Source organism: Schistocerca serialis, chromosome 10, assembly GCF_023864345.2.
Source record: "Schistocerca serialis cubense isolate TAMUIC-IGC-003099 chromosome 10, iqSchSeri2.2, whole genome shotgun sequence".
Classification (NCBI taxonomy): Eukaryota; Metazoa; Arthropoda; class Insecta; order Orthoptera; family Acrididae; genus Schistocerca; species Schistocerca serialis.
This window is the reverse complement of record NC_064647.1, coordinates 250938089-251082267: the sequence shown is the minus strand read 5'-3', so window position 1 is coordinate 251082267 and position 144179 is coordinate 250938089. Positions and strand designations below refer to the sequence as shown.

The 144179-nt window shown below is 45.9% G+C and overlaps 1 protein-coding gene across 1 annotated transcript; it reads left to right on the top strand.

The window, feature by feature from the left end:
* Positions 1 to 41902: 41902 nt before the first annotated feature.
* On the top strand, positions 41903 to 143619 carry LOC126424730 (uncharacterized). The gene is made up of 12 exons (XM_050087449.1): positions 41903 to 42130; positions 66048 to 66281; positions 69818 to 69940; positions 78285 to 78462; positions 91294 to 91446; positions 107433 to 107554; positions 115670 to 115933; positions 121773 to 121958; positions 129358 to 129539; positions 129630 to 129682; positions 137749 to 137968; positions 143337 to 143619. Exons 1-12 carry the CDS (start codon positions 41903 to 41905, stop codon positions 143617 to 143619), a joined length of 2226 nt encoding a protein of 741 aa, XP_049943406.1.
* Positions 143620 to 144179: the final 560 nt, after the last annotated feature.

Here is a 144179-nt window from a genome sequence, read left to right as displayed (position 1 = left end):
GTGCTCTACCATCTGAGCTACCGAAGCACGACTCACGCCCGGTACTCACAGCTTTACTTCTGCCAGTAAAGCTGTGAGTACCGGGCGTGAGTCGTGCTTCGGTAGCTCAGATGGTAGAGCACTTGCCCGCGAAAGGCAAAGGTCCAGAGTTCGAGTCTCGGTCGGGCACACAGTTTTAATCTGCCAGGAAGTTTCATATCAGCGCACATTCCGCTGCAGAGTGAAAATCTCATTCTAATAGCGACAGTGGTCGTATTTACAGCTACTGTTGCCCTCGAGCGCTTATCCATTTGACACCGATCATTCACAATCTCATCGCGAAATAAAACTCCAATACTCCACTTCGTTATCTACGCGAAAAGTTAGAGAGTTCACACCAGGCGCGCGGCTGCTCACTGCTCAGAGACTAAGTCCCGCGGTATCATACACTCTCCCTCTGTCGCTCTGTCGCTCTGTCGCTCTGCCCGTCTCCAGCCGTGCCTCCCGCGTGCCGAACATGGTCGCTCAACTGACTAGGGCAGTTCCCTTACCTGAAGCCGTCCATCTCATTGGCTACAGCTAATTCTACATTACTTTTTAACGTATTTAAATAATCAAAGCTTGACCACTTTCACGTTAAATGCTTTTACATAAAACCTGTGGTGTCACCGCCAGACACCACACTTGCTAGGTGGTAGCTTAAATCGGCCGCGGTCCATTTAGTACATGTCGGACCCGCGTGTCGCCAGTGTGTGATCGCAGACCGAGCGCCACCACAAGGCAGGTCTCGAGATACGGAATAGCACTCGCCCCAGTTGTACGACGACTTTGCTAGCGACTACACTGACGAAGCCTTTCTCTCATTTGCCGACAGTCAGTTAGAATAGCCTTCAGCTAAGTTCATGGCTACGACCTAGCAAGGCGCCATTAACCATTTTAAGATAGAGTCTCACTTGTATCATCAAGAAATGTCTCATCAAGAACGATGTATACAACAAGGATTAAAAGTTAAGTATTCCCAAAGCAACGTACTTTTCTTTATATCATTTATGAAGTATCCTGTTTCAGACCTCTATCTAGCCTAAGTGAGATTACGCGTGCCTTTCGGCTACTTCAGTGTGGCGTAGCTGTCTTGTTACGCCACAAAAAAACCAATACAGTTTCCTTCTTAGCTTTGAATGTCAGGCCAGTAGCCTTGCACCAATGTGCTTTCTGAAAAACAAATAAAGAACAAAAGTAACTATTATGCACTAAACCTTACAACAAATGTTCTGTTACCTAATGATTCAATAAGGTGCAATGCTGTCATCGTTCAACGTGTTTTATGTTTTGGAAATGACGACCTGATGTTTAACTGAAAATACTGATAATTTAAATTTACTATATCTTTTGAACAACTAAATTTACATAGTTGATATTTACAACATTTGTCATGTTAATGGTGCGCTTTTATAACAAAACTTGTTAATTTCACTTCAACAGTAAATCCTAAACTATTAAAGATTGATCAATATTAAAGTTTTATTGGGATCACCACAAAAATTTAAGAAAGATAGTAGATTGAATTTACTGTAGCTTCATTCCCTGAATTACTACAGAATTAAATAGTTTTCGTAAATGTTCCCCTTTATGGCCGATCTCAGGTCCGCCATATTTGCTTCGCCTCCCTGGTCACAAACAGCTCCTACGGGGTTTCGCTATGATGAACATTCTCGTCTGTCTCACTCGCACGCTACAGAGCTTAGGCCTCATTCAGCACAACAGACGCCTGTGGACTTTCCCCATATCGTGGCTAATCTGCGCTCTTTGTGGCAAGCGGTCCTGGACGACAGGATTCGTTTCACAATTCCTGGAAGGCTCTCTCTTCCGACCATATACTTAAATGAGAGCGAAATGCTCGTTAACTCACAAAATATAATTTCAGGAGTACTCCAAGGAAGCGTGACAGGGCCGTTGCTATTTACTATGTAAATAAATGGTCTAGTAGGATGCGTCGGAAACTCCATAATGCTGTAAAAAGCCGACGTGTTGTCTGGTTCTGTGTGGGTTTTGGTTTTCTAGGGGTGGACGTGGAAGTGACCCACAAAACAATCGTCCGATCTCGTTTATGTCCCTCTGTTGTAGAACCATAGAACATGTTCTGAGCTCGACGTAATAAGGTGTCTCACACGAAATCATTTCCTCCTTCCTCAGGTTACCCCCCATTCAGAGGCTGTTGCACACAGGGACTGTTGCACGTGTCCACCAGTGTTTTATAAATTTAAAAAATGTTTTCAAAAATTAAAAAAGTTTTTCCCACCTGAAGTAATTTAAATGTTTTAATAATAATAACGGACTCACAAGGAGTGAACAGGCAAATTTTATTACTTGGTGATAAATATGAAATAAGTTGGACGACAATGTATTAATTTTACTTATGTTCCACTTCATGTAATTAAATTTGAAGTGGTTTTCTTCCATTGAGTTTTATATGTAGTTCACATAGATGGCGCCATGTCATCAGCCGATGGGTTCTCCACACAGCCCGCCTTCCGCAAACATTAGTATTCAATGAACTGTGGACAAAGCCCGACGAACAGGCATTACATGCATTGACCAAAAATGATAGTGGTATGTAATGTATAAACCATATGAGTAGATGCAGTAAGCGTTTCTGCCGGTAGCACCCCATATTTTCTTAACCAAAGCGCTACTATAGGGTGTATCAAAATTTTTGACTGAGTTGAGAATTTTTGATGGACAGAAAGCGGCACTTTATGTAGGATGGAGAGCTGTCGACATATGCGGGGAAGTTCCCGTGTCTTCCGGCGAACCCCGCTGGCTGCCGTCCTCGTTGTCGGTGTTTTAGTTTAATCACCCGACACATAACGTTATTAGCGACACTAGTTACGGGCAAACCAGTAAACTGTTCATTAAATAACTGCAGAGGTATGACTATGTGTGGGGTACTCGTGTGGAGAACATGATGTTGTGATAAGTTTTGCGTAATAAAAAGAGGTATAAAAGACATAATAAGTGAATAATTAAAACTGATACAGGTATGCGGCTTTCGGGGACGATAGCAATTGTGCAGTGTTCTTATCTGAACATCGTTTCTTGAAATCGCATGAACGATTTAGAAGTTATTAATGCAGAGGTACACTACTGGCCATTGCTACACCAAGAAGAAATGGAGATGATAAACGGGTATTCATTGGACAAATATATTATACTGGAACTGACATGTGATTACGTTTTCACGCAATTTGGGTGCATAGATCCTGAGAAATCAGTACCCAGAACAACCACCTCTGGCCGTTACAACGGCCTTGATACGTCTGGGCATTGAGTCAAACAGATGGCGTGTACAGGTACAGCTGCCCATGCAGCTTTAACACGATACCACCGTTCATCAACAGTAGTGACTGGCGTATTGTGACGAGCCAGTTGCTCGGCCACCATTGACCAGACGTTTTCAATTGGTGAGAGATCTGGAGAATGTGCTGACCAGGGCAGCAGTCGAACAGTTTCTGTATCCAGGACCTGCAACATGCGGTCGTGCATTATCCTGCTGAAATGTAGGGTTTCGCAGAGATCGAATGAAGGGTAGAGCGACGTGTCGTAACACATATGAAATGTATCGTCCACCGTTCAAAGTGCCGTCAATGCGAACAAGAGGTAACCGAGACGTGTAACCAATGGGACACCATACCATCACGCCGGGTGATACGCCACTATGGCGATGACGAATACACGCTTCCAATGTGCTTCACCGCGATGTCGCTAAACACGGATGCGACCATCACGATGCTGTAAACAGAACCTGCATTCATCCGAAAAAATGACGTTTCGCGATTCGTGCACCCAGGTTAGTCGTTGAGTACACCATCGCAGGCGCTCCTGCCTGTGATGGAGCGTCAAGGGTAACCGCAGCCACGGTCTCCGAGATGATAGTCCATGCTGCTGTAAACGTCGTCGAACTGTTCGTGCAGTTGGTTGTTGTCTTACAAACGTCCCCATTTGTTGACTCAGGGATCGAGACGTGGCTGCACGATCCGTACACCCATGCAGATAAGATGCCTGTCATCTCGAGTGCTAGTGATACGAGGCCGTTGGGATCCAGCACGGCGTTCCGTATTACCCTCCTGAACCCACTGATTCCATATTCTGCTAACAGTCATTGGACCTCGACCAACGCCAGCAGCAGTGTCGCGATACGATAAACCGCAATCGCGGTAGGCTACAATCCGCCCTTTATCAAAGTCGGAAACGTGATGATACGCATTTGTCCTCCTTACACGAGGCATCACAACAACGTTTCACCAGGCAACGCCGGTCAACTGCTGTTTGTGTATGAGAAATCGGTTGGAAACTTTCCTCGTGTCAGCACGTTGTATGTGTCGCCACCGTCGCCAGCCTTGTGTGAATGCTGTGTAAAGATAATCATGTGCATATCACAGCATCTTCTTCCTATCGATTAAATTTCGAGTCTGTAGGACGGTATCTTTGTGGTGTAGCAGTATTAATGGCCAGTAGTGTATATAGTGAAAATGTTTAGTCACTGTAGGATGTTAATTTCTGTACTTGTAAAAATATTGGAAATACTGTTGCTTGCGTGGATGCACCCTGTTTTTCTGGGATCGCTAATGTATTCAGATTTGCTGTAATACTTGACTGTAAATTATCACAGAATCTCAAAGGGTTGTAAAGAGCCGTCTTCCAGCTTGTGTGACGCTCCGTCATTTTTTGGAGCCTTGTGTCCTGGACAGAGGCCACGCGAGCGGCAGCCGTCCAGATGGCCAGCTCAGTCTGGGGTTCGCCACAGCCTGCCTCCAGCCACGGTGCGCGACCCGCCCACACAGCCCGACCTGCCGTTGCGCGCCCTCAACCCTCGACCCTCAAACCTCAGCCCTCCAACAGTTTCTCTTCCCCTCACACCATCTCCAGGCAGCCACAGCGTTCGTCTACATATGCGTAACGTTATGTGACATTAGATTTTTCATAATCACGTGAAAAAGTTTGCGACATGCAGAACACAGCACGATGCTCTGGCTGGAGAATCGTCCACAGACAGTGCAGTAATGTCTGGCGTGTCCCAGGGGAGGAGAGTGGGAGCATTTCTGTTCATCTCACGTGTTTGTGTCTTAGCGGTTAGTATTCCGTTCAATCTCACTGTGGTCCCTGATGATGTCATTATCTATATGCAATTTCTGCCTGGTAAAGATTCTACTAATTTCCAGTTACATCTCGCCGCAACTTACTGCAGAGAAAAAAAACCTGTGATTTTCTTATATAATATTGTAACTTCTGTAAGTACTTGCATTTTATACTGCAGTCTCTGCTGAACTAGATTACTTTACTAAAAGTAATAATAGTAATTATAATGATAATACAGTATGTCCATACAGTCAGTAACACTGTTATCCTAAATTTACTGTGTTCATTTACCTCTAACTATAATCCTGCCTTCGTCAAACACTTATTTAGTTTTAAAGATATGGAAATTGTTTTACCCTTTTGTCTCTAGGCACGGACTCTTATTAATATTACAATCTTAATTTATCTGAACTTTTTTTATCTACAATCATAACGTCCACTATTTCTCAATCTTTCATTTTGTCCATAGTCTTTGAAGAAGTATGGTCTCCATTTATATAATAACGCAACTTCTGTAAGCTCACACTGTTATTTCACTCTAAACGCGGGGTTACTCGCACAGTGCTGGAAGACAGCACTTGCATCAGAATGGCGGTAACTGACTCCCACGGTAGCCGACCGCTGTGGCCGAGCGGTTCTAGGCGCTTCAGTCTGGAACCGTGCGGCTGCTACGGTCGCAGGTTCGAATCCTGCCTCGGGCGTGGATGTGTGTGATGTCCTTAGGTTAGTTAGGTTTATTAAGTAGTTCTAAGTTCTAAGGGACTGATGACCTCAGTTGTTAAGTCCCATAGTGCTCGGAGCCATTTGAACCATTTGTTTGAGTGCCGCGGTACGGCCTCGTGCAGAGAGGCTCAGTGCAGCTTGTAACCCGCCACGGCTTACAGTCGTCTGCGTGGGCGGTTGGCCAGTGGTTTCCCGGAGCTGGAACAACGGGCACTGCAGGAGCGACCGCTGCTCGGCGTCGGCCATGTTGGAACTCCTGGTTGGGCGCGAATTCTCAGAACGAGGGTTCGGACTGGTATGGCTACGCCACCTCGAGGCTTCAATTTCAATTTGAAATAACGGCCAGGAAACTTTCCTGGACTTCACCGCCTTGAGCGTTTTCAATATTAATTAGACTTGGAATATAAAAAAAAATATATACATCGCATCCCTCAAATTGCAGATAAGAAGACCTAGGGCACGGGAAAATTAATTCAGTACCCTAAAAAGGGCAGTTCAGTTCGGCCATTTATTAATTAATCACCTGACTGGTTTCAGTTTAATATCGAATTACTGGAATTGTATCAGGACTCCGAATTAAAGAATTAATTCTATTTCTCTTCCCCTTCCACTGTGGTAGCAACTGCTGTACGCGGCCGCTGTGGTCCGGTTCACGCGCGATGTCAGTGCAGTTGCTCACCAAGGTCCGGTGTGGGCTGCGACTGTCGAATAACAGCGAAACTTGTCAGGTATCGTAATGCGTTACTGCGCAACCGAGCTATGCTACAAAACATTAGTTTCAGTTTTGGCCACCAGTTGCAAATTTGGCGCTGTACTCTGTACCACGGTATGACATCCACGCTGTCATTGGTGAAGCCGTAACGTGAGTGAGCAGTATGGCTAGGGAGAGGAGAAAAGGTGAAACTGTTTTATGTGCGCGGCTGCGACTACAGCGCTGCACTGAGAGGCTATCGCCGACTGTGAGCTCTGGGGAGAGGATGTCATTAAAAGGTTGAAAGAAAATGATAACGAAATGCAAAAACACGGGCGAGGTTGGCGTGGTACCTGGAAGAGAAAAGCTTCCTTTGTCGGTGGAAAGTATCGACGAGGTTGCTGTTGCTGTAACTGACCATGAAGCACGTGGCCCGGCTATTTCTGGTACTCGTGCAGAGAACACTCTATATGGTCAGAAGGACGGAAGCTTTTGCGGTATATTTTACACTGATGCGTGCAGCAAGTGAAACCTCGTGATCCCTAGCAACATTCCGATTTTGTTCTCCGGTTTTGTCCACTGGTCGAAGCTGATGGCACGTGGCCAGGCAATAGTTTATGGAGCGACGAGGCACATTTTACACTACAGGATGCAGTGAATACGCAGAACTGCCGAATTTGGGACACTGTTCAACCGAGTTTTGCGCACGAAGAGCCAATGCACTCGCCGTGTGTGACTGCGCGGTATTGATTCGAGAGCACCTCTACTCTCGGTCCGTTCTTCTATGTGTTATGTCTAGAGGTTTCTCACACGTATGGCCTGCAAGATTACCTAATCTGAACCCAAGTGACTTTTGTCTCTGGCGATATCTAAAGAGAACGCGTTTACCAGGGACACGCTCGGTTCCTTCCTGATCTGAGGGCCAGTACACAGGAACACTTTGGTCGGATTCCACCGGAACTGCTGCGAGCAACTCTCTATCGCGACCTTTTACAGAGGCTGCATCTCTCGCCGTCTCTGCTGCTCATAGTGAGCAAATCGTGTAAGCGGCCGTTAATAACAAAATCAACACTACCCCTTTCTGTCTTGTTTGACCTTTTCTGCCCACGTCGCGTTCCTAATGCATTATATATGGAAACATTTCTGTACGTCTTCCTTGCATTCACAGCGCCAAATTTTCAAGTGATGGTCAAAATTAGGACTAATTTTTTAATTAACGCATTAGCATATCGGACAAGTTTCGCTGTCATACGATAATTACAGCCCACACTGGACCTCCGTAAGCAATTGCAATTTAATTACAACCAGCCGGTATAAATCAGTCCGTTCCAGGGTAACCGCGGTGTATCTACCGTGAGCTGTGTAATGACATACAGTGCGTGGAAAGTTTGGAAAATACAACGTTACGCTATATTATACTTTGCAGAGTATTTAAACTTAAAGAACATTAGAAGCGAACCATCTAAAACACTTATAAAACGCAGCAATTCGATAGGCTCCACTCAAACGGTGAACAAACAGCAACGCTACAGCACTTCCGCATAAAATTCCGTAGTGCGCTACGACACGTAAAATACACTTCAATATACGACTCTCCAGTGTCATTTTCCCATTGTTTTAAAGAAGTCAGCTTTTTGTGGAGGGTCGTTTCACACATTTTCTGTGTTATCAGGTGCAACAAGTGAAAGTGATATCGTTCAAACTTTGTCTCTCCGTCCATATAATCACTTTGTTTCATCCCTCGAATTGGTTCTTCGTTATTTACGCAAGATTAGTACTGTAGCCCAGCACACCACATCTAGAGTGGCTGAAACTTCATCCTCCTTCTGTTGCCTTTGCTTCGACGGAACGCTTGTTGCAGCGGTGGACACGTGGTCAGAATGCCGCTTTGCCAACACCGAGCCGATTGAATACGCAACAGTATTTCTCGTCCGAATTTAATGCTGAATTGAGTAATTGACGGCGATTATGAGCCTGATATGCTCTTAAGATGCCGTAATCCAGTCAGTGCCACAATAAGTGACACATACACACTAACAAGAGGGTACGTGAAACCCACAACCTTTGGATATAGAACGCAATCGGATTCTCTGTTGCTGAATCCCGAAGAGTTGCACGGGAGCACAAAGAGAAATTTAAACAGACCGTCCATCAGTTCCACCGACTACACGGTCCTACATGCAGACCTGCCAGGGTTAAATTCCGCAAGAGATTCGTTACTACTGAGCCAAATGAGCCATCGAAGCCCTGCCTCGTCCCAGCGGCAGCACGTCAGTGTGGAAGACTTGGAGGACACTGAACCTCGCCAGCACGCGTGTAGCGCCAGACAAGACAAATCTGATGACGTGGGGCCTCTTCTCCAACGCAACATCTGTGGCTTGAGAGGAAAGAAGCACTGGACGTGCCTCGACGTTGGGCTGGAAAACTTCGAAAGAAACTTTCCGGACAAGAAGGAGGAACGTAAGACAAGGTTTGAACATTACAAGGGAAAATATCAGAGACAGTCTACATGCAGACGGTAATAAGATTTTTGCTCTGGGATATATGGCGCAATAGTTAAAGACCTGTAAACCCTCCGACTCTTCAAAGAATCGAACTCTCATGTGTAAAACACGTTCAAACGTCAGGTTACTCTACTAATGAGTCTATGTGTTAAGTATTTGACCTTAGGCATGTAAGCGAGAGAATGTTTAGAAGACATTTGAAATTATGCTTTAAGTCTGTGGGAAGTCGCTAAGTGCCCTCAATCTCAAACACTGCATGAATGAAGTCCGGGTACACGCGAACTGTCACTTACGCTACCTCAAGAGAAACACACACATTCCACTTGTAACACTTAAACTTTTAACAAAAGATTATACGTCTTGATGAACCGATTATGAGTGCATTTTAAATTCGATCAACATTGAAAATCACTTTTTTGTTGTAGTTAGGTATTCAGCTTGCTACTGGTGAAGGGTTCCCGCATACTCGTTTAGTAATACGGAAGTCGTACTGCTGTTTGTGAGGAGGGATGTGTGCCGGCTGCGCAGGCTCAGTTACAGGTGAAGTAGCAGACAAGTTCAGCCGGAATTTCCACGAAAGACCTGACGGTGTTCAGACAGAACAGGCCAAACACAGCTGTGGGTGGGTTGTTTGTTGCTGTTGTAAGCAGTTTATCTTGCAGCGAAACTGCAGTACATTGTCGTACTTGCCCGCATCTCGTGGTCGTGCGGTAGCGTTCTCGCTTCCCACGCCCGGGTTCCCGGGTTCGATTCCCGGCGGGGTCAGGGATTTTCTCTGCCTCGTGATGGCTAGATGTTGTGTGATGTCCTTAGGTTAGTTAGGTTTAAGTAGTTCTAAGTTCTAGGGGACTGATGACCATAGATGTTAAGTCCCATAGTGCTCAGAGCCATTTTGAACCATTGTCGTACTTCCCGTGATGGAGTATCGGTAGAGATAATTCTTGGCAACCTGAATAAAATATTAATTCGATTCTTTTACCGACCTCGCAACTCATATGATACAACTGCTGAAAGGTTCAAAAACAAACTTTACTCGTACAGTTACAGTTACCAATGTAACTACGATATGTCGGGGAAAATCCACGTTTAAATCCGGAGATACCAGCGAAACATCATCCAAAATTGTGCTGAACGCATTCTCTGAATATTATTTCGAGCAGTTATTTTATGAGCCAACTCGAATGGTAAACGGTCGTGAAAACGCACTTGATGAACAGCTGATGAAAGAATTTCAGGTAACGTTTTAGGAGCAGTAACGTACAATTCAAATGTCAACAAGAGACTTCTCGGAAATCAGGGAGAGATCAAACAGACGAGTGTGCTGCGAACACCTCACTCCGTCGCATTCCGTCCTCTTCACATTTCGCTGCTTCTTCAGCTTCACGGCAACGACTCCCAGAATTCGTTACAGTTCTCCGAACGTTACCTACGGAAAGTGCGAAGAGATGCAGCATATCTACGCAAAATTTTGTTTACGGATCAAGCATCGTTTACAAACCATGGGCGAGTCAACCTTTCCATCGACAGTTGAAAATCCACACTGACTCTCAGAAGTGGATAAAAACAACGGTCTTGACCTTGTGCATTTTTCAAGACCCACACCATTGGTCTTTGTTTTATTCATGGGAACCTAAATACAGCCAAATATTTCGAGGCGCTGGGATATTCAGCTGCCGCAGCTACTGGAAGACATGGGGTAGGCCGTGTGGTCCCTCCAGTTGCGCGCCTGTAAAGACAGACATTCCTAAGAGAACGCTTGGAGAGCATTGGAACGGTCGTTGAGGAAAATCAAAATGGTCGGCAGACCACCAAACTTAATACTTCTCTACTTTTACGTGTGGCGAAAATTAAAACAAGAGGTCTATTATGACGAATTCCCAAGGCACGGAATGCCTTATAACATGGTCCTGTGCAGCCGTCAACTCCAGATGAAATTCAACGTGCACTATTGTTTCTCCAGAACCACTTTGTAGCGTGTTATCTTGATACTACTGAAATGTGAAACACCGCCTGTAATTTTTCCATAGTTTTTCTGCACGAATCAACGCTCTATTGTTTTTGATCGCATGTCACTATATGTAGGGTTCATCGACGACAAAGTTTTCTCACATCTAACTGTTGATGTAAAATGTTTTGGATTTGACTCGTACCAATGCTAAATGTCTGCCGAATAAATTCATAAAATGCCTGTCGACCTTGTCCAAGCGTTGCTCGAAGGGCGGTAATATTTTCATCAGTAACAACAGTTCCTGGCCGCCTTCGCGAAACTCGTCACAAAAAAATCTACTTTCAATTCCCAGTACGGATTATAAATTCTCACTTTACATGGGGTTTCTTCGCCAAATGCATTTCTAAACGGACCTTCACATTGTAGAGGCGTTAAAGGTGATTTAACAGTGTAAAAAACATTGCCCGAAAAAGTGAGACCTGAGTTTCTCCTGGCGTATACAACTTTCAAATAACTTCCGTGAATTCCACCAGGATGAATGCCCGGAAGTTATTTGAAAATTTCCCGAAAATATTCTGTAGTCGAGTTCATTTTTCTATGCACAGAAAATCATTAAATGAAAATAATTAACAAACTATTGCAGCACATCGAACAAACTACGCGGCAATCAGTTCGCAAAACATCAGAAAAAGTCTATTTAATAGAGTCGATAACATTTACAGCAACATCGCTTTTAACGACGTATTGGCTATAACAACGAAATCTAACGATCCTGTCTCTATCCTATGTAAACGGTACGTTTAAAAATCGCATAGTACTTATTGCGACCTATCGTATAACACGACATACTTTTTAGTACATTTTCGGAGAAATGCCTAGGCTGTAACTTCCACTGTTCATTTTTGTTTGCTGTGCGTTCACGGTTTACTAATAGCAGTGTAACGCTTATTTTCAAACTCGTATTTCTGCAAATTTTTGGTTTTAAACCAGGCGCTTTTGACTTCCCGCCAAATTCAAAATGCATACGCACATCTTACATGCGAAAAATATGAAAAGATAACTGATTAACTCGAGTAGGACAACATAGTGTAGTATGCATTCATTTATTTCATTTTAAAGAAAAAGCAAGAGGTTGAACAACGAAACAACACTGTCTTTGCTGAGATTGCAGAAAACTAGAAAGTAAATTTCAGTACGTGTTATTTTTTCAAAGTAAGGAAGTGGAATAATAAAGTATTCTCTACTGAGGTTTTGTGGTTGTGTGTGTTAGATATTTTCACTGTGTTTGGCACAGTACATCACATTTGTACAGCATTTTAAAGAGAAACGTAGGTGGAAGTGTAGGACTAGGTGCAATTTAGGTGTGGAATCCTATTTTTTCGTTTTGCAGCTGTTGATTAATTTTTGCTGCACGGTACCCCGAACGACGTTGTGTTGTTCATGACTGATATGCAGTGCAGTACTTACAGTAAGTTTTAAGCATTCTCAGCTTTTATCTCATTCATTTCCGAGACCGTGTTCGACGTTAATAAACAATTTACATTGCTGCTACTTCTTTTTACGTTTTGCCGGGACTTTATTACTGTACGTGCTGAAAAAAAAGTAAAAAATATTTCCCTTCAATATCTCTCCACAAATACAGTATCGTAAATACTGTAGGTACACCGCATTTTTGCTACTTTTTGAACTGTTAACTCTATGGCAGCACAGTATTTGAAAATACGAAACTTTTAGCAAAAAGCAGAGCAAATACTCGGTTTATGCGACCATCGGCTGTAACGAACATAAACCGTTGGTCCTTTCGACTGTATGAACTAATTTCATTTGTTTTTAAAACCGTTGCATTCTAAAAAAATTCAGTCACTCTTGCGTGAATTGACTGATTCCAATTGTGACCAACCGAGCGGGGTGGCGCAGTGGTTGGCACACAGGACTCGCATCCGGGAGGACGACGGTACAAAACCGCGTCCGGCCATCCTGATTTTGGCTTTCCGTGATTTCCCTAAATCGCTCCAGGCAAATGCCGGGATGGTTCCTTTGAAAGGGCACGGCCGACTTCCTTCCCCGTCCTTCCATAATCCGATGAGACCGGTGACCTCGCTGTTTAGTCTCTTCCCCCAAACAACCCAACCCAACCACTCCAAATGTGACTCACTGATATAGTGTCACAGAGCACAATTTTGGGTCTTGTCGCTGGAGAGAGAACATCAATAGACAAAGGAATGCGTCAGTATCTCTAGCATACAGCACTTCCACGGTTCACGCACCTGTTCTTCCCCTGTGTGTGTGTGTGTGTGTGTGTGTGTGTGTGTGTAGGTGCCTTTTTTGGTGGAGTCACAATATTTGCATGATTCGGGGACTTGGGTCGTCTTATAAGGACTCAGGATTTCATTTTTATATACTTCTTTTACTCTGAATTGAACACTAATTGACTCGAGGGAATTTTCTGTGTTAGCCAACCTAAAAATCGGGAACCCCAACCCAGTACAGACCGCTGCAGGGCTGGAATTTTGCTGGCGTGCCGACTCGAGGAGAGTGTTCCGTTATTTCACTTAAAATTTTGGGAGCCTCATAAACTCGGTTTTCCAGCGCGCGAGCACCTCGCCGTGTGCCTACAAGTCCGACTGGGACGTTGCGGGAGAGCAGATTGTATTACCGCTCGCCCACAGAGGAATGTCCCCGCAATGAAATTTAAGTCACGCACGAGAGGACGACAAAGGCTGGCCTTTGTCCTTGTCTGCGCGCATACGCACACACACACACACACACACACACACACACACACACACACACACACTCGTACACACGGCTACTTGAAATGGAGCGTGCAGGAGCGCCTCCGCAACATTAAGCTGGGAATTTCTTTGGGGCGCTCTTTGGAGGCGCGTTGACGATCCCTTCGCAGTCGAGCGACACTTCCGGCGAATAATTTTGGTAAGAAAGGAAAGAGAAGCAGCGGTGTGTACGCAAAACGACTTATTGCAGTGTAATGAAAAAAAATCATGAAATGCAGCTACCCTGTCTTTCTCAGCATTTATTTGAACGTGAACGAGACGAGGCTGTAGAGTGCAAGAGGTCGGCCTGTCGTTAATTTTCAGCTCAATTTTTAGCATTTTTTGCGTTGTCACAGTCAGTCTGACAGGTTTTACTCGGATCGACCGTTACGGAGTGTGGGCTTGCCTAGATTCGACTAGATACCGGCTGGTTACGGCCACCGACAGTGAGCAGATCCTAGAAGACGATTAACCACGTCAGAAAGAAAAGGAAATAATTCTATATTTACAAAAGAATTTAATGTTGGTTCCGCAGATCCCAAGTGAGATGTTTATATGGTTAGGGAAAAAGTTAAAGACAAATATGGTTCAAATGGCTCTGAGCACTATGGAACTTCTGATGTCATCAGTTCCCTAGAACTTAGAACTACTTAAACCTAACTAACCTAAGGACATAACACACATCGATGCCCGAGGCAGATTCGAACCTGCGACCGTAGCGTAAAGACAAATACATTTTTTTTCTTTTTTTTCATATAAGCATTGATTAAGACGTTTAGCATATACGTTTTAAGTTAAAACTACTGAGGAGCACAAGTTAATTGCAAATCGATTGTAGTCAAGAGTCGAAAAAGACATAAGAAGTTTCCACGGTTTCGTAACATAGACCATAGACTCATATTAGAGAAAGAGGCTGTGCTGAAATTAAGTACTAGAAAACATCACACAAACCTGGTTCTTTGGACAACCAAACTGCCATGCAGAAAACATCTTCAAATGCCTGATTGCTGTACAAATGAGTCAATGTGTTAAATATTTCATGTTAAGCACGTGAACGAGAAAACGTTTAGACTAAGTTGGAAACTACGCTCGAAGTTTGTTGGATGTCAGCAAGCCCTCTCGTCCTCGGATACTGCATTGCTGCCTGCAGTCGAGGTGATTTGCCCGCCACAGCAGGGTGCAACTGAGTCGGAGGACTGTCTGCTTACACCAAAAAGAAGACGAAAATGACCATCAAGTCCGAGCTCCGAAATGCATACCTCGAGACCTGCGAGCATTTATTTATATCTCGGTGTTACGAGACGGGTCAACCAAACGAGTGCTGTGCGGACGCCTCACTCCGTCGCAGTCCAGCCTCTTCACATTTCGCTGCATCTACAGATTCACGGAAATGCTACTCAAAATTCGTTACAGTTGTCCGAATGTTGTCTGTGGAAAGTACAAAGTAATGGGATACGCCTAAACAAAATTTTGTTTAAGGAAAGAGCATCTTTTACAAAACATGCGCAGATCAATGTTCGCAGTACGCAGTAATCGTCAGCAGAAAATGCGTGCCGATTTAAAGAAGTTGAGAAGAACAACGCTCTTGGTCTGTCAAGTTTTGGTGCGTGTTTGGCCCCGTTTTATTGATAGGAATCTAAATGCAGTCAGGCATCTCGAGTTTCCAAGATGTTCCGTTGCCGACACTCTTAAGGAAACGTTTGGACATCATTGTAACGGCTGTCCAGGAGACGCAAAATGGTCTGCACACTCACCAGACTTAACACTTCCATACTTTTAGCTATAGCGGTGCAGTGCAGTTTCTGAAAAGCTATCCTTACTTCTGCATGCCAGCGTTTTATTTTGTATGTACTCCTACCGTGATCAACTATTTTGCCTCCCAAGTAGCAAAAGTTGTCTGCATATACACTACTGGCCATTAAAATTGCTCCACCAAGAAGAAATGTAGATGAAAAACGGTATTCATTGGACGAATATATTATACTAGAACTGACATGTGATCACATTTTCACGCAATTTGGGTACATAGATCCTGAGAAAACAGTACCCAGGACAACCACCTCTGGCAGTAATAACGGCCTTGATACGTCTGGGCATTGAGTCAAACAGAGCTTGGATGGCGTGTACAGGTACAGCTGCCCATGCAGCTTCAACACGATACCACAGTTCATCAAGAGTAGTGACTGTCGTATTGTGACGAGCCGGTTGCTCGCCCACCATTGACCAGACATTTTGAATTGCTGAGAGATCTGGAGAATGTGCTGGCCAGGGCAGCAGTCGAACATTTTCTGTATACGGAAGAGCCCGTACAGGACCTGCAACACGCGGTCGTGCATTATCCTGCTGAAATGTAAGGTCTCGTAGGGATCGAATGAAGGGTAGAGCGACGGGTCGTAACACATCTGATATGTAACGTCCACTGTTCAAAGTTCCGTCAATGCGAACAAGAGGTAACCGAGACGTGTAACCAATGGCACCCCATACCATCACGCCGGGTGATACGCCAATATAGCGATGACGAATACACGCTTCCAATATTCGTTCACCGCGATGTCAGCAAACACGGATGCGACCATCATGATGCTGTAAACAGAACCTTGATTCATCCGAAAAAATGACTTTTGTCATTCGTGCCCCCAGATTCGTTGTTGAGTACACCATCGCAGGCGCTCCTGTCTGTGATGCAACGTCAAGGGTATCCGCAGCCACGGTCTCCGAGCTGATAGTCCATGATGCTGCAAACGTCGTCCAACTGTTCGTGCAGATGGTTGTTGTCTTGCAAACGTCCCCACTTGTTGACTCAGGGATCGAGACGTGGCTGCTCGGTCCGTTACAGCGATGCGGATAAGATGCCTGTCATCTCGACTACTAGTGATACGAGGTCGTTGGGATCCAGCAAGGCGTTCCGTATTACCCTCCTAAACCCACTGATTCCATATTCTACTAACAGTCATTGTATCTCGACCAACGCGAACAGCAATGTCACGATACGATAAACCGCAATCGCGATAGGTTACAATCCGACCATTATCAAAGTCGGAAATGTGATGGTACGCATTTCTCCTCCTTACACGAGGCATCACAACAACATTTCACCATGCAACGCCGGTCAACTGCTGTTTGTGTATGAGAAGTGGGTTGGAAACTTTCATGATTTCAGCACGTTGTGGGTGTCGCCACCGGCACCAACCTTGTGTGTATGCTCTGAAGAGGTAACCATTTTCATATCACAGCATCTACTACCTGTCGGTTAAATTTCGCGTCTGCAGCACGTCATCTTCGTGGTGTAGCAATTTTAATGGCCAGTAGTGTACATTACACGTTCACACATTATGCTATCCTGTTCGAACGACGATTACCGAAACGTGTGATTGTGCTAAAGGTCTGCTGGCAAAAAATAAATCAGTCGAGTGAGTGGAGTCCATTAGCGACACAAACACTGTACCGTTTGAGAGTCACACTGCAAAGCCGGCCTGCGCAGCCCACGCCTCGCTCTGCCGCTGACGATCTGCACTCTGCCTGGCCATTAGGCGCCGACTGGCCACACTGCGGCCGCGGTCATCACAGTTTAAAACGCTGCCGGGCCACCGCGCTGAGTGGCCACGGAGTAAATCGGATCTGCCACCCGAGCTCTGGGCTTTAGTCGCACTCTGCACCGCCGTTCCGTTAAAAAACAAAGCGCGCGGTGCCACCTGAGTGAGACGCATCGGGCAAACACGTTCATTTCCATCTCCGATGAGGATTCCGTCCTGTTTTCTCACCGTGCTGATGGCTACTCCGTCAACAGCGCCAACAAATTCGGTCAGCAGTCAGCAACGCCGGTCGGCTGACGCGACAGCAGACGCCGGGCACAGCGCTGACTGATTTACCTGCCGCACTCCGCCAGACGCACACCGGCTATAGTATCCACCCAGAGCTGTGCGGAGAATGAAGTGAGACGAGCGTGTGGGGCTATCGCCCGCGGGACCCCGCGTGCGACGATTGACCCATCTGGTGCGAGTCTTCCCGCTTGACGCCACTTCGGCGGCTCTCTCGTCTTTCTGACGGACTTTAGATGAAATGAAGTGAGACCTGGTAGTCGAGGAAGGCAGGATTCGGTTACGATTGTGGACGGGGCCGTAATCAATTACTATTGGTTGGCTTTTTTTAATGACACACAATTTATTTAAAGTCAACAACAAATTAATATAATGGCAATAATTTAAGAAATGTTTCACGGCTGAAAGCCTTAATGGGCATAAATTAAGCATTGTTTAAACTTGTTGTAACTTCAAATTACATTTATTACAATATAAAAGACAATTGACCAAAGATCTTAAAGCTGACTGCTAAAATGCAATTACCAAATTAGGATTTTAAGACAAGTAACAACAATCACGGCTGATGGCCCTAATAGCAATAAATTAAGAATTTTATCACAGCTGAAGGCCTTACTGGCATTAAATTAAGAACTGTTTCACGGCTGAAGGTCTTAAACGCCAAGAATGGCAATTATTAAAAAACTTAACAAACATACCGTCAAACTGCAATGCAATAGCAAAAGTTAATTTAAAAGACAGGCAACTGAACACCAAACAGGTGAGACAAATGATAATAAACTTGGTAGCACAACCGTTTAACTTGCTGTAACGCCAAGAGTGGCAATTATATTTTTAAAAAATTAGAACATACAATAAAACACCAAATATAATAACAAGGTTAACTCAAAAGAACAAGCAACTGATCCCCAACCAGGTGAGACCAACTATGGTACCTTGGTATTACAATAATAAAATAATAACACAATAATAAAACACAAGGGCCACTCACAGACGGAGCTCCAGGAATCGACCTCTGAGTAGACCAGGCCAAAAACAGTTTTGCGAGGAATGAGAAAGGCAGCCAAGAGTTGCATTCACATCACAAGATGGAAACTCAGAGTAGTGGCAGTCTAAGGAATGACTAATGATAATGTGCTGAAGCTACCTAACGCCCGATAACCAATGCAACGATGGAACAACACGTCAAGGCTGTAACCGGTGGTCAGCACTGCTTCCTCAGAATGCTGTGTTTAGAGCGTCCGAAAGGAGGAAGGGACTAATACTACTAGAGTAGAAGAAACACTAACCCACCTAAAAATCAAGGAAACTGTCAAAACTAAACGGCTTGCAGGACAGCAGCGGCAAGGCGAGGAAACGTACACTGCCGTCACATACACTAACCTCCAGGACAGGTCAAGGGGCGTTAGCGGCCACCAGGCAGGGAAAATACCGCTGGTTGAACTTAACAAATTGTAACTCATAGATTGCAGCAATTAGTAAGATGAGGTCGAGGAAAGATAATCAGATCCGCCTTCCCCAAGCACTCCACTCGCTGCTCTTCGTCTCGGTGACACTGCGACCAGCAACAGGAACTCAAGTCACTGGAGAATCGCGAGATCTCACAATTGTGGAGGTTTCACTACTCGGATTAAAATCCACTGCACTCCTGGCTCCTCCTGCGTCCCCAGGTGAACTGCTCGCTCACACGATCCGGAAGAACAACGACGTCATGCCAAAGATAGGGCCACAGTTACTACATATCGATAACGCCGCTGCTGCCACTAGCGGACAGGCAACGCTTGCGAAACCGAGTGGCGCCAGTGAACACAGGAAGACGACAAACAACCGCAACCGTGTCAACTAAACGATACAGTCTGGTCTCCAACAGAGGGCGGAAACCTACAACAGCACCAACGCGAGCCGCAGCACGACTCATGAAGAGCACCAGTCTTCGAGTAAAGAATGTCTGCCACCCAGATGGGAAGCGAACCCGCGACCTGGCGACTTAGCAGTGGTGCTAAATAACTAGACTAAAAACTCAAAAGCATTGGCTGCACGAATTTTTGAAAGAGTTTCTCAGAGACGAAAGCAACATCACGTGCGCTCAGTTATCGTAACGTGCACGGTGTTTCACATTTTCTGTTATAGGGGGCTCCAGGTTGTAGAGGGGTCTGAGTAGATCAAGTTTTGATCAGAATGTTTAAGAGTTAATACAAACAAATGTGCTTGAGTGATTGGATGATTCGTTTTGTTTCCTTTCGAATTATTGTCTAATAATTGCACGGCGTCGCACCTAATTTAGTTCCTTCTTGAGTGGATGAGTTAAACATCCGAACGGAAACCATCGTAGAACGGAAACGGTACCTTTCCGGACACGAGTTGCTTTTCAAAATATTATGCACTCACTAAACTCCACAAATTCTAGGAGTTTTTAACGAGAATTTCCGAACACCCTGAATTGGTAAAAATAGCCCTACCATTTCTCTGCCTATTATTTGCTATATACATCAGTAACTCGCGAAAAGTTTCACCCAGTAATGTCAGTTTTTCAGAACAAGTGCGAAAAACTCCCTTTATGAATGAATGCGAAATTTGCTTTAGACACTGTTCAACTAACCGAGGACACCAGGAGGTCCCGAAGAAGATCGCAGTATCGAGGTCGAAACCGCGGCTGTGTAAGAAGAAGCCAAAGAGGAACATGACGGGTCAGATCAGATCAGAACGAGTTCTTCCTTATCAGTCGGCTTAATTTTCGGCGTCTTTCTGCAACACATCTCAAACCCTTCGATTCTCTCGTGTTCGGGTTTACGCACAGTCCGTGATTCACCTTCGTAGTGTGCTGTACTGCAGACGTATGTTCTCAGCAATTTCTTCCTCACATGAAGTCCTATGTTTTGTCCAGGCAGACGTATTCCAGCGAGCAGTGGCGCCTCTGACTGAACTGCTCCCCTCCCGCCCTCCCCTCTTCGCCACCCACCCGCCGCTCTGCCGCCTCGGCAGCAGAGTTTCTGCGCTTCGTCTGCTGCGGTACCTCCAGCCTCCAGTTTCCGTGTCGGAACTGTCGGTAATCTCATTTCGGCAGGGGACTCTGGGATAGGTAGTCAGCAGGCGTGGACGGCGCGCCGGCTCATTCCGCGGCGCCGACCGCCCGCTGCTGACTGCTGACTGCTGACACGCCACGCCCCCGCAGCTGCAGATGGCCGACGAAGGTTAATTGCCGGCGCTCCGCCGTTCGTGACCCGCGTCCGCGATGTCCCCCGCCACACAGTAGCCTCGCGGCGTACGAGCAGTCAGCGACACACACACACACACCCACACACACATACACACACACACACACACACACACACACACACACACACAAACCACGGTTCCTGGCACCGCCCCACAGCAGCTCCCTACACTGTGCAACGCGAGTCACCCTACACAAGTAGGCCGCCAGTGTCTTCTGACCTAACGGCAGCCACAGCAACGTAATACCGTCAAGACTGTCACAGTTGGAGCAGAGCCATCTATTGGCGTAACTTCTCTCCACGTTATCTGATCGAAAGCATCTGGACACTGCTGGTAGTGCGGAATTGTCCTCTAGATGTCGCGTCAGACGAACTCGCCAGTACAAAAGCAGGCTTGGAGTGTCGTCAGCAGAAGTGGTCACTCCGGAGAAACCGCGACTTGGAACGTACACACCCATCAGGAATATCTGAATCCTTCTGAAGCTACCGAAGTCCACTGTTGATGTTATTTTGCCAGTCACCTTTTCCTTCCCGAAGTTCCGAATAGGAATCTTTTGCCGTATCGTGACAATTTTGCAGTTACAGACCACGTGTCTTGTGGATACTCATTCTGTGTCTTTAAGGCAGTGGTTCCCATTGCCTTCTGAATCCTTATTGCCGGTTCTCCACCTTTAGGGACACTTCCCCACTCCGAGGGCAACAGTGCGCTCTGAACCTCTGCCCGCTCCGCCGCCCTCTTCGAGACGGCTGTTGGCTGAACGAGGGTGACTTCTTATGCCGGAAGTCTTCGGCAGCCGCTGTTTTACTACGGTGTCAGATTCGTGAGCAGCATGTAGTTCGCTCTTGCGCCGCATAAGAATATTTTAGTGCTTAGCGGCACTTTACATGCTGTGTGCATGACTAATAACGCAGAAAACTATGCTAATGTGCAACACGGTCGACGAAGATGGAAATGAGCGTATGGCACCGTCGGCCGGGACGCCGCATTCGGGGAAGTTCGACCGCCGAGTGCGAGTCTTATTTCAGTGGATGCCGCACTGGGCGACTTGCGCGTCGGGTATGAGGATGAAATGATGATGAGGACAGCACAATACCCCGTCCTCCAGCGGAGAAAATTCCAACCCGGCCGAGAATCAAACCAGGGCCATCTTACATGGAAGGCGAGCACGTTATCACCCAGCTAAGCAGGCGGGCAGCACAGTCGATATGCTGCCGTTACAAACAAACCTCTCGCCCGACGCACACACACACACACACACACACACACACACACACACACACACACACACACACAAACACACTCCAAATACGTTTTCCCCTGCTCCTGCGACTCATAAAATCACACCAAACATTCAGAGTTAGCGCTACACTGGACTCAAGCAACACGATGAACAAGTGGGCAGCGACGGTAATTAAGCATTTTGCGATGTGCTCTGAGATAAGTTTTCCTAAATTTCATTCTATATAGGAGAGCTTGCACTACCAGTTGAGATTTAAGTGAAAAAACTGTACCGGGTGATCAAAAAGTCAGTATAAATTTGGAAACTTAATAAACCATGCAATAATGTAGATAGAGAGGCAAAAATTGACACACGTGCTTGGAATGACATGGGGTTTTATTAAAACCAAAAAAAAACTTCACAAAATGTTCGACAGATGGCGCTGGACGGCAACACGTCAGTGACTCCGCATGACAATCGTGTATAAAAGGAGCTGTAATGAGAGAGAGAATCGGCAGGTGCCCGGACTCGCACACGCTGCGTGGACTACGGAGGTCACCGCCCTCAGTGTCTCGTGTGTGCCGCCGTGTTTAGTGTTCAGTGTTCACCGTCGCACTCCATCGTTCACCTGTGCCATCGACATCTTCAGTGTTTGTGCGTCGTGTCAACAGTTTGTAGTGTGGATTGTCATCGAGTGTGAACGGCTTCATGTTTTTTATATTCCTGTGTCTACTGTTTTTTCCCCGCCGTTCTGTTCCAACTCATGTGCCTTCTCTGTTTTTACCATTGTACTATGTTGGGCTGAAGAGCGGCGTATTGTGCTGCTGCCAGCCTACCTGTTTTTATACGGGTATCCGAATCACAATAAAGAAAAAAAAGAGAGAGAGAGAGAGAGAGAGAGAGAGAATCAGATGCTCCAGCAGTCGCAGCATGTTGACGTTACCTGAAAACGCGCTTTTAGTGAAGCTGTGTTATCGGAATGGGGAATGTGCTAGTTCAGCGTTACGATGCTATCGCCATAGGAAGGGGATTACAACGGGTAAAGGTCCGTTGACAAATGCAGCTGTGGCGAGAATGATTTCGAGGTTCGAAGCCGCGGGTTGTTTAGACTATAGACCCCCGTAGTGGCCGACCGAGCACAAGGCGTAATGCTGCTGAGACAGTTCAGGAAGAAACAGAGAATATAGCGGGTTCGTCTATGCACGGGGAAGTCAGCGCTCGGTGCAGTCGCACGTTGCACCGGCATTCCATACACTACTGTTTGGTTGGCACTTAGGCGTACCCTCCGATGCTATCCGTGCAAAATCCATCGGCATCATGAACTGTTACCTGGCGATTTAGTGAAGCGGAGGGCATTTGCGGTGTGGGCGTTTCAAAAGATGGCGGAAGATGACGATTGGTTGAGTAACGTGTTGTGGAGCGACGAAGCTCATTTCACTCTCCGAGGGTCTGTCAACGCCCACAACTGCAGGATTTGGGCTACCGAAAATCCTAGAACTGTCGTGGAAACTCCATTGCACGACGAGAAAGTCACGGTATGGGTTGGATTTACCACATCTACCGTTATCGGGCCTTTTTTCTTCGAGGAAATGCGTGATTCTGGTTTTGTAACTGCTACCGTGACGGGTGAGAGATACGCCGATATGTTACAGAATCGCATCATCCCCAGCCTGGCTGATAAACACCTGCTGGAACGTACGACGTTTATGCAGGATGGCGCTCCACCCCATATTGTTAGACGCGTGAAAGATCTCTTGCGCTTTCGTCCGCAGCTCGTGGTCGTGCGGTAGCGTTCTCGCTTCCCGCGTTTAAAAAATGTCCGACAGATGGCGCTTCATCCCATCACAATAGCAATAATTATCATAGCAAAGTAAGACAAAGCAAAGATGATGATCTTTACAGGAAATGCTCAATATATCCACCATCATTCCTTAACAATAGCTGTAGTCGAAGAATAATGTTGTGAACAGCACTGTAAAGCATGTCCGGAGTCATGGTGAGGCATTGGCGTCGGATGTTGTCTTTAAGCATCCCTAGAAATGTCGGTCGATCACGATAAACTTGCGACTTCAGGTAACCCCAAAGCCAATAATCGCACGGACTGAGGTCTGGGGACCTGGGAGGCCAAGCGTGACGAAAGTGGCGGCTGAACACACGATCATCACCAAACGGCGCGCGCAAGAGATCTTTCACGCATCTAGCAATACTTTTTCTTCAGTTCTAATAAAACCCCATGTCATTCCAAGCATGTGTGTCAATTTTTACTCCTCTACCTACATTATTCCGTTGTTTATTAAGTTTTCGAATTTATACTGACTTTTTGATCACCCGGTATAATACCTTTTATTAATAAATGCTTGCATTTTCTTACTTCTCCTTTACTGTATGACCCATTGGTGACTGATCAAAACAAAGTGCATGGCTCCGTGGGGTTTGCGCCAAGCTCGAACCCCGCCATCACCTCTTACAAACTGAAATCGGAACTCGTGTGACGAGGCGGCGGTCTCCCGGTCCTCCAGAGTGGAACCGACACGTCACGAGGCAAGGAGAGGCGCTGTTAGGCAAGGCCCTCGCCTCGGTCGTCTGCCGACATAGCCGATCAACGCACTCTCGTAACGGACGTATTCGCCGTACCCACGCATCGATTTCTGCTGTTATTTCGCGCAGTGCTGCTTGTCTGTTAGCACTGACAACTCTACGCAAACGCCGCTGCTGTCGGTCGCGAAGTGAAGGTGTTCGGCCACCGCGTTGTCCGTGGTGAGAGGTGAGGCCTGAAACTCGCTGTTCTCGGCACACTATTGACGTTACGGACCTCGGGACACTGAATTGGCTAACGATTTCCGAAATGGATTGTCCCTTCCGTCGTGCGGTGACAATCGCATCGGAAACCCCTTCACGTGACTCACCTGAGTGCAGGTGGCGGCTCCCATTTACACCTTCTGTACGCGATACTGCTGCCATCTGTGTGTGTGTGTGCGTGTCTGTGCGTGCGCACGTCGCTACCCCATGACTCTTCTCGCCTAAGTCAACGTCGTAGTACCTTATTGACCTGATCTGAATTTAAATAATAAATATTGTGATTCTGCTGAACTTTGAATTCAGTTTTAGAATTCAGAAATGATGTTAAGTACTGTAGATGCTGGGACCGACACCATAGCATCTACATCTACATCTACATCGATCCTCTGCAAATCACATTTAAGTGCCACGCAGAGGGATCATCGAACCAACTTCACAAGTCTCTATTATTCCAATCTCGTATAGCGCGCGGAAAGAATGAACACCTTTATCTTTCCGTGCAAGCTCTGATTTCTCTTATTTTATAGTGGTGATCGTTCCTCCCTATGTACGTCGGTATCGACAAAATATTTTCGCATTCGGAGGAGAAAGTTGGTGATTGGAATTTCGTGAGAAGATTCCGACGCAACGAAAAACGCCTTTCTTTTAATGATTTCCAGCCCAAATCCTGTATCATTTCAGTGACACTCTCTCTCATATTTTGCGATAATACAAAACGTGCTGCCTTTCTTTCAACTTTTTTCGATGAACTCTGTCAGTCCTGTCTGGTAAGGATCCCACACATCGCGCAACAGTATTCTAAAAGAGGACGGACAAGCGTAGTGTAGGCAGTCTCCTTAGAAGGTCTCTTACATTTTCTAAGTCTCCTGCCAATAAAACGCAGTCTTTGGTTAGCCTTCCTCACAATATTTTCTGTGTGTCCCTTTCAATTTAAGTTGTTCGTAATTGTAATACCTAGGTATTTAGTTGAATTTATGGCTTCTAGATTAGACTGATTTATCGTGTAACCGAAGTTTAACGAGTTCCTTTTAGCACTCACGTCGATGACATCACACTTTTCGTTGTTGAGGGTCAACTGCCACTTTTCGCACCATTCAGATATCTTTTCTAAATCGTTTTGCAGTTTGTTTTGACCTTCTGATGACTTTATTAGTCGATAAACGACAGCGTCATCTGCAAACAACCGAAGACGGCTGCTCAGATTGTCTCCCAAATCGTTTATATAGATCAGAAACAGCAAAGGGCCTACAACACTACCTTGGCGAAGGCCAGAAATCACTTCTGTTCTACTCGATGACTTTCTGTCAGTTACTACGAACTGTGACCTCTCTGACAGGAAATCACAAATCCAGTCACATAACTGAGACGATATTCCATAAGCACGCACTACGAGCCGCTTGTGTGGTACAGTGCCAAAAGCCTTCCAGAAATCCAGGAATACGGAATTGATCGGAAATCCCTTGTCAATACCATTCGACACTTCATGTGAATAAAAAGCTAGTTGTGTTTCACAGGAATGATGTTTTCTAAACCCATGTTGACTGTCTGTCAACAGACAGTTTTCTTCGAGGTAATTCATAATGTTAGAACACAATATATGTTCTAAAATCCTGCCACATATCGACGTTAACGATATGGGCCTGTAATTTAGTGGATTACTCCTACTACCTTTCTTGAATATTGGAGTGACCTGTGCAACTTTCCAGTCTTTGGGTACGGATCTTTCGTCGAGCGAACGGTTATATATGATTGTTAAGTATGGAGCTAATGCATCAGCATACTCCGAAAGGAATCTAATTGGTATACAGTCTGGACCGGAAGACTTGCTTTTATTAAGTAATTCGATTTCTGGAATATTTACTTAGTCTTCTTTTGTGAAGGCATTTCGGAAGACTGTGTTTAGTAACTCTGCTGTGGCAGCACTGTCTTCGATAGTATCTCCATTGCTACCGCGTAGAGAAGGTATTGACCGTTTCTTGCCGCTAACATACTTCACATACGACCAGAATCTCCCTGCATTTTCTACCAGGTTTCGAGGCAACGTTTCGTTGTGGAAACTGTTATAGGCATCTCGCATTGAAGTGCGCGCCAAATTTCGAGCTTGTGCAATCTTGGGGATTTTGCGTCTGTTTAAATTTGGCATGTTGTTTCTGCAACAGTGTTCTGACCCGTTTTGTGTACCAAGGAGGATCAGTCTGATATCCTCTGCGTCAAATTAGTCAGCGTCGCTGTTGCTTACACACATCATCGGTAGCTGGGTTCACAGGAGCGGTCTGGCTCACGCAGGTCCAGTTGAGTTGATTTGGTGGCAGAGACCAAACAGCGAGGTCATCGGTCTCACTGGATTAGGGAAGGAAGTCGGCCGTGCCCTTTCAAAGGAACCATCCCGGCATTTGCCTGGAGCGATTTAAAGAAATCACGGAAAACCTAAACAGGATGGCCGGACGCGGGATTGAACCGTCGTCATGCAGGTCCAGGCGGAGCGAACTCTCTTGATGAGACCCCCTCGTTCGTGGCTCGGCTGGTACATTCCGACACACGGCTGGGGCCGTGGCGTCGACGTTCATGTTCGCGGGCTGTTCGCGTTGTACCCCCACCCCTCCCCGTGTCATACCCACCAGACTTCACGAAAGTCCTCCGTATAGGCTGCGTGACTGAAGTTCCAGATTCGAGACCCGGAGCTACACACAGTTTTTGTCTGCCGGCAAGTTTCGAGTACTGACGTTTGTCAATACGGGACATCTCTGGGCCAACTGCAATGACGAACTGTTCTAGGAAATATGCCGAGTACTGTCGTTGTTTCTCCGTGACGTTGCAAGATTTTTTCCTGTCGTGTGTAACTTTTGTCTTTTATAACTCTGTGTGTGTATAGTGCAGAGCGTATGTACGAGGAAGTAATTACTGAAAAATGTGATTACTTAAACCCTCTGTTGCGCAGTCTAGTAAATAGAGGTGTGTTGTCTGACGTCACAATGGAGAGTTTTTAGCATCGCGAAATACGACAAAATAAAAGCAATAAAATTACACATCAAATTAACCACTAAAGTTTGTCTCAATAAATTATCCAAATTACTTCAATAGAAACTCACTCCCTATTGACGTAGCTAACTCCGAATACGAAAAATGTTTGTCGTCCAGATATATTTATTACACTGTTCACTCAAATGTTGTTTGTATTGCAAGAAAGTAAATTCCAAACGGAATGTAAACTAGCTGACCTAATCACTGATTAACTGTGTAATGACGTTTTTCTGTATGTATAGTCTAACGGTGCGACCGTGGCCCTGCACTATTTTTCCATTTGCCTTGGTACAGTAAACATTTTCGCTTGAAAGTGGATCACAGCAAACAGCGCCGCATCAAAGCTAAATTAAAATAGTAAGCTAAAAATGACATTTAAAAGCGTGTCTACCGCCACATGCAATGCGGACACAAGCAACACAGAATTTCTTGCATGGGAATTATTCCGGGGCCTAATGTTGCACAAATGATTTCTCTAAAACAATTTTATATCAAAGAATTACTTTATAATTTGACTTTCAAGATCATGAACAGTATAGGCTTTATAGAAAAGTGACTACGTTTAGAAACAATTCTAGCAAGTTGATTATTCAGAATTTTACTTTACAAAAAAAGATTTACCTACCCACAATGATCTGTTATTTCACAAAACGTATATTTGTGGACGAGAGCTACCTTCACTAACTGTGAGCGACAGATGAGATATGTTTCAACTAAATATCGGTACGACGATTAATTTTACATCAGAATGCTAACTACGTGCAAGTACGCAAATCTGCAAATTTACCTTACGTCAGTTCTTCGCTAAACTAGTTCAAAATGCATAATACTCTCATCATTGTCTCACTCAATCAGTTCCGGCAAATCCGGGTTCTATATTTAGCACCTCAATTCCAGATAAATAATTTCCAGGGCCATTCGGATCAACGTCTGCTGTCCAGCAGACCTCGACTAATAATAAAGCTCTCCCTGTGAGCGCCCACGCCAGAGACGGTGTAGCAACACAACCAAAGAACACGGCTCAACATGGCTTGCTCTCAGATGTGTGCGTACCGACACATGAAAGTAGGGAGTCAACAGTTCTCTGACGTGCAACGTGACAGGCATATCTCACACGTGTTCCGTCCAGAAGACAAAAGGTAGGGAACCTGTCGTTCCCAAAACAAACACATTACTCGGCCGATTTCCCCAGACGCTCGGTGTTGCGCCATCGTTCTTGGCAGTGTTCACCACGGCGAGCAGCTACAAAATTCTTTACATTCCGGAAGCTCATTCGCCGCAGGTGTACAGAGTTTGTGGTTGGCCAGGTACGGCACTGCATTGACCCCGGAGAAGCTCTCTCTCTCTCTCTCTCTCTCTCTCTCTCTCTCTCTCTCTTCCCTCTCTCTCTGGCTCCTGGAGCCTTCCCACTGCCCTCGCCACACCCGGCCTGAGCCTGCTATCACCCCAGGATGCGACTCAACTTTCTCCGGCACTCCGCGGAAAACGCGGGGAAAGTGTCCGCCATTTTTCCTGCTAAAGGCACGCGCCACCTCTTCCTGGAGGCGGGGCCGCGGGTCTGCCGTAACTGATCGGCCCCTCCTGCCATAACGACACGGCTTCTCCCTCGCGTCACGCCCACACTCAGCCAGAGGTCGTCGACCCCCCGGCCTCCAGCGCTACCGCGGGCTGATGTTTATGCATCGAGCTACACACTGAAGTGACAACAGTCACGGGTTGTCCGCAGCTCGTGGTCTTGCGGTACTGTTCTCGCTTCCTACGCACAGGGTCTCGGGTTCGATTCCCGGCGGGGTCAGGGACTCTCTTACGGAATTCAAAAATGTCTATGAGCACTATGGGACTTAAAATCTGTGGTCCTCAGTCCCCTAGAACTTAGACCTACTTAAACCTAACTAACCTCAGGACATCACACACATCCATGCCTGAGGCAGGATTCGAACCTGCGACCGTAGTGGTCACGCGGTTCCAGACTGAAGCGCCTAGAACCGCACGGCCACACCGGCCGGCCTTACGGAATTGATGGCATTTCCAGCAAGGTACTTAAAGCTTGTTCCCCACAGATAAGTAGGATTCTCAGCCACGTATGTAATAGCTCTTTGGAGCAGGGTGTTTACCCCGATAGACTGAAATATGCCATTGTAAAACCATTGCATAAAAAGGGGGATACGTCGGATGTCAACAACTACCGCCCAATCTCTCTTCTGTCAGCTCTATCAAAAATTTTTGAGAAAATAATGTATTCAAGAGTAGCCTTCCATATTTGTAAAAATAAAGTACTAACAAAATGTCAGTTTGGTTTTCAGAAAGGCTTTTCAACAGAAAATGCTATATACGCTTCCACTGATCAAATATTAAATGGTCTGAATAACCGGACATCACCCATTTGTATTATTTTGTTATCTCTCAAAGGCCTTTGATTTTGTAAATCATGGAATTCTTTTAGATAAGCTAAATCATTATGGTTTGAGTGGGGCAGTTTAATTCATACTTAACAGGAAGAATGCAGAAAGTTGAAATAAGTGGTTCATGTAATGTTAAAACAACAGCTGATTCCTCAAACTGGGGGGCTATCAAGTACAGGGTCCCACAGGGTTCGGTCTTAGGTCCTTTACTGTTCTTGATATACATTAATGACTTACCATTCCACATTGATGAAGATTCAAAGTTAGTTCTTTTTGCTTATGATACAAGTATAGTAATAACATCCAAAAACCAAGAACTAAGTGATGTAATTGTAAATTATGTTTTTCACAAAATTATTAAGTGGTTCTCAGCAAACGGACACTCTTTAAATTTTGATAAAACACAGTATATACAGTTCCGTACAGTAAATGGCACAACTCCAGTAACAAATATAGACTTTGAACAGAAGTCTGTACTAAGGTAGAATTTTCAAAATTTTTAGGTGTGTCCATTGACGAGAGGTTAAACTGGAAGCAACACATTGATGGTCTCCTGAAACGTCTGAGTTCAGCTACGTATGCTATTAGGGTAAATCCAAATTTTGGTGATAAGAATCTCAGTAAATTAGCTTACTATGCCTACTTTCATTCACTGCTTTCGTATGGCATCATATTCTGGGGTAATTCATCGTCGAGAAGAAAAGTATTCATTGCTCAAAAACGTGGAATCAGAATAATTGCTGGAGCCCATCCACGGTCATCCTGCAGACATCTATTTAAGGATCTAGGGATCCTCACAGTAACCTCACAGTATATATACTCACTTATGAAATTTGTTGTTAATAATCCAACCCAGTTCTAAAGTAATAGCAGTGTGCCTAGCTATAACACCAGGCGAAAGTATGATCTTCACTATGCAGCGTCAAATCTGACTTTGGCACAGAAAGGGGTAAATTATGCTCCCACAAAAGTCTTTGGTCACCTACCAAACAGCATCAAAAGCCTGACAGATAGCCAGCTAACATTTAAAAGTAGATTAAAAGAATTTCTAGATGACAACTCCTTCTACTCATTGGCTGAATTTTTAGATATAAATTAAGGGAAAAAAACAACAACAACTTAAACATTAGTGTCATGCAATATTTTGTGTAATGTACTATCTTCCACAGACATCTTTTATTAACCTGACACGCTCCACATCATTACGAAGTGTCGTATTCATGATCTATGGAACAAGTACTAATCTAGTCTAATCCCTAATCTTATCGACGTGCGCGTGTACAGAGGGCGGTGCCGTCGTGTACACGAGGTGTAAAAATGCAGTGCATTGTTGGAGCTATCAATTGCTCTCAGGCGATTCGTGTGAAGAAGTTTCCGACCTGAATACGGCTGCACGACGCAAATTATCAGATTTTGAGTGCGGAATACTAGTTGCAGCCAGACGCACTGCAGCATTCCACTTCGGAATTCAACATTCCGAGGTCCACAGCTGCAGAGTGTGCCGAGAACACCACACGTCAGGCCTCACCTCTCACCGCGGACAACGAAGTGGCCGACGGCCTTCGGTTGGCGACGGACAGCACCGGCGTTTCGTAGAGTTGTAAGTACTAACAGACAAGCAACGCCGAGTGAAATAACTGCAGAAATCAGTGCGGGACGTTATGTATCCGTCAGAACTGTGGGGCGAAATACGGCGTTAATGGGCAACAGACATTGACGCGAGTGCCTTTGGTAACAGCAGGACACAGTCCGCAGCGCCTCTCTTCGGTTGGTGACCGTGTCGGTTGAACGCTAGACTACTGGAAAACCATGTCGTGGCCACACGAACCCCGATTTCAGTTGGAAAGAGCTTATGGTACGGTTCGAGTGTGGCGCGGACCCCAGGAAGTCGTGCACCCTAGTTGTCAACAACGCACTGTGCGAGCCGGTGGCGGCACAGTGATGGTGTGAGCTGTGTTTGCACGGAATGGACTGAGTCCCGGTTATGGTCGCTTACTTGGAGACCATTTGCAGCCATTCGTGGACTTCGTGTTCTCAAATAACGATGGAATTCTTAGGGATCGCAATGCGCCATGTCGTCGGGCCGCAATTGTCGACTAGTCATAAAGTCCGTGGTAAGTGCCGCAGCTGCTGTTTTGAGGAAATCGCAAAAAAATTCCAGAAAGCCTCCCTCTTTGATATCCTTATTTTTTTGTAGCCTAAACAAATGAAGACAATTGGTACCAAACATTTTTTAGAGTAAAGTTACTGTAAAACATTTAACAACAACAAAAAGAATTGTTGATGGAACAAAACAAGAACAGGGCTAGGTGCCAACCTCTCTAGCATAAAAACCGGACTACATCTACATATCTGTAAATAAAGGGGTGTGGGAAGGATAATAATAATAATTTTACTATTATAAAAATCTAGAAACTACTGTTTACAGTTTTTCTATAATAACTCTACTATTATGAAAAGTCAGTTAGCCATACAGAAGTGCTGTGTCAGCAAACAAACTAGTTAAAGAACAAAGACAAAATCAAGCGCGTTACTACGTTCTTACAAGTTTCATTTTAAAATAAATACCTTTTACAAAGTTTAAAAAGTTACTTTTTGTATTAATTTACCACTATTTTACAAACAAAATATTACAATGTTACAGTCTATAAACAGCTGCTTTGTTTACTCAGTCATAATTTCGAAACCAGTTTGCTTCTTGTTTGAGATAAGGTATCATCTTTTTTAAGTCCTTCTTCTCACTTTTCAATCTGGCTGTTAGTTCCAGCTGGGGGAGATCCAAGCCTTTTATGGTTTCCATCTTCACACATTTTTTGAATACATTCGTTTGCGTCCACGTTTCAACATCATTGTTTCTTTTTCTTTTTTTTCTTTTTTAAACACTTTTCCTTTGGTTGGTTTTGGAAACTTGGAGCCAAACGGCCTTGGAAATTTCTAACTTTTTTGTGATGAGGTTTTCTTAAGCTACTTTGGAGAAGTCATAAAAATCATCATCGTTCATCATAGTGGTTAGAAAAGGAGTTTTGCTATTTGCATTACAAAAAAACTCTCACAAAATCCAAAGGAATTCACATTTTTCTACCCTTTTTCGTTTTTCAGTTAGAGCAAAGTCTCGGTCACAGGTTAAGTATGAGAGTCCAGAGACGACACGTTTGTGGTGAACTTCGTCAAAGAAATCATTGCAGACCAAATATATTCACAGGAACTACACCATTTGATATTTATTTTGGCCGCAGACTACAGTATTAAATTTTTTCTGGGTAATTTTCCTTTTGATCCCCTTAACACACAGCTCACTATTTCGTTGCCTGCCCTGCCACTCATGCCCTCGTGCCAAATAAACATAAGACCCTTATTATTATCTGCCATATGCAATCCCAAATTATAACGAGAAAGTTGATGTAAATAATACATTTGGCAGTGTGACAATGTTGGCAAACAGAAAACCTGTTGTAAATCTATGGATACTGTGCATGTATCACTTGTAGGAGTGGTAGAATATACATGATAACTTTTTCAGCGCGTCTCTGATGAAATTCTAGTGAAGTACGATGTACAGCTCTATTTTTTGAGTCATTCAACATCTTACTTTTAAGCAGATCACATGTGTTACGGGTATCTTACCTTGGGTGGTGAAATCTCAGTTTGAGAAAGTGTTCTTTCAATACTTTTTTGTAGTACAAATATCTAATGTTTGTGTTTGGATAAAGCATAACAAAAGCCTCATACATTCTGTTGTAATTTAATTCTTGGCTTAAAAGTAGAAGGTAGCTTTTAGCCCTTGTGTAATGGCTTTCGTCCTTGGGGAAACTTTTGATGTGTTCGACAATGCGTTTTACATCAGCAGCTGTATATTTCCTTTCATTGTTTTTGTTTCCCCTACGTACAATCTACATCTACATGGATACTCTGCAAATCACATTCAAGTGCCTGGCAGAGGTTTCATCGAACCACCTTCACAATTCTTTATTATTCCAATCTCGTATAGCCCGTGGAAAGAACGAACACCTATATCTTTCCGTACGAGCTCTCATTTCCATTATTTTATCGCGGTGATCGTTTCTCCCTATGTAGGTCGGTGTCGGCGATGTAGGAAACATCACCACTCTTTCTTGCTTTCATCAAGGTTTCCACTCTTCGCCTGGCACTTTTGTGTATTTCCAGAAAGGGCCGGCCGGTGTGGCCGAGCGGTTCTAGGTGTTACAGTCTGGAACCGCGCGACCGCTACGGTCGCAGGTTCGAATCCTGCCTCGGGCATGGATGTGTGTGATGTCCTTAGGTTAGTTAGGTTTAAGTAGTTCTAAGTTCTAGGGCACTGATGACCTCAGAAGTTACGTCCCATAGTGCTCAGAGCCATTTCGAAACAGAAAAGATTTTTTGGAAGCTTGAAAATGTCCGCCTTCATCATCAGCAACTATATAAAAAGCACTAGCCTGTCTGCGACTCTCCTCGGGTTCTTCGTAAGAACCATGACGCGATCTTCTGACATCGGATACACTTACGCTTCCTATCAAATAAGAGTTTTGCTTAACATTATCAGCTAGTTCATAGAACTGATTGATTATATTTAACTTGTTTTCCAATGCAATGTCTCTACATTGATAGCGGCACCGGCATGAAACGTACAACAAAGAAACACGTGAATTAGAGGCATTAAATAATTTGCGACTGCCACGAATAACCTGTTTGTTACTCTGCAAAGTTGGTGGGTCAACTATAGTCCAGTAACAATGTGAAACATAACCTAACGTGGTCTGCATAATCTAAACATAGGTTAGCTTAAAACGCCACAGAAAAATTATAATCAAGCGAAGTTCTTCAAAAAAGCCTTATTCCTAAGGCGTTAAAGTTATCATACACACTTACCTCATCAGGTGGAGGTTGTTCTTGAGATACAGTAAGTTTCTTATTATTCTCATACGGTTTTCCCTCGGCTCGTAGCTTATTTATTTGGGAAACACTACCTTCACCCCTTTTCCGACGTTTTCCTGTTTCATCCATCAGATAAACCACAATATTAAACACAGCAGACAGGACTAATCACTGCAACTTGAACACAATCTAACCTCAAACTAAAAACAACAGCACGGGCACACAGCCCGGATTTAGTTTCAGAACAGGTGGCACTTGGCACATGGCTCATTCTGGTGGCAATGTTGTAAACCACACACTGATTACTATAGCCCGGTTTTTACTGGCGAAGGTTAGGCACATAGCCCATATTTTGACAATAGAACGAATTTTTATATTTTTGGTACTTAGACCGGATTTTGTAATTAGTCGACAATAGTTCAGGACTGCTCTGAAGAACATTCTGGACCGGTCGAGCGAATAATTTGACCAGCCAGATCGCCCGACACGAATCCCATCGAATATATACGGGACATACCCGAGAGGGTACTTCGTGCAAGAAATCCTGCACCGGCAACGCTTTCGCAGTTACGGGCGGCTACGGAGGCAGCGTGGCTCAGAATGTCTGCAGAGGACTTCCGGCGACCTGTCGAGTCCCCGCCACGCCCAGCTGCTGCCCTACGCCGGGCAAGAGGGGGTTGGGAGGCGTCCCGCGACCCCTGCGTCACCTCAGTGCGCAACGCTAAGGAAGGCGACTCACACGACGCGTCGCTCATGACTCGCATGCTAGACACAACGGTTCCCCAACATACCCGTAAACTGAGTCGTTGTTGTCGTTCTTCTTCTGCGCTCCATAGGTTGGGTACTCTCGCCCATTGCGGCTTCGCAGTTGTCTTCCACGTGTCGTGAGCCGTCCTCGATCTGTCCTTCTCCTCGGCTGTAATCCAACGCTGCTCTGGGAAGTCTGATATTTTCCATTGTTTGTAACTGATCGCTCCAGTTCTGTCCACTATTCAACATTTCGTTTTGTATGACGCTTATGCCGAAAGTTTTTTCGCAGAAATTCAGAAACTTGCCACACAGCTCTTACAGTTTTACATAATACTATCCATGAGCAGTTATACATTTTTCCACGCTTCAAATCGCTTCGAAAATGCCTCCGTTCAAATTTGTTTGAGGGAGTTACTCAGGGCACTGTTGCATACTGCGGTAGCCTCCTCATCGGATGAGAAATGCCGCCCACAATTTTTTCCCTGTCTCTGGGAACAGCAAGGATTCACACAGCGTCCGGTGAGGTGGACAGGACGGATGCGGCAACACGCGCACTTTTTCCATCTCCGAGAAGTCCTCTGTCGTGGCAGCCGTGTGCACTGGGGCACCCGCTGTCCTGATGCAGGAGAAGGCGCCGCCTCTTTGAGACCCCCGTGTGGCCGTGACTTTCACTCGCGCACCAGTCACCTCTGCGTCTGACGTCACACGGGTGAGTCACCCAATTTGATCAAGAAAGTGGCCACCATCTTGTTGCCGACTTGTTTCAGGGCCATTATGGGACACCCTCGTTTCGTCATATCTAGCAATGTAAGTGTCTTTGGGCAGCCCTTTGTCGAATTTTTCAAGTCCATTCTCGTATGTTTTTGGGTTACTGTTAGGTAAAAAGGCATCCGAGGGGCCCATCCCTCGGTTAGGCCTAAGTGATCGCGAACGATCGTCTGCACCGCAGTCGATCCAGTAGGACCCCTTCAGTGTTCCTCAGAAGTTAAGTCCCATAGTGCTCAGAGCCATTTGAACCTTAAGTGTTACAAAATATTAGCTGAGGATCATCTTCTATCACTTTCCTCACACTATCAGTGTTTCCTAAAGTCAGTCCCGTTGATGGGCGACCGAGAAATTTCAAGTGACTTCCGATCAATTGAACATTCACGGAACCAGATCCCGATAGTGGACCTAGAAGCTGCAGACTCACCACAAAAAGGATCTAGAGAAGAGCGACATTCTTCCGCATTCTTTGTGGTCATAATAAACGTGGCCCTGCTTGTCGTGTGTCAGCACTGCTTGCGCCTTCTCTCACCGTTTGAAGTCCAGTGCTGGAGGAATCGCCACGTGCGTCTTCCAGCGCAGAAGGAAAACAGCTTGTTCAAACTGGAATAATCTCATTGTTATCAGACTTCCAGTTTAAGAGATGCTGGAAACTTCAGCCACAGCCCTCTTACTGATTCTACATTTAATTCTTTTCTAATTCTTCATTTCGTATCCTACGCATGATCGTACAACCTTTCACACTCCTTAAAAATCTCCGTTCTGCCGATTGTATTTTATTGCGCTGCGTAAGAATCGGCACCCGTGCTTCTCCGCCATAAAGCAATGTGTTTAATGAAATTACTTCATTACATTTCATTTCTGCTTCTTTCCCAACTTTATTTTTAAAAGTCGTTTGAGTGGTACGACATATTGCTTGAAATTTACCAACTTCTTGCCCAAGGTCCTTGCCATCACAAAAACGTATCTGACAGCGAAGATACTTAGAATTCGGTACTTGGTCTAAGATGTTGTCTCCTGGCACAGTGTTTCCCTGTAAAAGATATAATAACTGTTTTATTAACTGAAATTTTAATATTGTAAGACTTGCATAGGACACAAGGACTCATGTAACTCTGTCTCAGTGACTTGAATCATTATTTACCCACCTGCAAATAAATGAGTGTTTGATAATTAATTTCGTGGATCTATCAGGAATTTCCATTATATATATAACCAAACAACGGAACATCCAGGATGGAATGTAACAATATTATGAAATGCTGAGTCGCAGATAGGCACAAGAAAAAGACTCTCTCAATTATAGCTTTCGGCCGTTAAGACCTTCATCAACAATACACACACACACACACACACACACACTGGCGGAAACGCAACTCACACACACGACTGCAGTGTCAGTCAACTGAAACCACACTTTTTGCTGTGCCTATGTGCGATTCAGCATCTCCGCTGTAGGGTGAGTAGCAACTTTCCTTCTCATAATATTGTTGTGACCAGCGCATACATATAACAGTTATCTGCATACGCTGTAAGTGTTCGTTGTACATTTTTGAGATGGTTTTCGCATCTCGGGGAATGCCTTTTACGACTATGTTAGGATTATCTGAAATGGGCCTCGGCCAGAAACTAGTCATCGAGAGAATAAAAAAGTAAAATTTTCAACTATGGGCTGGTTTTCCGTTGCACAGACTACTAAAGCTGTCAAACTAGACTGTCGGTGAAGTGGCTGTGAAGTGGAAACGTGAAGGGAGCGACCGCAGCTGAACCGAGACCACGCACACGTCACGTACTGGTAGACGGGGGTAGTCGAGCACTGCGGAGGGTCACTGAAAAAATAAAGAAAACACGCCAAGTCCGCGGATGGAGACACTGGCGCCACCACAGCAAGTTATGCACAGCGGCGCCCAGCGACCGAACAGCTACTCAGCAGCCACACGTTTCTGTACAACGCTCAAGGTGCTGCAAAGAGCCACGCAATTGGTGCCGTGGAAACGGGTGATCTGGAGTACCCCGTGGCAGTCCGACAAAGGTACTGCCTGGAGATCGTCAGGAGTGGAGGGAGGGGGTCGCGGTGTCATGATGGGGGCGTGTTTCCGTGGCTGTGGTGCGGTCCCCTTACAAGCCAAGGGAAACACCTAATGCGAACTGAACCGTGCTCGGCAGAGGAACAGTTCGGAGGCAGTGACTGAGACGGCACGACCACGCACCCAGCGTCTGTGAGGCAGTGGTTTGTGGTCAGTAGTACCACCTGTCATAAAACACCACGTGCCGGGCAGTAGTTTGATGGACAATAATATTCCTGAAATCATACACAAACGGTCACCGTCTCGATCACGTCTTGAAACGTCCCCCTTAGAAAAATTATACATGACTAATCTTAAACTGACACACAATATTTTTAGCGCGACGCAATCTGACTTTCAGAAATCCCTACGAAAGAGTGGCCCTGACTAACATTAACCTATACGTTTCACAAATCACTTACCTCACAAAAATCTTCATTACTCGAACTACTGCAATACAGCGAGCGCCACTACTGCCAGCTAAATAAAAGATTCAATCTACTGAAGGCACTAGCTACTGATAGGCACAGTTAGCAAAAGAAATATTTTGATAGAGAACAAACAAAGTATTTACCTTAATATTGTTCAAAAGTCATATTATATATATCAGTTCATGACATCCAGTCTTACAAATTTACTCTTACTTAATGGGACACGTCCAGATCGTCCGCTCTCAAAATTCCGCCATCTCTCTCCCCACATCCACCACTGCTGGCGGCTCACCTCAAACTGCGCAACGCTACGCGCTGTTAACAGCCAGCTGCCCAACACTACAATAGCAAACAACAATGCAAACCAGCCACAGACTGCACACAGCACAGCCAGTGATTTTCATACAGAGCGCTACGTGGCGTTACCAATATAAAAGCCTAAACAGCCTACTTACAGTCTCTTGTGACCTGCTCCCGCCTTCAGTCTGCGCAGCGGATCATCTTGAGCTGTGGCGTCTCGGAGTACAGCGTATCACTGTTGACAAAGCTTCACTCGGTGACGTCACACCTCAAGGTGATCCGCTGCGCAGACTGAAGACGGTAGCAGCTTACAATAGAAATGATCTAGACGGTGTTCGTTTATGTATTATAAATACAAGAGATCACGATTCCTGCTACACGGTATCAATTATCAGATTCCTGATCTGCCCTGAGATCCGGCCTAAATCGAGTGTAGCACCTTCGGAATGTGTCAGAACGTCGAGACGCCAACGTCCCACATCACTGCCTTCTCTAGTCTCGGTTTCTGAGGAAGAACGGCGTGCCGTTCCTCCACGGAGATTCAGACACGTCACTGAAAATGTTTCCAGCAGTGCAGAAGTGGTCACGAAGCGGAACGGTGGACACACCTCATATTAATGTTCAGTAATTGGCGTACCATTGCATCCCACAGTGAGGTGGCGACAGTCACGGAATAGCGACATGTACTTGTACAGACGGCGGTAGTACAGTGTACACGAGGTGTAAAAGGACCGTGCATCAGCAGAGCCGTCTTTTGTACTCGGGTGCTTCGTGTGAAAGGGTTGTGGGTTATGAAGGCAGACGACCGACGCGAGTGCCTCTGCCAACAGCACGGCATCGCCTGCAGCGCCTGTACGGCTCGTGACCACCTCCCGTGGACTTTAGGCGACTGGAAAACCGTGGGTGGGCTTGCAGTGCAATCCCTATTTCAGTTGGTTAGAGCTGACGGTAGAGTTTGAGTGTGGCACGGACCCCACGGAGACGCGGACCCACGTTACCGACCAGGCACTGACCGAGCTGGTGGTGGCTCTGTCACCTGTGTCCACACGGAATGGTCTGGGTCGTCTGCTTGGCTGCTTGGAGACCATTTGCAGCTACTCGCCGTTGTTTTGGAACACGAAGACCGTGGAGTTTTCCATGGATGGCACGGCACACTGTCACCGGACAACAATTATTCTCAATTTCCTTGAAGATAATTCTAGGTAATTGGACCGAGTAATTTGGCCACCCAAATCGCCCGACACGAATCCCGTCGAACATTTATGAGACATACGCGAGAGGTCACTGGGTCGACAGAATCGTGCATCGGCAACACTTTCGCAATTGTGGACGGCTGCAGAGGCAGCGTGTCTAAGTATTACTGCTGGAAGGGGCTTCCAACGACTTGTTGAGCCCATGCCACGTCGAGTTGCTGCACCACGCCGGGAAAAAGGGGGCGCCACACGATACTGGGGGGTGTCCCATGCCTTCCGTGGGTGTGTTGTTGTTGTTGTTGTTGTTGTGGTCTTCAGTCCTGAGACTGGTTTGATGCAGCTCTCCGTGCCACTCTGTCCTGTGTAAGCTTCTTCATCTTCCAGTACCTACTGCAGCCTACATCCTTCTGAATCTGCTTAGTGTATTCATCTCTTCGTGACCCTCTACAATTTTTACTCTCCATGCTGCCCTCCAATACTAAATTGGTGATCCCTTGATGCCTCAGAACATGTCCTACCAACCGATCCCTTCTTCTAGTCAAGTTGTGCCACAAATTCCTCTTCTCCCCAATCCTGTTCAATACCTCCTCATTAGTTATGTGATCTACCCATCTAATCTTCAGCATTCTTCTGTAGCACCACACTTCCAAAGCTTCTATTCTCTTCCTGTCCAAACTATTTATCATCCATGTTTCACTTCCACACATGGCTACACTCCATACAAATACCTTCAGAAACGACTTCCTGACACTTAAATCTATACTCGATGTTAAAAAATTTCTCTTCTTCAGAAACGCTTTCTTTGCCATTGTCAATCTACATTTTATATCCTCTCTTCTTCGATCATCATCAGTTATTTTGCTCCCCAAATAGCGTAACTCCTTTACTACTTTAAGTGTCTCATTTCCTAATCTAATTCCCTCAGCATCACCCGACTTAATTCGACTACATTCCATTATCCTCCGTGAGTGTATATCAACGCTTTATGGAGCTGGGAGCCCATCTAAATCCTGCCCCCCCCCCCCCCCCCCACTCCCTCCGGGCAGATGCGGCGCTTTAGGCGCTTTTAAACCACAGCGTTGGATTCGGTGTAGAGTCAGTTTTTTTTAAAGAAATGTCGGACACCACCCAACACCTGGTCGGCCGCCGGTATGAGCTGGTCAGAGGGTGGAGCGGCGGCCGTGTGGCCCGGGGGGCGGGGTTCGAACCCCCGCGCGGCCTCACCTGACCGCGCCGCGACCTGCAGCGCACATGGGCCCCGCGCCTCCGTCCTCCCTACGCGCGCTTTCGCACACATGTCGCCCTTAATTTCACAGCAAACGCAGCACCACATCCGCGCCTCTGGCAGAGTGCGAGCGACTGTGCCGCCACGGCGTCCATTAGCGGCGGGGCCGCTCCAGCTCATCCGGCATTCACACAAGGCGCCGCGCGACGCGACGCAACACGGGTGCTCTGAGAGCGACCCGGCGGCTGTCCCTGCCAAAGGCCTCGCTGCCCACACACACTCTACACCAGACACACAGGCAGCTCTCACGGCGACTTTATTCTGATACGGCGATCGGAGCACCCCAAAACACACACATCCGACGCGGAACAAGGCCGGCGGCAACGCTTCTAAACACTGCGGCAGCTGCCTCTAGGTGACTTCTGCAGCCGACAAGTGCGCGAAATGAGAGCAGGTCTCTACACGGTGCGGACTCTGCCTCTACTGGCTGTCGCTGGAGGCGGACCCGCTGTTACAAAAAAAAATTTCAAATGTGTGTGAAATCTCATGGGACTTAACTGCTAAGGTCATCAGTCCCTGAGCTTACACACTACTTAACCTAAATTATCGCAAGGACAAGCACACCCAGCCATGCCCGAGGGAGGACTCGAACCTCCGCCGGGACCAGCCGCACAGTCCAGGAATGCAGCGCCTAAGACCGCTCGGCTAATCCCGCGTGGCCCAGCTGTTACAAAAGGAGGCGGGGAGTGCTGTGCTGACAGTAGACGAGTAGCGACTGCACAGTAGGTCGGACAACTCAGTAACTCATCTACAAGCGACGTCTCAGCCCTTCCACAACTCTCAAAGTCGATTTGATTGTGAAGGAAGAACTACAGCTTAGACGAGACCAGACACAACTCGTGTACTGACGAACCGGGGCAATCGAGCTTTGCCGGAAGTGTCCTAAAATACCGCGTGTAATCAGACGCAATAACTGTGCGTAGGGAGGTGAAAGGAGTGGAGTAAAACGGTCGAGCACTCCCCATAAGTCAAACACTGGTGCACTTCTGTCCTGAGGGACCCCAGAGGTGGTGTGGAGAGCGACTGGATGAAAAGGAAACGAGTGATTTCCAGCGACGAACCACGCCGTGTCCCGTCAGACGATTGGGCTTCCGTTCAGTGAATGCCTGGAGAACGTTATATGCGAGCATGTTTACTGTCAGCAGTGCGGACCTGAACACATTTTAGAGCACTGTGTACGTAAAGTGGAAGACAGCTTCGGAGACGATGATCGATTGCACCCTGTGTGGAGCAGCGTCTGTGACTCAGTGGTCTGCGGACGGTGACATTCCTGGAATGCGCTGGCCTGCCCAGTGTCCGGACGTGGATCCAGTGGAGCGCCTCTGTGGTGAGCCGACTTCGCTCCAGACTTGAGCCACCACCTCGTCTCGTCTCGGCTCTTGACGAAGAACTAGCTCCCCCCCCTTTCCCTCCCCCCCTCTCCCTCACACACACACACACACACACACACACACACACATTGAGTTCTCCATTGAAAGAGCCCCCTAAACTGAGACCGACATAAGAGCGAACTGTAGACACGCCCTATATTAGCGTCGGGAAACTTGTGTTGATTTACCAAAAAGTGTGTAATTTGCTAGTGTTCAAGCATCTCGTAAACTGTCAGTTGCGTCTCAGATTTATGCCGCACGCGCTTGCTGTTACGTAAGAGCTCAGCTAAAAATACACTCGACAAACACCCAGATTCGCACTTTGCGAAATTATTGGCGGACCGCTGCACTGTCAGGTCCATTCCTTCCTTTTCTGCGAGCGCAAATGACGCACGTAGAGTGTTTCACAGCGCAGGCAAATCACGTGCGTGAGTGTTTTATTGTCGCAGCCGTGAAACCGCAACTGGCAGCGAGATTCGCGCAGATGAAAAAAGACCGCAAAAGGCTTTCAATTTGTATGGGCTCCCTATTATTTTGCGGTCGATCGGCGATTGCAGTGCCAGATGGCTGAGCGCCGCGTGTGAGAAACGTGGCAGCGGCTGGCAGAAAATAAGTAATAAAAAGGGCCGGTTCACACGTCACCGACCGCTGCCGACCGCTAATTACAGGGGGGGCGGGCCTGTTCATTCAGACGCTCCCCGGCTATTGGACGCGCTTTTATATTTGTTTCGCAGGCCGTGCGGCGTCTGTAATCCCGAGCGTCGGCAGACGTCTGAAGCGCGGATCAGTTCTCGTAAACAGAGCACGTGGTGGGCGAGCTCTGATCGCGACGTCATCGACGGGAGGACAATCGATTTCCCCCGCCCCTTCCCCGCAGACAGCATCACTTACGTCGTAGTTTATTTCGATGGCGCCCACCGACATAGGGAGGAACGAACATCGTGTTAAAATAAAAGAAATCGCAGCAAATTGCAGAGAGATTTTGTAGATGTAGCAGTAGATGCAGATGTTGAGAAGGACCGAGATGTAACCATACTAGCATTTACCACCACACACTACTTTATCACATACTATTGCAATATATGAAAAGGAATATCTGTTCCTCTTCTGTGCTTTCCTATACATTCACCCGTTTATGATCAAAATTTATTGGGTTGTTATACGTCAGTCCGCGAATGTTTCTGTGGAGTTAAAAGAACCACCTACCACCCATAACGTAGAGGTTTGACTCAGGAATCTCTGGAATAATCTCAATCAAATTTTGTATGTACGTTGTAATATTAGAGAACGACTAATATTAATGTCAAATGCATAGTTTTCAGGGTCACTAGGCTAATTAGTGACAGTCAGAGCGAACTTTCACCCTTACAGTTGAGGAGATGGGGCTGTGCACAGACAGTGTCCTAGCTCCATTGTGTGGCACCTGTAGGAATTCCTATTAAATTAGGCACACACACTACGTGCTACCTGGAAAAATTTACCGTGATAGTAACACATCACTAGCACCCCAGTGTCTGAGGGTTCGGAGTGAAAAAGTAGAAGCATAACTCAGCAACGCCTGAAGCAATGGCAATCAAATCTGATCTACGCATGACTTAATTGTATTAAAATACTGTGGGTGTAAGGTACCTGTACAGCAGCTAGTGACAGAAGGCGTGATGTGTAGAAAGGTACGAGAGTGATCCGTCGGTATTTGTTTGCTACACGTCGTTGACTTACAGTATTTTAAAGGTACGGAGCACGGTGTCTGATTTGGGTTGCTCAGTGCACGCCCAACCACATCCTAAGAGGAAGCACTACAGCGAAGTAGTTATTTTGTCAGCGTTTATCGGGCCGAATCTCACGCCACAGCCCCACTGCCACAGATACACTTACAGTCGCGTGCTGGAAAACATTGAAGATTTACGCAATCGCCAGCGAATTATATCAGAGTGCTATATATACACTACTGGCCATTAAAATTACTACACCACGAAGATGACGTGCTACAGACGCCAAATTTAACCGACAGGAAGAAGATGCTGTGATATGCAAATGATTAGCTTTTCAGAGCATTCACACAAGGTTGGCGACGGTGGCGACACCTGCGACGTGTTGACATGAGGAAAGTTTCCAACCGATTTCTCATACACAAACAGCAGTTGACCGCCGTTGCCTGGTGAAACGTTGTTGTGATGCCTCATGTAAGGAGGGGAAATGCGTACCATCACGTTTCCGACTTTGATAAAGTTCAGATTGTAGCCTGTCGCGATTGCGGTTTATCTTATCGCGTCATTGCTGCTCGCGTTGGTCGAGATCCAATGACTGTTAGCAGAATATGGAATCGGTGGCTTCAGAAGGGTAATAGGGAACGCCGTGCTGGATCCCAACGGCCTCGTATCACTAGCAGTCGAGATGACAGGCATCTTATCCGCATGGCTGTAACGGATTGTGCAACCACGTCAACAGATGGGGACGTTTGAAAGATCTGCACGATCAGTTCGACGACGTTTGCAGAAGCATGGACTACCAGCTCGGAGACCATGGCTGCGGTTACCCTTGACGCTGCATCACAGACAGGACTGCTTGCGATGGTGTACTCAACGACGAACGTGGGTGCACCAATGGCAAAATGTCATTTTTTCGGATGAATCCAGGTTCTGTTTACAGCATCGTGCTGGTCGCATCCGTGTTTGGCGACATTGCGGTGAACGCACATTGGAAGCGTGTATTCGTCATCGCCATACTGTCGTATAACCCGGTGTGATGGTATTGGGTGCCATTGGTTACACGTCTTGGTCACTTTGAACAGTGGACGTTACATTTCAAATTTGTTACGACCAGTGGCTCTATCCTTCATTCGATCCCTGCGAAACCCTACATTTCAGCAGGATAATGCACGACCGCATGTTGCAGGTCCTGTATGGGCCTTTCTGGATACAGAGAATGTTCGACTGCTGCTCTGGTCGGCACATTCTCCAGATCTCTCACCAACTGAAAACGTCTGGTCAATGGTGGCCAAGCAATTGGCGTGTCACAATACGCCAGTAACTACTCTTGATGAACTGTGGTATCGTGTTGAAGCTGCATGGGCAGCTGTAACTGTACACGCCATCCAAGTTCTGACTCAACGCGCAGGCGTATCAAGGCTGTTATTACGGCTAGAGGTGGTTGTTCTGGGCACTAATTTCTCAGGATCTATGCACTCAAATTGCGTGAAAATGTAATCACTTTTCAGTTCTAATATAATACATTTGTCCAATGAATACCCGTTTATCATCTGCTTGTCCAATGAATATCCGTTTATCATCTGCATTTCTTCTTGGTGTAGCAATTTTAATGGCCAATAGGGTATATACGTGTGTGTGTGTGTGTGTGTGTGTGTGTGTGTGTGTGTGTGTGTGTGTCACATGTGACATATCCGTACACGGACGGAGCCCCGGGCGAAATGCTAGTATTACATAATTTCTACACGCATTTTTCCCTTTTTTGGTAGTAAGTCGTGTGTGTACCAAGTTTGACTAAATATACTCCTAGTGCTCTAGTCATGCTTTACATTGTAATTCGGACTGACACAGGCTCTGCGGTACCGTATTTATCCACCGACACCGGGCAAGCGACTTCAGGTAAATGCCTGCCCCGTACTGGAACACACGTAATCGGTGTCCGGGTACTTGCAGGCTGCAGCCACGTACCAAACTACGTGTGGCCGTGGACCGTGCTCGGATAGCCTAATGGTGAGGCGACGGCTCGCTTTAAGCGGGAAATCCGGGTTCGAGTCCCGGCCCGGCACACATTTTCATCGTCGTCATTCAGTTGTACAGCCGATGGTTGTCCGTATTCGTAGCTGCGAATACATTTCATTTAATTGGACAGATTTCGGCACTTTCTGCCTCAGGAGCACATCCAGCAACTACATCAACCTGTACCGAGCCCAATTATTGCTTGCACGAGGGACAGAGGTGGGCCGATGCCTTATTGACTTGCGCAGTTTGCGAAGTTCTTCCTCCTGAATAAATCATCCAATTTTTGTGATATTCTAATCGTTTGTTTGTCTGTACATGTACATCACGTCTGTCGATTTCCGTCTCTTTCGAATAATTCCTTCGTGGTGCATCGTTTCTTTGTCTTAGAGAGCGTGTGTTAGCAACGCTACCGTTCTCAGATAAGTATCTCAGTCAAGTGAACTGAAAGACACCGTATGTTGGCTACATAAGACCTGTTACGCGCGTCTGACATCTAACTCTACAGGTTTATTGCTCTTGCGTCCGTAACTAAGGATATGCAGCAGATCTTGTGAGTTACGAATATCTCAGGAGGTTATGATCGTTCATGTACGTTGTTTTCGGGTAAGCTAACTCGTAACCAGTATACAGTAGAAGTAACGGTAAGGGAAACAAACATCTGCTGACTCAGTCGTCAGTTAATGTTAAGGCTTTGGCCGGACAGTAAAGTTTAAAACTTTCACAGATGTTGATTTTTCGGCTTGGTGACGGAAAATGTACGAGGCAACAGACGTGACGTTTTGTTTGTGTGCGTAAGGGGGGGGGGGGGGGGCAGACGTGCAAAACAACTGTTCAAAGGTATACTATGTCGTTCATGTTTCAGCGCACATTTCATTTTTGAGTGTTTCACGCAGACGCTGAGCAAGAAACCAGACTAATGCGATAAGGACTCGCGCAATGGGGCTCGGCATAAGCTTAAGTACACTGAAGAGCCAAAGAAACTCGTATAGACATGCCTATTCAAATACAGAGGTATGGAAACATGCACAATACGACGCTGCGGATGGCAACGCCCATATAAGACAACAACTGTCTGGCGCACTTGTTACATCAGTTACTGCTGCTACAACGGCAGGTGATCAAAATTTAAGTGAGTTTGAAAGTGGTGCTGTAATCGGCGCACGAGCGATCGGACACAGCCGGCCGGTGTGGCCGTGCTGTTCTACGCGCTTCAGTCTGGAACCGCGTGACCGCTACGGTCTCAGGTTCGAATCCTGCCTCGGGCATGGATGTGTGTGATGTCCTTAGGTTAGGTTTCAGTAGTTCTAAGTTCTAGGGGACTGATGACCACGGATGTTAAGTCCCATACCGCTCACAGACATTGGAACCATTTTTTTGATCGGACACAGCATCTCCGACGTAGCGATGAAGTGGGGATTTTCCCGTACGATCATTTCACGAAGGTACCGTGAAGATCACGAATCCGGTAAAACATCAAATCTTCCACATAGTTGCGGCCGGAAATAGATCCTACAACAACGGGACCAACGACGACTGAAGAGAATAGTTCAGCGTGACAGAAGTGCGGCCCTTCCGCAAATGGCTACAGATTTCAGTGCTGGGCCATCAGGAAGTGTCAACGTGCGAACCATTCAACGAAACATCATCGGTATGGGGTTTCGGAGCCGAAGGCCCATTCGTGTATCCTTGATGACTGCACTACACAAAGCCTTACGCCTCGTCTGGGCCCGTCAACACCGACACTGGACTGTTGATGACTGGTCGGTCGAATCTGTCATCAATTTATATGGAGTGGATTGATGTGTACGGGTATGGAGACAGCCTCATGAATCCACGGACCCTGCATGTCAGCAGGGGACTGTTCAAGCTGGCGGAGGATCCGTAATGCTGTGGGGCGTGTGCAGTTGGAATAGTGTGGGATCCATGATGACTCTTAGATACTAGTGTGACAGGTGAGACGTGCATAAGCATCCTGCATCCATTCGTGACGTCCGCAGCTCGTGGTCGTTCGGTAGCGTTCTCGCTTCCCGCGCCCGGGTTCCCGGGTTCGATTCCCGGCGGGGTCAGGGATTTTCTCTGCCTCGTGATGACTGGGTGTTGTGTGATGTCCTTAGGTTAGTTCGGTTTAAATAGTTCTAAGTTCTAAGGGACTGATGACCATAGATGTTAAGTCCCATAGTGCTCAGAGCCATTTTTTTTCCATTCGTGTCCATTCTGCATTCCGACGGTCCTGGGTAATTCCAGCAGGACAATACGACACAGCACACATCCAGAATTGCTGCAGAGTGACTCCAGGAACAGTCTTCTGAGTTTAAACACTTCAACTCGCCACCAAACTCCCCAGACACGAACATTATTGACCATATCTGGGATACCTTGCAACGAGATGTCCCAGCCCCTCACTGCTCGTACTCTTACGGATCTGTGGACAGCCTTGCAGGATTCATGGTGTCAGTTCCCTGCAGCACCACTTTAGACATTATTTGAGTCCATGCTACGTCGTGTTGCGGCACTCCTGCGTGCTCGCGCGGGCGCTACACGATATTAGGCAGGTGTACCAGTTTCTTTGGCTCTTCAGTGTATTTACCCGTTAGTAGGCAGTGCCTCTGCAGGCTTTGGTGAGTGAGTTGGCGAGTTTCAAAATATGCGACATCCTTAGCATTTGACACGAATTTCACTTTGCTGCCTCTAGCAGGTAGTGAGAGTAAGGCGTCTTAACAGTCGCACGGACGGACTGACGGACCGACGGACGAACGGGAGAAAGAAAGAAAGAAAGAGAGAGCGAGGGAGAGTCGTGCATGTTTGATATGTATGTATTTCTTACGTAGTGTTATGTCATAATTATGTAGGTCAGTTGATGACGGTCACTTGAACGAAACGTACATCTACATACGTATTGCCGGCCGGCCAAGCGGTTCTAGGCGCTTCAGTCTGGAACCGCGCGACCGCTACGGTCTCAGGTTCGAATCCTGTCTCGGGCATGGATGTGTGTGATGTCCTTAGGTTAGTTAAAGTAGTTCTAGGTCCTAGGGGACTGGTCTTCCCTCCTGGGATTCCCAGTATTTCCGTAATACCCACGTGTCGGTTGAAACTACAAGTGACAAAGCCAGCAGCGCAACTCTGAATTGCTTCTACGTCTTCCTCCAAGGACTTGCTGGCGATCACAAATATTCGAGCAATAGATGACCTCCACTTTCCTAAACTTTCCCAGTGAACCGAAGTCCGCCACTGACCTTCCCTGCTAGCGTCCTTAAATGCTCGTCCTCTGAACAAGAGATCACGTATACTCCTGCAGTAATTCGACAACGATACGGCGACAGCGGCAGTCAGCCGCAGCTGCCGCCCACCCTGCCCGCCAGAGAGCGAGGCCGGCCGCGCCACACTTCCCCGGGACTCTCCTGGCGACAGCCTCGCCTCTGGACAACACTCGCCGTCGAGGACAACGTACGGGATTCAGTTACTCTCTGAGGCAATCGCGTGTCTGGCAACCTATTCCGTATACTTGTAGTCAGCTTCAAACAACCCTACCACAACAAAGGTCAAAATTTAATAATGATTGTGGTGTTGCTCACGCTGCTAAATACTGCATTTTCGGGCAACAACAAAGTTATTATGTGGCAGGTGTCATTAGAGCACAGTTAATAAAGTCATTTCATGTAATAATGAATAAACTAGGCACTCATCTTTTCGTGTTTCCCACGCGTCTCGTTGTAAAATCATGGCTCAATCGTCGAAAATCTAGATGGTGATGATTCCAAGCTCGGATGCAAAGAGGCCTAGGTTTTATTCTGCTATATTCAAAAGTTTTATAGATGTTTCACAAACCATTCTTGAAGATTACGCTTTTGCAGGACAATGGTGATGTAAAAAAGTAATCAGCACTCCGAATTTAAGGTACACTTCTTTTTTATTACTTTTGTTGCAGTATCACTTAACACACAAAACATCTCTCCACAATACAAAACATACTTGAAAACATCTTCCTCACTGTTAAAGTTCACATTTTATAAGCTGACTACGATATGCGTCTTTCCAACATGACGTCCAAGACTTGACTTTCTCGAGGTCCGACTCTCTAACTAATAACCGCTTACGCGTCCAAAAATCAAGAGTTACAAGTGCGACAAAGATCACAGTGACAAAAGAAAGAATACACACAAGAATAATATCATTGCAATATAAACATATCGATGAATCAAAGTACTTCAACATTAATGAAATCAAATCTGAATGTTGTCTCAGAAATATGTCAACTACTTTACAGAAACACAGTAGAATATTACTGGTATCGAGAGGTTCAGGTGAGGTGCCGTAATGGTTACTTAATTCAAGTACCATTACAAGCTGCTTTTTTTCCGGTCGCTTAGGACTCGGAGCTGGAATTAAATTTTTGATCACGACAGCGTCTTTATATCTTCCTGAGTGGCGGTAGAGCTCCGTCCGCAGCTGCTCAGGAGGTACAGCGGACGCGGGCGCGCCCTCCGACGCTGAGTGACCGAAGCTGGCGCACGCAGTGACTCGGCAGAAACGAACTCTCCGTGACGCACGTCGGGAAGGTTCCAGGGGGTCAACGGCCGGCCGCCGGCGCCATTTTCTCCGCTGCGACTGAGTGGGTGGGTGTGCGAGCGCCGGAGGGGGCTTTCGCCAGCCGGTGACCCGGCAAGGTCGGCCGACACAGAGGACTGGCGCCGGAAGCTGCCTCCACTCAGCGCCTGCCACCAGGGACCGACGACGACTGCCAGCCTCGCAGTGGGAAAACACCGCGCAGCTTAGCTAACGATCCTGGCCTCCGTACAGCGTCGCGTGCTGACGTAGAATCTACAGTCACAGCTGATTTCAGTTGACTTAGCGAGATAACATTGCAACTGGCTACTGGGGACAAATGGAGCAAACAGATTATTTTGCAAAAACAGACATAATGTCTGATGGGATAACAGCAATCAGTGATTTTATAATGTTACTTATAATCCGTCTTGATTGCAAATTTTTTTATTCATATGACCGGTTTCGGTTCATTCAGAACCATCTTCAGATCTGATATTTCAGTTACAGGAGTAACCCGTCCAAATCCAGCAACTTTCACATGCTGCGTCACATCAGCATTACTTATAATCCGTCTTGATTGCAAATTTTTTTATTCATATGACCGGTTTTGGTTAATTCAGTACCATCTTCAGATCTGATATTTCAGTTACAGGAGTAACCCGTCCAAATCCAGCAACTTTCACATGCTGCGTCACATCAGCATTACTTATAATCCGTCTTGATTGCAAATTTTTTTATTCATATGACCGGTTTTGGTTAATTCAGAACCATCTTCAGATCCGATATTTCAGTTACAGGAGTAACCCGTCCAAATCCAGCAACTTTCACATGCTGCGTCACATCAGCATTACTTATAATCCGTCTTGATTGCAAATTTTTTTATTCATATGACCGGTTTTGGTTAATTCAGTACCATCTTCAGATCTGATATTTCAGTTACAGGAGTAACCCGTCCAAATCCAGCAACTTTCACATGCTGCGTCACATCAGCATTACTTATAATCCGTCTTGATTGCAAATTTTTTTATTCATATGACCGGTTTTGGTTAATTCAGAACCATCTTCAGATCCGATATTTCAGTTACAGGAGTAACCCGTCCAAATCCAGCAACTTTCACATGCTGCGTCACATCAGCATTACTTATAATCCGTCTTGATTGCAAATTTTTTTATTCATATGACCGGTTTTGGTTAATTCAGTACCATCTTCAGATCTGATATTTCAGTTACAGGAGTAACCCGTCCAAATCCAGCAACTTTCACATGCTGCGTCACATCAGCATTACTTATAATCCGTCTTGATTGCAAATTTTTTTATTCATATGACCGGTTTTGGTTAATTCAGTACCATCTTCAGATCTGATATTTCAGTTACAGGAGTAACCCGTCCAAATCCAGCAACTTTCACATGCTGCGTCACATCAGCATTACTTATAATCCGTCTTGATTGCAAATTTTTTTATTCATATGACCGGTTTTGGTTAATTCAGAACCATCTTCAGATCCGATATTTCAGTTACAGGAGTAACCCGTCCAAATCCAGCAACTTTCACATGCTGCGTCACATCAGCATTACTTATAATCCGTCTTGATTGCAAATTTTTTTATTCATATGACCGGTTTTGGTTAATTCAGTACCATCTTCAGATCTGATATTTCAGTTACAGGAGTAACCCGTCCAAATCCAGCAACTTTCACATGCTGCGTCACATCAGCATTACTTATAATCCGTCTTGATTGCAAATTTTTTTATTCATATGACCGGTTTTGGTTAATTCAGAACCATCTTCAGATCCGATATTTCAGTTACAGGAGTAACCCGTCCAAATCCAGCAACTTTCACATGCTGCGTCACATCAGCATTACTTATAATCCGTCTTGATTGCAAATTTTTTTATTCATATGACCGGTTTTGGTTAATTCAGAACCATCTTCAGATCCGATATTTCAGTTACAGGAGTAACCCGTCCAAATCCAGCAACTTTCACATGCTGCGTCACATCAGCATTACTTATAATCCGTCTTGATTGCAAATTTTTTTATTCATATGACCGGTTTTGGTTAATTCAGAACCATCTTCAGATCTGATATTTCAGTTACAGGAGTAACCCGTCCAAATCCAGCAACTTTCACATGCTGCGTCACATCAGCATTACTTATAATCCGTCTTGATTGCAAATTTTTTTATTCATATGACCGGTTTTGGTTAATTCAGAACCATCTTCAGATCTGATATTTCAGTTACAGGAGTAACCCGTCCAAATCCAGCAACTTTCACATGCTGCGTCACATCAGCATTACTTATAATCCGTCTTGATTGCAAATTTTTTTATTCATATGACCGGTTTTGGTTAATTCAGAACCATCTTCAGATCTGATATTTCAGTTACAGGAGTAACCCGTCCAAATCCAGCAACTTTCACATGCTGCGTCACATCAGCATTACTTATAATCCGTCTTGATTGCAAATTTTTTTATTCATATGACCGGTTTTGGTTAATTCAGAACCATCTTCAGATCTGATATTTCAGTTACAGGAGTAACCCGTCCAAATCCAGCAACTTTCACATGCTGCGTCACATCAGCATTACTTATAATCCGTCTTGATTGCAAATTTTTTTATTCATATGACCGGTTTTGGTTAATTCAGAACCATCTTCAGATCTGATATTTCAGTTACAGGAGTAACCCGTCCAAATCCAGCAACTTTCACATGCTGCGTCACATCAGCATTACTTATAATCCGTCTTGATTGCAAATTTTTTTTTATTCATATGACCGGTTTCGGTTAATTCAGAACCATCTTCAGATCTGATATTTCAGTTACAGGAGTAACCCGTCCAAATCCAGCAACTTTCACATGCTGATGTGACGCAGCATGTGAAAGTTGCTGGATTTGGACGGGTTACTCCTGTAACTGAAATATCAGATCTGAAGATGGTTCTGAATTAACCAAAACCGGTCATATGAATAAAAAAATTTGCAATCAAGACGGATTATAAGTAATGCTGATGTGACGCAGCATGTGAAAGTTGCTGGATTTGGACGGGTTACTCCTGTAACTGAAATATCAGATCTGAAGATGGTTCTGAATTAACCAAAACCGGTCATATGAATAAAAAAATTTGCAATCAAGACGGATTATAAGTAATGCTGATGTGACGCAGCATGTGAAAGTTGCTGGATTTGGACGGGTTACTCCTGTAACTGAAATATCAGATCTGAAGATGGTTCTGAATTAACCAAAACCGGTCATATGAATAAAAAAATTTGCAATCAAGACGGATTATAAGTAATGCTGATGTGACGCAGCATGTGAAAGTTGCTGGATTTGGACGGGTTACTCCTGTAACTGAAATATCGGATCTGAAGATGGTTCTGAATTAACCGAAACCGGTCATATGAATAAAAAAAAATTTGCAATCAACACGGATTATAAGTAACATTATGCAAACAGATTAAACTGTACAATGATTTTAGCCAAAGCACCATCTTAGCTTGTCTGGGCCGCGCGGGATTAGCCGAGCGGTCTAGGGCGCTGCAGTCACGGACTGTGCAGCTGGTCCCGGCGCAGGTTCGAGTCCTCCCTCGGGCATGGGTGTGTGTGTGTTTGTCCTTAGGATAATTTAGTATAAATAGTGTGTAAGGGACTGATGACCTTAGCAGTTAAGTCCCGTAAGATCTCACACACATTTGGACATTTTTTTAGCTTGTCTGGTCTTTAGCTCCTACACTGCAAGTATGCCCGCAACATAATCTCTAAAATTTGGATACGCTGCTGATTGGGCACTAGCTATACAACATAACGAAATTAAGAAAACTAAGCGTTAGTAAATTATATCATGGCAATGGGTAACTACACTGACGAGCCAAAGAAACTGGTACACCTGCCTAATATCGTGTAGGGCCACCGTGAGCACGCAGAAGTGCCGCGGCACGACGTGGCATGAACTCTACTAATGTCTGAAGTAGTGCTCGAGGAAACTGACGCCATCAATCCTACAGGGCTGTCCTTAAATCCGTAAGAGTAAGAGGGGGTGGAGGTCTCTTCTGAACAGCACGTTGCAAGGCATCCCAGACATGCTCAATAATGTTCATGTCTGGGCAATTTGCTGGCCAGCGGAACTGTGTTGCTGAAGACACTCTGTTGCAATTCTGGACGTGTGGGGGGTCGCATAGTTCTTCTGTAATTGCCCGTCGGAATGCACAATGGACATGAGTGGATACAGGTGATTAGATACGGTGCTTACATACGTGTCACATGTTAGAGTCGTATCTATACGTATCAGGCGTCCCAAATCACTCAAACTCCAGACCCCCACACCATTACAGACTCTCCAACAGTTTGAACAGAGTCCACGGATTCATCAGCTTGTCTCCCTACCCGTACACGTCCATCTGCTCGATACAATTTGAATCAAGACTCGTCCGACTCGCAACATGTTTCCAGTCATCAACAGTCCAATGTCAATGTTGACGGACCTAGGCAAGGCGTAAAACTTTGTGTCGTGCAGTCATCAAAGGTAGACGAGTGTGCCTTCAGCTTCGAAATCACATATTGCTGATATTTCGTGGAATGGTTCGCACGCTGACACTTGTTGATGACCCAGCAATTTGCGGAAGGTTTGCACTTCTGTCGCGTTGAACGATTCTCTTAGTCCGTCGTTGGTCCCGTTCTTGCAGGATCTTTTTCCGGCCGCAGCGATGTCGGACGTTTGATGTTTTGCATTCACGGTACAATCGTGAAATGGTCCCACGGGAAAAATCCCCACTTCATCGCTGGCTCCGAGATCCTGAGTCCCAACGGTCGTGCGCTGACTATAACGTTCAAACTCACTTAAATCTAGATAACCTGCCATTGTAGCATCAGCAAGCGGTCTAACAACTGCACCAGACACTTGTTGTCTTACACAGGCGTTGCCGACCGCAGTGCCGTATTCTGCCAGTTTACACATATCTGTATTTCAATACACATGCCTTTACCAGTTTCTTTGGCGCCTTCAGTGGATTTCCGTAAATGGAGGCTTCAGCCCAGTTCAACTGAGATGGAGGTATAGCGAATCCCCCTGAAAAAGAAACTTGCAAACATACAGTTTAAAATTCTTTCAAATATTTTTACCTTAACTCGTAATAAAACTTACGACTGCCTGGGAATTAATTTAGAACGTTAAGCTATGAGACAGCTTCAAAACCGCGTGCAGGCAATAATATCGTACGGAAGCCATGTTGCAGCACTGGTGGCTCTTCGGCACACGCGTTACCAACAGCGGTTTCTAACTCTGCTTTAAGCAGCAGCAGAATCCTGCTGTCCCAGCACGTCAAGAAAGTAGGCACATAGCTAAATCCCACAATGTGGATTGCCTCGGCCGCCACTGAGACTGGCTGTCAGCCTCAAGTCATATACGGTGCCTCCACCAGAACGGCGAAGGTAACAAAACGCTTCCTGGAGAATTTAGAAGAATTCAAAACAATCGACACCTTCCTTTCTCTTTGTTTTCTGATTACATAAGTATTGACTCTGCTCTAGAAAACTATAAATTGTGGGAGCTGGAAGAAAGCCTGGAAAGAAACCGTGAACGCGGATCTGAAGAAGTTCCATTATTCCTCCGAAAAACAGACTGGCTTTTATTGCCGAGGAAAATTCTGCATCATTCGAAGCCCAATTAGAATTGGCCATTGCAAATGTGCAGACTCATAGTATAAATGTGAACTAAACACAATTCCGAGCTGCGACAGTGGAGTAAAAAGGCAGACAATCCAGCTCATCATACTGTATTTGTGGAGGAAACTGTTGACATTTGAGTCGAAGAACAGCAAAGTGTCTGCACTTAAAGGAAGATGGCAAAGCCAGTGGCCTTACTTCACGTGCCGCCCACTTTACGAGTGTATATGTCCGCACTGGCGACGTGACCTTGTTAAGCTGGGAGAACTGTCAGTATGTAAGGCTTCAGAAAAATTCTTATAAATCCTGTTCGTTATATATTTTTTACTTGCAGATATATAGCGTGATACCTTATTATACAGATTCAGAATGCGTAAGCGGCAAGCTTCTATCGGAAAAACGGTTTGGTGAAAATTCAATTGCCTTAGTGGCCGCTTCACGCCGCCTTTCCCTTTATCAGTATTTACTGTACAAAGAGGGTACAAGACTGTTAGTGCTATAACTTCTGTCATGTAAAGTAGCCTTTCTCTGATCTACTGTCTCGGCCGCCTCCCGGACCTCGGATGCTTTCCCTGGCGGCGTTTCCGCGACGCGGCCGCCCCCTCTGCCCCCGGAGCGGCGAGTTTCCGCCCGGAGACTTCGATAGCCGGTAGGGAAAGCAGCACCACCGCCAGCGCAGAGCGGCCGCGTACGGCAAAACACCGGCCGCAGCTCTCCGCGGTCCACTTCGTCTCTTCTGGGGCGGAAACCGCGGGCTGCGCTGCGCTGGCTGAACCGAGCCGGCTCCAGGATCCTCTGGCCCCGCGCGTCACGGTCGCGTACAGCAGTCCGCCTTTCACTCGGCTTCCAGCCGCTCTTCGCAGTAAACACTTCTTACGGCAGTGCACGCCGCACTGACTCTCAGCTGCTGCCAATACCGGATGACACCGTCGAGAAACCTTACCACCAGCCCTCTGCGTAGGAAGAAACGTGTTCCGTCCGACCAGGCGACGCTTTCCCATCGGTCCACTAAACAAACCCCACAATCCTTTGTCCACTGAATCGATTCACGAATCCTAACCGCTAGTACGGGCCAAGGGATATTATACGGCTCCCCGTGGGAGCTAAACTTTGTTTACAACGTTTCGAGAACGTACTCTGTACTAGCTGTATGCATCACTTTGTCAACCGAATGGTGTTCTCTTTAACTTTACATAAAAATTTACTTAATAGCCTAATTTAGTAAGGTAGAACTGTCCCACTACAGAGGCTGCCTTTATAATCTTGTCAGTAGGCTCAATTAAAATGAAATATATTAAAAAGTTATCGATGATGCTGAGCCACGGTCATACACAATTTGTGAAAGAATACACCGCCATTTGACTGTATATTTCTTGTGTACACTCTAGATTTCGGTTTTCACACCATTATCCAGTACAATGTTCTCAAAGTATTAACGTTATTTTGCTGTGTAGTGGCCAGGATGACAGGTAAACAGTTCAGCACATTTGCTTAACGTGACATAAATGGTACAAAGTTAAAGTCTTCAAGGAATGTAGCATATTATCTACAAGCGCTTCATATCTGGGAGAGTCAGCACAAAGCAAGTAAACACAAGTCTTGCATCATGTTAATTAATCCCACAAAACTTTAACTCTGTACCGTTTATATCACTTAATCAAATGTGTCGAACTGTCTATTTTTCATGGTCGAAGAACATTGGAATCAATAAAGCCATGAAAGCCAAAATCTAGATTGTACACAAGAAATATACAGTGAAATGGCGGTGTATTCTTCCAAAAAATGAAATGCATTACCCCGACAAACTACACAGCTAAAAAATATTGACCACAACAAATTAAATGTACCATGGTACTGAATAAATTGCTAATTGTATAAATGTCCAAAAAAATAGAGAATAAGGCAATCTTATTTCTTATGGTACCTATTGTACAATAACTTTATTGTACTCTATAATAAATAAAAGATTTTATTTCTTGTTCGTAAAATATTAATAGTCTTTAAATAATTAACCAGAAATAAGAAACGGTTGTAATTACTAACAGAGAAAATATTCCTGACCAGTGTTTGTTACTTTGCAGTCCCTCGCTTTGGGCGAAGTAAACACATTATGCCATTAACCGTAACCAGTTCCAGAGCAACCTTCGTTTACGTCAGGGTTGAGTTCAGATCAGTGTGCGATTTGCAGGGGGGGGGGGGGGGGGGGATTTCCCCTCTCTGCGTCAGACCATCCCCTCCTCTGGTTTTAGTTTATGCATCCCAACCTGGGATGTTTATTTCCCACGCACTGGAGTAAAACTTTACATATAATTTAAATTTGTGGAGCCGAACACTGAAAATTTTTAATAAGTCGTACTATTAATACTATTAATATGTTTCAGTTTTCTATTATCAGAATAAGTACAGCTTTTCACAAATGTGCCTCTACTTTTTGAATTCCCCTCTATACCTGTATGTAGATGATTTTGTAAATAAGCTTTACCTATAAGGTACTTTTAAAAATATAACAAGGAATGGCTCTTCTGATAGTGCATACGCGTGAATAGTGTGTTTCGGCATTCGCATCTATTTATAAATAGCTGTTTAACCATGCGTAACTCCACGGTCCAAGCAAGTGACATATATAATTCTACTAACCCATTAAGGCATCCCCCCCCCCCCCCCCCTGGTAAAAGCACAAATCGTAGCCTGGTTCAGATGAACAGACTATAAATGTCTGTAGGCATAACAACTCCTGCAACGTTATTAATCGGCCACGTAACTGCCTTATGCCCGTCGTATTCGATTGCTACACGGAAGTTTCCAGAAAAGTCGTCAGAAGTGAGGACAATACAGGTCGCATAATTCTGGAAGAAACTGAAGTTCCTTAGATGGGCCTGTAGTTATATGCGCCAGTCACACGATCTTTCTTTATAGATTGCAATAACCGCTGTTACTTCCAATCGCACTGCATGCTGTGTGGCTCCAGATACATTTCGTGAACTGGCGTTACAGGAGATACTGGTTACTATACTTAGTGAAGCAGCATTGGAGGAGGAGGAAACGCGACGTGTTGAGATAGTACGAGATTCTGTTTTGGTGATTATAAAAACGAGTCAAATTTACGAACGACTTGGCAGTGTGAGTCCCCTCATCAGGCCTTCTGGCCTGGATGCACGCTCAGATTCAGTCGGCAAGGCTGTCGTAAGGCTTTTATATCCTCTCCTGAGGCAATCTATCCCACAGCTGTTCTAACTGGTCCTCCATCTCTCGGATAGTGTCACCAGGCTGCAGTTGACATCTGAGCTGGCCCCATGTACATTCTACTGGGGGCGGATGTAAGGGTCTCGCTGGCCACAGGAGTGCATATACTGTACTTTACAGACATACGTGACACAGGTAGACGAGCATTATCCTGCTGAAGAGTGGCATCACGTTACTGTCACGTTAGAGGTGACACATGATGAATCGCACCATTGCGCCATAAAGGTTAATCGCTAGCGGCCACAACCTGAAGCCCTGCCCGATGACTCCTCAAATGCCAAGAGTGCAACGCCAGTGCCTCTCCAAAACACTGGAAGAGCCGGACACCTCGACACGTCTCCACGATACTGGTTGGCGGTGCTCACCAGTGGCGGTGCAGAACCAGAGCTCAACGCTGGACAGGGTGCGCCGCCATTCGTCAGCAGTCCAGGCTCGTCTGTCATAGCACCACTGGTTGTGTTGTGGTGTTAGTGGCGGCCTACACAGGGTATCGTAATTCCTTGTCTGGCTGCAGCTAGTCGCAGACCAGTGGTGCGAGATGACACAGAACACTGCAACGAATCAATTAGTTGTTCCCGGATGACAGGGCTTACGATCTCCTTGGTGCACAGTGCGGCCGTCCTCCTCGATGGCGGTCAGCTGTGGTAGACCCGAGCTTTGACGACGAATATGCAGTCCAACATTGGGCCACTGTCGCATCCGAATGCCTTACAAATATGGATACTGGATATTTCAATCATTCGATCAAATGGAGATCCACAGTGAGCCCCATTTCAATCTGTCAGGTGCTGATAACGCTGACCCACACGTGTACGCTGCATCTCCGTGTCCTTTACAGTGATCACTCGATATGTGACTCTGATCACTCCCCTTACGTACCCTATGAGGCAAGGTAGAGACACTGAATACGAAAAACACTAACACACTCTGGCAGCTGTTCTACCTGTCTGAAACATTCATCAGGAAGGAATTATCCAAATGGAATGGACAAATGGTTTCAATCTCAAAAAAATGGATTATTTGTTAAACAGAAAGAGCTTTACAAAGTGAGAAAGTCAGAAACGCGTTGGCCCACCCTTGGCCCTTGTGCAAGCAGTGGTATGGCGTGACGTTGACTGATGTTGTCGGATGTCTTCCTGAAGGATTTCTTGCTAGATTCTGTGCCCTTGGCGCATACAACGTCAAAATCCTGATCTGGTTGGAGTACTAAGCCGATAATGCTCCAAACATTCTCAAGTGTGGGGAGATCCGACGAAGAGAAGGTAAGGTTTGACAAGTGCGAGGACAAGCAGTAGAAACTCCCGCCGTTTGCGAGTGGGAATTATCTTGCTGAAGTGTAAGCCCAGGCTGGGTTGCCATGAAGGTCAACAAAAGCAGGCGTAGCATGTCCTGGACGAACCGGTGTGCTGTAAGAGTGCCACAGACGGCAACCAAAGGAGGCCTGCAGTGGAAAGAAGCGGCGCCCCACACCATCGCTCCCAGATGTCGGGCCGAATGGCGGCCGACAGTCCAGCACTGTCTAGGGCGCGTCCACTCGGCCTGCAATCTCATTGACTCGAGCAGGAGGAAGAGGTTAGTGTTTACCATCCTGTCCACGATGAGGCGATTACAGACGGAGCACGAGCTCGGATTGTGTCAAAGATTGGGATGGTAATCGGTGGTGACCTTTCAAAGGAACCATCCTGGCATTTGCCTGGAGTGGTTTAGAGAAATCAGGGAGAACAAGCTGGATGGCCGGACGCGGGGATGAACCGTCGTCTCCCGAATGCTAGTCCAGTGTCCTAACCACTGCGCCACCTCGCTCGGTCACATTGACTGGAGTAGAATTGTCTTCAGTGATGACTGAGCCGGAACGACCAGTGAACCAGCGAAGACGTGTGTGGAGATCCCCGAGGCAGTAGTGGGATACAAGCCTGGTTGTCGCCTGGCCGACAATCGGGAGTTGATAGTCTGGGGAAACATTTGATGTCATAGCAGGACCCCTTTGGTTGTCATCCGCGCCACCCTTGCAACAAAGTGGTACGTCGACGGTACTCTACTCCTCCGTTTTCTTGCTCTTCGTGGCAAGACATCCTGGGCTGACATTTCAGCAAGATAATGCCCGCCCTCGCGCGGTGGGGGTTTCTACAGCTCGTCTCCATTCTTGTCAAATTCTACGACCTTAGTCAGCAAGGCCACTGGAGATCTCCCCAATTTAGAATGTTTGGAGCCTAGTGGGCAGAGTCGTCCAACAAACTTGGTATTTTGACCATCTAACTCGCCAATAATTGAAGAGAGTTTGCACGATATACCTCAGGAGGACGTGCAATAACTCTCTCAATCACTGCCAAACCGAATAAATGCTTGCGTAAGGGGAAACGCGTTATTGACTTGCTGAATTTGCAAAGTTCTTGCTCTCGAATTCGTCACCCAATTTTCCTGAAGTAGTAATAATTAGTTTGTCTGTACATGTAGGAGTACACCACATCTACCGATGTCCGTCCGGTTCGAATAATACCTTCGTGGTGCGTCGTTATTTTGTGTTAGAGTGTAATTTACATTTCCACTGACGGGATACACGTGCACGGAGTAACAGTGAGATTCGACCGTACCATCTGGGTGCTCGGTTCTTTTTGTCAGGTAGTGGCGCACTACGAGGTCCTGTGCCCTTTCTTGTTACGAATGTCTCCAGTGAAGTGCCAGCAGTGCGTTCCAGATGGATGACTACAGGTGATTTCTGCGGTAGCTGACTGCAGCATCGTAGTAACAGTGGTGTAGGCTGTACTGTAGGGACATATTGTGATTGTGTAGTATCAGGCACGTACAGTTCGGACAACTCTGCCGCACGTGTGGTTCTAGGCGCTGCAGTCTGGAACCGCGAGACCGCTACGGCCGGAGGTTCGAATCCTGCCCCGGGCATGGACGTGTGCGATGTCCTTAAGTAAGTTAGGTTTAAGGGACTCCGGAACGCCCTATACTTGCAATGTTAAAATAACGCTTATAAATTACATCTTTCCTCACAAAGTATTTGAGGTAGGTAGTTGAACATTTTACAGATTATTTATTGGAATATGGGCTACAACTTAACACAGGGATTTTACAAAATTTTAGTTCAGTTATTAAAGATGATTTTTTTTTCAATTGTAATGAAAATTCACAACATTTTTTTTTGCAATTTTTTATTTATATATTCAAAAATATACAGTTTTTTGGAAAAAGGCTGTGTTAAATTATGCAGAAGGTACTGTGTAACATTTACTGAAAGTTTGAAACAAATATGTTTGGAAGATCCTTAGGAAACATGTAATTAGTATGAGAAAATAAAAGTTTTGGGAATCGAGCGACAAAGATTGGATTAACTTTTTAGTGCATTCCAGGTCCATAGGATGGATTATCTTCATCCTCTGCAAACTCCTCCTGCAGCTTCCTCTTGTTCCTCCTCCTGTTTACTCTTGCTTGTATTTCTAGACTCTTTACAGCCCTGTCTGCAGCCCGAAGGCGTTCCTTGTCTAAAGCAAGCATCGCTCGTACCATGTTAGAACCTATCTTCATTCCCATATTTCTAAATACCTTGCACCTTACAATGTTGCCATCATTGAAAGTCGTAACAGCATCATACACAACAAAGTGAAGTGTTTCTATTCCAACAAATACAGTCTTGGGGATTCTCGACCATATAACACTATTTACACTTTCATTGGGGTTTTGAGTTTTTCCGTGAATACACTTTTTCAACAGTTCACGTGCTGCTAAGTCTCTGAAAATAGGTTTTATCACCTCCATTATTGCATGAGGCAGACTATGCTTATGAGTGTACACTTCACCAGTTAGCAATCCTTTGTTATATTTACACCAACTGTCTTCTTCTTTGGGACACAAGCTATGTTGGGGATTTTCATCGGTTAAAGAAGTATGAAAAAAAAGAGCCCAAACAGCCTTCTTCATTTCGTCGACACTTTGTGTATTTTGCCTAATAGCCATTCCATAATAGTTCTGTATTTTGTCAATTACACTGTCAGTTAACCTTCCCTTCCCATCCAACCCTTTACCATCACTGAGTTTTTGTTTTTTGTACGAAGCTTTCAGTCGCCGAAGTCTTGTTCCCATTCGCTTCTGTACGTGTCCAATACACTCAAATTTCTGCACTACAACATCATCACCATACGCTTCAGTCCTTGAACATGTTTGAAACTTTTAGAATCACCGTCACCAAGGTAATTAACATATCGCACTTTATCACACGCCTCAGAACGCTGGAATATACTGGCAACACCAGCCACTTCCATTCCTCCACTACTGCCACTATAGTTAGCTTTGCAATTATTTTCATGTGTACCTTTATATTTTTGTGGACATCTACAATACTTTGATATTACCGCTACATCTAAAACTTTCCTTGTATACATACTGGTGGCAGATACTACACCATGAAGAGATGTGTGTCCCCGTTTATGCCAGGTACCATCGAACGCTGCAGTCAAATCTCTGTTACCATTATTTTCCATTACTGCCTCTTCCACAGGGTTCTTCATAGATTCTATACAGACATCTTCTACTTTAGACCCTATTAATTTATTATAGGTCGTAAACTTGGTTGGGGGATTTGGAAGATTCATGATGCCACAGAAAATTGCACCTGCAGTAGCACCCTTACCAACTGAACGCAAGGAATAAACAAATCTAATGTTGTGTTCGTAGATTTTGCTACCATTTTCTTCAGTTGCAGTTACTGCAACACTGTTCCAAAAGGTGGTCATGTATGAACACTTATCACATTTCAGTTGTATTTCACTAGCAAGTCCTACGTGCTTTATTATGGAGAGTTCCAGACCAACTTCACTACAATGAATACATCTTACACAGTTTGAAAAAATTCCTTTGAGAACCGACATATCAAATATTTCATTCACATCCGATTCGCCCATAAAACATTCATAGTTTTCACTCATTGAACCAAGCTTCTTCTGTGAAGTGTTTTCTTTCCCACTTTGACTGCTATGGGCAGGTGTACTTGAGAGGTTAGGTACACTCACTTGGTTACCGTCTTTATTGTTTACAGTAATAACACATACCTTTGGCTTTCCAACATTTCTCCTTTTCTTAAAAGCCTTCAGAGGATTTCTAATAACTTTACTTTTACTCATTATTATACTTCAATAAAACAGAGACTCAAGAAACAGAATTACGAATATTTTCGAGATAACGTCAGAGTAAATAAACATGAAACAATCGACAATCACACCAGCGATATATATTGAACCATCACAGGTTAGCCACAACACGTACTTTATCTCACATCACTAAAATGTACCTGATGAACACGGACGTTAATAATAACACCATTTGACAGCAGTTTAACAGCGCCACAGTGGGTCACGCCCATGTAGAACACATTTCAAAAAAAAAATTAAAAATAGTTGTAGTCTTCGGAATTGAATAAATTATATATCTATTAAAAGGTAATGGTCTGCAGATTCAGAAAACGCAAAAAAGTAAAAATTGAACTTTTCATGGTTTTGAGCCTTTCCGGAGCCCCTTAAGTAGTTCTAAGTTCTAGGGGACTAATGACCTCAGAAGTTGAGTCCCATAGTGCTCAGAGCCATTTGAACCATTTTTTGAACTGTGCCGCAGGTGTGGTCGTGGCTGTGGCTGTGGCTGGCGGCGGGCGGCCGGTGCTGGGAGCAGCCGCGGCTGCCGCCCACGCCCGCGGGGGCGGAGGTGCTGATGGCGACGCTGGGCGGCACGCGGTCCCACACGGCGCCCTTCCTGGCGCTGGGCCGGCAGCTGGCGCGCAGGGGCCACCGCGTCACGTTGCTGAGCGCCTTCCCGCCGCCGCCCGGGCAGGAGACGCCGGGCGTGCGACAGGTGCGTGCCGCGCAGGCTACCGTAGCCTACCGTAGGCTACCGGGACTAACAGCGGACTGCGGTAGTATTGCATGTAGCTTTGTTCAGTCAAGATTGTACCCACGTTAACTCTACCTTGGGTGTGTTGCATACCTATTCGGGCATTACCTCATAACGATGGCTATCTTTACATATGCGATCCGAGTCTTACTAGAGTCCCCTAAAAACCGTATGTGGTGGACTGTCTAGAAATAGAGTGAAAATTCATTGGGCAATGTATTATACTAGAACTAACATGTGATTACATTTTCTCGCAATTTGGGTGCATAGACCCTGAGAAATCAGTACCCAGAACAACCACCTCTAACCGTAATAACGGCCTTGATACGTCTGCGCATTGAGTCAAACAGAGCTTGGATGGTGTGTACAGGAACAGCTGCCCATGCAGCTTCAACACGATACCACAGTTCATCAAGAGTAGTGACTGGCGTGTTGTGACGAGTTAGTTGCTCGGCCACCATTGACCAGACGTTTTCAGTTGCTGAGAGATCTGGAGAATGTGCTGGCCAGGGCAGCAGTCGAACATTTTCTGTATCCAGAAAGGCCCATACAGGACCTGCAACATGCGGTCGTGCATTATCCCGCTGAAATGTAGGGTTTCGCAGGGATCGAATGAAGGGTAGAGCCGCGGGTCGTAACACATCTGAAATGTAACGTCCACTGTTCAAAGTGCCGTCAATGCGAACAAGACGTGACCGAGACGTGTAACAAATGGCACTCCATACCATCACGCCGGGTGATACGCCAGTATGGCGATGACGAATACATACTTCCAATGTACGTTCACGGCGATGTCGCCAAACACGAATGCGACCATCATGATGCTATAAACAGAACCTGGATTCATCCGAAAAAATGACGTTTTGCCATTCGTGCACCCAGGTTCTTCGTCGAGTACACCATAGTAGGCAGTCCTGTCTGTGATGCAGCGTCAAAGGTGACCGCAGCCATGGTCTCCGAGCTGATAGTCCGTGCTGCTGCAAACGTCGTCGAACTGTTCGTGCAGACGGTTGTTGCCTTGCGAACGTCCCCATCAGTTGACTCAGGGATCGAGACGTGGCTCCACGATCCGTTACAGCCATGCGGATAAGATGCCGTAATCGCGATAGGCTACAATCCGACCTTTATCAAAGTCGGAAACGTGATGGCACGCATTCCTCCTCCTTACACGAGGTATTTCGCAGACACAGATAAACGTGATTTGAAACTTTCACAGATATTACGTGTACAGTAGAAACAAAAATGAAAGTGTTTACATAGGAAAACATTTCTTTTCAAAATATAAAAATAATTACATTAATTGAAAAACGAAGGTAAACAAAGCTGTGGATTCACTTCTTGGTCCTGTGGAACGTGAAATTTTCATAGACCATAATTTCGAACAAATTTTCTTATACAAAGACATACTGAATTGCAAAAATAAGTACTGGTTGAAATATGTCGATCATGTGCTGTGTTTGAAAACAATAGATATATTACTTCAGCATTTAAACTCACAATTTCTTGTTGTTGCGGTCTTCAGTCCAGAGACTGGTTTGATGCAGCTCTCCATGCTACTCTATCTTGAGCAAGCTGCTTCAACTCCCAGTAATTACTGCAACCTACATCCTTCTGAATCTGCTTAATGTATTCATCTCTTGGTCTCCCTATACGATTTTTACCCTCCACGCTGCCCTCCAACGCTAAATTTGTGATCATTTGATGCCTCAGAACATGCCCTACCAACCGGTCCCTTCTTCTTGTCAAGTTGAGCCATAAATTCCTCTTCTCCCCTATTCTATTCTCATTAGTTACGTGATCTACCCATCTGATCTTCAGCATTCTTCTGTAGCACCACATTTCGAAAGCTTCTATTCTCTACTTGTCCAAACTATTTATCGTCCATGTTTCACTTCCATACATGGCTACACTCCATACAAATACTTGCAGAAACGACTTCCTGACACTTAAATCAATACTCGATGTTAACAAATTTCTCTTCTTCAGAAACGCTTCCCTTGCCATTGCCAGTCTACATTTTATATCCTCTCTACTTCGACCATCATCAGTTATTTTGCTCCCCAAATAGCGAAACGCCTTTACTACTTTAAGTGTATCATTTCTTAATGTAATTCTCTCAGCATCACCCGACTTAATTCGGCTACATTCCATTATCCTCGTTTTGCTTTATTTGATGTTCATCTTATACCCTCCTTTCAAGACACTGTCCATTCCGTTCAACTGCTCTTCCAAGTCCTTTGCTGTCTCTGACAGAATTACAATTTCATCGGCGAACCTCAAAGTTTTTATTTCTTCTCCATGGATTTTAATACCTACTCCGAATTTTCCTTTTGTTTCCTTTACTGCTTGCTCAATATACAATTTTCACATGTGGGAACACCTGCTTTCTTTGGCATTGGAATTATTATATTCTTCTTGAAGTCTGAGGGTATTTCGCCTGTCTCATACATCTTGCTCACCAGATGGTAGAGTTTTGTTAGGCCTGGCTCTCCCAAGGCTGTCGATAGTTCTAATGGAATGTCTACTCCCGGGGCCTTGTTTCGACTTAGGTCTTTCAATGCTCTGCCAAACTCTTCACGCAGTTTCATATGTCCTATTTCATCTTCATCTACATTCTCTTCCATTTCCACAATATTGTACTAAAGAACATCGCCCTTGTATAGACCCTCTATATACTCCTTCCACCCTTCTGCTTTCCCTTCTTCGGTTAGAACTGCGTTTCCATCTGAACTCTTGATATTCATACAGGTGGCTTTCTTTTCTCCAAAGGTCTCTTTTTCGGATGAGTCCAGGTTCTGTTTACAACATCATGATGGTCGCATCCGTGTTTGGCGACATCGCGGTGAACGCACATTGGAAGCGTGTATTCGTCATCGCCATACTGGCGTATCACCCGGCGTGATGGTATGGGGTGCCATTGGTTACACGTCTCGGTCGCCTCTTGTTCGCATTGACGGCACTTTGAACAGTGGACCCCTGCGAAACCCTACATTTCAGCAGGATAATGCACGACCGCATGTTGCAGGTCCTGTACGGGCTTTTCTGGATACAGATAGTGTTCGACTGCTGCCCTGGTCAGCACATTCTCCAGATCTCTCACCAATTGAAAACCTCTGGTCAATGGTGGCCGAGCACCTGGCTCGTCACAACACGCCAGTCACTACTTTTGATGAACTGTGATATCGTGTTGAAGCTGCATGTGCAGCTGTACCTGTACACGCCATCCAAGCTCCGTTTGACTCAATGCCCAGGCGTATCAAGACCGTTAATACGGCCAGAGTTGGTTGTTCTGGGTACTGATTTCTCAGGATCTATGCACCCAAATTGCGTGAAAATGTAATCACATGTCAGTTCTAGTAGAATATATTTGTCCAATGAACACCGGTTTATCATCTGCATCTCTTCTTGGTGTAGCAGTTTTAATGGCCAGTGGTGTAAGTGACCTGTGTTTACAGTTACGACATGTTTGAGTGTGCTGTACTGTGCTCGCCTTGCAGCTGAACCCGGAGCCGCTGGTGCGCTACGTGTCGGAGCTGACACGCGGCTGGGACCTGCTGGGGGCGCGCGCCAGGGGCGAGCAGCCCGTGCCGCCCTGGGAGGCCGTGCGCTTCGGCCTGCAGGTGCGTCGCCGCGCCGCAGCAGCGCGGGGGGCCGCGAACCGCAGGCGCAGCCGGGGTCCGGGGGCTCTGGGAGGGAGGCGGCCCCTGGGAGGCGTGGTGCTGTTGGAGGGGTCTGACAGAGCACAGTCCCCGGGAACTACTGAGGTCCTTGGCAGCTTGAGATGCTCTGCAGTGTCCGCGATGGCAAAATGATTCCACGTAGTGTGCCAAGTGCACGAGAAGGACGAAATACCCCCGATGTCAAGACGAGTGTAATAAATCCTATTCTAATTAAAGCTGGCTCTGACAGGCGTGAATATTACCGAACTACCGCATGAGTAAGTCAACTTACAAAATACTGCACGAATTATTTACAGAGGAATGGAAATACTGGAAGAAACGATCAGTTTGCGCTCCGAAGAAATCTGGGAACACGAGAGGCGGTACTGATTCTACGACTTACAAGATGATTAAGGAAAGCCGAGCCTACGTTCATAGCATTTGTTGATTTAGAGACAGCTTTAGAATACTCCCCCTGGAATCCTGCAGATAACACGGATAAAATTGACGAAGCAGATTGTTATTTACAACGTGTACAAAAGCTGGAGTCCGTGACCTACAAATCCCTGTTAACAACTGTAGTTCTTCCTCGGGAGGGGAACTTGAATGCGTGATTGGATTTACCTGAAGTTTAACTCGTCAGATTTTGTCTAAAGACCACACACACACACAGACAGTTCCTTTTATGACCGTCTCAACTGTCCAGTGTCGTAGGAGACCCACTAGATGTGTTCCAGGTAAATTTGAGTAGCTGAACTTGGATTTCACCAATGGAACTGAGTAGCACAAAATACTTGTTCTCTTGTTTATTTAAAGACAACAGTTTATCGCTGTCACTTCAGCGGCAGCCTAGCTACCGGACAAAGTTAAAGTCTCGCTCAAAATTTGCAGCTTCAGACGAACCGACCGCCTTTAACAGCTACCCGAGTATCCGGCTGTGCAGCTACAGACGAACCGACCGCCTTTAACAACTACCCGAGCATGCGGCTGTGCAGCTACAGACGAACCGACCGCCTTTAACAGCTAGCCGAGTATCCGGCTGTGCAGCTACAGACGAACCTACCACCTTGAACAGCTACCCGAGTATCCGGCTGTGCAGCTACAGATGAACCGACCGCCTTTAACAAAAAAATGGCTCTGAGCACTATGGGACTCAACTGCTGAGGTCATTAGTCCCCTAGAACTTAGAACTAGTTAAACCTAACTAACCTAAGGACATCACAAACATCCATGCCCGAAGCAGGATTCGAACCTGCGACCGTAGCGGTCTTGCGGTTCCAGACTGCAGCGCCTTTAACCGCACGGCCACTTCGGCCGGCCCCGCCTTTAACAGCTACCCAAGTATCCGGCTGTGCAGCTACAGACAAACCGACCGCCTTTAACAGGTACCCGAGTACCCGGCTTTTCGCTGGTTTGCAGGAGGAGTAGGAGTACGAGGTTAGTGTTCAGGATTCCGTCAACAATGGGATCATTAGACAAGGAGCCACTCCAGCATTTCTCTGAAGCGATTTAGGGAAATGATCGAAAACCCAAATCCTCCCGAATACGGGTCTGGTGTGCCGACTATTGCGCCACCTCGCTCGGTATGGATTTGTTTCGGTTGTACTAGGCTACCTCCCCCTCCCCTCTCTGTCCCCCTCCTGCACCCCCACTCTCTGTCCGTCTCTCTCTCCTCTCTCTCTCTCTCTCTCTCTCTCTCTCTGTGTCTCTCTGTCTCTTTCTCTCTGTCCGTCTACTACTCTGTCTCTCACTGCCCACCTGCTCGTCCCCCTCTGTACATCTCGTCATGTCCGTCTCCTGTTTTCCCTCTCTCTATCTTCTGCTCTCCCCTTTCTCCGTCCTTCTCCTGCTCCCACTCTCTCAGTCAATCTCGTCCTTCCCCCGTACCTCCAGAACTGTGTGTCCTGCAGTAATACAACTCTGTAGGTACATTCGACAGCATGTGTGCATACTGTCTGCTAAATGTGTGCCGAATAGAGAAAGAACCAATAAATTTAAGACAGTAAGTGATGTGTGTACCAAGTTTAGTAGAAGTCGGTCCAGTGGTTTCGGACGAGATCCTGAACATATATACACACACTATTGTTTAGAAAAAATGGAACACAGAGAGCGAGAGATGTGATCACAGTGAATTTCATTCCTCCGATTAGGGACATGACTCTACACAAATGATTAGCATTTAAAGACTTGTACATGCACTGCGACGGTAGGAATTAAGTACAGAGTAGCGTGCTGCAATCAGAGCCGCTAGATGCCGCGGCACGGAATCAAAGAGCTCCTGAATATGCTGCTTTGGAATACTCTGCCTCGCGGTTTGTAGGCGCGTCCACTGAGCATCAACTGTGGTTGCAGGAGGACCCGAATGAAGTAGTTGCCGGCCGACCGAATCCCAGACATGTTGGAAGGGTGTCAGCCAAACGGGCAGGCTGGGGAAGGAGTGGTACCCGTCATTCATCGCCGTATGCGGCCGGGTGTTGTCCTGCCGATATATGGCATTTGAAACGGCCTGCAGGGGCGGCAGTGCCTCGGGCTGTAAAACCTCCCCGATACGGCGCTAGCTGTTCAGGTCGCCCTCAAGACGTAGGTGGCGAGGTCGCTTCTTACGGACAACGGTGCTCCAAAGCGTGACACTCGGCATTCGTCGGCTATGCTGCTCGACAGTACAGTCTGCCCGGCTGCGTACACCACGGCGGCCATCGTTGCAGTACGAGTTGGAGTGCGGCTTGTCCGAACCGCTGGTGGTTTCTGATCAATGGAAACTGACGCAATGGCATGAGTGCCACCAGACCGGCTCGCAGAAGACGGAGTCGAACGAACCGTCGGCGCACGCCCGTTTCAGTGCTACATCGGCGCGCCGAGACTGTGCACGCTTTTCTGTGCGTTACGGCCGCGCAGACAGTACGGCGGTCATTCCGCGCTCTGGTCGCACAGTGTCGTCCAGTACTCTGTCTGAGCTGTGAGCGGCCCCCTCCTCTCCTCTCTTCTCCTCTCCTCTCCTCTCCTCTCCTCTCCCCTCCTCTCCTCTCCTCTCCTCTCCCCTCCTCTCCTCTCCTCTCCTCTCCTCTCCTCTCCTCTCCCCTCCTCTCCCCTCCTCTCCTCTCCTCTCCTCTCCCCTCCTCTCCTCTCCTCTCCTCTCCTCTCCCCTCCTCTCCTCTCCTCTCCTCTCCTCTCCCCTCCTCTCCCCTCCTCTCCTCTCCTCTCCGCCTCATTGCTGAAGCAGCCAGCCCTGCTCGAGCCGCAGCGCCACCAGACGACAGACCCGCCTCCCGGGGACCGGCCGTTCCGCCACTCGCACGCCGACGCCCTACCCTGGTACTTGGTTACATCTTTCGACTTCGTATGATGGCTCAGCATCGACAGAGCGTCGTGTAACACTGACTTGTCCGGTCATGCGAAGGAGGCTGCTGTTGAGCTTTCGTGCACACTGCGTCCCAGCCACGTAATCAGCTATTAATCAGTTAATGTGGTTCCGCTGTTCCACACGAACTCTTATCTTCGGGTGCTCTCGACCTTTTCTACTAGTACTCTACATTCTAGAAACATTAATACATATACAGGGTGTTACAAAAAGGTACGGCCAAACTTTCAGGAAACATTCCTCGCACACAAATAAAGAAAAGATGTTATGTGGACATGTGTCCGGAAACGCTTAATTTCCATGTCAGAGCTCATTTTAGTTTCGTCAGTATGTACTGTACTTCCTCGATTCACCGCCAGTTGGCCCAATTGAAGGAAGGTAATGTTGACTTCGGTGCTTGTGTTGACATGCGACTCATTGCTCTACAGTACTAGCATCAAGCACATCAGTACGTAGCATCAACAGGTTAGTGTTCAACGTGGTTTTGCGGTCAGTGCAATGTTTACAAATGCGGAGTTGGCAGATGCCCATTTGATGTATGGATTAGCACGGGGCAATAGCCGTGGCGCGGTACGTTTATATTGAGACAGATTTGCAGAACGAGGGTGTCCCGACAGGAAGACGTTCGAAGCAATTGATCGGCGTCTTAGGGAGCACGGAACATTCCAGCCTGTGACTCGCGACTGGGGAAGACCTAGTACGCACGCACCTGCAATGGACGAAGCAATTCTTCGCGCAGTTGACGATAACCCTAATGTCAACGTCAGAGAAGTTGCTGCTGTACAAGGTAACGTTGACCACGTCACTGTATGGAGAGTGCTACGGGAGAACCGGTTGTTTCCGTACCATGTACAGCGTGTGCAGGTACTATCAGCAGCTGATAGCAGCTGATTGGCCTCCACGGGTACACTTCTGCGAATAGTTCATCCAACAATGTGTCAATTCTCATTTCAGTGCAAATGTTCTCTTTACGGATGAGGCTTCATTCCAACGTGAGCAAATTGTAAATTTTCAGTCAACATCCGTGGGCTGACGAGAATCCGCACACAGTTGTGCAATCACGTCATCAACACAGATTTTCTGAGGGCAAGCATTGTTGGTTATGTCTTGATTGGGCCCCATGTTCTTCCACCTACGCTCAATGGAGCACGTTATCATGATTTCATACGGGATACTCTACCTGTGCTGCTAGAACTTGTGCCTTTACAAGTACGACACAACACGTGGTTCATGCACGATGGAGCTCCTGCACATTTCAGTCGAAGTGTTGGTACGCTTCTCAACAATAGATTCGGTACCGATGGATTGGTAGACGCGGACCAATTCCATGGCCTCCACGCTCTCCTGACCTCAACCCTCTTGACTTTCATTTATGGGGGCATTTGAAAGCTCTTGTCTACGCAACCCCGCTACCAAATGTAGAGACTCTTCGTGCTCGTATTGTGGACGGCTGTGATACAATACGCCATTCTCCAGGGCTGCATCAGCGCATCAGGGATTCCATGCGACGGAGGGTGGATGCATGTATCCTCGCTGACGGAGGACATTTTGAACATTTCCTGTAACAAAGTGTTTGAAGTCACGCTGGTACGTTCTGTTGCTGTTTGTTTCCATTCCATGATTAATGTGATTTGAAGAGAACTAATAAAATGAGCTCTAACATGGAAAGTAAGCGTTTCCGGACACATGTCCACATAACATATTTTCTTACTTTGTGTGTGAGGAATGTTTCCTGAAAGTTTGGCCGTACCTTTTTGTAACACCCTGTATTCACACGTATACACATACATGCTTACATACATTTTATAAGTTATATTAATATTTTGTGTGCTGCGTTGAAGTTAACAGTGAAAACCCCATAAAAATCCGTCTAGTAGTTTTGGAGAGTAGCATGTTCAAAGACAAACAGGACGATTTCACATACAATTTTTTAGTACGGATTGCACTTAAATGCTGATTTTAATTATACTAAACGCTATATATTTATTAGGACTAATTTCTCATAAAACTTAAATTGTATCGAATTATTTCTTTAACGTGAGTTAATTTTGTCTCAGAATTAAATATCTAAGTGGTCAGCAAAGTTCACTGGTAGAAGTTGCCATTCATCTCTCGACTTGATCAGACAGTTGAGTGAAAACGAAAAAGGGAATGCTATTTGCGCCGCCATTTCTTAACTTTACGTGGGTTGTCGGTCTCTGCAAGAACCAGAGATATGCACAGCGTATCTTTTGAAAGAGACGCAAGACAGGCCGACTCTCTGGCGACCGGCCCTTCTGTGCCGCTCAGCAGATACTCGGCCGACAGCCCACGCGTCCGACGCACGCTGCCGGCTTTCTGCGGAAGTGTGCGACCTTCTGGAGCATGTCAGCAGACAACGTCCCCGCTTTATTTTCTTTTATTTGCAACGTGCTCCATTACAATACTTGTAGTACAACATGTATGTATTGTGTCTGCTTGTTGTTGTTGTTGATGATGATGATGCGCCACACGCCCTCACTTCGTGAGGCATTGCGGAGAGGTTTCGTACTTAAACCAGGAAATTGTCGGCCAAATGAGGGCGGTGCAAATTTTTTTCCCTCACAAGCGTACGTTAGGACCTCAGCCACGGAGGCGGGTGACAACGCCACTATCCGAAAATTACCTCGAGCAATTAAACAGAGAACCGACTCGTGCAGATAATAACTTGGGCGTACTGACAACAAACAGACCCGAACTTTTCGACTCTGTAAGCGCAGAACAGGGAATCAGTGATCATAAGGCTGTTGCAGCATCCCTGAATATGGAAGTTAGTAGGAATATAAAAAAAGGGAGCAAGGTTTATCTGTTTAGCAAGAGTAATACGAGGCAGATTTCAGACTACCTAACAGATCAAAACGAAAATTTCTGTTCCGACACTGACAATGTCGAGTGTTTATGGAAAAAGTTCAAGGCAATCGTAAAATGCGTTTTAGACAGGTACGTGCCGAGTAAAACTGTGAGGGACGGGAAAAACCCACCGTGGTTCAACAACAAAGTTAGGAAACTACTGCGAAAGCAAAGAGAGCTTCACTGCAAGTTTAAACGCAGCCAAAACCCCTCAGACAAACAGAAGCTAAACGATGTCAAAGTTAGCGTAAGGAGGGCTATGTGTGAAGCGTTCAGTGAATTCGAAAGTAAAATTCTATGTACCGACTTGACAGAAAATCCTAGGAAGTTCTGGTCTTACGTCAAATCAGTAAGTGGATCGAAACAGCATATCCAGACATTCTGGGATGATGATAGCATTGAAACAGAGGATGACACGCGTAAAGCTGAAATACTAAACACCTTTTTCCAAAGCTGTTTCACAGAGGAAGACTGCACTGCAGTTCCTTCTCTAAATCCTCGCACAGACGAAAAAATGGCTGACATCGAAATAAGTGTCCAAGGAATAGAAAAGCAACTGGAATCACTCAACAGAAGAAAGTCCACTGGACCTGACGGGATACCAATTCGACTCTACACAGAGTACGCGAAAGAACTTGCCCCCCTTCTAACAGCCGTGTACTGCAAGTCTCTAGAGGAACGGAAGGTTCCAAATGATTGGAAAAGAGCACAGGTAGTCCCAGTCTTCAAGAAGGGTCGTCGAGCAGATGCGCAAAACTATAGGCCTATATCTCTGACATCGATCTGTTGTAGAATTTTAGAACATGTTTTTTGCTCGCGTATCATGTCATTTCTGGAAACCCAGAATCTACTCTGTAGGAATCAACATGGATTCCGGAAACAGCAATCGTGTGACACCCAACTCGCTGTATTTGTTCATGAAAATATTAGATACAGGCTCCCAGGTAGATGCTATTTTTCTTGACTTCCGGAAGGCGTTCGATACAGTTCCGCACTGTCGCCTGATAAACAAAGTAAGAGCCTACGGAATATCAGACCAGCTGTGTGGCTGGATTGAAGAGATTTTAGCAAACAGAACACAGCATGTTGTTCTCAATGGAGAGACGTCCACAGACGTTAAAGTAACCTCTGGCGTGCCACAAGGGAGTGTTATGGGACCATTGCTTTTCACAATATATATAAATGACCTAGTAGATAGTGTTGGAAGTTCCATGGGGCTTTTCGCGGATGTTGCTGTAGTATACAGAGAAGTTGCAGCATTAGAAAATTGTAGCGAAATGCAGGAAGATCTGCAGCGGATAGGCACTTGGTGCAGGGAGTGGCAACTGACCCTTAACATAGACAAATGTAATGTATTGCAAATACATAGAAAGAAGGATCCTTTATTGTATGATTATATGATGGCGGAACAAACACTGGTAGCAGTTACTTCTGTAAAATATCTGGGAGTATGCGTGCGGAACGATTTGAAGTGGAATGATCATATAAAATTAATTGTTGGTAAGGCGGGTGCCTGGTCGAGATTCATTGGGAGAGTCGTTAGAAAATGTAAACCATCAACAAGGGAGGTGGCTTAGAAAACACTCGTTCGACCTATACTTGAGTATTGCTCATCAGTGTGGGATCCGTACCAGATCGGGTTGGCGGTGGAGATATAGAAGATCCAAAGAAGAGCGGCGCGTTTCATCACAGGGTTATTTGGTAACCGTGATAGCGTTTAGGAAACTCGAGTGGCAGACTCTGCAAGAGAGGCGCTCTGCATCGCGGTGTAGCTTGCTCGCCAGGTTTCGAAAGGGTGCATTTCTGGATGAGGTATCGAGTATATTGCTTCCCCCCACTTATAGCTTCCGAGGAGACCACGAATGTAAAATTAGAGAGATTCGAGCGCGCACGGAGTCTTTCCGGCAGTCGTTCTTCCCGCGAACCGTACGCGTGTGGAATAGGAAAGGGAGGTAATGACAGTGGCACGGAAAGTGCCCTCCGCCACACACCGTTGGGTGGCTTGCAGAGTATAAATGTAGATGTAGATGAAAACCGTTTCCAAAAGACGCGCTTGGAAAGCACCTCGGTATCTTCCAGTGTCTGCCAGTTCGTCCCGTGCCCGACGGCGCGCGCAGCTCGCAGGCGCCGCCCCTGGCCACCGGGTGCCCCCGTGCGAGCAGCCGCCGCAGCTCCGCCGCAGCGCCGGCGCCACGACACGGCGTCCAGAGTGCTGGCCGCTCCGGCACACAGCACCGCCTCTCAAGTCGATGGAAAAGTAGAGGGGGCAGGGAATAACGCGGCGTTCTAGAGTCTCCCTGGTGTCAAGCAATCTGTACGTCGAACGAACGCTAAACGAAACCGAGGCGACAATTGGAGAGGAACGTAGAACTCACGAAGAATAAGTAAACCATTTGAAGTTCGCCGTTCAGATTGAAGTTCTGTCGAAGATGGCAACGGAAGTTAAATGGAATATACAGTTATACGTGTTTTGTAAATAAAACCGACTTTTCTTGGTGCCACTTCATTTATTTCTCTCGGACGCGTTTCGCCTTTTTCTTGCTCTAGAGCATCTTCAGTGGGATTTATAAAGGTACAGTTTTATTATTTTTAGATTATCAAACGTCGCATTTTTTATGTAATTGAGTAATTATAGTTTTCTGGGATTTGCGTTTCTTCTCATCCGGTATGGAGGCTGCACTACTACTTTATTTTCGAAATATAACCACAATTTTGTATTCCGAACTTTCTCACACTCTCCACCATGTTTCTCCTTCTTAGTGGTGTACTGTTATTCTTTTGCCACTACATATAACTATTTGTTCGAACCCTGTGCTTTTAAGAACGTAAATATTGTAACTTCATTATGTGTTTCCCCCTCTTTGGTTTGTTTACCTGCGTGTTGCCAACTTAACGAAGTATATTTTCAAAACCTATTCATGATGTTTATATCTGTGTGTGTGTGTGTGTGTGTGTGTGTGTGTGTGTGTGTGTGTGTGTGTGTGTGTGTGTGCGTGCGTGAGAGAGAGAGAGACAGAGAGGGAAAGAGAGAGAGAGAGAAACATCATGGTTTTGAACATAAACTTCATTAAGTTGTGTAAACAAACCAACGAGGAGGAAACACATAATCAAGTTACAATATTTACGTTGTTAAAAGTTCACTATTCGAACAAACAGCTATATCTAGTGGCAAAGGAATAATAACACACCACAAAAAAAGGACAAACATGGTGAACAGAGTGAAAAAGTTCGCAATGCAAAAATAAAGAGGTAGTGCGATCTCCAGACCAGATGAGAGGAAACGAAGAATCACAGGAAACTATAACTAATTACTTAATTACATAAAAAAATGTTACGTGAACGGTTTGATAATCTATAAATAACGAAACTGTATCGTTATAAATCACACTCAAGATGCCCTAGAGCAAGAAAAAAGCGACCCTCGTCTGGAAAAAAATAAATTAAGTTGCAGCAAGAAAAGTCAGTTTTCTTTACAAAACAAGTATTCCAGTGTTTGCTGCGGACGATGGCCACGCAAACAAACTTGGAATGTATAGTAATTTGAAAAGGGGTTGCAAGAAGAAGAACAAAAGTAAAGCATGTGTAATGGAATGCAGTCGAATTAAATCAGGCAATGCTGAGGGAACTAGATAAGGAAATGAGAAAGTAAAAGTAGTGGATCAGTTTTGCTGTTCAGGGAGCAAAATGACTGATGATGGCCAAAGTGGAAATGTAGAGTGGCGAGAAAAGTTTTCTGAAAAAGAAAACATTTTAACGTACGATGTAAATTTAAGTATTAGGAACTCTCTTCTAAAGTTGCTTCGCGTATAGCCTTGTATGTGGACGATGATCAGTTCAGACAAAAAGAGAATAGAAGTACTTGAAACATTGTGGCGATCTAACCTTCAGCATTATTCTCTAGCACATGGAATGCTTAGTGAGGAGTTACTGATTCGAATTGGGATGGAAGGAAATTCGTGGTATATTTTAAGCAGAAGGATCGACTGCTGCATAGCACACATCCTGAGGCATTAAGGAAGCATCAGTGTGGTCATGGACAGAAATGTAAGGGGTAAAACTTGTAGGCGGGAAAGCTAGGCATGACTAGGAAGGTTGAAGTGGATGTAAGGTGCAGTAGTTATGTGGAATTGAAGAGACTTGCACAGGACAGGCTAGAGTGAAGAGCTGGCCTTCTAACTGAAGACCACAACAACCACAACAACAACAAAAACAACAACAACAACAACGGGATCGAACACTTTAATTAGACGCCATCTCACAAGCGCTGCCTGCCTCTGCTGAGGGGAAGGCAAGCCAACTTGCTGCCTAGTTGGCGGGGTTGCCTCACACCCAGGGGCCACACGTCGGTTTGGAAGTTCCTGTCTGTGAACTCCTCGTAGGGGGCTCGGATAAGGCGGCTTAGCGCTGCGACAAATGCTTCAGAGAGTTTATTTAGATCGTGCTGAAAAGTGTCGAAAATTATGATGACGTGAGTTATGTTGTAAGCCTACCCACATCGCACAGAGGCAAACTGAAGGCCGCTCCGTACCCTCGATGTCGAAGTTGTACAGTGTAGCGATGGCACGGCAGATTCATCGTACGAAGCCCTACCCACACTCATTCTTCACATGCGCCATTCGTGAGTGGAACAGGTGAAGGGAAGGGGGCGGGGGGGAGCAAGACAGTGATGCTAGAAGTACCGTCCGCGAAGTACAGATGTAGAATCTGATGGCTGGTGAGTGACGTATAAGGGCTGCGGCAGCGCATTACTACCTCCGTATAGAATCCCTGTACAGTTGGCCTGTGACTGGCTGTACTACTAAAACACACAAAAATAACGACACACAGTTGAACTTGGCTAAATACAAGAAATAGTTATCAAAAGTCACTCAGAAATTAAATCATCACAGAAAGACATTCGACAGTTGGTAACACCTCAGACAGCGACACAAAATACCATAGCGGAAGAACGGTTGTGCAGTTTTTGTGATCTGCAGACAAGTGTCTGTAGCGCTGAAAACAGAACAACTCCCTTTTCCCTACCAGAGAAGTCATTACAGGTGTAGCGTGTCGTCAACGTCCGCTGTAACTAGGGAAACATAGCGAGTCACAGACTGCCGGAACAGTTTACGACTTAAGAGCTCATTGTCACAATAGGTAAATGGAACGTACCGCACGTTACCGTATATCGGACGTTTTCACGCCTTCTCGTCTTAAAAGTGAACCCCACAGTGAATTGCTTTTAGCGCCGAGAACGGGTGCCTGATGGCGAGACTTGACAGGTGACATATCGGAGCAATCTCTTCAGTGATGTGGTGAACGGCCTGTGGTCTTGCGTTTTCATGCGAAACAAGAACATCCGTCATAGCTTTTGTCGGGAGAACACGCTAAAGACGTGCTTCAACGTGTCCGAGGTTTCTGACGTCTCGGACAGAATTTTTCGTGCATTCTTGGTGCAAAATTTCGACCAGTATCACACCGTCTGCATCCCAGTATACTGTAACCGTCACTTCCCCAACCGATCGGACAGTTTTCAACTTTTTCTTCTTCGGTGAGTTTCTGTGGTGCCATTCCACTGAATGCCTATTTGATTCTGGTTCCAAAAGAACAGCGTTGACATCCACTGTTGCATCACCGTACACATTTTCAGTGTTTCACGAATGCGAAAGGCCGCTTCATGTCCTGCTTTCAAGAATTCTATGACAGAACGCTGTCTAATACGAACATCGATGTCGCACATTTTGCAAGGACTGCAGTACTCGGAAAAGCACCGATGTTTCACTTAAACTTTATTTAAAAAGAAAAAAAATACAAGTCTTTCCTTTTTGACTGATCCCCTATTGACACTAAACTGAAAATTACAGAGTAATAAATTATGTCGTCTCGTATGACTCGTAAAGATGCTGACTGTGGTCTCACCGCCAGACACCACACTTGCTAGGTGGTAGCCTTTAAATCGGTCGCGGTCCGTTAGTATACGTCGGACCCGCGTGTCGCCACTATCAGTGATTGCAGACCGAGCGCCGCCACACGGCAGGTCTAGTCTAGAGAGACTCCCTAGCACTCGCCCCAGTTGTACAGCCGACTTTGCTAGCGATGGTTCACTGTCTACATACGCTCTCATTTGCCGAGACGATAGTTAGCATAGCCTTCAGCTACGTCATTTGCTACGACCTAGCAAGGCGCCATTATCATTTGCTATTTATCTTGTGATGCATGTACCGTCCGACCGATGTTCACCAATTATGGATTAAAGTTAAGTATTCCAGAAGCTCCGTACTTTTTTTACTAGACTCAATTCCTTTAACTGTTCCAGACCTCACGCCAGCCTGCGTGAGCTTAAACGCGTGCCTTTCGGCTATCTCCTAGTGGCTTGGCTGTCTTGCCAAGTCACAACACTGAGAATTGTAGAAAACGCGGTCAGGAGACGTCTCGCGTCGAAAGGAATCCAAGAAGCCTAAAATGCCCAGAGCCGAGAGAATGCGGGAGATATGGCGGCGTCGAAAAGGACATGCAGGAACGCCGCTAAGCGGTTACGTACGGTTGGCTAGCGGCAATCCAGATGTATACGGAACACGTGCACGCTTCGTTGGAAGGCGGTACAGGAAATAACAGCGGTAGGGCAGACGTAGATTTTATTCCGACATTTTCACGAAAGACGGAAAGACAAAACTTTGTTTTCTCAGAATGGCCATCAGTTACTGTTGTCATTATGGCACAACAGTCCATTCGTCCTACTCAGCGGAAAGGAAAAAGACAACGAGTAAATGAGATGAACTACTTTCCTTATTACAGACGTAATTTTTTTTTCATTTTCGAAAGACGTTGAAATAGTGTCCACGAAGTTTTGTGCATTTCTTACCGAGACAGAATTACAGATCTTCTCGGGACTGAGATGGGGTGAAAGTGCAGGCCGAAATTCGCCAGAGGTACGGATCAAACTTGTGTAGAAATACGGGTGACATGTTAAATATACGTATGAAACGTGTTACGTGTGGGTGTAAAACGTACGTACATATTTAGTTACTGTGGCCCCTCTATCCCCGCAACTTTGGACGCGAATGTTACGTTTATGGAAACAGTGCTGTAAGTCTTCCTCTGTGAGCTCCTCGAACACACGTGCCGCTTTTTCTTTCACTGTGGTAACGGTCTGCCGTTATTTTGTTCTACTGCAGATTTGATCTTGTGGAATAGATAAAAGTGACATGGTGTTAGGTCAGGTGCATAACGTGGACACTCATAAGACCGGGACGCTGTACTTCTCTAGAAACCTCTTGACATACAATGCAGTTAGAGCCGGTGCGTCGTCTCGATGCAGAACCCGTGACTTGCTCTTGCACAATTCTGGTGGGGAATAACCGGAAGCCAGTAATGTCGATTAATAGTATGACGTTCACAAATCCATTGAAGATAAATTGCATAAATATAAAGAAAAACCATAATCCTTTGTAATGTCGATTTGCTCATTCGAACTTCTTTCGCTCTCGGTGAAGTTCGGTCTTTCTGTTGCATGGATTGACAGTTTCCGGATAATAAGTGAAAAACCAGGATTCGGCACATGTTATCACTCCCTCTAAGAATTTAAGATCTTTTTCAGTCGTATTCAAAGTGACAGTACATACATTTTCGCGACCTTGTTTTTGTTCAGTCGTGAGAATTTTCGGCACCAGTTTCGCACACACTTTTCTCACGTCAGAGTGGTTACGTAAAATCTGCCTTCCGCGTTCTTTGTCAATTCCTGGAGTTTCAGCAATCGATCGAATACTCGACCGACTTCATATCGAATCAGATTACCTACTTTTCTGACATTCTCATCGGTTTTGGATGCTGAAGGGTCGCCTGTGCGTGAATCAATTTTGACATCTTCTCGACCGTCTCGGAAACCACTGAACTACCCAAAAACTCGTATACGTGATAAAAAGTCTTCGCTACACTCTTCTTTCAGTGAAAGACAGGTTTCAGTAGCAGGTTTTTCAAATTTCCCGTGAAACTTCTCGACAGTTCGTTGTTGTTACGATTTTTCCGGCAAGACAAAATAACTGCACTTATACAGGCGAAGGCCACGGAAAGAGTGGTTTGTCTACGGACGCCAGTGATGCCGCATCCGACTGAAAAGGCCTCACGCTTCACAGGTACTGGGCTCTTATTTTCGGTGCACGGGTACTCGCTCTGCGAGAGCGCCACTGCCGTTATTTTACAGCCACGCCTCTTACGCGTACGCGAGCGGAGCAGCGGCCAGAGAGGTGGTGACGTATTACAATGAAGCCATTACTCGGTCGGCCGGAACGAACGCGACTAGGTGCTGAGTGACCGGCAGCGTGTCGGTGGTTTGTCGGCATAACGGCCGGCGTTGTGGGGAACGCGCCACCGTTGTTTGTGCGACTGTTTGTGGGAGCGGGGGCGAGTTTATCGTGGCCGCGGTCCGGCCGCACTGGGGTAATCTCGCGAGAGGCGACACGGCTGGGTGCGGGCCGCGGGCTGTGGGCTGTGCTGCTGGTGTGAGCCTCGCCCCGCCAGCCCCCAGTGGTCGGGCACCGCCGAGTGAGCCGGCGTGCTGCGCCGACACTACCCCTGCCGGTGCTGCCCCTATGTGGCGGATTTTCTCGTCACGCATCCGGTACTTCTGACGTGCCGCTCGGCCGAACACGCCGCCGCCTATTAAACGCGCCCCGACAGATCCGCCTAACTATTTGTGGTAGCGTATAATCCACCCGTGACAGACCCGCCGCGTTTAGCGTACAGTTTTACCGCGGCGCCGGGATTCGCGGATTTTCCAGAGCACCGGCTGGGGATCCACGTCCGCCAGTGGTGGCCGGACGCTGCCGCTGAGCACCACGCACTTACGCACCCACTTACGCACGCACGCACCGCGTCGCCTCACTGGAGGCGGCGACTCGCCCACAGCTGACGCGGTCTCACGCCTGGCGCGTCTCCAAACCTCACTGCCCCTGCTCGACCGCCCTATGCTTACACTGCCTCCAGTGCCAGTCCTATTTATCTGACTTTATAGTCATAATTCTCGTGATTCGGATGCAATCAAGAAACACTAAAAAATGTGAAGAGCACAGGACCATCAGTCTAATTTCTCATGCAGCTAGTCTTGCTGAGAGTGTTATATGGCAAGCTGGATAGAGGGATTGCAGAGGAGCAGTTCGGATTTAGAAGAGGAAAAGGAACAAGAGATGCTATTGGCCTGTTAAGAACTATAGGGGAAAGATAGATGGAAAATGCTAGAGAAATCTTTGCTGTTTTTATAGATTTAGAAATGGCATTTGACAGAGTTCAGTGGAACAAGCTGATGGATATTTTGAAGAGGAAAGGAGTAGATTGGAAAGAGAGAGGACTGATAAAGAATCTATATTTATACCAGAAAGTAAGGATAAGGTTCAAATGGTTCTGAGCACTATGGGACTTAACATCGATGGTCATCAGTCCCCTAGAACTTAGAACTACTTAAACCTTACTTAGCTAAGGACACCACACAACGCCCAGTCATCACGAGGAAGAGAAAATCCCTGACCCCGCCAGGAATCGAACCCGGGAACCCGTGCGCGAAGTAAGGATAAGGATTGGAAATGAAATGTCAGAAGGAAGCAGCATTGGACGAGGTGTTAGACAAGGTTGTTGCATTTCCCCACTGTTGTTTACCGTATACGTTGAAGAGATTATTGCGAAAAGCTTAGATGGGAAAAGAGGAATATGTATTGCTGGAAAGAGAATAGAATGTATAAGATTTGCTGATGACATGGTATTAGTGGCAGAAAGTGAGCGGACAGTGAATAACATGCTGAAAGATCTGAATGAAGCTCGTGTGGAATGTGGGATGCAAATAAACACAGCAAAACCAAAGAGTATGGTCGTCAGTACAAGACGCAGACAGTCCAACATTAAAATAGGACAATCTACCATTAGCCAAGTAAGTGCATTTAAATATATTGGAAGCACAATAACTGAAGACTTGAGATGTCACCAGGAGATGAAAACTCGAATTGCCATTGCGAACGAGGCATTCGACAGACAGAGGAGACTCTTATGTGGCAAATTACATAAAGGACTAAGGAAAAGGCTTGGCAAATGATTTGTCTAGAGTGTGGCACTATATGGGGCAGAAACATGGACGGTGAGACGAGAGGATGAAAAAAGGTTAGAAGCATTTGAGATGTGGATGTGGAGGAGAATGGAGAGAATAAGCTGGATGGAAAGAGTGCGTAATGAAAGAGTATTGAAAGGGTTGGTGAGAGAAGATGTCTACTGAAGGTTGTAAGGGAAAGGAGAAGGAATTGGTCGGGACATTCATTGAGAAGTGAGTGATTGCTAGCGGATGCTTTGCAGCGATTGGTTTGTGGGAGAAGACTGAGAGGAAGGAGATGATACAAGAGGATAGACGACATAAAGGGAAGAGTAAATTATGCAGACCTGAAGAGGATGGCAGAAGACCAGACAGGACACTGATATGAAATGTCGTGTGGCTAGGGCCTCCCGTCGGGTAGACCGTTCGTCTGGTGCAGGTCTTTCGATTTGACGCCACTTCGGCGACCTGCGCGTCGATGGGGATGAAATGCTGATGATTAGGACAACACAACACCCAGTCCCTGAGCGGAGAAAATCTCCGACCCAGCCGGGAATCGAACCCGGGTCCTGAGGATTGACTTTCACGCTGACCACTCAGCTACCGGGGCGGACAGGACACTGATGATGATGATGATGATGATGATGATGATGATGATGATGATGATGACGATGATGGATGCAATCATCACGCAGAGGTGCAGAAATGCGACTCTGGCTCTGGGGAACAAATGGCCAGTAGATAAGATTTAAGCAATTGTACAGAAACATCAGATCTCTTGCTAAGATAAAAAATGCAACAAACTTATTACGTATAGTCACTGATCTTATGTAAAAGGTCAAAAACTCTAATACATATAGGAGATGATTCTCCAAAATGAGTTAGAAAAATCTGCCACGAATGGAAGTATTCACAAAATAGAAAGGGATATGGAATAACAAAAGTAATTACCGTAAAAAGTGCAATCGAGAAATTAGTAAGCAATTTATCACGTCCTTCGTGAATTTTGTTTTATGGGCATTAGGCAGTGGTCGAAGGCGCGTTTCACTGCCTAACGCTTAGTGGCCTGGTGCTGGAGACATCATCAGGGGCCATAAAGACCCCGTTAGTAGTTTCAAGCTTAAATAAGTTCAGCTTACTGAGGTCGTTTAAGCTTGCAACCGCCACCTGGGTCTTTATATGATGTCACCAGCGCTAGGGAGCCAAGTGTCAGGCTGTGAATGTGCACCGCACCACGACCTAATGCTTATAAAACAGAATTCAGTAAGGACGCAAATACGTGACGCGAAAGGCGACACTTTATGATAAAATCATTAAAACACTGCAGCGATGACTCTACGCAACTGAATGCCTTAGCACTGAATTGTAAATTAGACGAACCAGAAATCTTGGCAGACAAGAATCGCGAGGAAAATAGCAAGAAAATAGAAGGAAAATGAATAGAGAAAACTGGAAGTTAATAAGAAATGATGAAATATGTAGCAAAATATAGGAAAAAAACAGAAAAAGTAAGGAAAAAAGGTGATATTTCTGATTCATAGAGGCTGAATGGCAACAGACTGACAAAACAGATCTTGGAGTATCTATCTCAGAAAAATAGCAATAATTTGTACCTGACATCTAAAAATAATTAGAAATACACATCATACAAGAGAAGATGAGATGTTTTCGAAGCTAAGGTATCAAGTTTATAAGAATTCGACGGCAAAAGCAGTGTGGGAACACGTATGAAGTCGTCTGAAGTCGTCTGAAGGCAGAAAAAAAGACAGACGGAGACAGGCTCAAAAAGTGTTGGAGGGAAAGAAAGAATTAAAATTGTCACGTGGACCTCAGCTGACCAATTATTTTCCAATGCACAGTGCACAAAACGTATTACAAAGAAGGCTCGTCGTAGAAGAAGAATTACTCATAAGTGAAGCACTCGACGAGTTCGGTGAAGGCAGATCGTGCACAGGCTGTGTTTCCTCCAGCATCCACATTTTAACATACTTACCTCCATGCAACGCCTTTGTTGACTACTAGATGTGCCGGCAAGCGTCACAGTGGCTGTTTTTCTCTACAGCTGGGGTCACATTTACAAGGCATATACATTTATTTGCATGTGCAAAATAAATAAAAGACAGTGATTTTTGTACATTAAATTAAATTTGAAAAAGTTTATTCATGTTCTTTGGGATATATAATATTTTTCGTCTTTCCGATTTCTGCAAAAACAAATTTTTCGGCTGTCCTAATCCAGAGGCGAATAACGGAAGGGATTGCGCGTTACACTTCTAAAGTCAACTAAATACCAACAGGTAGTTTTTGGGAATTTCTGCAGATCAACCCTTCTCATTGTCACCCCCATTCCTAGCGGAATATGTTACTCCTACGGTATTCTCGCATTCGGGAGGACGACGGTTCAATCCCGTCTCCGGCCATCCTGATTTAGGTTTTCCGTGATTTCCCTAAATCGTTTCAGGCAAATGCCGGGATGGTTCCTTTGAAAGGGCACGGCCGATTTCCTTCCCAATCCTTCCTTAACCCGAGCTTGCGCTCCGTCTCTAATGACCTCGTTGTCGACGGGACGTTAAACACTAACCACCACCACCACCTACGGTAAAAAATGGTTCAAATGGCTCTGAGCACTATGGGACTCAACTGCTGAGGTTATTAGTCCCCTAGAACTTAGAACTAGTTAAACCGAACTAACCTAAGGACATCACAAACATCCATGCCCGAGGCAGGATTCGAACCTGCGACCGTAGCGGTCTTGTGGTTCCAGACTGCAGCGCCTTTAACCGCACGGCCACTTCGGCCGGCTCCACCTACGGTATTGTTATGCAAATATTGAGTCACGTATACAGGAAATTTGGTTGCAGTTTTAAACGGAATGACGCGAACTCAAATAATGGATACACCAAGACAACGGAGTCTTCTCCCACTTACTGTCTTTCATTTATATCTTGACGATGTCATCAGGAAATGGCAAATATTATTACCAAAACACTTAAAAATCGATAGTAGTCCTCTAGACATACTGTTCTTTGCGGATGACCCTGTCATTTTAGGTGGAAACGAGGCGATCTACAACGCGCGCCTAACAGATTCGGGTAATCAGTAAATGAGTATAATTAAATACCTGCAAGTCAGAAGCAGAAGCAGACAACGAAAGCCAGTTAAGACCAGCAGTTTAGCAAATTGACAAATTCCTTCGTCCCTGGTGTGGTACCAGCTGGCGACATCAGTAAGTGAGACGCGGCGTCCCCCGCCGAGACCTGTGCGAAACAAGGGCGGGGCGCTGTGGCAGCAGAACACACACGTAGTTCCGGGTCTCCTGCAGACACGCCTCTGCTGCATCGCTGAGTGGCGCGCTAATTGGGAGTACGTAGGACAAAACGTCTAAAGTTGCGTCTCCAAATTCTGGCAGTATATGCGCCAAATGCAATGTCGCGTCCATCCGTAGAGAAATGGTGCCAACAACTTGACCGGGCTGCACAGACGCCGTGACGGTGTTTGGGAGTTATAGTCTGTCTGTAAACTGAAGAGCGAGCAGCGCCTTTGGTGGGGGAAGTGGCCTTTCCCGGAAGAACGCTGCCACTGGCCTACAGGGCCACCCAAAATCAGTTGCCCTGTTACCCGTCTAGCGGTGTAGTTCAGCGTGCAGTGATATACTGATATACGTCGTTTCTGTTTGTGGAATCTTTGTTGCCAGCGTCAGTCAGTTGACTTTGTGTACTCACAGATATACTTCAGTATCCCGAAGTGATGGATAATCGCCCTGCATTGCAAGAAAATGTGCGGAATACGAAGAAGAGGAGGTATTTGCGGAGTAACGAGCGTTCGATCGTCTCTAACGTTATTACAGCGTGTGTTAAGGAGGCAACACAAAAAGAACTGTTGGTTAACATTAACAGCCCCAATCAAAGGGCTGCAGTTTATGCAAACGTCAGCCTCGCCACTATAGGACGCATAAGGAAGGAACGTGAAAACAAGCCGCATGGTTTACTGGAATCGCCGCGAAGGAAAACTGATAATTTAGGGAGGAAACCCATCGTCATAGACAGTTTCACAAAATCAGTCATTCGACAAACGATGGAGGACTTTTACATAAACCAAAAAATAGTGCCGACATTACGGAAATTGCTTAATGCCGTGAAACAAAAAATACATTTTCCTTGGCAGAAAGATGTTTTACACAAGACATTGCGTGAAATGGGATTTACCTGGAAAAGATCTGTAAGTAAACGAAAGATTCTCGTAGAAAGAACGGATATAATTGACTGGCGATGTAAGTATCTGATCCAAGTGAGGAAATTAAGGGAGCTAGGCAGAAAATTCTTTTATATTGATGAAACTTGGGTGGACAATAACATTACTTACAGAAAATGTTGGCAGGGCCCTGGCGTTGAGGGCATTATGGACAATGTTAGCGGAAGCAATAGGATTATAGTGGTGAATATTGGATCAAAAGATGGGTTCTTACCCAATGCACAGTTGGTTTATAAAGCGGGTTGTGCAACAGGAGACTACCATGGGCAAATGAACTACGAAAACTTTTCTAATTGGATATCGAATAAAGTGATTCCGAATCTGCCACCAAACTGTGTTATTGTTATGGACAACGCTTCATATCACAACAAGGAACACAACAAAGCTCCAACTAGGTCCTCGAATAAAAGCGAAATGATTGAATGGTTATTAAAAAATAAGGTGGAAGCTGAGTTGACAATGAGAAAAACAAAATTATTTGATTTAATTAAACAACATAAGCCGGAAGACAAAGTATTTGAAATTAATAAAATACTTGAAGCCCATGGACACACTGTGCTGCGACTTCCACCATACAACTGTGACTTAAATCCGATTGAAATGGCGTGGGCAAAGCTCAAGAATTTCGTCAGAGGAAGAAATATTCTTGGAGATATTTGCATGACGAAGTTGCTGCAGTTGGTGAAAGAAGGTATGTAGACATTTTCTGAGCTTCCATGTTTTATTCCGAACTAAATTTTGCCGTAACCGAAAGAGAGCGTATACAAAAACTTGTCCCAATTGTTACAGGTTTTGAAACGATAAGTCAAGATGACTGGAGTGCATACTGCCTCCATGTGGAGAAACTTGAAAGAGAATATTGGGTTAAGGATGGGGTTATGGAAGACATAATAGACGCTATAGTTATTAATTTAGAAAGTGATGACGACGACGACGACGACAGTAATGATAGTGACAATGTTGATGATGACCTCTAAAATACGATGTATGTAAACAGGCAATGAATATTTTTTTGAAAAATATGTTGTGTGTTCTTTCAAGCCTGACTCTGCTCATACACTATGAAATTTCTTTTGGTAGAAATGTAGTACATGGTAGTAAAAGATTTTCCAAGATAAATACAGTCAAATGTTGTCCAAAGCAATAAATACCATTATCACTTGTTGTACAAAACCAGGAATAACTTGAGAGCTTCATGGTAAAATCAATTAACGTTTCGCTAGCAGAACGTGATTCAATCACGTAATACATTTAATGCCTAGAGAACAGCAGCATTTGAATATACTCTGTCACTAAAACTCTATCTCGGTTACTATTCACATGATTCTAAGGAATATTGCTTAAAACATGTGTGCAATAGCTAATCTAAACACTACTGAAATTTCTTTCGAGACACGTATACCGATTCTGGACTTCTATGTAAAAAGCTTGACATACAAGGTGCGTTCACATATTAATTTTTATTTTTTGGTAAGAACTTTACTTGTTAATCTACAACAATGTTATCCTATTCAAAATATTCCCCAGTACATGCTATACACTTATGCCAGTGCTTTTTCCAATTCCCAAAACACTTTAGGAATTATTTCCTCGGGATAGTTCATAGGCCTTTTGACTGCATTTTTAATCTCACCCATTCTTGTAAAACTGCTGTCCTTTAAGGCCTGCTTTGAAATGTTTATACCACTTGTGTGTTCTGGGTTTACTCATAAGAGACTCACCAAAAGCAATATTTAACATTCCTAAAAATTTGATACACTTTATTCCATTCTTATAACAAAATTTAGTACAGATTCTCTAATCTATTTTTATACAAAACAAATAATAGTTGATGCTACCAAAACACATATAACTTTTTTGACAACTGAGAGCCGGCCGCGGTGGTCTAGCGGTTCTGGCGCTGCAGTTCGGAACCGCGGGACTGCTACGGTCGCAGGTTCGAATCCTGCCTCGGGCATGGGTGTGTGTGATGTCCTTAGGTTAGTTAGGTTTAAGTGGTTCTAAGTTCTAGGGGACATATGACCTAAGATGTTGAGTCCCATAGTGCTCAGAGCCATTTGAACCATTTGACAACTGAGAACTGGGTAAATACCCAATATGCAAAACATTGCACAGATACTTTTCAGACATGTTTACGAAGAGAGTGGCAAAAAAAGCAGTGCAAACCGAACTAATACAAAACACGGAATTATAAATTTCTGCTTACTTTTTAAACACTCTTCGTGTTGCAAGAATTGTTAAGTTCCAATGCAGACCCTTTAAAGAAAACTTCTACATTTTAGTAAGAACAAGCCTTAAATTCTACAGGTTGATTGCACTATATCTGGTTCGTCTTACGAATAGAGGAACATACATTCACATGAAGAGGCATTCGGTTCTATGTTTGTAGTAGAATACTGACTTCCGTTCTTATGTTAATATTATTTACTCTATAATGTTTTGTTTCGAAGAAGCTATCGTCTTTTGTTTTCCTTATACTCTTAATGCATTTGTCTAAAAATAAACACAGCCGGGACGTATCTGTACGCGGCGTCGCCACAGATATGAAGCGCGCACCGCCGCAGGGCCGGTACTACGTTGTGAAACAGCCTGTAGAAGCGCCCTGTGACGTAGCAGGGTAGGCAGAGTGGGGACTCGCTTGCTCGCTCTTCAGTTTACAGACAGACTATACAGAGCTTGGACCGTGCCATTCCCATGTTTCCGGCGAGCTGGAACATCTTGGGGGAAGAGGGAGTGGGGGGGGGGGGGGGGGAGATCAGATTTTCCAGCGGTGTGGACGTTCACTCGCGTGGTTATAGTGACAGACGCCGGATTTCTGCCATCGAGGAACTGGACGAGTGGCTGAACGTTGTGTATAGACACTTGTTGACAATGTTGAACAGGGGCCCAAAAAAATGTATCCACTGTTTAAAACTCCATAACTTGCAAACTAATTGACGGAGTTGTCTCATCTTTGGTGAAAGCGTAGTCCAGCTTAAAGATATCACTGTAGGTGTTCTAAATAGTCACCATTAACATCCACACACAAACGATGCCGCAGAACTGCAGCACGAACTACTGACTGCAACGTGTTCAGTTGGATATTTGCACACGAATGTACGATGAATTCTTCAATTTCATCCAATGTGCGTGGCTTTTGTGGATAAACTACGTCCTTTAATAATCCCCACAGGTAAAAGTCCAGGGGGGTTATGTCTGGGGAACGCGGTGGATACCCCACAGCACCTCTACGGCCTAGCCATCTTCCTGGTAGATTTTCGTCGAGATACGCCCTAACACGATTTTGGTAGTGGGCTGGGGGACAATCTTGTTGAAAGTAAACTCTTTCGTCTCCATACGAGTCTCGGATGGCAGCTAAAATGGATGTCTGAAGCTTCTGAAGGTACACCTCACCGGTAACTGTGCCGTCAAAGAAGAATGGCCCAATCGAGCCCCGGTAAGACAACCCACACCACACATTTACTCTTGGCAAATTCACGGCTCTGTCTACATGGACGTTCGGATTTTCGGCGGCCCAGTAGATGCAATTGTGGCGATTCACTGTACCATTGAGTTTGAACTGTGCCTCATCAGACCACACAATCATCTCCGCAAACTCTTCATCTAGGTGCAACTAAGAACAAAACACTGACTATCTGGCGACTGTCATCTGACAAATCAAAACAACGCAAAACAACGCTTGTGCGGCGATTGCTGGCACTACAAACTATTACACTACCAAAGATGAGACGACTCCGTCAATTAGTTTGCCAGTTACGGACTTTTAAACAGTGGATACATTTTTTTGGACCCCTCTGTAGTATCGTGTGTCTGAGTCAGTTTGAACCGTAGTGCAGCATTCAATAAAATTTACTTGGCTTACCATAACAACGCGTAACTTACTTTTTGAAACTCCCTCGTGGATGTGTATGGAATGGTAAAGCGAGAATACCACTACAGAAATCCCGGTTTGTATCTCACCAACGGAGCAGCGTTTCTAAAACTATGGGAGATATTAGTGATGAAACTGTATACAGTAATGAAACCACCTGGCACATGAAACTGCTCTGGCCCCTAACTCTATCTGGGACCTTTGCCCTCCGCGGGACAGTGTTGCAATGCCTCATGAGCCCTCCCTCCAACCCCCTCCTCCGCTGAATCCTTCCGCTCCGCCGGTGACAGCAGAACCAACGTTGTCGTACAGATGTGAACGATGCACTTCTTAAACGACATATCGAAAGGACGTGGTCTACAGTGATGGCATTTTTAACGGCCGTAACTAGCTACAAAATTAAAAAAATGGTTCAAATGGCTCTAAGCAGTATGGGACTTAACATCTGAGGTCATCGGTCCCCTAGACTTGGAACTACTTAAACCAAACTAACCTAAGAACATCACACACATCCATGCTATAGACAGGATTCGAACCTGCGACCGTAGCAGCAGCGCGGTTCCGGACTAAAGCGCCTAGAACCGCTCGGCCACAGCGGCCGGCGCTACAAAATTACTTTATGGAGAGACAGAGAGAGCAAGATTTTAGCAATTAAATTAAACATATTTAATCTGAATGAAGAAGTAGTACAGGATTACAGGAAAATGGAATAACAAGGATCGCAAGAAATGAGCAGACTGAAGCCACCGCTGAAGTATGAGCCAGAACATGGTAGAGGGCACATCGATGTGTGGAATGAAAAGTGGACTGAGCGAAGTACCTGTTGCTGCAACAAACCAGAGATGGTCTACACCGTGATGTAGATGACTGTGTTGGTGGTGATCGCTTGCGCCCGTCCACAATAGTAATTTAGGGCTGACCTCAAGACTATGACGACGATGTCTGGCTTCCATATCACGTCTGAAACACTGAGTCAGAGTCTCGCCATATTACCGACCACGGTAAGAGGATGTTAGTATTATCTACTGCAGAGCTTTGTTGTTTGGCTTTAAGGAAGATAAAGAAAAGTTACAGCGCAATATGTCGGGCGAAATGAGAGATGTATTCACGACGACTACTGAAGATGACGAACTGCAACTGAGAGTCAAGATGACGGTTTACGTAGTCGCTTTTTTTCTTTTAATTTGATGCGATGTTTTGCGCCATTAACTGGTTTTCGAAGCTCGCTATAAGGAGGAGATGTTACAGGAGCATTAGCCGAGCGGTCTGGGGAGCCTTGTCACGGTTCGCGTGGCTCCCCCAGTCAGAGTTTCGAGCCCTCCCTCGGGCATGGGTGTGTGTGTTGTCCTTGGCGTAACTTAGTTTAAGTTAGATTAAGTAGTGTGTAAGTCTAGGTACAGATGACTTCGGCAGTTTGGTCTCATAGAATCTTACCACAAATTTCAAATTACAGGAACGTTATCTTCTGGACCAGATACAGCCAGACGCTAGGGTGCGTGTGCGTGTGCGTGTAAGCCGGTTAAACTGTACATTATTGAAATGTATTTCTGAAGCATACCAAAATGCAATGCAATGTAAGGGGTAAGACATATCGGCCTTTTCGTTTCGTACACATTTCGTTATGTTATGCTTAGATTTCCGTTATTTCCGCAAGCACCAGGAATCTGGCGTCTAGCTGCACGAGCTCGAAATTGTAGTTAACGATGCAGTAAATCGTACTAAATCCAAAAAAACGGCTGTTTGCATATCAAACCTACATAAACCGCCAACAACAGAGATATTTCTACACCGCCTGACACGAAAAATGAAGCTCCTAGAACGCGGGGAGGGAACGAAATGAAACTTTCAGTTGAGAGGGTATGTGCATGTTAGCTTTACAAGTATCTTGGTAGCATGATCCTAAAGGCCGCGCACTCTTCTTGACTATCTAAGAGCTCGGACGTCCTTTTGTGATTCAAAAATCTCTATTGAACCAGCATACTGGATGACACTGTCTCGCCACCCCTGAATGCCGCATCGTCTGAAGTTCCGTAAACATTGAGTTCTAGGCCTGATTTCTATGCCAAGGAAAACACGCGTAGGGTAGATTGAATCTCTGTGTGGGAGTAATTGTGCGTCCATGTTGCGTTCCTTGTTCAAACTGGCGGAATAATCGAAAGCAAAATTCGCCATTTTTCAGCAAAGACTGAATCGTCATGGCCGATTTGTGACGAGCGGCGAAAATAATCATGAAACTTAACGGGGTACACGGTGCACCGAGTTAATCGTGACTGAATATGTTCCGCACATTCGATCAAACCAAGAAATTATAAAACCACGAAATTGAAAGTGGACTGACTGCCACCTTTCAGGTCGACTGCACCCCATCTGGCTGGGATGCACGCACCGCTTCAGCCGGGAAGGGTGTCATATAGGGCCGTTGCATGCTCTCATCACACAAGCTGGCCCGCAGCTGTTACAGCCCTGGCCCTCGACACCCTGGGACAGGAATGATGTCCGACACGCTCTCAGCTGTGTCCTGTCGTGGACGGATGTGTGGACCTGGCTAGCGACGAGATCGTGCGGACGCTTCACAGGGAGACACGTGCCACGTGTGGACGAGAGTTGTCCTGTTGGAAAACGGCAACGAGATACTGTAGCTCGAGATGTTGCAGGACTACCAGCCGCCACGCCCAGTGGCTCCTGTCCAGACTCCAGGGCCCTGGAAGACCGGCGGGACTTTCGGCCAGGCCGCCGCCACGCCACGCCACGCGCCCTGCGGTGGTGGTCCGGGGCAGTGCAGACCCGACCGCCAGCAGGCCGCGCTTCCCGCCCCACAGGCGTGCGCACAGCCCTCTGTGCTGCACCGTCAACGGCTGACTACGCGTGCGACCGTAACCCCCTAGTCTAGTCTAGTCTAGTCTAGCCTGGCTGCCACTAGTCTCCGACCTGCGGTGTGGCACGGTGTACAACGTTGACGTCAGATGGCTGGCGCACGCATGGAGAAGTTGCTGTGTACTTGGAGTGCAATGCAGAGATCCCCCCTCGTGGCGGTCAGACGTGGTCGCCCAGAACCTTGAAGACGAGTACGCGTGCCCCCAGCACCGCGCTACAGGCGACTGCACCACTTATCTGGATATTGCACGATTCGACCAGCCGGCCAAATGGAGGTCCCTTTCAAACTTTTGTCAGGTGCTGATAACGCTGTCTCACACGAGTGTTCAGCATCTCCATATCTTTCTCGGTTACCATTCAAGATCTGACCTTTTTTTTTTCTTTATTGAGTTTCGATTCCCCCAGAAGGGGGCGAGCTGGGAGCAGCTTAGTATGCCGCTCTTCAGCCTGCAGAATTTGTTTTAAGAAGATGCAGATAATAAATAACAAAAACAGGCGATAAAATCGGAGACTTAAATGGTAACATGGCGGAAAATCGTGGAACTTAAAACGTAGAACAAAGGGTTGATGATGCTAATAAAATACATATGAAGCAGACAGGTAAAATAATAGACAGGCAATTAAAAAAACATGGCGACCGGCTGGTTTCTGTTCACAAGAGACATAAATTCTCCACCCCCCCACCCCCCAACGACAGCATGATTTCTGTTTGTAACACTTTGTAAAGACGAACAACATTGAACATTCACTTGAACACTGCACTAAAACGTTGTCACAAATAATACCACAGCCGAGGGCAGACGGGGGAACCCGGACAGATGATGGGAAAGAAAAGGGGGGGAAGGAGAGGAAATACGAAGGGGGGGGAGGGAGAAAGCAGCCAATGGAGGACGAGGACCCATAACAGAGAGGGGGGGGATGCTAGGCATATGCGACAGAGTGGGGAAAGGCAGAGGAGGGGAATACAAAAGGACTCGGGGGGAGGGAGAAGGGAGGCAGGGAGAGTTAGGTGGTGAGAAAACAGGATGGAAGGGGGGGGGGGAAGAGAGAGCCCAGGGAAAGGACAGAGGAAAGGATGGGGGTGAGGATCAGAGTTGATGGGAGGGATAAATGGAGGGAGAGAGGGCATCATCCGGGAGGGGGAGTTGACGGAAACCACCTTGGGAAAGGAGACGAAGGGTGTAGAGATGGAGGGTAGGGGGGACACAACAGCAAAGGTGTCGCAGAGGGCGGGGATGGAAGAGGCGAGGCGCAACGAGGGGGTGAGGGGGATCATGGCGGCGGGAGGTGCAGACGTAGAGTGTGCAGATATGTTGGAGGAATAGGAGCAGATGGGGGAATGGAATGAGGTCATAGAGGATCCGCATGGGGGACTGGAGGCGTATATTGAAGGCGAGGCGGAGTACATGGCGTTCGAGGATCTGGAGGGACTTATAGAATTTTGGGAGGGCGGATATCCAGGCAGGACTGGCATAAGAGAGGATGGGACGGATTAAGGATTTGTAGGTGTGGAGGATGGTAGAGGGGTGCAACCCCCATGTCCGGCCAGAGAGGAGTTTGAGGAGTCTGAGGCGGTTGTGGGTTTTGGATTGGACAGAGTGGGGATGAGGGATCCAGGTGAGATGTCTGGTAACAACACTGAACACGAAAGACACTAGTGCACCCTGGTGGCCGTTCCAGCTGCCACAGAGAACTGCAGCTGTAGTCAGTTTCATGCCTGCCGGTGGTGAGTGTGTACCAAGTTACACTGGAATTCGAAAGTTACTTCTCTCTCTCTATCACGCACTCTATTATTATTATTATTGTTGTTGTTGTTGTTGTTGTTGTTGTTGTTGGCTTATGTTACGTTTTGTTAACAAATGTTTACTCTCTGTTATCTAAGATAATCAAAAAAATGGTTCAAATGGCTCTGAGCACTATGGGACTCAACTGCTGAGGTCATTAGTCCCCTAGAACTTAGAACTAGTTAAACCTAACTAACCTAAGGACATCACAAACACCCATGCCCGAGGCAGGATTCGAACCTGCGACCGTAGCGGTCTTGCGGTTCCAGACTGCAGCGCCTTTAACCGCACGGCCACTTCGACCGGCCTCTAAGATAATCTTCGCTGTATATAATTCATTGCTTAACTGATGCTTTTCGACTGTCTTTTAAAATGTTTCTGTTTTATTAAAAATGGGTTACAAACAGTGTCGACCACAGTTGGACCTATGGAATGAAATAGGAGTTTTACTGGAGACCAGAACTAGACAAAATCTTTATCGGAAGTAAAAAACCACGTACGGCGAAGTAATCATCGGAAAGTGATGGATAAATATAACAGTTTCAGCAAAATTGGATCGTTTGTTCAAGAGGAAGACCTTCACAAATTGAGCAAGTCAACAACCCGCTGGCCCATCTCTGGCTCTTACCCAAGCAGTTATTCGGATTCAATGGCTATCGGTTTGGGTCAGCAATGTGAGCACCCTGAGACGCTTACACCACGATGGTAGGCAGTGGCGGTGAACGGGCCACGTGTTATGGCTCGGCAGTTGACGTTCGTCGTAACCATTGAAATAAGTTTTATTGCTGTCGACACTGTTTTCAATGAATTTGTAAAGTACTTTTACACAGACCGCTGGTTTCACACGAGAAATCTTCTCGAAAATTGCGTATTTGTTTTAGTAATATCTCTAACGTCGTTTAATAAGTTACTGTACAATAGCAGAAACTATGTCACGAACTGAGCCTTGTGTGTGTCGCATGGACACCGTAATGTTACAAAGTCTGTATACCAAGGGCAGTAGCAGTTCCCTTTTAGAGCTACACACGCTAAAACATTTCCCCGTCAGTGAATCGTATGCCTGTAGTATGATTTTGACAGATCTGCAAAACACACTTGTTACTGCGAATTTAAGTACACGAGCACCATCTTTATGGCAGACTGGAAACTTTCATCCTCCGGTTCATATTACTATCGTTGTTCAGGAACAAAAATAGAAAAACTGAAGTTAAAAGGAAACATATGCCGCATGATTCCAGAACAGCGATGTTAAATACAGAATGTGTTGACCTCGCAGTCCATCAGCGTGCAAAGGTTGAACTGCCGCTGTACCTACGATATTATAAGAGCAATTGTCTCCGTTAATGAGACTCGCAAATCAGGCAGAAATGAGAACGCGTAGGCTGGAGCCATCCAGACGGCCGCCGTTTCCGCGCTGCGACAGCCTGGGGGTCTTTCTGCGGCTGCTATTGGCTCTGGAATCGTATTTACTGTCGAGGCAGCGCAAATTGAGCGATACAGCGCAGAACACGCTTTTTTCCAATCACGGTTCCGCTTACAGGATCATTAAAATTCCAAAATAAACAATACAATGCGAGTGAAGAGCAAACGGAGTTTCCATTATGGTCTCCGCCTGACCTTTCACCGGTCGCCGGCTGCGTTAATTCACTGGCAGGGGGGGGGGGGGAGGGGGAGGGGGGGGAGGTGAGGAGGTGGCTGCGAGCCCCCACGCACACACGCACACGCACACGCACACCCACACACACACGCACACACGTCTGACCCCAGCGCGCGGCATCTCCTCACTCCTCACATGCGAAACGCTGTGAAGCGAGTGGGTGGCGGGCGGCACCTCGCACTGCGCCGTCTGTTAGGCTCACATCGCGGCATTCCGCCGACGACCGACATCGCCCGAAGATGGCCGATCTTTTCAAATCAGATTGCCAGAACCAATCTCACGGCCCGAACGTACAGACAGAGATTTTAACTGTGGTCGACACTGTTTGTAACCCATTTTTAATAAAACAGAAACATTTTAAAAGACAGTTGAAAAGCATCAGTTAAGCAATGAATTATATACAGCGAAGATTATCTTAGATAACAGAGAGTAAACATTTGTTAACAAAACGTAACATAAGCCAACAACAACAACAACAACAATAATAATAATAGAGTGCGTGATAGAGAGAGAGAAGTAACTTTCGAATTCCACTGTAACTTGGTACACACTCACCACCGGCAGGCATGAAACTGACTACAGCTGCAGTTCTCTGTGGCAGCTGGAACGGCCACCAGGGTGCACTAGTGTCTTTCGTGTTCAGTGTTGTTACCAGACATCTCACCTGGATTCGCTGGAATTCAAATGAGGTAGCCTTCTTCAGTCGAATCGGACGATGTTCTCACACACGAAATGTGTACTGACGATCTGACAAGTTTAGTCCAATGGGGAAGGAGTTTGTGGCATCCTGAGGACGAAAAATATCATATTCGTGATGTTACTCGGGACCTATGGAATGAAATAGGAGTTTTACTGGAGACCAGAACTAGACAAAATCTTTATCGGAAGTAAAAAACGACGTACGGCGAAGTAATCATCGGAAAGTGATGGATAAATATAACAGTTTCAGCAAAATTGGATCGTTTGTTCAAGAGGAAGACCTTCACAAATTGAGCAAGTCAACAACCCGCTGGCCCATCTCTGGCTCTTACCCAAGCAGTTATTCGGATTCACATAGATTGATAGAATTGTTGGTTCTCTTCCTGTGGGACATCGTGCTAAATTCTATCCAACTGGCACGTTAGATCGTCAAAATACGGAGCTGGCTACAGGGCACCGCCCGTAATGGATAAAGCTTCTACAGCTGGGGCTAGATCCGGCGACCTTTCTGGCCGAGGTAGTGTTTGGCAAGCACAAAGACAGGCAGTAGAAACTCTCGCCGTGTGCGGGCGGCCGTTATCTTGCTGAAACTTAAGCCCAGGATGGCTTGTTGTGAGTGTGACACCTCAGACCATCACTCTTCGTTGTCGGGCGATTGGGCGGAGGACGTTCAAGTCGGTGTGGCATCGCTGGCTGGTTAGTCCCCAAATACATCTTCACTGGTAATCGGGGCCCACTTCGGAGCGATACTCTGTATGTAATCGTCTGAGTCTGGCTCTGATTACCTACTGTCACTCGATTTTGACACCTGGCATTCACCAGTCTCTTTATCCCTCGTCCGTAGCGGTTGGCTATAACGGCGACAGAGAATGGTCAGCATCAGTGGGAACCGTAGAGCGGAACTGAAGAGCTGAGACTCAGCTGGAACTGGCAGAGTGCCGAACAAATGAGCTGGCCCAGTATATTCTTACCGCTCACCTTTGTAGATTCACAGCGTTTTCATCATATCGTACTAATGAACTTGGGTCTGAAACCTGCCTTACCTTTGATCGAGATGATGTGTTCATTCCACCCAGAGTGTCGGTTAGATCGTCAGTGAGAGAGCACCGTGAGTTCCTGCTGCTAATAAGGCGAGTACACCATTCGTTTATTACATACTTTTACGAGCTTCAAACAGGAGCGACTTATATTCAGTTACCTGCGTATTTACTAGTATATTTTTGTAATTTCTTGTGTGTATGAGAGCTTACTAGGAAAAACTTTTCATTTTAAAAACAGTGTAGTGCACAGTACCGCCGTTGCTATCGCCCCTCGTATCATACAGGCTTTTGTTTGTTGTCCTTAGAACAGCTCAGTGTCAGTTAGACAGTCAGTGAGAGAGCACTGCGAGTTCCTACTGCTGATAAGGCGAGTACACTGTTCGTGTATTACATATTTTTACGAGTTTCAAATGGGAGCGAGTTCAGAAATGGATAGTCACTGTGATTGCTGTGTACATATGCGAGCTGAGTTGGTGACCCTTCGCCCACAGCTCCAGGCTGCTTTGGCTTCCATCACACAGCTTGACGCTGCTGCCAAGGGGCAGCACTGTGTGGGTTCGGATGCAGGGATACGAGGGACGTCGAGCACGTCCCACGTGTCCCACGATCGGTCCACTGCTGTGACTGCCCCTGGTATTGGATGCACAGTGGTTGACCCCTCACCTGTGGTCGAGTGGGAGATCTTTCCAAAGTCTGGCAGGCAGCAAAAGACTCTCCGAGGGGCTGATCATAGGGCCTCCCCAGTTCGTTTGACGAACAGGTTTTGGGAGTTATCTGTGGCTGACGAAGTCATTCACCCTGTTCCAGAGGGAACTTCTTGGCCCGCTAGGTCAGGGCATTCACAGAGGGTGGGTTTGCTGGTAGTTGGGAGCTCCAACGTTAGGTGCGTAATAAGGCCCCGTAGGAACGTGGCTGCCAAGAAGGGGAAGGAAGCCAGTGTGCACTCCGTGTGCATACCGGGGGGAGCCATTCCAGATGTGGAAAGGGTGCTTCCGAATGCCATGAAGAGTACGGGGTGCAGCCAACTGCAGGTGGTGGCTCATGTCGGTACCAATTACGTGTGTTGCTTTGGAACAGAGGAGATGCTCTCTGGTTTCGGGCGGTAAAGACTGACAGTCTTGGTTCCGAGATTAACGCGGAGCTCATCATTTGCAGCATCGTCGACAGAACCGACTGTAGTCCTTTGGTGCAGAGCCGAGTGGAGGGTCCGAGTCAGAGGCTCAAACGGTTCTGTGACTGTGTAAGCTGCATATTCGATGACTTGCGGCATCGGGTGGTGGGTTTCCAGGTTCCGCTTAATAGGTCAGGAGTCCACTAGACACACGAAGCGGCTGCACGTGTAGCGGGGGCTGTGTGGAAGGCACGTGGCAGTTTTCTTAGGTCAGAGGGTTTCAGGGAACCACAGAAAGGGCGGCCGTCTAACAGTGGGCAGGTCAAACACAGTAAGGTAGTTGTAGAAACGATCGGTATTGTACTTGTAAATTGTGGTAGCTGTGCTGGAAAACAACCAGAGTTCCAAGCCCTAATAGAAAGCACTGAAGCTAGGTACGGAAAGCTGAGTAAAGCCGGATATAAGTTCAGCCGAAATTTTTTCAAGCGACCTGACAGAGTTCAGAAAGGATACATTAAATACAGTTGATGGTGGGGTATTTATTGCTGTCAGTAGTAGTTTACCTTGTAGTGAAACTGAATTAGATAGTTCCTGTGCGCCGGCCTTGGTGGCCGAGCGGTTCTAGGCGCTTGAGTCTGGAACCGCGCGACCGCTACGATCACAGGTTCGAATCCTGCCTCGGGCATGGATGTGTGTGATGTCCTTAGGTTAGTTAGGTTTAAGTAGTTCTAAGTACTAGGGGACTGATGACCTGAGATGTTAAGTCCCATAGTGCTCAGAGCCATTTGAACCATTTTTGAACCATAGTTCCTGCGAAATAGTATGGGAGAGATTATTCTTGACAATCGGAGTAAACAATTAATTGGATCGTTTTACCGACCCCCCGACTCAGAAGATATAGTAGCTGAACAGTTCAAAGAAAACTTGAGTCTCATTTCCAATAGATACCCCACTCATACAATTATAGTCGGTGGCGATTTCAATCTAACACCGATATATTGGAAAAATTATACGTTTAAAGCCAGCGGCAGGCATAAAACGTCATCCGAAATTGTACTGAATGCTTTCTCAGATATTTTGAACAATTAGTTCATGAGCCCACTCGAAGCGTAAATGGTTGCGAAAGCATACTTGACCTCTTAGCAACAAATAATCCTGGACGAATAGGGAGTATCATGACGAATACAGGGATTAGCGACCACAAGGCAGTTGTTGCTAGGCTGGATACCTAACACCCACAACCATCAAAACGTAACACACAGAACTTGTATTTAAAAAAGCTGATAAAAATGCTCTTAACTCCTCTTTAAGAGAGAGTCTCCAATCCTTCCGATCTGATCATGTAAGCATAGAAAAGATATGGAATGATTTCAGAGAGTTAGTACCGGCAATTGAGAGATATATACCACATAAATTAATATGTGATGGTACTGATTTCCCCCTGGTACACAAAACGGGTCACATCGATGTAGCAGAAGCAACGAAAAAAAGCATGCCAAATTTAAAAGAACGGTAATAAAACACCAAGACTGGCAAAGTTCGAAGTATAGCGCGTACTTCAATGCGAGATGCTTTTAATAATTTCCACAGCGAAATTCTGTTTCGAAGTCTGGCAGAAAACCCAAAGAGATTCTGGTCATACATAATGCATACCAGTGGCAAGACGCAATCAATACCTTCACTGCGCAACAACGGTGAAGTCACTGATGGCAGTGCCACTAAAGCGGAGTTATTAAACACGATTTTCCGAAACTCCTTCACCCAAGAAGACGAAGTAAATGTTCCTGAATTCCAATCAAGAACAACTGCCAAGATGAGAAACATAGAAGTAGATATCCTCGGTGTAACAAAGCAACTAAAATCACTTAATAAAGGCACGGTCTCCGATCCAGATTGTATACCAGTCAGGTTCCTCTCAAAGTATGCTGATAAAATAGCTCCATATTTAGCAATTATATACAACCACTCGCTCACAGAAAGATCCGTACCTAAAGACTGTAAAATAGCTCAAGTCACGCCAATACCCAAAAAGGGAAGTAGGAGTAATCCGCTGAATTACAGGCCTATATCACTAACGTCGATTTGCAGTAGGGTTTTGGAACATATACTGTATTCGAACATTATGAATTACCTCAAATAAAACGATTTATTGACGCACAGTTAGCATGGTTTCAGAAAATATCGTTCTCGTGAACCACAACTAGCTCTTTATGCTCGTGAAGTAATGAGTGGTATCGACAGGGGATGTCGATTGATTCCATATTTTTAGATATCCAGAAATCTTTCTACACCGTTCCTCACAAGCGTCTTCTAATCAAACTGCGTGCCTATGGAATATCACCTCGGTTGCGCGACTAGATTGGTGACTTCCTCTCAGAAAGGTGACAGTTCGTAGTAATAGACGGAAAGTCATCGAGTAAAACAGAAGTAATATCTGGTGTTCCCCAAGGAAGTGTTATAGGCCCTCTATTGTTCCTGATCTATATTAATGACGTAGGAGACAATCTGAGTAGCCGTCTTAGATTGTTAGCAGGTGATGATGTTATATACCGTCTTGTAAAGTCACCAGATGACCAAAACTAATTGCATAATGATTTAGATAAGATATCTGTGTGGTACGAAAAGTGGCAATTGACCCTGAGTAAAGAAAAGTGTGAAGTTATTCACATAAAGAAATCAGCTAAATTTCGATTATGCGATAAGTCACATAATTCTTAAGGCTGTAAATTCAACTAAATACTTAGGGATTATAATTACAAATAACCCAAATTGGGAGGATCACATAGATAATATTGTGGGTAGAGCAAACCAAAGACTGCGATTTATTGGCAGAACACTTAGAAGGTGCAACATGCCTACTAAAGAGACTGCTTACACCACACTTGTCCATCCTTTTCTAGAGTATTGCTGTACGGTGTGGGATCCGCATCAGGTGGAACTGACGGATGACATCGAAAAAGTACAAAGAAGGACTATCACAATATAGGGGAAATAGTGCCACAGACATGACACTTGAAATGGAGTGGCTATCATTAAACGAAAGGCGTTTTTCGTTGCAACGGGATCTTCTCATGAAATTTCAATCACCAGTTTTCTCCTCTGATTGCGAAAACATTCTGTTGGCACCCACCTAAAGAGGGAGAAATGATCATCACGATAAAATAAGAGAAATCAGGGCTCGCACAGAAAAATTTAAGGGCTCGTTTTTCCCGCGCGCCGTTCGAGAGTGGAACGGGAAAGAGACAGCTTGAAGATCGTTCATCGAACCCTCTGCCAGGCACTGTACTGTGAATAGCAGAGTAACCACGTAGTGTACATGTAGATGTAGATATCGCCATAAATGATTGCACCCCGCTACCTAAATGAAGTAAGTGATTCCAGTTGTAATCGTAGAATACAGCATTCTGCGTTTTGTAGAATACATAGTCTGACATCTCTGACTTTTAAATTGTGTTGCCAGTAAACATGTGTCCTGGAATCACAGGTGGCCACAGACAGATAAGCGTGCGATTCAACCACAGCGTGACACGATCGATATCACTACGCCTGCACGTGTTCCGGCTGTACGCTCTTGCATTAGACATGATTCAACCTGGATGGGGGACTTACTAACTAAGATGGATACTTACCAACAGTGGTTCTCAACAAGGAATGTGGCAGGCTGGTTTTTTTTCCTGAGTTTACAGACCATATAGAAGGTGTATGCTACTTTCTGTCTTCTATTAGGAGTGACTATTGAACATAATTTCTCTGAGAACAAATTTATTATCTAGAGTTAGGTACAAAGTGGCTGAACAGTACTCGATACTCAAACCCGTTGACCACTGAGTATTCAGGCTGTCATAATTGCCAAATGTGATCCCGCTTCACACCAGGTGTCTGCCTGCCCCAGTTCTGTCAGGTGAACTGCACGGGCGTGCCCTGTGTGCGGCGGGACGCTGGTCCACATCTGTGTGGCGCCACCTGCTGCAGTCGTCGCTGGTGCCGGTGGGCACTGAACCTCGGACCTTCTGGGTCGCGCTCCTCACACACCGTCACCCCCTCACGGCTAGTGTTCAACTGGTCCGAAGTGACGTCACACTTTTACCGCCACGAAGGACAGACTGTGGTGTAGTTCAGGTGGCCAGCTGTTGTTGCTGGTTAATGGGGGATGGCCTGGTGTGCTGCTGGACTCCACCGTTGGAGGGACACGTGTCCAGGCTGGGATGTGCAGCACAGTAGGCTCTGGCAGCGCCGCTGGGTCGCACCCTCCCAGGTTGCTGGCAACCGTGGCCACGGGACATTTAGCTAGTTTCGTGTGCCAATGGTTATTTGTACGTTTAAGCAGAGTGTGTGCAATGAGCGATTTTACTTTCAAATTAGAAATTCACTTGTAACTGTCGCTATATTTTTTGTTATTGAATACAGATGTGAGTTAGTAATCCCAATCCACCACCTTATACACATTACGAACATACAAATTCTTCTTCAGAACAGGAGTTGTGAAGGAGAAACTTTTCCAGTTTGATGTAAAGTTTGGGTTCGATGTGTGTCAGACATTTTCTGTCACTGGGTAAGAGACCAGAAATTTTGGTTGCAGTATTGTGCACACCTTCTCGTGCCGAATATTACTGTGGTCTAATCAATGTCATTTTTTTCTGGTACTGTAATTAAGTATAGCTTTGTCTATTTTGAGCTGCAGCGGATTATTTACAGCAAACTTCGTGAGGGCCGGCCGAAGTGGCCGTGCGGTTAAAGGCGCTGCAGTCTGGAACCGCAAGACCGCTACGGTCGCAGGTTCGAATCCTGCCTCGGGCATGGATGTTTGTGATGTCCTTAGGTTAGTTAGGTTTAACTAGTTCTAAGTTCTAGGGGACTAATGACCTCAGCAGTTGAGTCCCATAGTGCTCAGAGCCATTTGAACCATTTTTTTGAAACTTCGTGAGGGAATAAATATACTGTGACGCAGTAATGAAAGTGCTTAACTCCTTAAACAAATGATCGTGAGTGAGCAACAGATCTTGTTGTTACGAAACATTTTTTACCAATGAGTACTCTTTTCTAAAGATGAGTTACCGTTGAACATTATTCCGTACGGCAATACTCAATGAAAATATGCAAAACATGTCAACTTAGTGATTTCTCTCTCTCGGTATTTGCAATGAATCGAAGTTCAAATGTGGGCGAACTAAGTTGTTTTAGAAGTTACAAAATGTGCTTTCACCAGTTTAAACTCTCATTATTACGGACACCTAAAATTCTTGATATTCTAATCCTAGTTGTCGTTTTATTGCCACGTGTTACGTTTATTGTTCGTGTAGTACCTCCAGATGTGCAGAATTCAATGTGTTGTGTTTCTGAAAAGGAGAGTGGGACCATGCGCAGATAGCCACTGGGGAATATATTTAAGAGAACTGTTTACCATTTCTTCTGTTGCCGTAGCTATATTTAGATCGGTTGCAATACAGTGTGTTTCAAAAAATACTTTACAACTTTGAAAATTCCTATAAATTAATTCATAGTACCTACAGAGATGATTGCTGTATCAATTTGTAGGGAAATACATCAAGTTTTGTTCCGAGTAATTCGCTACTGCCGAATCGCACGGTAAGGAGCGCAAGCGGCAGTTGCGTTAAAGATGGTTGCCTTCACTGCACCCGAGAGGACTAGCTTTGTGTTTTGGTTTGAAGAATCGATTCGGTGACAACAGTTCAGCGTAATTTCCGTACGAAATACGCTGAAGATCGTCCTAGTAGGCTTACAACTTATGAGTGGCATAAATGTTTTGTAGAAACAGGGTGCTCGGTAAGACGTGGATAAATCATCAGGTCGTCCGAGCTCATCTGACGGCGTCGTTCAGCGGGCGAGACAATGTTTTGTCAACAGCCCTACGAAATCGACCCAGCGCGCATCTCGCGATCTGCAAATCCCACATACTCCGAACATTGTAACATGTTCGTGATAGCCCTAACTGGACGTTTTCTGTGTATTGAGCAAGAACAAAGTGTTGTTTTTTTTTCATCAGTCTACTGACTGGTTTGATGCGGCCCGCCACGAATTCCTTTCCTGTGCTAACCTCTTCATCTCAGAGTAGCACTTGCAACCTACGTCCTCAATTATTTGCTTGACGTATTCCAATCTCTGTCTTCCTCTACAGTTTTTGCCCTCTACAGCTCCCTCTAGTACCATGGAAGTCATTCCCTCATGTCTTAGCAGATGTCCTATCATCCTGTCCCTTCTCCTTATCAGTGTTTTCCACATATTCCTTTCCTCTCCGATTCTGCGTAGAACCTCCTCATTTTTCACCTTATCAGTCCACCTAATTTTCAACATTCGTCTATAGCACCACATCTCAAATGCTTCGATTCTCTTCTGTTCCGGTTTTCCCACAGTCCATGTTTCACTACCATACAATGCTGTACTCCAGACGTACATCCTCAGAAATTTCTTCCTCAAATTAAGGCCGGTATTTGATATTAGTAGACTTCTCTTGGCCAGAAATGCCTTTTTTGCCATAGCGAGTCTGCTTTTGATGTCCTCCTTGCTCCGTCCGTCATTGGTTATTTTACTGCCTAGGTAGCAGAATTCCTTAACTTCATTGACTTCGTGACCATCAATCCTGATGTTAAGTTTCTCGCTGTTCTCATTTCTACTACTTCCCATTACCTTCGTCTTTCTCCGATTTACTCTCAAACCATACTGTGTACTCATTAGACTGTTCATTCCGTTCAGCAGATCATTTAATTCTTCTTCACTTTCACTCAGGATAGCAATGTCATCAGCGAATCGTATCATTGATATACTTTCACCTTGTATTTTAATTCCACTCCTGAACCTTTCTTTTATTTCCATCATTGCTTCCTCGATGTACAGATTGAAGAGTAGGGGCGAAAGGCTACAGCCTTGTCTTACACCCTTCTTAATACGAGCACTTCGTTCTTGATCGTCCACTCTTATTATTCCCTCTTGGTTGTTGTACATATCGTATATGACCCGTCTCTCCCTATAGCTTACCCCTACTTTTTCAGAATCTCGAACAGCTTGCACCATTTTATATTGTCGGACGCTTTTTCCAGGTCGACAAATCCTATGAAAGTGTCTTGATTTTTCTTTACCCTTGCTTCCATTATTAGCCGTAACGTCAGAATTGCCTCTCTCGTCCCTTTACTTTTCCTAAAGCCAAACTGATCGTCACCTACCGCATTCTCAATTTTCTTTTCCATTCTTCTGTATATTATTCTTGTAAGCAGCTTCGATGCATGAGCTGTTAAGCTGATTGTGCGATAATTCTTGCACTTGTCAGCTCTTGCCGTCTTCGGAATTGTGTGGATGATGCTTTTCCGAAAGTCAGATGGTATGTCGCCAGACTCATATACTCTACACACCAACGTGAATAGTCGTTTTGTTGCCACTTCCCCCAATGATTTTAGAAATTCTGATGGAATGTTATCTATCCCTTCTGCCTTATTTGACCGTAAGTCCTCCAAAGCTCTTTTAAATTCCGATTCTAATACTGGATCCCCTATCTCTTCTAAATCGACTCCTGTTTCTTTTTCTATCACATCAGACAAATCTTCACCCTCATAGAGGCTTTCAATGTATTCTTTCCACCTCTCTGCTCTCTCCTCTGCATTTAACAGTGGAATTCCCGTTGCACTCTTAATGTTACCACCGTTGCTTTTAATGTCACCAAAGGTTGTTTTGACTTTCCTGTATGCTGTATGCTGTCTTCACATTTTTCCTGCAGTTATTTCGTCTTAGCTTCCCTGCACTCCCTATTTATTTCATTCCTCAGCGACTTGTATTTCTGTATTCCTGATTTTCCCGGAACATGTTTGTACTTCCTCCTTTCATCAATCAACTGAAGTATTTCTTCTGTTACCCACGGTTTCTTCGCAGCTACCTTCTTTGTACCTATGTTTTCCTTCCCAACTTCTGTAATGGCCCTTTTTAGAGATGTCCATTCCTCTTCAACTGTACTGCCTACTGCGCTATTCCTTATTGCTGTATCTATAGCGTTAGAGAACTTCAAGCTTATCTCGTCATTCCTTAGTACTTCCGTATCCCACTTCTTTGCGTATTGATTCTTCCTGACTAATGTCTTGAACTTCAGCCTACTCTTCATCACTACTATATTGTGATCTGAGTCTATATCTGCTCCTGGGTACGCCTTACAATCCAGTATCTGATTTCTGTCTGACCATGATGTAATCTAATTGAAATCTTCCCGTATCTCCCGGCCTTTTCCAAGTATACCTCCTCCTCTTGTGATTCTTGAACAGGGTATTCGCTATTACTAGCTGAAACTTGTTACAGAACTCAATTAGTCTTTCTCCTCTTTCATTCCTTGTCCCAAGCCCATATTCTCCTGTAACCTTTTCTTCTACTCCTTCCCCTACAACTGCATTCCAGTCGCCCATGACTATTAGATTTTCGTCCCCCTTTACATACTACATTACCCTTTCAATATCCTCATACACCTTCTCTATCTGTTCATCTTCAGCTTGCGACGTCGGCATGTATACCTGAACTATCGTTGTCGGTGTTGGTCTGCTGTCGATTCTGATTAGAACAACCCGGTCACTGAACTGTTCACACCCTCTGCCCTACCTTCCTATTCATAACGAATCCTACACCTGTTATACCATTTTCTGCTGCTGTTGACATTACCCGATACTCATCTGACCAGAAATCCTTGTCTTCCTTCCACTTCACTTCACTTACCCCTACTATATCTAGATGGAGCCTTTGCATTTCCGCCCGCATCTCGTGGTCGTGCGGTAGCGTTCTCGCTTCCCACGCCCGGGTTCCCGGGTTCGATTCCCGGCGGGGCCAGGGATTTTCTCTGCCTCGTGATGGCTGGGTGTTGTGTGATGTCCTTAGGTTAGTTAGGTTTAAGTAGTTCTAAGTTCTAGGGGACTGATGACCTAAGATGTTAAGTCCCATAGTGCTCAGAGCCATTTGAACCATTTTTTTTTGCATTTCCCTTTTCAGATTTTCTAGTTTCCCTACCACGTTCAAGCTTCTGACATTCCACGCCCCGACTCGTAGAACGTTATCCTTTCGTTGATTATTCAATCTTTTTCTCATGGTAACCTCCCCCTTGGCAGTCCCCTCCCGGAGTTCCGAATGGGGGACTATTCCGGAATCTTTTGTCAATGGAGAGATCATCATGACACTTCTTCAATTACAGGTCACATGTCCTGTGGATACACGTTACGTGTCTTTAATGCAGTGGTTTCCATTGCCTTCTGCATCCTCATGTCGTTGATCATTGCTGATTCTTCCGCCTTTAGGGGCAATTTCCCACCCCTAGGACAAGAGAGTGCCCTGAACCTCTATCCGCTCCTCCGTTGGCAGAATGAGGCTGACTTCTTATGCCGGAAGTCTTCGGCCGCCAATGCTGATTATTTATCAAAATTTAGGCAGTGGCGGGGATCGAACCCGGGACCGAAGAAGTTTTTGACTATGAATCAAAGACGCTACCCCCTTTTTTTTAATTACATTTTGTTCGCTATTGTTTGTTGCATCTGCTCGGGGCGGACGTCGTAAGACATCCATTTATGTTCGTTGTTGATCGATTGACTCAGTTTTTTTATTACAGAGAGCACATAACTCTCTGACCAAACACGCTGAGCTACCGTGCCGGCTCCCCTAGACCACGGGTCCCTTTTTGTGTGAGAGAATCGTCAGTGGGATAGTATACCTGGATATGTTACAACAATTTTTGATCCTACCACCTGTCGATGAGGATGACCAACAACAAAATATTTACTTCATGTAAGATGGTGCAACACTACCTAGCTGACGTCCAGGATTTTCTTGTACTTACCAGGTCAATGGATTAACTGTGGTGCGCCAATTCCTGACACCACTCGATTTTTTTGCGGGGATTCATCAAGGATATCATGTTTGTAGATCCCGTGGCAACTTCTCTACCTGAACTTGTAGTAAGAATTTACGCTTCCACCGAACAAGTTACACCCGCAATGCTACAGCGAGTTCGGGAAGAAATTGACTTCCGATAGGATGTGTACAGGATAACCGACGGAAGCCACATACAACATCTTTACTTTAATCAAAATATCCACGGGTGTACTGCCGGTCTACAGTGTCCAACGGACACAATATTTCGGCGATCATACATGTCGCCATCATCAGGTGAACTGACGGACTGAGCTCCTGTGAACGTGCCGGCACGGAGATCCGTGCGCTATGGCTGCTCAGGGGAACTGGGTTCGGTCGCGGCGGCGGCCGATTTAAATACCCTCCGCCCGCGGCGCGCTCCCTCCGCCGTCCGCGCCCCGCGGCACGGTCACGTGGTGGAACAGATTGCGACGGCGTCTGAGATGATGTCGGTGTGATGGCTCTGCCCGCCGTGGCCGTCACAACTGTACGTTTGCTCGATTTACTCTCGATTAACCCGATCGCTGGTTCCCAAGCCTTGCTAAGATTATAGCCACAGTCACGGTTTATGAGGTCGTCATTGGTGCGAATTTCGATGGCCTCTCTAACAACACTGTCCCAGTATCTCGACGTCTGTACCAGAATGCTCGTGCGTTCATACTCCATAGCGAGATTTTCCGACAAACAATGTTCAGCGACCGCCGACTTGATCGGATACATCAGTCGAGTGTGCCTCTGGTGTTCACGGCATCGATCCTCGACGGTACGCATCGTCTGACCAATATACGACTTGCCACACTGACACGGAATCTGGTACACGCCGGCCTTCCTCAAACCGAGGTCATCTTTGGCGCTCCCCTCCAGTGCACGAGTTTTATTCGGAGGACAAAACACAGTTCCGACCCGGTGTTTCTTCAAAATGCGGGCGATTTTCCCCGAGAGTGCGCCTGTATATGGAATAAACGCAGTACCTACCTCCTCCCTCGTGATTTCATCCATCTCCACAGGTTGTGTTGCAGTGGTTGGGCGGAGAGCACGTTGAATCTGCCACTCTGAGTACCCATTTTTCCGAAATACAGTTCTCAGATGTTCCAATTCCTGGGATAGACTCTCTGCGTCAGAGATAGTGCGCGCCCTATGTACTAGAGTTTTAAGTACCCCATTCCTCTGTAAAGGGTGATGGCAGCTGCGTGCAAATACAGATCAGTGTGCGTTGTCTTCCGATACACCCCATGACCTAGGGTGCCGTCAGCCCTTCTCTTGACCAAGGCGTCAAGGAAAGGAAATTTACCCTCCGTTTCAGTCTCCATAGTGAATTTGATGTTGGGGTGTATGTAGATGTGTAAGGAAGTCAAGGAATTTATCCATACGATGTGGCCAGAAGACGAACGTGTCGTCCACGTAATAGAAAAAGCAAGTAGGTTTCCATTCGGATGACGACAGGGCTTTCTCCTCGAAGTTCTCCATGCACAACAAACGAGGATTCTGGTACGGAAGTCGAGATACTGGGACAGTGTTGTTAGAGAGGCCATCGAAATTCGCACCAATAACGACCTCATAAACCGTGACTGTGGCTATAATCTCAGCAAGGCTTGGGAACCAGCGATTGGGTTAATCAAGAGTAAATCGAGCAAACGTATAATTGTGACGACCACGGCGGACAGAGCCATCACTCCGACGTCATCTCAGACGCCGTCGCAATCTGTTCCACCGCACGACCGTGGCGCGGGGCGCAGACAGCCGAGGGAGCGCGCCGCGGGCGAAGGGTATTTAAATCGGCCGCCGCCGCGACCGAACCCAGTTCCCTCTGAGCAGCCATAGCGTACGGATCTGCGTGCGGCACGTTCACAGGAGCTCAGTCCGTCAGTTCACCTGATGATGGCGACATGTATGATCGCCGAAATATTGTGTCCGTTGGACACTGTAGACCGGCAGTACACCCGTGGATATTTTGATTATCAAATACGCCGGGAGAAACTCAAGAATCACATCTTTAGTTTAAGTTAAAAACAGGTGATGTGTTTCCCTACAAAATTACTCTAAATCCAGCTCTATATGTTCTTGCAGTGAATTGTTTAAGTCGTGCTTTTTGAAACACCCTGTACAAGTGTGGCCGGCAGAGAGAGCTAGTTGCGCTCGCCACAGTGAGAGGTACAGCGTGGGGCGCGACTGCGGCAGGTGTGCGAGGCGGCGCTGGGGTCCCGGGAGGTGCGCGGGCTGCTGGAGGCGGCGGCGGCGGCGCGGCGGCGGCCGGCGCTGGCGCTGCTGGACGGCGCCTTCCCCGACTGCCTGCTGGCGCTGGCGCACCGCCTGGGAGCGCCGCACGCCCTCCTCAACACGGTGGCGGCGCACCCGGGGGCGGCCAGCTGGGCCGCCGCCAGCCCCGCGCCCTTCAGCGTCACGCCCTTCATGGGCCTGCCCTACACCGACCGCATGGCCCTGCCGCAGCGCCTGCTCAACGCCGCCTACCACGTCGCCCTCAGGGCCATGCAGGTCCTCAGCACCAAGGTGGGTCACTCACCCGTTCACTACCACCGCTACAGCCCAACTGCTTTGGCCCTCCATGTCACCATTGAGGCGGGTATAAATCACTCGTCAAAATCCAATACGTACTGAAACGTTCCCTTAAAAAATTAATGAATTACTGTGCTGAAAACCTCTTATATTCATGATATCCAATCTTACAAATTTACTCTTTGGGGAGGGGGGGGGGAAACATGCCCAATGCCCAGATCGTCCGCTCTTAAAATTCTGCCATTTCTCTCCCCACATCCACCACTGCCCTCCAACTGCGCAACGCTACGCGCTGTTAACAGCCGACTGCCCATCACAACAATAGCATACACTCCAACAATGCAAACCAACCACAGCCTTCACACAGCACAGTCAGTGATTTTCATATAGAGCGCTACGTGGCGTTACCAACATAAAAACCTAAACAGCCTACTTACAGTACAAACCACGCGTGACATCGTAACAGTTGCGCTTATTCTCACAATGTCACATTCATTCGCTTTGCTAGCTTACGACCGAGTTATCACCTACAGTAGTGAGAATCAGTGTAAAACCTGGGTTCCTACGATAATAACTGTACGGGGTCTGTAGCATACTGTATCGAATTTGTTATAAAAGTACACTGAAGCGCCAAAGAAACTGGTATAGGCACGCGTATCCAAATACAAAGATATGTATAGAGGCAGAATACGGCGCTGAGGTCTGAAACGCCTGTATAAGACAGCAAGTGTCTGGCGCAGTTGTTAGATCGCTTTTTGCAACTACAATGGCAGGTTATCAAGATTTAAGTGAATGAGATTTTCAATCTCCAGCGGACTGTGCGCTGATATGAAACTTCCTGGCAGATTAAAACTGTGTGCCGGACCGAGACTCGGGACCTTTGCCTTTACGCGGGCAAGTGCTCCACCGCCTGAGCTACCCAAGCACGACTCACGCCCCGTCCTCACAGCTTTAATCTGCCAGGAAGTTTCATATCAACGCACACTCCGCTGCAGAGTGAAAATCTCATTCTGGTAACATCCCCCAGGCTGTGGCTAAGCCATGCCTCCGCAATATCCTTTCTTTCAGGAGTGCTAGTTCTGCAAGGTTCGCAGGAGAGCTTCTGTTAAGTTTGGAAGGTAGGAGACGAGGTACTGGCAGAAGTAAAGCTGTGAGGACGGGGCGTGAGTCGTGCTTCGGTAGCTCAGTCGGTAGAGCACTTGCCCGCGAAAGGCAAAGTTCCTGAGTTCGAGTCTCGGTCCGGCACACAATTTAATCTGCCAGGATGTGTCAAGATTTAAGTGAGTTTCAACGTGGTGTTATATTCGTCGCACGAATGATGCGACACGGCATCTCAGAGGCGGCGCTGAAATGGGGATTTTCCCGAGTGTGCCGTGAATATTAGGAATCCGGCAAAACATCAAACCTCTGACACCGCTGCGGCTGGAAAGTTCAACGTGACGGAAATTGCTGCTGATTTCAATTCTGCGCCATCAACAAGTGTCAGCGAGCGAACCATTCAACGAGACATCATCGATGTGGGTTTCGGAGCCGAAGTCCCACTCGTGTACTCTTGATGACTGCACGGCACAAACTTTTACGCTTCGCCTGGCCCCGTCAACACCGACACTGAGCTACCGATGACTGGAAACACGTTTCCTGGTCGGACGAGGCTCGTTTCAAATTGTATCGAGCGGATGGACGTGTGCGGGTATGGAGACAACCCCATGTATCCATAGACCCTGCATGTCAGCAAGGTACTGTTCAAGTTGGTGGGGGCTCTGTAATTGTGTGGGGCGTGTGGAGTTGGAGTGATATGGGACCCTGACACGTCTAGATACGGCTCTGACAGGTGACAGGTATGTAAGCATCCTGTCTGATCACCTGCATCCATTCGTGACCATTGTGCATTCCGATAGGCAATTCCATCAGGACACTGCGACACCCCACACGTCCAGAACTGCTACGGAGTGGTTCCAGGAACACTCTTCTGAATCTAAACATTTCCGCTGGCGAGCAAACTCCCCAGACGTGACCATTATTGAGCATATCTGCGAAGCCTTGTACATGTTGTTCAGAAGAGATCTCCACCCCGTCGTACTCTTGCCGATTTATGGACAGCCTTCAGGGATTCGTGGTGTCAGTTCCCTCCAACACTACTTCTGATATTACTCGAGTCCGTGCCACGCCGTGTTGCGGCAGTTCTATGCGTTCGTGGAGGCCCTGCGTGATATTAAACAGGTGTACCAGTTTCTTTGGCTCTTCAGTGTACATATAACACATAAACAAACCTGACGGAATTACGTAGTTTCTTTCATAACACGCGTTACAAAATAAGGAGTTTGCATGTCTTGCGTAGAAATTGATATAAAGGCACTCATTCTGCTGTTGTTGCATCGTTAGTCCCTTGCCCAACCTCAATTTTTAGTTACCTCAAAAATTGTCTTCCGCATTGATTCTGTTAGGGTTTGTAGTTCTTGCAATGGAACTGTCACCCAGTCTTCTTGTATCACACTTTTCAGATCATACACGGCCCCAAATTGCCTCCTATTGCGATAACCTTACGTTCCATTGCGATTAACACGCCTTGCAAGTATCCCCCGACTTTTCTTGCACGGGGTTCATATCCGGGCTACGTGTGGGCTAGGGCGAGACATCTTCAAATCACTTTCGGCTGTAGCAGAAACCTGCACAGATGCATTATCTTGTTGAAACATTAGACTTCCATCCCCTAGGACCTCATACATTCTAATCAGTTCTGTCTCTAGCAGCCCAATCTGTGCGTCAGAGCTTACAGTAGAGTTCAGCCAAGCAATGCGTGATTCACATTTTGGTCAGAAATCTGTCCAAATCGTAACACTTCCACCACCAAAATTTCTGCTCATTCTTACCTGTTGCTCTGTTCTCAGATCATCCCAGTAATATTGAAATCCATCTGGTCCATCTGAGTTAAACTTCTTATTATCACTGAAGCTCATTTTACCCCGTCCTGAATTCCATGACATACGTTTTCCAGCAAACTCCAGTTTAGCCTATTTATGTTTCAGTGTTAGAATAAGTTTCTGCAGTCGTTTCTCGAATACAAGGTATTTGTCGTATGACAAACTTTATTATACACATCTAGCATTTAAATCAGCAACAAGTTGAAGAGTAATGGTTTGTGGTCCTCGCTTTGCGCAAAAGGAACCGTTTCGATGCCTCAAATAATTTTCTATGTAGTAGAATAACTACGAGGGTTGCCCAGAAAGTAATGCACCGCATTTTTTTTCTCTACTGAAAACAATGCTACGAACGCGAAACGTTACGTGTGTACTGTTTGAAGTCTCCTGAGTGAGAGCGCCGAGTTTCCGCCACTTCCGTCAGATGGCGTAGCTACAAAACAGTTTCAAAATGGCGTCTGTAGGTCATGTAAGTTACAAGCAGAGCGCCGTTATTGAATTTCTCCCTACAGAGAAAAGAACTGTGGGGAATATTCAAAAGCGCTTGTGCAAAGTCTATGGGGCATCTGCTGCCGCCAGAAGTACAGTTAGTCGCTGGGCATGGAGGGCGTGGTCGTCACTTCATGGAAGACATTTTGAGGACAATGAGGAGGTGATTCACACAGTGAAGCACAGTCTCCACCACCAGGATAATGGTTGGTATGGACAGGCAAACACGCCCTTGTTTCACGCTGGAAGAAGGTATTCGAATGGGATGGAGAATACGTGGAAAAATAGGGTGTGTAGATAAACCATCATTCTTTCGTGCATGTAATTCTGATTATGTTTTATAAAGAACTATTGACGAAAAAAAATGCAGTGCATTACTTTGTGAGCAACCCTCGTATAACTATACTGCGCCAACTGCAAGTCTTCGTGTTCGTTACCAGTTGGCAAATGACGCAGTCGGCGCAATGTAGTTATGTTTATGTTGGTACATGATACTTTTACATTTGAGATGCCAATGTGTAGTGATCTTCGTGGTAGTGGGAAGTGTATATGCAGTGTGAAGCGACGTGTAACACTGATGCTGTAAGCATATCAAAGCATAAGATCCGATGATGACAGCGTAGCTCTGTCGAAACTGATCAGCCAATAAAATCCGTTTTTCGCGATCTTGGGTTGTGAAGTTTTCTTCAGTTACCATATTTGGAGTGAAGTTGATGTTTCAACTCATTCCAGAGGCGGGTTCAGGTCGGACACTTGGCAGGCCAGTCCCTTTGAAGAACTCTGTTGTAAGCAAAGCGTTGCCTCGTGACAAGACGCACCGTGGTGCTGACACACCCTCACACTCGTCATCTTTCCAGATACCTGACACGTCGCTTAGCACTGGCTACAGAAATGTGTGCCTTGTGAGGAACTAACCGAGCGTTGCATCCCACTCTGTTAAACTCCTCATGTGAATGAGGGGCATGAAAGGGAAGCAGTGGGTGCGAAGCGAGTGAGACAGGGTTGTAGCTATTCAATCTGCATATTGAACAAGCAGTAAACGAAAAAAAAACATTTGGAGTAGAAATTAAAATCCATGGAGAAGAAATAAAAACTTTGAGGTTTGCTGACGACACCATAATTCTGTCAGAGACTGCAAAGGACAAGGAAGAGCAGTTGAACGGAATGGACAGTACCTTGAAAGGAGGATATAAGATGAACATCAACAAAAGCAAAATGGGAATAATGGAATGTAGTTGAATTAAATCAGGTGATGCTGAGGGCGTTAGATTAGGAAATGAGACACTTTTATAGTAGCAGATGAGTTTTGCTATCTGGGGAGCAAAATAACTGATGATGGTCAAAGTAGAGAGGATATAAAATGAAGACCAGCAATGGCAAGGAAAGTGTTTCCGAAGAAGAGAAATTTGTTAATATCGAGTATAGATTTAAATGTCAGGAAGCATTTTCTGAAAGTATTTATACAGACTGTAGCCATATATGGAAGTGAAACATGGATGATAAATAGTTTAGACAAGAAGATAATCTAGCTTGTGAAATGTGGTGCTATAGAAGAATGCTGAAGATGAGGAGATACTAAACAGAATTGGAGAGAAGAGAAATTTGTGGTACAGCCTGACCAAAAGAAGGGATCGGTTGGTAGGACACATTCTGAGACATCAAGGGATCATCAATTTAGTACTGAAGGGAAGTTAGTGGGGTAAAGATCTTAGAGACAGACCAAGAGATGAATACAGTAAGCAGATTCAGAGGGATATAGGTTGTAATAGTTATTTGGAATGAAGCAGCTTGCACAGGATAGGGTAGCATGGAGGGCTGCATCAAAACAGTCTCTGCATTGAAGACTACAATAACAACAATGATGTGAATTTGGTAGCTGGACTGCTGGAAGCACATCGGAACTCACAAATAATCCCTTCTGCTGGTTTCATGTGATTGCCTTACAGCTACCCTCTGCAATTCTCAATGATCCGCATCAGTCAGTCTACCTGGTCTCAGTTTAGCTGTGCTCATTCCTTTACTTTTTGACTTCATAATCACACTACCAATAGTCTACTTGGGCTCCTTCAGAATGATTCAAATGCTCCTGATGGTTTTGTTAATCAGGTGTCATTCAATGACCAGTCAACGTATGACGTCACTGAGGTCTCCTTGCTGACCCACGTTGCTGTTAGTGCTCCTCTGCCGACAATAGAATACTCCGCAACTCCTTTTATTCTGGCAGATACACCTGTTGTGACACCCAGCAGTCATTTCTGCATTACTTAGAGGAGTGCTTTTGACCAGGTCAGCACGTTGCTACATTTTCCGTTTATAAAGCTTAGTGTAGTTGTAAAATTGGTCATTTCCACATCGCAGATAGCAGTTGCAGCTATAACCAGTGGAACACGTAAATGAGCTAGTTGTGAGTGAGTGTGTGCCGGCAGCTGCTGCTGGAGCCGTGCGTGCGTCGCCACCTGGGTCCTGACGTGCCGCCCATCAGCTGGCTGGCGCGTAACACCAGCTTCGTGCTCCAGAACGCGCTCAGCCCCACTACTCTGCCGCGCGCCTACTTCCCGGACGTCGCCGAGGTGGGCTGCCTGCACTGTCGGCCAGCCAAGCCGCTGCCCCAGGTGGGTCCTCTCTATACGTACCACACCTCTCTGCAGCGCGCTGCTCGTGTATCGTGTGAGCTTGCCAAGGCATTTGATTGCATACATCATTTTACACTCTGAGAAAAACTCAAGTTTTTTTGGAACTGATGGCTTTGCACACAACCAGTTAGAATCGTACTTGACAATCAGAATGAAAAACTTACGCTTAGTCATTCAAACACTGTTGGAAAGGTACGAAATTTTGCGTACTGGGGAGAAATCGCAAAGGTGTCCCACAGGGTTGACTTCTTGGTCCACTGCAATTCCTTACATGCGTGAGTAATCTTCGACTCAACTTTCAACATGCAGAATTGGTACTTGTTTGCAGATGATACTAGTGCTGCAATAAGTTCCACTAAAGGCAAAACAACATAAGAGATAGTAAATTATATTATCCAGAGAACTATTGTGGTTCTCTGAAAACGAACCTTCCCTTAACTTTGAAAAAACACACTATGTTCAGTTCTTTACAACAAATAGTCATACCAACAACTGACCAGAGCATGAACAGTCGTCATTAAATACGGTAGAATGCTTCAAATTTTTTGTTGCACATATTCGTGATAACTTGAACTAGAATAAACATAAACCTGAGTTTTGGAAGCAATTCAGTTCAGCTACTTTTACTCTTTTTATCAGTGCTGATCTTGAAAACAAACGAATGTACCTCCTTGCATATTTTTATTATTTCCACTCAATAATGCCTTATGGAATTATTTACTGTAGTAATTCATCATTGAAAGATAGAATACTGATTGCGCAAAAGTCACCAGTAAGAGTAATATGTGGTGTTCACACACAGATGTCCTCTTCTAGGAGCTAGGCATTTTATCTGCGTCACCACAATACATATACTCGCAAATGAAATTCGTCATAAATAATCCACCATAATTTGAGTAGGCCAGTGAGGGACTTACTTACAACACCAGAGGTAGAAATTACCTTTATTATCCATCATTAAAATTGTCAATGGATGAGAAAGGAGTTCAGTATGGGGCAACAAAAATTTTTGATCATTGCCCAATAATATAAGATATCTGATAGGCAGCAAAGAAAATTTTAAAATGAAACTAAAATCACTTCTCCTATACAACTCCTCCCATATCTTGAACGCTTTTCTATTTAAAAACTAGTAACCTGTAGAAAAAACTTATGTTGAGGCAGCATCATGATTAGTGCTAAAAATTAATGTGTTCTGAGCACTATGGAACTTAACATCTGAGGTCATCAGTCCCCTAGAACTACTTAAACTTAACTAACCTAAGGACATCACACACATCCATGCCCGAGGCAGGATTCGAACCTGCGAACGTAGCGGTCTCGCGGTTCCAGACTGAAGTGCCTAGAACCGCACGGCCACACCAGCCGGCTATGTGTTCATTAACGTTAACAATAATCATGTGCACATATCCTGTAAACTGACTCGTTGCAAATGATTTCAATAAAAAAACGTTCAGATAATGTATGGAACACGTAACTAATTCACTAACTCTCACGCTATATGCTGCGTGTAGCTATAGCAAGCTAGCGTCATTTACAGCTTAATATCCTTTCAGTGACTTTCAGGCACTCAATTTAATAGCTGTTTAGTTTTTAAGCGCAGTTTGGGACACTAAAGCGCAACACACACAGACTACCCACTACAGCAGAAGCGGTTGAGCATCTGGAATATTCCGACGTTCTAAAAACTGTCTCCCACCTTGGCCTGATCTCTGATAATCGGCAAAAAAGTCCCTAACACGTCCGTTACTTTACAGCCGGAATTAACCTGGATCCGAGGTCTGCTACTGATCATTGTGTCACCACAAACAAAATTTCGGGTTTGGGGAGGGGGAGGGGGGCGAGGGGAGGAAATTACACTGTAGCCAAAAGTTTACGTACCACATTTCCTTTGTGCAGCATGGTCAACTACTACATTACACGGAAAGCTAATTCCAAAACAAGATCTATTGACAGCACATTCATCTGTTAACGTCACATTTGGACTCTTTTATCGCAACAAATGGTACTGGAAGACGTGATCTGCAGAGATCTTTAACGCTGCATCTGCTATTTGGGTCTTATTTTTAATTATTTTCCTGGTTTAAATTCTAAACTTATTAGGTCAAATGTTTTGTGTGTGTTTGGTGCATGGTGTTTATGAGTCTGAACGATGAAACAGTGATCCGTCTGTGCCGTCACGGATCTTATGTAGTTACTGAGTTTTGAATGTATAACTGAATACTGAATTCCGATCTAATCAGGCGAGGACGTAGAAAAGAATCTTGCAAATTCGTTGGTCCATATTCCCCGGCATGTTCACACAATGTAACAAAGTCACTCTTAAGAGAAAGAGCTCATATACATATATATAACATCTAATACGGAATGACATACTCCTATTAAATTAATAATACAGACCTAGAACCTTTTAGAAAACGAGAAGGTGAATAAATAAAATGTGAAAAAGGCAGAATGTAAACAAAAAACTTTGGTATCACAATTCTCTTCCTCTATCCACACTAATCGTCGCTATGTTATTAACTGGCATTTGATTATGACAGATCCTAACAAGAACAAAACGTTTTTCATACACAACTGGCCATTAAAATTGCTACACCAAGAAGAAATGCAGATGATAAACGGGTATTCATTGGACAAATATGTTATACTAGAACTGACATGTGATTACATTTTCACGCAATTTGGGTGAATAGATCTTGAGAAATCAGTACCCAGAACAACCACTTCTGACCGTAATAACGGCCTTGATAAGCCTGGGCATTGAGCCAAACAGAGCTTGGATGGCGTGTACAGGTACAGCTGCCCATGCAGTTTCAACACGATACCACAGTTCGTCAAGAGTAGTGACTGGCGTATTGTGAGGAGCCAGTTGCTCGGCCACCATTGAACAGACGTTTTCAATTGGTGAGAGATCTGCAGAATGTGCTGGCCAGGGCAGCAGTCGAACATTTTCTGTATCCACAAAGGCCCGTACAGGACCTGCAACATGCGGTCGAGCATTATCCTGCTGAAATTTAGGGTTTCGCAGGGATCGAATGAAGGGTAGAGCCACAGATCGTAACACATCTGAAATGTAACGTCCACTGTTCAAAGTGCCGTCAGTGCGAACAAGAGGTGACCGAGACGTGTAACCAATGGCACCCCATACCATCACGCCGGGTGATACGCCAGTATGGCGATGACGAATACACGCTTCCAATGTGCGTTCACCGCGATGTCGCCAAACACGGATGCGACCATCATGATGTTGTAAACAGAACCTGGAATCATCCGAAAAAATGACGTTTTGCCATTCGTGCACCCAGGTTCGTCATTGATTACACCATCGCAGGCGCTCCTGTCTGTGATGCGGCGTTAAGAGTAACCGCAGCCATGGTCTCCGAGCTGATAGTCCATACTGCCGCAAACGTCGTCGAACTGTTCGTGCAGATGGTTGTTGTCTTGCAAACGTCCCCATCTGTTGACTCAGGGATCGAGACGTGGCTGCACGATCCGTTACAGCTGTGCGGATAAGATGCCTCTAATACGGAATGACATACTCCTATTAAATTAATAATACAGACCTAGAACCTTTTAGAAAACGAGAAGGTGAATAAATAAAATGTGAAAAAGGCAGAATGTAAACAAAAAACTTTGGTATCACAATTCTCTTCCTCTATCCACACTAATCGTCGCTATATTATTAACTGGCATTTGATTATGACAGATCCTAACAAGAACAAAACGTTTTTCATACACAACTGGCCATTAAAATTGCTACACCAAGAAGAAATGCAGATGATAAACGGGTATTCATTGGACAAATATGTTATACTAGAACTGACATGTGATTACATTTTCACGCAATTTGGGTGAATAGATCTTGAGAAATCAGTACCCAGAACAACCACTTCTGACCGTAATAACGGCCTTGATAAGCCTGGGCATTGAGCCAAACAGAGCTTGGATGGCGTGTACAGGTACAGCTGCCCATGCAGTTTCAACACGATACCACAGTTCGTCAAGAGTAGTGACTGGCGTATTGTGAGGAGCCAGTTGCTCGGCCACCATTGAACAGACGTTTTCAATTGGTGAGAGATCTGCAGAATGTGCTGGCCAGGGCAGCAGTCGAACATTTTCTGTATCCACAAAGGCCCGTACAGGACCTGCAACATGCGGTCGAGCATTATCCTGCTGAAATTTAGGGTTTCGCAGGGATCGAATGAAGGGTAGAGCCACAGATCGTAACACATCTGAAATGTAACGTCCACTGTTCAAAGTGCCGTCAGTGCGAACAAGAGGTGACCGAGACGTGTAACCAATGGCACCCCATACCATCACGCCGGGTGATACGCCAGTATGGCGATGACGAATACACGCTTCCAATGTGCGTTCACCGCGATGTCGCCAAACACGGATGCGACCATCATGATGTTGTAAACAGAACCTGGAATCATCCGAAAAAATGACGTTTTGCCATTCGTGCACCCAGGTTCGTCATTGATTACACCATCGCAGGCGCTCCTGTCTGTGATGCGGCGTTAAGAGTAACCGCAGCCATGGTCTCCGAGCTGATAGTCCATACTGCCGCAAACGTCGTCGAACTGTTCGTGCAGATGGTTGTTGTCTTGCAAACGTCCCCATCTGTTGACTCAGGGATCGAGACGTGGCTGCACGATCCGTTACAGCTGTGCGGATAAGATGCCTGTCATCTCGACTGCTAGTGATACGAGGCCGTTGGGATGCAGCACGGCGTTCCGTATTACCCTCCTGAACCCACCGATTCCATATTCTGTTAACAGTCATTGGATCTCGACCAACACGAGCAGCAATGTCGCGATACGATAAACCACGAACGCGATAGGCTACAATCCGACCTTTATCAAAGACGGAAACGTGATGGTACACATTTCTCCTCCTTACATGAGGCATCACAACAAGGTTTCACCAGGCAACGTCGGTCAACTGCTGTTTGTGTACGAGAAATCGGTTGGAAACTTTCCTCATGTCAGCACGGTGTAGGTGTCGCCACCGGCGCCAACCTTGTGTGAATGCTCTGAAAAGCTAATCATTTGCATATCACAGCATCTTCTTCTTGTCGGTTAAATTTCGCGTCTGTAGCTCGTCATCTTCGTGGTGTAGCAGTTTTAATGGCCAGAAGTGTACATCTACAATGCACCATTTTCTTGAAACGACATACTTTCAAAAGGCACTGGTTATAATACGAAACCAACGAAATATGGAAGTTCTTTAACCACCAGACATGACTTCTGCAACATTTTAATACACCATATCATAGCGATAACGACAAATTATCGGGCGATCGTCAGCGTCCTGGTGTTTTGAATAGTATATATTCACAGAACGGAAGTAATAATATAAAGTCCACAAAATATGGGCTAGAACTGTATACGAAGAAATCCAGTAAGGCTTCTGCCAGATTCTGCTCGTGACGTGACGTAGGTCGGCTAGGCCTTCAGGAGGCCCAAATGAGCTGTACTCTGTAGCAGCTGAGCCACATGGAGCTCACTGGCATTCCAAGGTGCAGTCTTAAGTCTGTCTACAAGCTGTTCAGAAAACATCTTTTGATATGACAGTTCTCGAAACATTCACTCTCATTATGCATATTCGTGAGGGAAATTTTCGAAAGGCGTCCTGATAATTTAAATTCTCTGATCTATTATTAAGTCTTTTAATATACACCAGGTGCTTATAATTAAACTTTCCCTATTTAACACGTTATAATACAGAAACTAATCACTGTACGAGTACCAAACTTGGTGTCCTTGGACACGGGGAAGAGAATTAATGCAGAATCAATTCAATTGAAACAGTTTTAACGTGCTGCCACGGTACATCATACCGGTACCATTACTGCTGCAAAATGGGCTCAGCACGGTGCCCTTCAGTGTCCAGAACAGTCTGAAAGCGCAGGACTGCATTCTGCACTGCAGAACGAAGCATTTCCGTAGGTAAGCTGGCTACCTCTCTCGGTATGCTGCGTTTCAGCACATGTGTGAATGTTCGCCTGGTAAACCCTGTCCTTCAGGTAGCCCCACAACCACAAATCACACGGAGTGAGATCAGGTGATCCTGCCGGCCGAGCAGTTGGAAACGATCGGCTGATAATTTGATCGTTTCCAAATGTGTTTCGAAGAAGCGGGTGAACTTCAGCGATTTGCGGTGGGGCCCCATCTTGCACGAAAACTGTTGAGTTCATTGCGTCTCTCTGCTGTAGGTCAGGTATGACATGCCGGCGAAGCGCACAGTATCGCTGGCTAGTCATACTGCACGTCTCTGGTCCCTGAGCGCCAACCTGTTCAATTAAGAATGGGCCAGTGACGAAGGTAACCGTGAATCCACACCGTTAGGGTAACACGTTGACCATACAGAGGAACTTCATGTACCGTGACTGTAGGTGAAGATCTCCGCACTCGGCAATTCTGTGTATTCCCTTCTCCTGTCAGAGAAAAATGAGCTGTATCTGTCCATAGGATGGTCCAGGGCGAGCTCTTGTCATCTTCAATGCTTGTGAGAAACTGGAGAGTGAAGTGAACACGTCATTGTGCGTCCTGTGGTGGAAGCTGCCGTTCAGTAGGGATCGTGCACAGATACCATTTGAGAATGGTTCGAAACAACTTCCGTGCAGTGGACCACGGGACCTTCAACTGTCGTGACACAGCACGGGTACTGCGTGACGATAGCAACAGCGATTTCATGAATCACCTGTGGTGCAACCAGTTGTGGGCCTCTTCCTGGAGCGAAGCACAGTTCTCCACTCGACTCGAGCTTCTTCATCGTGCTCCGCACAGCAGGTGGAGAAAGAGGACCCTTCTGTAGTGATCCTTTCAGCCGACGATGTTCTCGAAGTGCAGCTGCAGCATTACTGTTGCTTCGATAATAGAGCTTCACCAATAAAGCCCTGCTCTTTTTGTCTAAGCTCTTGTTGACACGTCAACAAGTGCACTGCGACTGGTCAGGTGTGTGAGACTGCGAATCACAGCAACTGGTGGCCATAGTTGGAACTGGAAGGTGGAGCTGTGAAGCAAGGAAATCCTGCACCCCATAGTCTGGAGATTAATGCTACCAAGTTTGATATTCGTACGGTAATTCGTTTCCGTGTGATAGCGTGTTAAATAGGGAAAGTTTAATTATAACCACCCGGTTGGCAGCACCTCTTTGTCTTTAACTACAAGCTGCGCCAGCAGTAGAACCTTCATCGCAGGAGGGAAGAGCCAATGGCTTGTCCCCCTCAGTAGGACCTCGTGAAGGACGGGAGATGCAGGAGACGTCGATTCCCACGTTATCCCACACACTCATTCTGAAGTACGGAACTACGAGAGCAGCGTTTGGCGATGGCGGTGTGCTGAATTCGTTGGTGCCGTTACGGTTGCAGGACCTGGAGGAGTTCGTGAGCGGGTCGCCGTCTGGCTTCGTGCTGGTGAGCATGGGCTCCGGCGTCAGGGCTGCCAACATGCCGGCGGAGCTGCACCGGCTGCTGATGACCGCCTTCGGCAGCCTGCCGTACCGCGTGCTGTGGAAGCACGAGGCCGGCCCGGGCGGCGAGGGGGTGCCGCAGCTGGAGCTGGAGCTGGAGCTGGAGGGACCGCCGCGACCCCCGCTGAACGGGACGGCCGGCTCTGGGCTGGAGCTGGAGCCGGGCCTGAGGGTGCCGGGGAACGTGATGCTGAGGCGCTGGCTGCCGCAGCAGGACCTGCTGGGTAAGGCGGCGCTTCTCTGAGCCAGCTGGCGAGCCGCTCCCACAGTGGCCGAGCACACAGCAAGTGTCAGCCTGAGGCGGCAGATACTGGCCGAGTAGCAACCCAGCTGAGAGCTGAAAGCGAAAGTTTCAGATTGACTGTCGATCTTCTGACAATGATTTAAATCTGACTAGGCAATATTCTTTAACCTAATTCTTTTTCTTGTACCTTTGTCCCACATCGGTGCAGGGCCTGCTCGGTTATTAACGGATTTCGCACAGTTGCCAGACGGCCCTCCTGTCGCTACTCTGTAACGCCCTCCCCACTCGAGGACGGAATACGTGTCTCCCTCTCCCCCCCCCCCCCCCCCCCCCAACTGACTATGTTATTGGTGTGAAAATGAGCATAAGTTTCCTAAGTGTTTGCAAATCGTGTAACTGAGATGTGACTTGGGTAACAGCCCGATATTCACCTAATGGGACATGGGGAACCACCTAAACCCCACATACAGGCTGGCTGCCACACTGATACTCAAAATTAAACTGCCACACAGACAAGATCTGGGGCCCGTGCACGTACCCATACCAGAAGTGGCGCCTTTCCAAACACGACTATCCAGGTGAGGTAGGCAGTACATTTTAATAATTATCTTGCCATAGTATTGGGATGCAGACACCACTAACAGCAAGGACGGTCGCCCTGACCCGGGATGGTGTGTGCAGCCCGATGTATTGCGTAGCTACAATAACGAAGCAGTCACGGAATTAGAAGAGCTCAGATAAAAAATACATTCTTTATTCAGTAGTACGGTCACACAGCGGTCGACGGCGGTGACTTGACGGAACGCGTCGACTCTCGGGCAGCAATCGCTGCCTCGGCAAAGGACCGGGAGGTGGCGTGTCCGGCTGTGGCAGTGCTGGTACACCGGGCAGACTGAGTGCTGCTCGGTGAAGTGGCAGCGGCCGGTGGCAGCCTCATACATGTGAGCCTGTCAGCAGGTGCGTGTGTGTTCGTGTGCGCGCGCGCGCGTTGGACCTCTGGAGAGGTATGTGGCACGATGGCTCACAGCCCCGAACCCGATATCCCTCGGTGGTGCCCACAGACTGGAAGAAGCCTCCGTGTAAACTGCCCACTCTTTGCGACTCCAGCTGGAGCCCCAGCACCAGCAGGTCTAACAGTGGCTCGTTGATCAGAAGCTAGCGGGTGAGGCAGCCGGACGTGAGCGGCGCAGACGGGGCCCCGCACTGGAGGGCAGCACGTCTCGGTGTCGGCAGCAGCGGAAGGCGAGGGACTGCCACGGCCCGGGCGACGCGTCTTTGTGACTGGCCGACCCGCTTTTGTTGTGGCAGGGCCCCACCTGCTGTCTCGTGGGCGAGCCCGGTGGCGCAGCGTCAGCCCACAGCGGGAGGCAGCTCAACTCACTGCTGCCGCTGTACGAGTGTGAGGACGACGTAGATAACTAGACAGAGATAAAGATCGAGTGCAAATGGGCTACGAGAAGCTGTATGTTCCTCCTGCAGTACTACAGAAGACAGGGAAGTAGCCACTGAGCGCGATTACCAACAGCGGTGCTGACGACGGTGTTCGGTCGCGAGACGGCCCCGCAGTACTGTCGAGAGAGGAGAGCGTCGTGTTCGGCGCACGGCTCTGGCGCGTCCTACTGCACCTGCACCAGCAGTCTGAGAAGCAGCTGCCACTGCAGTGACGCAACGAGCTGTCACAAGGCGATTACTTCGAGAACAGCTCCCCCAGAGCCAGGCGCCCTGCAGCGTGCGTTCCTTTGACCACAAAGCACCGGCAGTGCTGTGAAGCGAGAGCTCATTGGAGGGCAGGGTGGACGTCTGATGAAAGCTGGTCCTGCCTCTGGTGCCAGTGGTGACCGTAAGGAGGGGGCTAGTTGAGAGCCTGCGTGCTAGACAAGCTAGACCCGTACCTCGAGTTGTGGTCTGGGGTGCGAGTTCGTATCACAGCTGGGGCATTCTCGTCGCTATCCCACGCATCCTGAGTGGAAATTTGTACGTCAGTCTGGTGATTCGACCTGCTGTGCTGCCATTCACGAACAGCATGACAGCGGGTGTCTGCCAACAGGATAGCGTGCGGCCACGTACCGCTGTTGTAACCCCACACGCTCTGCAGGGTGCCGACGAGCTGCCTCGGCCTGCTCCATCACCAGCTCTCTCTCCGATCGTCCACACGTGGGACATCACCGGACGACATCTCCAGCGCCGTCCACAAACAGTATTACCGTCCTGTATTGAACTATGAGGTGCAACAGGCACGCAACTCCATCCCGCAAGCTGACACGAGGAACCTGTTCGACACAATACATGCACGTTTGCATGCGTGCATTCAACATTCTGGCGGCTACACTGATTATTAATGTACCAGCATTTCACAGTTTACGTGTAATGTACAAGCATTTCACATTTACAATGGCTTATCCTGCACTTACGTTAACCTATGATCTTGTAGTTTTGATCACTTAAACGTGTTACCTACTCAAAAGTATTCCAAAAAACTTGATGCCCTACAGTAATTTTTTTTTTTTTTTTTTTTTTGGTGTTGCGATTTATTTTCTATGATTGTATTTTAAAAAAATCACAACGCATTTACTTGAAGTGTCTTACTTTGAGATTTTGTTGAAATGTTACTGCACAGTTGCAACTTATGCCTCGTCACAGATTTCAAATGGCTCTGAGCACTATGGGACTTAACTGCTGAGGTCGTCAGTCCCCTAGAACTTAGAACTACTTAAACCTAACTAACCTAAGGACGTCGCACACATCCGTGCCAGAGGCAGGATTCGAACCTGCGACCGTAGCGGTCGCGCGGCTCCAGACTGTAGCGCCTAGAACCGCTCGGCCACAACGGCCGGCCACAGATTTCAGCCTAGGTCTTCAATTGTGATATCAAAGTGAATACCATCTTCAAGAGATTGATGTGTCACATCAGATTTGTTATGCCATACATGTCAATAGATAACAGTGGTTACTTTAAATCGTATCTACGAGAACACGCTCGGGCTCTGGCAGTGCACAGTGCACCCAACCGCCAAGCTGATGCAGACGTGAGACCTGCTTTGCAGTAGTCGGACAGTGTCTCTTTTGGCTGCCCAGCGAACAGCCGGTGTTCTTGCGACTGAAGTCGGTATATGGCGCCAGTGCACTGAGTGGGACATGCTGAACAACTGAACTCGATGTGTACAAGTAGGCGGATTACAAGCGTGCGCTGGGACGGACCCGTGACCCACGGTTTCAAAGGTGACGCAGGCGTGAGACCTCCTTTGCAGTAGTCGGACAGTCCGCGCACACTTCGCTGCAGACCGAAAATTTGTTCTGCATGTTTTCTTTGCTTCCATCTTTGGCGTTATTATGACACGAATTTCCGGTCCTCTTTCTCAGCTATTTTCTAACCATTTTCTCTTTTTCGTTGTTTACTGTAGCTGCAGCTAATGTAATTGCGGCACACGCTTTGTTTTGGGTGTTCGACATTTTAGCTTTGTGAAATAGTGTTGCCAACTGAAAATATTGACAATGATGTTGGTGGTTTGTGGGTTGATAGAGTATACTGAAGGTTTGACAAATAAGTGCAGTTGATAAATACTGAACGTGCGCAGACCCCTTAGCACTTCAAATGCAAAAATATAACAACTAATTCGTTATATCGTTATATCGAAAACTAATTATATTCAAACAGTTACAACTACCCAGCAGTGACAACTGTTATCAGACAGTGACAACTGACAGGCACTGACAATTGTTATCAGGCAGTGACAAATGTCATCAGGCAGTGGCAACTGTCATCAGGCAGTGGCAGCTGTCATGAGGCTGTAACAAGTTACAGTGAAGTGAGTGCTGTGACAGTTCCGAGTCACTATGCTACGCCCCTCTTCTGCGGAACATCTCGACTGTCATCTCTCAACTAGCATAAAAACTGTTTCAGGCAGATAGTTTTCCCACGAGGATGTCGAAGTCCTCAGCTGGCTGCACGCCATGATGTTGGAGTCCCTCGTTGCACGATGTACAGTTCTCAGTCCCATATTGCCAGCCACATACTTAGTGTAGAACTGGAGACACTAGGCTGGCAGATACGGTCTTCACTCGGCTGCAGTGAGTAAGACAGAGGGTGAACGAGCTCCGCACAGATCGAAGGAGCTTTCCAGGGATGTGCGGCACTGCCTGGCCTATTAGGCTTAACGCTGCCGCATGTCCGGCTGAGGTGTCTTCCGTTGTGAGGTTGTGTAGAGCACAGGGACCTCGAACAAAGCGATATATTTATCTAAAACTTCGTTCCAACACACCAAAATGATGTTCAATAATACATATAATTCTGATTAGCACTATGCTGACATTATTTTGACACCTAGATAAATCTCCTCTTTCACTCTGGGGCATTAATAAATGTCTCAGACATGAATACACGCAGTCACTCATAAAACAGAAACCTCTGCACTTTTCTTTGAGCATCTGGAAAATTGCCGACGTTCTAAAAACTCTCTCCCAACCTGGCCTGATCTCCGATAATCGGCAAAAAAGTCCCTAACACGTCCGTTATGATCAGAAACTAATTGAAGCTGAATGGAAAAATTATTTCTCCTAACAATTCATATAAGAGTTGGAATCGTTTTGAGGTCTACGGTATCGATTCTGTGTGATTCGTCGATTAAACCTACCAGACCTGGCATCCCATTTGCACGGAAATGAGCCTCCGTTTTTTGATCTTTCTTTAGCAGACGACTCCTTTATCACTACGACGGCTAAATATTGATAAACTACCTCGCTGTTTTCATCAAGAGGCACAAAGCACCAAAGCAGATGTTAAATCTGTCTGCCATGTCCCCGCAACCTCCCACTTTGTGGTCATCAGACGACAAAAATGTGAGTATATGCTGTAGTGGTTGTAGTTTTCCACTTGGTCCACCTGATAATTAAAATAAATAGAATTTCGGAATAACTCTGCCAAGTTCTCTGCCACATCACATGGCACACGAAAATGTTCCACACATAGTCTCGCTGTACTCCGTCACCACAATCTGAAATACACTGGGGTGACAAAAGTCATGGGACGCCTCCTCGTATCGAGTCGGAGCTCCTTTCACACGGCGTAGTGCAGCGTTGGCTCAACTGGTCGTTGGAAGTCCCCTACACAAATACTGACTCGCGATCCTCTGCAGCCGCCTTCAATTGCGAAGGTTTTGGCGGTGCAGGATTTTGTGTACGAACTGACCTCTAGATTATGACACACAAATGTTGGATCGGCGGCCAAATCATTTGCTCCAACTGTCCAGAATGCCCTTCAAACCAATCACTCTGGAACCGCGCAACCGCTACGGTCGCAGATTCGAGTTCTGCCTCGGGCATGGATGTGTGTGATGTCCTTAGGTTAGTTAGGTTTAAGTAGTTCTAAGTTCTAGGGGACCGATGACCTCAGCAGTTAAGTCGCATAGTGCTCAGAGCCATCTGAACCATTTGGACCAATCACTAACAACTGTGGCCCGGCGACATGGAGCACTGTCATCCATAAAAAATTGCACCCTTGTTTGGGAACGTGAAGTCCATCAATGGCTGCAAACGATCTCCAAGTAGCCGAACATAACCGTTTCCACTCAGTGATCGCTTCAGTTGGACCAGAGGACCCAGTCCATTCCACGTAAACACAGCCCACACCTTTATGGAGCCACCACCAGCTTGTAGAGTGCCTTGTTGACAGCTTGGGCTGTGCGCCACACTCCAACTTTAGCATCAGCTCTTACCAACTGAAATCGGGACTCATTTGAGCAGGCAACGGTTTTGCAGTGCTCTAGGATCCGACCGATACGGTCACGAACAGAGGCGATGTTAGCAAAGGCACTCGCATCGGTCGTCTGCTGCCATAGCCGACTAACGCTAGAATTTCGCCGCACTTTCCTAGCGGATACGATCGTCGTACGTCCCACATTGACTTCTGTGGTTGTTGCTTGTCTGTTAGCACTGACAATTCTACACAAAAGCCGCTGCTCTCGGTCATTAAGTGAAGCCCGTCGGCCACTACGTTGTCTGTGGTGAGGTGAGAGGTAAAGCCCGAGATGTGGTACTCTCGGCACACTCTTGACACTGTGGATCTCGGAATACTCACTTCCCTAGCGGCTTCTGAAATGTTGAGAGGCACCCACATGCCTTGCTCAAACTGTGGCATCAAGCAGACAGGCCTGCAAGATGAGTGGTCTGCCAAGCGAGTGGATTTATTCTTATTTATCGCAAAACATCAATGACTGATCATGAGCTCTTTTACTCACAATTAAGATACAAATTATTCTCATGTTTGAACATTACGCAACGGAAACGGATAACGCACATCTGACTATTACTAATTTACATAGCTCTGATTGTTCACTACGCACTGGCAATACCACATTTTCTTTCTTACTCAACGGCTTTGATCAATACGTGGCCATCGCACTGAATATGAATGGCGCACACATTATAAATTCTGGATATCATGACTACACACTATTCGAAGAACAAGGCCACCAATCTTTTTCTTTTCACTATCTTTTTTATTCAGATAAATTCTATTATGATTCACAGATAACCTAAACACACCATTATATTTTATACTACAATTACACATGAGAAACTCCGCTCAGTGGGCATGGCTTTACATTGGTGATTCTCTATCTTATGGTCTCGTAATTCTTTAACGCTACAGTGCTGTTTCTGGATAGGATGGTGGATCTTTTGCTATATCTCACACTTCGACTCTCACACTCATCATCACGAAAATTTGCTCCAGACTGAGCGGTACAAAAAGGAACATGCGTAACCCACTGCCTCTGAACCTATCTTGCTACTCTCCCATGCAAACCACACATACTTAAATTACCTGAAATACATCACACTGGCAACATACAATACATCAAAAACAATAGTCACAACGTTAGAATCACTTCACTTTCAGCTTTCCCACTTCAATTAGTATTCATCCCAGTTTCACACGACACTGCCCCACTTCGTAACTTTTCTTTCCTACTACGAACTGTGGAGGATATGTGCACGTCTTCCTGTGCAATGCAAGCCAAGTGGCGTTGCTGGATAGACGGCTGACTCACCTTGCTTCTCTCTCAGAGTATTAGAGTTTGAGTCCAGCGTCACACGGAAACATAACACGCAAAGTAATATTAAGAACATATTCCCGTTGGTCACTTCCGAAGATTACTACGATCCCCTTAATATTACCTGCCTGTCATTTAATTCTCCCCACAAAAGTTCCTGAAGTAGATAAATTATTATTCCAAACTACTCTCAAGTATTCCACATGCATAACATTCTCTCCACTCTTTTGTCTTTACGGAGCACACCTAAGACAGGTCTTAACAGCACAAGATCCAGCGCCAGAGTGCTGAAACATGGTCGTTCTTCAGGTCAGCTCGCACCTCCGCCGAGGTGGGGGAAGACCATGCTACCCATTGGTCAGCCACATTTCAGGCCCTCAAAGCTCAGGTAAATTTCATTTCTTTGGTTCCACCAAAGGTGACCAAAGGACCGTCTCAAAGATGATCATATATTGCACATTCACTATTTGCGGTTAGCAGACGACCATACATTCATTCATTTCGCAGATCTCACCAAATTGGATATAGGGATTTATTTTGTGCGAGTGCACATGTGATCAATTAAATAAATTGTCATTCTTTCCTACACTGGTATCCGGCTTCGGTGTATTAAGTGAGATTGAGTTATTATTACAAAAAATATGTTGTTCTGACAAGAATAACGAAGAATGTTGTACCCATTTTCAATGTCGGGCGGTACTGTACCCTTTCAATGTAATGTCTCATGCGTCTAGTTCCAGCTACCATTCCACGTTCAGAGTCTATGAAGACCTGTTGTGCGGCCATAATCGCGTCGGACGTTCTCCCACGAGCCACCCGAGTACAAATGCCGGCTCCGCCAACGCACTGCCCTTTTATATCTCGTGTATGCGATACTACCGCCGTCTGTATATGTGCGTATCGCCAGCCCACGTCTTATCGTCTGAGTGTATTATTGTGCTGGCTGCACTGTAGCGGAGGCCCGCCCAGTACGCTCGCTCTTTTGCCCGGTGCGCAGGGCACCCGCGGCTGCGCGCCTTCGTGGGCCACGGCGGGCTGCTCAGTGTGCTGGAGGCGGGCTTCCACGGCGCGCCGCTGCTGGCGCTGCCCGTCTTCTGCGACCACGACGCCAACGCGGCGGCCGCCCGGCGCGCCGGCTTCGCGCGCGTCCTCCAGCTCCAGGGGCTGACCGCCCCCGCACTCGCCGCCGCCGTCCGCGCCGTCGCCACAGACCCCAGGTGGGTGCCGAGTTGTTACGTCCTGTCAAACGTGCCCAGCTGTACGGAGTCTGAGACACAGTGTTCGACTGTACGTCTCCCTGTAACTGGCCACGATCTGTAGCCGTCACCACATTGTTCCTCTCACCACCGAAGGTACTTCGAAATAAAGTGAGCACGTACGGTCTAAATAAGTCTTTTACTGTAGTTACAAAAGATGGTTTGCTGGCTGTGAGTGCAGAAATGAGGGGTAACAACAAAAAAGAACGCGCACTGCCAGGATGGTGTCTGTACCACTGAGGCTACATAAAGTTGCCTCATTTTTCGGCCCAGACCTTTAGGAGTGTAGCCGAGGCTGAATAACGATTTGAATATGGCCTCCCTAAGGAGATACTCATTTCTAGTCACATTTACAGTACACGAGAGTTGTAGTGTGGTTCGATACACATCACAAAATCCTTGTCAGAGCAGTCAGCCTGTGGTCAGAAGTACTGAGCGAGGTGGCACACTGGTAAGACAGATACTGGAATTACATTCAAGAGGACGCTGGTTCAAATCCCAGATGTACAGTCTCCATTATTTCCCTAAATCACTTAAGGTACATGTTGGCGTCGTCTCTTTACGAGGACATGGACAATTTGCTACCCTTTCCTGTCCAGGTTCGACCTTATGAGCTTGCCACTGACACGACATTAAAAGCCCTTATCTTCCTTCTGTAAAGGTCAGAAGCCAGAAAAGCATAAGAGATTTCAGCCAGCTGAGGTGACGCACAAATCGAGGAAAATAGAGTGCAGCAGACTCGTAGGGACGACATTAAGGCTACGTCGGCAGAAAGGAAAGAGTCCTGCTATAGGTGTACAGAAAAAGCTAGGCCTAGAACACCAAATCACAAGCATCGTGAAAGCTTGCGCCGAGCATCCGGCAGAGAAAACGTAGGGGCCTTGCGTACAGATTTTGTTGGCGAGAGTAACTACTTGCTGTAGGAGGAGCAGGAAAGAGCCTGGCTAACAACTTAGAATACAGCATTCAACGTGACCTGGAGAAAACAGGAGCAGTGACAGCACACACTCGCGTGGAGTTTGTCGAAGTTTTGCAGCGACATGACCAGCCCTCGGTTAACACGGCTGTTAGCAGTGTCAACAAAGAGCTGAGCGAATTGCTTTTGACTGAAACAAAGGTTCATATCTGTGCCGTGGCTGATGTTGCGACCTGGCGATGGGGATACACTAATAATGGCCAGCACCTATGTAGGAGGGGGAAGGAAAGATTAGCTGAGCATCTTGCACAAATTGTAAGGGGGGCCCCAAGCATACAAGACAAAATCCCTGTGACTACTGGAACCGACGGGGCACACTTTTTAGGTTATCTTCCAGTAAAATAAAATTACTGTGTTTCATCAGAAGATTAGAGAACTGGAAAAACAACATAGATGAGCTTATTGAATGCCCACAAGATGTGAAAAATTCTGGAGGGATAGATGCTCTGTGCCTCTCTGAACACCATGTAACCACAGCTATGGACAAGTTAGATATCAGGTGTTATAGACGTACATCATTTTCGTGTAGAGTTAACCTGGAAAACAAGAGGAGTTGCAACATATGTAAAAGTTGAAAGTAAAGTCAAAAATATTGGAACAAATAGTTTTTGTGTCGATCAGAACCTAGAACCACCTGTTTGTGAGCTTTTACTGCAAAATACTTCCCTGGTAATTGTAAAAGTTTTCTGATCCCCTCTAGGAAACTTTCAGCTATTTATGAAAAATCTAGAGGAATTATTGAGCTGCCTATCAGACAAGAAGACACAGTAGTGTGTCGAGGTTTCAGTGTTGATTTCTTAAACGATATGGACAGGAAAAATCAACTAGAGTTGTTGTTAGGGTGTTTAAATGTAATTTCAGTACACAGTTTTCCAACTCGAGTGCAGCAAAATAGCAGGACACTGGTCGATGACATTTTTACAGACAGTACTCAGGCTAAAACAATGTGTACCCAATTGCTAATGGACTATCTGATCATAATGCACAGTTCATCGAAGTAAACAGTATGCCACCTTACAACCCAGAGTCAGATCCAAAGATCATGAATACGACATTTTGTAATGATGTGGAATGTGTCAGTTTAACATAAGATATCTTTACACGATATAATTAATTTTTTTACAGTTACTGCTTCATATCTAAAAATTCATCTACTGAGTAGAAGGAGTCGTCATTTAGAAATTCTTTTAATTAGATTTTAAATTCTGGTTGGCTATCTGTCAGACTTTTAATGTTATTTGGAAAATGGCCAAAGACTTTTGTGGCAGCATAATTCATCCATTTCTGTGCCAAAGATGTAACCCAGAATAGTGAAAATCATCCTTTCTTCTTGTGTTGCAGCTATGCACTTGGCCATTATTTTCTGAATTGGGATGGATTAGTAATAGCAAATTTCATAAGTGAATATATGTATTGTGAAGGAACTGTGAATATCGCTTGTTCCTTAAGTAAATGTCTACAAGGTGTTCTTGGGTAAGCTCCAGCTATTATTTTTATTACACGCTTTTGGGCAATGGATATTTCTTCGCTCAATGATGAATTATACCACAATATGATGCTATATGAAAGCAGTGAATGAAAATAGGCATAGCAGGATAATTTACTCATATGTTTATCACCAAAATTTGCAAGAACTCAAATGTTCCAGCATATCATCAATGTGTTTCTTCCAATTCAATTTCTGGTCAATCCACACACCCAGGAATTTTTTGAATATTGTGTCTCAGCAACGGACTTCTGTTCAAAGTTTATATTTGTCATTGGTGCTATGCCATTTACAAAACAGAATTGGCCTATTAATGAGAACAGGGTGTAATGTTTTAAGATGAAGCTAAAAGGGGTGGTATGGGATGAGATATATGTAGAAAGACATTCTAATGTAAAATTCAATTTATTCCATGGTAAATTTATGGGTATATTTGAAGGCTGCTTTCCTAAAAATTATCCAAAAGATCTGTTAGAAAGCTAGTAAGCCATGGATAACTGAGGACATTAAAATCTCCTCTAAGCGGAAAAGAGAAATTTATGTAAAGGCCAGAGTAAGTCAATATCTGATATTACTTGCATACTACAAAAAATACTACAGTGTTTTAAGGAAAGTTATTAAAATGTCCAGACGTATGCATGCCCTGACAGAAATAAATAGTGCAGATAAGACGATAAAAACTATAAGGATATTGTCAAACAGGAGACAGGAATGCCAATTAGTGTACAACATTCCATAACAATTAAACTAAGTGACTGTGTTTTGACTGACAATTCACAAGTTGCAAATACTTTTAAAGTTTATTTTCTAATGTAGCAACAAATATAGGATTAAATGGCTCAGTTGAAGAAGTAAGAGAATATATTAAACATGTAATTCCACAAAACTTTAAGCTTCTAGAAGTACCACCAACAACTCTCACTGGAGTTAATAGTTATAAAAATTCTAAAAAACAAAAGCTCTTGTGCGTTGATGGTATTTCAAATAGATTTCTGAAAAGTTGTTCCAACTTAATAAGTAACATCCTTAGTGGTATAATTATATAATGGATTACTGACACAGGGACTTTCTCCAGATAGGTTAAAATATGCATTTATTAAATCATTTCATAAGAAAAGTGTCAATACAGACATAATTATTGTCCAATTTCCTTAGTGACATCTTTTTCCAAGATATTCGAAAAATTTTAATGATTGGGGGTTAAACAATCACTAAGAAAGTCCCCTAGGATTCAATTTTGGGTCCACTCTTATTCCTTATATATGTCAATGGCCTTCCACTTAACATTCAACAAGCAAAACAGGTACTTTCTGCATACGATACCGGTATTATAATAAATCCCATTACAGAGAAATAAACGGAAGAGTTAGCAAAATATATTTTCCAAAGAATTATTAAGTGGTTCTCTAAAAATGGACTCGCCCTAAATTTTGAAAAAAACTTACTACTTTCAGTTGTGTACAACAAATAATCATATTAAGAATTGATGTAATACTTGATCAGGAGTTAATAAGTAGGTTAGAATGTTCCAAATTTTTGTGTTACATATTGATAACAACTTGAACTGGAAGAAGCATAATACCGAGCTTCTCAAAAAATTAAATTCAACTACTTTTGCTCTTCGTGTAATTGCTAATCTTGGAAACGAACGTATCAATCTCCTGACATATTTTGTATATTTCCACTCAACAGTGTCGTAAGGAATGATTTTCTAAAGTAATTCATCACTTAGAAAGTATTTCCACAAAAGCGAGCAATAAGAATAATGTGGTATTCACACACGGACGTCATTTAGACACCTCTTCACGGAGCTAGGCATTTTAACTGCGCCATCACAGTACACATTACTGCTAATGGAATTCGTCATTTCACAATTTTTACATACCTACAACATTAGAGGGAAAAACAACCTTTATTATCGATTGTTAAAGCTGTCAGTGGCTCAGAAAGGCGTTCAATATCCAACAATAGAAATTTTTGATCATTTACCCATAGCATAAAATATCTGACAGCTAACGAAGCAAATTTTAAATCTAATTTAAAATCATTTCTCCTGGACAAATCGTTCTATGTAATTGAAGAATTTCTACTTAAAAAACTGGTAGCCAGTGAAAAAAATTAAAAAAAGCTTATGTTTAAGCGTAGTTGCACGAGTAAAAAGAAAGTGATAATGTATTCATTAATGTTAACACTAATCGTGTATAGATATCCTGTAAACTGACTCGTTCCACATATTTTCGATAAAATAATCGTTCAAGTAATCTAGAGAAAGTGTAACTAACTCCATCTTGGCTCTATAAGCGCCGCCCTAATGTTCCTCTGCAGAGTAGTCTTGGCCCCTAGCCAATTACAACTGTTTCAATATCTTTACTCCACAAAGAATAAACGTTTGCCAGAATGAATTTTCACTCTGGAGTGGAATCTGCTCTGATTTGAAACTTCCTGACACATCATAACTGTGTGCCTGACCGGGACTCAGAACGTGGGAGATGAGGCACTGTTGGAGGCAAAACTGCGAGAGCAGGTCGCGCGTCTTGCTCAGATGGCTCTGTCAGGGGAGCACTTCCCTGCAAGAGGGAAAGGTTCCCAGGTTCGAGTGCTGGTCAAGCACACAATAAAATTTTAATCTGCCAGTTAAGTTCCAGTGTGAACCCTTTGTCAGGATGACCAGAGTCTGACTCCAGTTTTCATTTGTACACGTTTCCTGTTCCACTGTCTTCTACTAACCTTGAAGGGATACCTACCTGGTGTCTGCATTCACTTAGACGCCATTTCAACAGACCCATGTTACTGCTATTTTCCATCTAGACTTCACAGTGAATTTGGCAGTATTTCACTATTTGTGAGACATGACATTTTTTTTACAGGTACCGGGAGGCTGCTTACCGTCAGTCAGTGCTCATCCGGGACCAGCCGACACCCCCACTGGAGACGGCCGTCTTCTGGACGGAGTACCTGCTGCGCCACAAGGGCGACACGAGGCACCTGCAGTCCGCCGCCAGGGACATGGCCTGGTGGCAGCTCTACTGCCTCGACCTCGCCCTGCTCGTGCTGGGCCTCCCTGTCCTCCTGTGGGTTGCTCTTTCTAGGCTCTGCCACTTGCTGCTTCACTCCAGGCACGCACTGGCCAAGAAGCTCAAGGCTCACTAGCTTCGTCTCAGCTGGCGTTTTGTCCAGTGACAGCTTTCCTATTTAGGCCTCACGCTGGGCCTCCCTGCGCTGCATTGGGTCGCTCTCTCCAAAGTCTGCTGCCTGTTGCTGCTCTCCAGTCACATTCTGGTCAGAAAGCTCAGGCAGTTGTCAGCTCTATTGCCTTAACCACATCTTGTTGACAGTGGACCTCCTTGTGCTGCTTTGGATCAGTCTTTCCATGGTCTGATACGTGCTGTTATATTCCAGGCACATGCTGTCCCAAAATCTAAAGCTCTCTAGCTTCATCCCAGCTACAGCCCTTACCTGGTGGCAGTTGTCCCACCTGGTCCTCGCCCTACTGACACTGATCTCCTTGTTGTTGTGGGTCGCTCTCTCTGTCTGCCATCTGCTGCTACACTCCAGGCACACCCTGAGCAAACAGATCAAGGCTCACTATCTTTGAGATAACTAGCGTCCTCATTCGTCGGAATCTCTACAATTTTGACCTCATTCAGCTTCTACTGGGTGCCATTGTTCTACTGTGGGTCAATCTCTTCAAGGTCTGACACCCGATACTA

Bases quoted from the DNA above. Each gene is read 5' to 3' on its own strand.
- LOC126424730 (XM_050087449.1), top strand. From the start codon at position 41,903: ATGTCGCCCTTAATTTCACAGCAAACGCAGCACCACATCCGCGCCTCT. The intron at 69,941-78,284 runs GTGCGTCGCCGC...GGTATCTTCCAG, and splicing joins CCGTGCGCTTCGGCCTGCAG to TGTCTGCCAGTTCGTCCCGT. The intron at 78,463-91,293 runs GTAGAGGGGGCA...CAATTGTTACAG, and splicing joins CCTCTCAAGTCGATGGAAAA to GTTTTGAAACGATAAGTCAA.